At 35.4% G+C, this 144179-nt stretch overlaps 5 protein-coding genes and 1 long non-coding RNA gene across 6 annotated transcripts; 2 read left to right on the top strand and 4 right to left on the bottom strand.

Moving 5' to 3' along the window:
* Nucleotides 1–79466: 79466 nt before the first annotated feature.
* LOC145575231 (uncharacterized) lies at nt 79467–81080 on the bottom strand. Its single transcript, XM_081633125.1, has 3 exons — nt 80915–81080; nt 79950–80590; nt 79467–79820 (listed from the first exon to the last, which is right to left on the bottom strand). Exons 1-3 carry the CDS (start codon nt 81078–81080, stop codon nt 79467–79469), a joined length of 1161 nt encoding a protein of 386 aa, XP_081489251.1.
* A 25789-nt stretch (nt 81081–106869) lies between these two features.
* LOC145576328 (serine/threonine-protein kinase Nek3-like) lies at nt 106870–113293 on the top strand. The gene is made up of 15 exons (XM_081634098.1): nt 106870–107027; nt 107743–107894; nt 108002–108068; nt 108286–108351; nt 108890–108936; nt 109057–109102; nt 109211–109291; nt 109403–109445; nt 109564–109613; nt 109691–109772; nt 109868–109917; nt 110494–110567; nt 110954–111005; nt 111590–111997; nt 112277–113293. Exons 2-15 carry the CDS (start codon nt 107809–107811, stop codon nt 112946–112948), a joined length of 1824 nt encoding a protein of 607 aa, XP_081490224.1. The 5' UTR covers nt 106870–107027; nt 107743–107808; the 3' UTR covers nt 112949–113293.
* A 2511-nt stretch (nt 113294–115804) lies between these two features.
* Nucleotides 115805–117112, top strand: LOC145576327 (uncharacterized). The gene is made up of 4 exons (XR_014098360.1): nt 115805–115963; nt 116666–116749; nt 116830–116955; nt 117045–117112. It is a non-coding gene; the product is annotated as an uncharacterized LOC145576327 (long non-coding RNA).
* A 1472-nt stretch (nt 117113–118584) lies between these two features.
* LOC145574603 (putative ribose-5-phosphate isomerase 3, chloroplastic) lies at nt 118585–120928 on the bottom strand. Its single transcript, XM_081632432.1, has 2 exons — nt 120196–120928; nt 118585–119114 (listed from the first exon to the last, which is right to left on the bottom strand). The coding sequence occupies exons 1-2, from the start codon at nt 120805–120807 to the stop codon at nt 118872–118874; spliced, it is 855 nt and encodes a 284-aa protein (XP_081488558.1). The 5' UTR covers nt 120808–120928; the 3' UTR covers nt 118585–118871.
* Nucleotides 120929–121709: 781 nt separating this feature from the next.
* Nucleotides 121710–122855, bottom strand: LOC145575230 (alpha-1,3-arabinosyltransferase XAT2-like). The gene has a single exon (XM_081633124.1). It carries the CDS (start codon nt 122853–122855, stop codon nt 121710–121712), a length of 1146 nt encoding a protein of 381 aa, XP_081489250.1.
* Nucleotides 122856–125013: 2158 nt separating this feature from the next.
* On the bottom strand, nt 125014–132600 carry LOC145576326 (PITH domain-containing protein At3g04780-like). The gene is made up of 8 exons (XM_081634097.1): nt 132449–132600; nt 132241–132327; nt 130194–130317; nt 128404–128452; nt 128260–128317; nt 128109–128155; nt 127718–127795; nt 125014–125410 (listed from the first exon to the last, which is right to left on the bottom strand). Exons 1-8 carry the CDS (start codon nt 132485–132487, stop codon nt 125359–125361), a joined length of 534 nt encoding a protein of 177 aa, XP_081490223.1. The 5' UTR covers nt 132488–132600; the 3' UTR covers nt 125014–125358.
* Between the last annotated feature and the right edge of the window lie 11579 nt (nt 132601–144179).

Genomic DNA, 144179 nt, shown 5'->3' with positions numbered 1-144179 from the left:
AAATTATTACTCCCTCTATCCCATAATATTTGACACAGTTTCTATTTTTGTCCATCCTATAATAATTGACACGTTACTAATTATAGAGTGGGACCACTAATAAAAAAAACATTTTCCTATACTCTTTTTGGGACCACAAACCCCAAAACCCAGTTAAATCCTACCAGATATTTTTTCTCTACTCACTACCCTCACCTTCCCCACCTTTTGTTTTCTTACAATATAAAATTACAGAAAATAATCTTTTATATAATAAACAAATATTTTAAATGGACTCACTTGTAGTTTTCTTAAACTACGTGTCCACCCTAAAGTTCCAAGTATTATTAGGAACAATTTCCCTTAATATTGTTGAAATAAAAATAAATTCTCATTATGCTTCATTTTAAAAACTAATTCCCAAAGTACTGTCCACGTTGGATTGGTTTTGCAATTTTTTTAAATAAAGTCAAAGAGACCCATTATTATTGAAAGGCGGTCTCTTTGAATTTGTCATTATAATTCCCAGCACTCTCTTTTCTTTCTTTAGGCTAAGACTTGCGAATTAACTAAGGACGCAAAGAAACCAACTATTAGTTAGCTTAGGTGTGGTCTCTTTTCTTAAACTGCTATTGGTGATAGCGGTTTTTAAACTACAACCACTACCATTAGCAGTTTTAAACTACTAGTCTCTTTGCGTCCTCTTTTCTTGCTTTGATCAACGAGACAATCAAACTTGGCTTTTCTATCGTCCATGCTGAGGTAGAGAGTGCTCATCGAGCCTAATAATGCACTTTGGGATAGAGTGTTAAGTCATAAGTATTGTCGAGGACGATGTGACATTGATATGTTCATTCCAACGTCAAACATGTCAAACGTTTGGAGGGGTATTACTGAGAATGCGGATTGGTTGAGGAAGGGTTCAAGAGTGGCTGTGGGAAATGGACAAATGGTAAGGCCACCATGTTTTGGGACCTATTGGGTCTCTAATGAGCCTTTGAGGGTTTTTGCTGCAGCTATTATTCCATCAGAATTGGATGGTGCAATTGTGGAAGAGATCTGGGATGTTGAGCTTGGATGGAAATGGGACTTGTTTGCGCACTTATTGCCGAGTCAATGTCTACAATTAATTGCTGCAAATAAATTAGTGGAGAATGTAAAGATGGGGTACTTAAGGTACCGAGATGGCAGTAGTTTAAAACCGTTGTTCTCTTTGCGTCCTTGTAGGGAATATTTCAAGCATTATTCCAAACTTGAACCCCACTGTGATCATACACTTAAGCATGGTGGCGTCCAAAGGGAAGGAAGCTAGAGCAAAAGAGTCGCCAACAAGTTTTAGGAACTTGTAAACCGTTCACAGGGTGAAGGTTACACCCCTTAACGATCCATGAGATCGTCAACTCCAAAAGTTCTTGAACCAAATAGGGTTCGGGGATGAGGGTACGAATCTAATCTACAAAAGAAAGAACTCACCCTATAAAATAGGCCTCTACTTCATTCTACTCGTATTCATGTGCGCTTTCTGACTAACATGCAAACAATAGGTTAACCCTAAACCTGTTTATCTATGTTGGTTGATTATTAATGCACAAATAAAACTATTATTGGCGATCACTTGAATTATAACCATATTAGCCTAAACAAGATTATTAATTATCTTATTAAGCGTGATTACAAGTACAAATTCCCTTTAAACATGCATAAAAGGTGTGATCAAGCAATAACAATAAATATAATATAAGATCAAGCAACATAATAATTATCATAATAATTATAATTAACAATCATAAAAATAAAAATAATCATGTTAAAGCATAATAGTAATAGCAAGATCCTAGGCATAATACTAACAAGATTAATAACAAACCCTAGCATGTCACTAAACAATAAAGATCAAATCTTTAAACCTAACATGGTACCAACATGATATTGATATGATATTAGAAAGCATAGGAAGCACCCTAAACATGATACTAGAAAGCAATAATAACATCTTAAGCATGATGCTAGGAATTAATAAATAACAAACATGCTTTCTACAAGAATAGAGCAATAAGATTACATACTTTGATGCCTCGTATCTCTTTCTAATAACAAAATACACGCGTTAGTAACTTCAAGGAAAATAATAAAATCAAACAATTAAATTAAATAATTGAAATAGAGATTTGGGACCAAACCCTCAGAAATTATAACCTTTCACGTCTAGAGCGAAGGCAACTTCGAACTCGGCTAGGTGTTTCTAGTGCTAATGTATGAGGAATTTTGTTTGAGGGAAGGTTTAGAAAAAGAATAGAGAGAGAAAGCTTCTAGCTTTAGAGAGAGAAAGAGAGAGATGATGATTGTTGATTGTAGATGATTGATAAAAGGGGAGATATGACCTCTATTTATAGGAAAAAAGAGAGTCGAAGAATAAGAAAAGAATCCGAATTCGAATCGAAATAAAACTCGTCGGTCAGCAGTTTTTGCAAATTTTGTTTTTATCATAACTTTTGATACAGAAGTCCAAATAAGTCATATAATATATAGTTGGAAATATTTTGAAGTCTACTTTCGAACCCAATTAGAATCATATTAAAATATTTTATAAATAAAAAGATATGGCCGAAATAGTGGAACGGTGTCAATTTTGGATAGAGTTTCGTATCCCATTCATATCTTTTTCGTTATAGCTCGGAATTAATATTATAATATATCATTGGAAAGATAATTTCAAGATCTATCCAACCATATAATATTTGGATAAAAATTATGAGGCACGAAAATAATATCTGACTGTCTTTGAACATCTTTAAATTCGAATAGAATTAGGACTTAAAAAAGGAAAGTTTTTTAAAAAGAAAAGTTTTATTCAATTTCAAATTCTTTGATTTTATCTTTTCAAAAAAGAATAATTAAGATATTTTAGAAACTTATAGAAGCTTCTAATTAAATCCTAATTAGTTTAGAAATGGGATTAAACCCTTGGACCCTCCACATGATCATTGGGTCGTAGGTAAAATCCGGTTTGGGCCCAGTTTAGTATTTTGGCCATAACTTCCTCATTATTCATCGGAATTGGGCTTATAATATATCTTTGGAAAGGTCTATTCAAACCCCATCCAACTACACCATTATTGGACCCATATCATGGACCAAACTAAACTGGACTGCACGTTTTTCATAAATGGGGTAAGAAAAGAAATATTTTCAAAAACAGAAAGAAGAGATATTTTAATAAAAACATCCTCATCACTAGACTTTTCACACTTTCACTTTGTTCGATAATCAAATGACGTGAAAGGTATTCATCACTAGGTTTGGTTTTCGATAATCAAACCACCCCAACACCGCCAAATCATAACCCCCTTCCCCAAAAAATGGCCAGAATTTCGACCACTAATGATCAAAATCGACATATTTAGGCCATTCAGCCCCCAAATCGACTGATTTCGTGAATGTTTTAGGATTTAGGGTTTTGTTTTGGACGATTTTATGGGTGCAAGAATGAGAGGGTATAGGTTTTGGTGATCGAGGCTGGGGAGGGGGTGGGTTTCGGTGGTCGGGGCTGGGGAGAGGGTGGGTTACGGTGGCGGGGGGTTGAAGCTACGCGTGTAGGGTAGGGATGCGGTGGTGGTGGTGCGTGGTTAATTGGGTTGCTGGGTTGAGTTGTTGGTTTTTTTTTTCTTTTTTTTAACGAATAGTATATCAACACGTGGCATCGTGGACCCCACTTAACGAATTCTTGCACAGAATCTGTTAAGTGGTGGTAAAATCCATATTTTGTGTTAAATTAATTTTTTTTTCTTTAGAGTTGTTAAAAACCATTCAAACTTTTTTTTTTTTTTTTTATCCTAATAAACAAAATTTCCTAATAAGGAGTACAATTTTATGTATTCAACTTACTTTGTTCTTTTTCTTTACTCCATAGAGAGACCTATTCCAATCTCTCAAGCAAATCAACATTTGCACCATTTTGGGAAGCAACAAAGTTTTATAGGGATTAATAAAGCCTAGGAAGCAACAAAAGTACTACCTCCGTTTCACATAATGTGCAACAAACTCCCTTTCACATTCCCCAAGACAAAATTTGTTAAGCAAAGATTAGTAAAAAAGGGTCATGTGATTAATTGAATGAGAAAGAAAGTAACACCACCAACACCCACCTTATAACCCACCATCTCACCAGTCACCACCACTAAGCAGCTCGCACCACTGATGAATAAAAAGTAATACCGCAAGTGCATGGTGTCTGTTGTTAGCAGAGACTTAACAAATACAGGTCGAATCCCACAAGGAGGCAATAACTATTGGTTTTTGCCCAATTATTAAAAACTATTTCAATAAACGAAGAGTGAATTGATGGTCAATTAACTAAACTAGAATGAAAATGAAAATAAGGTTGTTCTCAAATAAATAAAGGTCTAGGGCGTATGTTCGGTCCACCATGCTTATACCAATCCAAGAAATGCAAACAATCCATTAATAAACAAACTAGGTCGAATAATTAAAGCACTTGTTAATCCTACGGTCGGGAATTAACACTTACGAATTAATATATGTAGTTCGGTCGCTAACATAATCAAATTCGCCAATTGTAATTGAGCCACTAAACATATGATCTTTCAATTCTAATTTTTATTAGCTAAATAATCAACTCATGATATTGGCCAATTACATGAATCAAACAATAAAGCACAAATCAATTGAAATTATTCAAATCCTAATTTACAAATTTATAAATAATTAAGCACAAATAATCAAGGTATAAACATGGCTTCCCTCACTTAGCCCTAGAAAACGACTACTCACTCATAATTGAAATAAACAAAACAAAAGAGAAAAATAGACTTGAATTCATAATTAATAAAATAAAAAAAGAACGAAAGATTGAATGAAAATACCTCAATGATTGAATTAATGGAGAATAATAAGCTAGGGTTCAACAATGGAGAGAAAAACTAAGAAACGTTTAATCTAGAAAATAAAATCCTCTCAAAATATATATATATATATATATATATATATATATATATATATATATATATATATATATATATGCCTCATCCTAAATAAAATAAATAAATAAATACATAAGATATAATGCTATTGGATGATAATTGATGACGTGGCACGAGAGAAACAAAGCTGCCGTGGCTCATCACCACTCTACCAAACCCGCGGCCGCAGGGCTGGTGGCCGCGCCTTGGCAGAAACAGCGGCAACCTTCGAGTGGCCGCAGGACAGTCCCACAGCAAGGTCCTGCGGATGGCTGACTGCATCGCTTGGATTCAAATGCTCATAACTTCTGTTCTAGAAAGCTTCTCGGGGCGTGTGACCTATCATTGGAAAGTTCTTCAAGTCTAGTTTTCAATGCAACTTAAATAAATTCAATCCAATCTGTAGAACTCGAGTTATGGTCACAATAGTGAGCAAAGGTCATTTTTGATACCTTGCAAGCCTTCGTTTTTCTCCGTTTCTAACTCAAATTCGCTTCCGAAAGGTCCATAACGATTTTCATGGATGCCATATTCATGTACCATGCATAAAATCCTTGGATCCAACATCCACAAGCATGGAGCCTTCGATAAATGAACTCGATCCATTGATTTTCATTCAAATATTACCCGAATCATCTCCAAACACTTCGAAAGCGTCCAAATTACTATGAAATCATCTGAAACATTAAGAAATACACAAACGAAGCGTCATAGAGCTATATATGATGACTCATGCAAATATGACCCTAAAAACAACCAAAAAGACTAAGAGAAAGAAATGAAAACTAACATAAATGTGCCTAAGAACCCTATATAAATATGATTCATCAAATTCCCCCAACTTAAACCGTTGCTTGTCCCCAAGCAACACCAGACTTAAGACGGAGAAACAAGACAAACAAGACTTCCAGGGAACCAGAATAAGACCGACTCGACTCTCGAGCAAACAACCAAACCAAAGTTAGTGAAACTGAAATCTGGCTCGGATACATATAGAACCACGTAGCATTCATAGTCCTGCAACTAACTCACCAATCTAGAGGCCACAAACAGTCTCTTTCCAAGCTAGTCTCTGCCGATTTCCTGTAGATATGCTGAAGTTAAGCACGAGAGGTGCCCTACCAGCTTAGGGTTATAACAAACATTCGACCTATACCATGTTGCTTGGAATGCAACAAATACTCTTTAACTTTGACTCAAAACTCAGTTCACTTAATCATAACTTATGCACGAAGATCAAAAGGCCTTTATGAGGGTTGTAATGGGGCTAGGGTGAGAGGTAGGATAAACATTTTGGGAAATGTGAGAGTTGAACTAGCTGGGAGAGTGGTACTAATAGTCTATAATAACAACACAACCAAATGCATGTCGAAGATAACCTCGTTTAGCGTCTAGCCTCTCCATACACCATAAAAACCAAAACAAAAATCACTATACACCAAAATAATTTGATATCCTCTCCTTCCCTTCTTTCTTCAACCTTTATTATTTTTTTTTCTTTCTTTATAAACATTTTTTTTTCATTCCTTCATTATCTCTTTTTCATACCCCATTTATTCTATTTTTTTTTCTTTTTTGAAATAACCTTGAACTTCCATTCAAAATCTCCTTTATTGCACCACGAGGCAAATATTTATCCATATAAATATCACAAATCACAAAAAAAACCACTCCCCCAAGCTAGACTTGGAAATAGTAACCAATTGAGGCAAAGGCTTGTAATATGGCTAATTCAATGAAGGGTAAAGCTCAACATGGGTAACAATTAAGGAGCAAATGTACAAAAATAACATCTGGAGGCTCAAATAAAAAAAAGAAAGACCTTTATAATTTCAATCATGCACTCATCACAACCAAATTACTACGAGTCTCAAGGCTAAATCAAGATCAAAATTGCACTAGGAACTATCACACATAAAAAATATAGACTGTTATAAATGTAACAGTCAATCAATCAGGTTTCAAAAAAACTCACATGTCTTGGGGTCTACAAAAATATCGACTAGCTAGACTCAAAAAGAGCAAAACATCATGCCACAAACTAATTAATCGCAGGCTACATTGCTACGCAGTTATCAACGTATAAAGCACACCGACCGAATTTCAAAATCATAACTATGATGAGAAGAAGCTCAAGAGAGTCTAATTGTAGACACCCATTTGTGTCTCCCCAAAACCAAACCCAGTGATGAATGCCTTTCACGTCGAACCATAATCGAATGAGGTGAAAGTGGTTTGGAAGTCGAGTGTTGCGGTTTAGTTTTAATTAAATTCTTTTCTCTCTGTTTTTGAAAATGACTTTATTTATTTGAAAATAGCCGAACCAGTTTAGTTTGGTCCATAATTAAGGTCCAATAATAGTGTAGATGGATGGGACTCGAAGAGATCTTTCCAACGATATATTATAAGCCCGATTCCGATGAATATTGAGGAAGTTATGGCCAAAATACTAAACTGGGCCTGGTTAATTATTTTAAATACGGCCCAATGATCCAGAGGAGGGCCCAATATTAATTATTATTCCTAAAATTATTAGGATTAATTATAATTTTTTAGAAGTTTCTAGAAAGTTCTTTTTAATTCTAATATTATTAGATTTAATAATTAATTATTTTTTAATAGATTTTTATTTGGAGTAAAATATCGTTTTATTATCTTAAAATTATATATTTTATCTTCTGTACGGATTCCGTAGATCAATTTGATTAAAGATCGGATTCCGCGTGAAGAAAACGCGCTAATACAGGCTGTCGCCAAACGACAAGTCTGTCGCCACGCGACAGACCCTGTCGCCGCGCGACAGACCCTGTCGCCTCGCGACAAACATTGTCGCGTCGTGACAGAGTCGATTCCTGGCGACAGCGTGTAGTTTTATTCCTTATCAAATTCTATGATTTTTCCGGATTATTTTCATTATAAATAGGGTCCGAATTCCTGTTTTCAAAATCATCTACAAACGTCAATTGACAATCATCAACTCTTTCTTAATTCTCTCTATTCCCTCTCAAGAATTACTTAATTCTTTTCTTTCTCTCTCTCTTTCTAAACTACCTTTTTCCATACAATATTCCGCATTCACAAGACTTAGAGTCTCTTAGCCAAGTTCGAAGTTGCCTTCGCCCTAGACGTGCAAGGTTTGATATTTCTGAGGGTTTGGTCCAAATCTAGTCAAAACTTTATTTAATTTGATTTCAATTTAGTTCTTTAATTGTTCTTTATTATTTTCATTGAAGTTTACTAACTTGTGTATTTTGTTATTAGAAAGAGGTACGAGGCTTCAAAGTAAGTAGATTAGCTTACTCCCTATTTTATTCACAATGTAGATTGCATGCTTATTATTGTTTTATGATTCCTAGTATCATGTTAGGATGTTTAATATTCCTAGTATCATGTTAGGATGTTATTTTATGCTTTCTAGTGTCATGTTTAGGAAGCCTTTGCTTATTTCTAATATCATAATATCATGTTAGTGCCATGTTAGGTTTAAAGCTTTGATCTTTATTGTTTAGTGACATGCTAGGATTTGTTATTAATCTCATTAGTATCATGCCTAGGATCTTGCTATTATATTTAAGCTTTATTATGCCTTATCATGCTATTATCATTATTGTTATTGCTTTATTATTATGTTGCTTTATTATATTTTATTGTTATTGCTTGATCACACCTTTTATGATTGTTAAAGGAAATTTGTACTTGAAATCACGCTTAATAAGATAATTAATAGTTTGGTTTAGGCTAATGTGATTTTAACTCAAGTGATCGCTAATAATAGATTTATTTGTGCATTAATATTCAACCAACATAGATTAAACAGGGTAGGATTAATATAATGTTTGTATGTTATTTAAAAAGCGCACATGAATACGAGCAGAACAAAGTAGAGGCCTATTTTATAGGGCGGGTCCTTTCTTTTGTAGATTGGATTCGTACCCTCATCCCCGAACCCTGTTTGGTTCAAGACCTTATGGAGTAGTTGATGGTCCTTTTGGATTGTCTTTTGGGTTTACAAGTTCCTAAAACTTGTTGGCGACTCTTTTTGCTCTTTTTCTTTCCCTTTGGAACGCCACCGTACTTTAGTGTATGATCACAGTGGGGTTCAAGTTTGGGGTTATCGTAATGCTTGAAATATTCCCTACAGTTTTTGGCGACTCCACTGGGGAGGATTTCTATTTATATTCCTGAAATTTATTTAATTTTGGCAATTATTTAGAATGAGCGGATGAGACTCGAAAAATTCTAAGTATTTCATGTGCGTGATTTGAATAACATTATTGTCATATGCATTAAAAGGTCCTCATGGGAGCACCCCATGAGTCAATCCATAGGAATTTTACACGTAGGAAATTTGAGAAATATCTTTCATGACTAGAATCGAAAAGATGATGCGAAATCTGGAAAATTCGAAGAACACAGAAACTTGCCAAGGCATGTAGGAACTAGCGTCTAGAAAACAGGGCTTGTCGCCCGTAAAAAGTTTCTGTCGCCTGGCGACAGTTCTGTCGCTTGGCGACAGGAGCTTTTTTGCGGCGACAGTCCCTGTAGTCTGGCGCCAAGTTCTTCCAATACCGAGCCAGGGGTCTGCCTTCTTGCTTTGACCATTTCTAGCATTGTTGGCTTGATTTTGCTTATTGATTGAGTCCTTTTCTCACTTTTCTAAACCCATATGTGTTCTACATATGGAAATAACCCTCTGGGGATTCCTGCTTCACCTGCCCAATGGAATATTCCACTATCATGTGCAAAGTTCAGATTTGGGTACGTGTAATGTTTGTGAATCCACCAAACCATGGAGTCGAGTTCGATTTCATCACGAACTCGCGGAATCCTGTCCATTCGCTCCAACCCTCACGGTAGGCTTGTGTGCAATGCATATGGATTCATAACCATGGACCTTTTTGACTTAACCCATATCCTCGAACTTTAGAGAACTAGAGCCATGGTTAGGTTGCAAACTCATCTTGTGACTATGTGAACTACTTGTGCACCCTTGCTTGTATATATTATATATGTGTTAACCGTTTGTTTGAATTGTGTTAAAGACTAAATAAATTGACTAATGACTAAAAGGACTTTGTCTAATTAATTAATTAATTTTTAATTAATTAAAGGCTAATAAATTAATCAATTCGACTTAGTATGACTTTAGGCATGTCCATTTAGAGTAAAATTACTGGAAACAGTCTAGATTAATGTTCCAGCAATGGCACAGAAATTTGGACTGTGGCGCTGCAGTTTAGTGTCTGTCGCCTGGCGACAATTTTGTCGTCTGGCGACAGGCTCTAAACAGTGGCGACAGTCCTGTTGTTTTAGCGACAGTCCAGTTTTCTTGCTCGATTCATCACGACGAGTCTAATTCACAGTCTACTAATCGGTTTATCAATTTATTAATGGTTCAAACCACGTTTAAGTCTTTAATTGAGTTTAGGCACTTAAAGTCCAATGGTCATACACTAAGAGTCAAAGAATTTGTTTAATTAATTAATTAATTAATTAATTTGAACTAAAAAAAAAAAGCCTAAAATCGAGTCATAGTTCCTTTAAGTCAACCCGGATTTTTATTCCCGTATACTGCACATGCGTCAACTCGTTTTGGTCATAGCCGGAGTTCTAGGAAGAACCACGAGTCGTATAACCTATAGATCTGTAGCCCCGAGTTTTGTCTTTAATTTGGCATTGGTTTCGTCCCAATCAGAATCACAGATTAAAAGTTATGACTAAAATACCACAGCCTGTCCAGTTTAATGCATATACGTGAAGTCTTAACTTAGTCTTTGCTTGAGTCTAGTCACATAGTCTAGCCACATGGTCATGACACAAGTCTTAACATTTCACCTACACTCCCTACTCTTAGCACACACTTTGTATATGTCACCATGACCATGTCTTAGGTTCATGCATGAGTCGATTTTTCCGTCATTTGAGTTGGGGGTCCATTCTATTCCTATTTCTTCAATAATTCTTCCATCTACATCATCTTCCTACTCTCCACATACTTTCTCTACACATACCATTCCCTTCATTCTTTCATAATCTCTTCCCATCTATGCATGTTGAATCGAGTTCGAGTCATGTGATTGACAATAATAATAATGAAAAAAGGAGTAATGATGAGACAAAACACAAGGCAAGCTTCTCACTAAGATTTCATGCTTTCTTCTTCTTTTTTCAAACCTTTCCCCAATAAGTCTAGCATAGGCACCCTTTGTCTACCTTAGATTTATTACATAGGTTTTTTTTTTTTTATTTTTTTTTATTTTGTTCCCCTTTAATAAAATGAGCATTTTAATTTCTTGCATATGATCATTGCATTATTTAAAAAAAAAAAAAAAAAAAAACGCCGAATTAAGCACAAGGTATACCAATGATTTGAGGCACCCCTTGTAGCCATGTCATATCATCTTCACCCTTCAAATATATAATCATTTTCTTGATAAACCACTTTGAGCCTCGTCTAACGATAGACCTTTCATTTTTTCAACCCACATCTACTAACCTTGGGATGGGATGGTGTGTAACTTATGCAAGTTCCAAATATGAAAGCTTGAGTGATCTCAAAATAATAAAATAATAATAAATAAAAGTGTACAAAAGGGCAAGTGTTCCAATGTCTTGGATATAAAAATATCTTTGATAAGAACATGTCTCAGATTGCGTCTTTTATCGAGTGCTCGGTACCGTGCCTGAGAAACATGAATGCCAAGTGAGTGATAGACCGCATGATCGGGATTGCCCACACTTATAAAAAAATGCGAATATGAAAAAATGCAAAAGCAAAAAAGAAGAGCAAACAAAAAAAAAGAGAGAGCTCAAAAATGAGAAAACTCAAGCATAAAAAAATAAAAAAGATTCAAAAGCAAGGTTGCACACCTCGGGGGCTTATCTAGGGTCTTGAGCCTTTATCCCCTTCTTCTCTAACCTTTAGCCTAACCACGTTACAACCCTTAAAAGACCTTTTTGAGGTATACATACACTTGTGCGAGGTTCGGCTAGAGCTACGTTTGGCCTGATTCCTAACGGATACGTAGGCAACCTCATATTGAGGTGCGGCCATTATATAAATGCATTCATTTTCACATTCACACACTTACACCATGATCATATCAAGGGATTTCCAATGCTCATCCCTATTTACTTAGAGCTAGACTTGGGGGCTTGATCCTTACATCATTAGCCTACCTAGCCTAAGAGTCATCATTATTTGACTCTTATCAAATAATACTTTTCCATACACTTAGCCTTTGCAGCCTAACTTTAGTGTCACTTTCACACACATCACAGATACATGGCTAAAGATACTTCCCTTAGGAACCTTTTGTCATGAAGTTTTAGCATAATGTTGAAGCATGCTTTGTCATATCACACATCACTCATCATTTATAATCATCATTGTATCAGGAAGTATGAAGTGCTTAGCCTCCGTGCCTAAGTTACCTAAATACTTTCATAATCGAGTCAACTAAGATAGTTTAGGAGGAATTAATCCTTGCACCTTGAGGGATAGTATCAAATGCATATACTTGATCAAGCTCATTCAACATGCACCATCAAACACTTCGATTCTTTTTTGCGTCTTTCTTTTTCGGGAGAAAGTCGGTACCCTCCACAAAAATGACGGAAAATTTTTGCTTTTTTGCATTTTCGAGTCGCACTTTATACACGAGTCATGTACATTGAGTCATGTTGTGTCATATCACATCGAGTGGAGTCTAACACATGTGTCAAACGATTTGAGTTAAGTCATGTCAAATCAATGAGTCAAGCAACACTAAGCCTTAGGTCAACCCTAAGATAATAAAAGATGAGCAAAGTCCTATAGTCTGAAATATAGATGCAGGTACATTCCAGTGAGCAAGAATATTCCCGCATTTTTTCGAAAAAAACGCGAATATAGATATATGAGATTCTTCCAAGATGAGAGAAGTTTGAGCAAAATTTCCAAAAGATTTGAGCAGATTTGGTCGTAAGGAAACGACCAAATTGAAAGTTCGGAACGAAACCGAGCAATGAACAGCAGCAGCAGCGGTAGAAATGAGAAAGAAGAAGAAGACGGGTTTTAAAACCCCGATTCTGTCGCCAAACGACAGAATTGTCGCGAGGCGACAGACTCTGTCGCGTGGCGACAGATGAAAATGCTCACGACAGGTGTCTCCGGCCAACGCTGGAGCAGCGACAGAATGCTGGGCCCCTCTTTATGACTTTGTGGGTCTATTTTAGTAGTTTGGGTTCCTTGGTACGCCAGTTAGCCCCTTTAAGCAAAATTGACATGATTTAGTCAGTTTGATTGCAATGCATTAAGTGATCGACTTGATGAAGATCGTCTCACTTAACTTAAAGCGCCTAAGTATTGGCTCATAGCAAGGCACCGAAATAATGGTTCAATAGAGGCACCGAAATAATGGTTTACAAAGGCAAAAAGCACCAAAGTAACGGTTCACAACGATTTCCTAGGATGGAAGAAGATTTGAAGATTCGAGATGACGAAGCCTTCAACAGGGGGCTTTAAGATTGAAAAGAGTTTATTACTTGGATTTAAGAAGGACGGTTTGAGATGAAGCGACCTTCAATAGCTTTCACTATGATTGGGGAGGTTATTATTGAGAAGAACGATTCAAGATGAAGCGGTCTTTGATAGCTTTCGCTAAGACTGTGAAGGTTATCACTTGATTTGAGAAGATAGCACGAGATGAGCAATCTTCGACAACGCCCGCTAAGATTGTGGAAGTTGTCACCAAGATTTGAGAAGATAGCACAAGATGGGCGATCTTCGACAATGTCCGCTAAGATTGTGGAAGTTGTCACCTAGATTTGAGAAGAGCGGTTCGTGATGAGGCGGTCTTCGACGACATTCACTAAGATTGTGGAAGTTGTCACCTAGATTTGAGAAGAGCGGTTCGTGATGAGGCGGTCTTCGACAATGCCCGCTAAGATTGTGGAGGTTGTCACCTATATTTGAGAAGAGCGGTTCGTGATGAGGCGGTCTTCGACGACATTCGCTATGATTGTGAAGGTTGTCACCATGATTCTAGGAAAAGCTCGAGATGTAGCAGCAATGATAGACAGTGTTCCCTAGGATGTGGAGTGTTGTCTCAAATTTTGAAGATGGCGAAGCAAGGTCACCTTCGACGGTCCCTCAAGGTAAAGAAGAGATTGTCTATAGCGGCGATGCACTGCCGTGGCGACGTACGGCCACAACCTAGAAGATGACGACATACAGTTATTTTCGACGATGTTCCCGAAATACTGCGGAGGATTGTCACCAAGAGTATTGAAGACGAAGACATATGGTTACCTTCAATGATGGCGTTCACGAGATACTGTGGAGGTTATCACAAGCAACTGGAAAATGATTACGTTCAGAGACGTGTGCTCGACGGTGCAAGATACGCGTTTCTTAACTCTTTTATCTGTTTAACTAATGATTGTTTTGCAGGTATCGGTGTTATAAGAGTTATTTGGAATCACAGAACGTTTTGAATCATTCTCCGTCCCTATCGATACTTTGACTTTTGTTTTCGAAACATAAGTTTCTCCAAACTCAGTCAAAGTGGGGGCTTCTGTAGACACCCATTTGTGTCTCCCCAAAACCAAACCCAGTGATGAATGCCTTTCACGTCGAACCATAATCGAATGAGGTGAAAGTGGTTTGGAAGTCGAGTGTTGCGGTTTAGTTTTAATTAAATTCTTTTCTCTCTGTTTTTGAAAATGACTTTATTTATTTGAAAATAGCCGAACCAGTTTAGTTTGGTCCATAATTAAGGTCCAATAATAGTGTAGATGGATGGGGCTCGAAGAGATCTTTCCAACGATATATTATAAGCCCGATTCCGATGAATATTGAGGAAGTTATGGCCAAAATACTAAACTGGGCCTGGTTAATTATTTTAAATACGGCCCAATGATCCAGAGGAGGGCCCAATATTAATTATTATTCCTAAAATTATTAGGATTAATTATAATTTTTTAGAAGTTTCTAGAAAGTTCTTTTTAATTCTAATATTATTAGATTTAATAATTAATTATTTTTTAATAGATTTTTATTTGGAGTAAAATATCGTTTTATTATCTTAAAATTATATATTTTATCTTCTGTACGGATTCCGTAGATCAATTTGATTAAAGATCGGATTCCGCGTGAAGAAAACGCGCTAATACAGGCTGTCGCCAAACGACAAGTCTGTCGCCGCGCGACAGACCCTGTCGCCGCGCGACAGACCCTGTCGCCTCGCGACAAACATTGTCGCGTCGTGACAGAGTCGATTCCTGGCGACAGCGTGTAGTTTTATTCCTTATCAAATTCTATGATTTTTCCGGATTATTTTCATTATAAATAGGGTCCGAATTCCTGTTTTCAAAATCATCTACAAACGTCAATTGACAATCATCAACTCTTTCTTAATTCTCTCTATTCCCTCTCAAGAATTACTTAATTCTTTTCTTTCTCTCTCTCTTTCTAAACTACCTTTTTCCATACAATATTCCGCATTCACAAGACTTAGAGTCTCTTAGCCAAGTTCGAAGTTGCCTTCGCCCTAGACGTGCAAGGTTTGATATTTCTGAGGGTTTGGTCCAAATCTAGTCAAAACTTTATTTAATTTGATTTCAATTTAGTTCTTTAATTGTTCTTTATTATTTTCATTGAAGTTTACTAACTTGTGTATTTTGTTATTAGAAAGAGGTACGAGGCTTCAAAGTAAGTAGATTAGCTTACTCCCTATTTTATTCACAATGTAGATTGCATGCTTATTATTGTTTTATGATTCCTAGTATCATGTTAGGATGTTTAATATTCCTAGTATCATGTTAGGATGTTATTTTATGCTTTCTAGTGTCATGTTTAGGAAGCCTTTGCTTATTTCTAATATCATAATATCATGTTAGTGCCATGTTAGGTTTAAAGCTTTGATCTTTATTGTTTAGTGACATGCTAGGATTTGTTATTAATCTCATTAGTATCATGCCTAGGATCTTGCTATTATATTTAAGCTTTATTATGCCTTATCATGCTATTATCATTATTGTTATTGCTTTATTATTATGTTGCTTTATTATATTTTATTGTTATTGCTTGATCACACCTTTTATGATTGTTAAAGGGAATTTGTACTTGAAATCACGCTTAATAAGATAATTAATAGTTTGGTTTAGGCTAATGTGATTTTAACTCAAGTGATCGCTAATAATAGATTTATTTGTGCATTAATATTCAACCAACATAGATTAAACAGGGTAGGATTAATATAATGTTTGTATGTTATTTAAAAAGCGCACATGAATACGAGCAGAACAAAGTAGAGGCCTATTTTATAGGGCGGGTCCTTTCTTTTGTAGATTGGATTCGTACCCTCATCCCCGAACCCTGTTTGGTTCAAGACCTTATGGAGTAGTTGATGGTCCTTTTGGATTGTCTTTTGGGTTTACAAGTTCCTAAAACTTGTTGGCGACTCTTTTTGCTCTTTTTCTTTCCCTTTGGAACGCCACCGTACTTTAGTGTATGATCACAGTGGGGTTCAAGTTTGGGGTTATCGTAATGCTTGAAATATTCCCTACACTAATCTAATCCGCTCAGGGTTCAAAGTCAAACATATGTAAAATATGCACAAGAATGCATCAATCGAAAACACAACTAAACTAAGAAAGCAATACATTTTTTTTTGTTGTACGTAAACTCCCACTCCTAATGAATGGTACAAACCGTACAACAGTCCTAAGAAAGCAATTAAAACTACACTATGAAAGCAATTAAAGATAAGTATTCCTCCCCCAAGCTAGAATAAAGCACAGTGTCCTCACTATGCACAAGCATACAAAGGAGAAAGGAAAGGCATGGCTCACTCAAAGTGACACGCTACTACCATTAGGTATGGTAGTAGTGACAACAGCAGAAACAGTGGCCCTAGGAGCTCCAACAAGGCGACGCAAATCACGAATATCAGCATAAAGATCCTGCACTTGTCCTTTAATGGTTGTGAGTCGTGTGAGAACTGAACCCTGAAAAGAGAGACAAGAATCCATAAAATTTTGCAATTGCTCATCAAGAGTTAGTAGAGCTGTCGTAGTACTAGAGGTCGGGTTACTAGAAGATGGCGAAGGGCGAGAAGGAGAGGTGTCTTCAACCACCGGGCGAGAAGGACAATGTGAACAAGGGAAAGTATGTTGCACTTCACCGTGTACCTCTATTCGCTCGGTGATCTCACGTGGTTTCCAACTTAGACTACTCGCATCATGGGGTGTATCATTCGGGAAAATATTTGCATTGGAACTTCAACAACCCTTAACGAACCAAACATATCGACCCTTGGACTGGTGAAAAAGCCAACCAAATCTATCCATTGCAGCATGATTGATGTAGTTGGTGGATTCGAATGTCTCTCTATTTTTCAAATCAACATCTAATGTCGTACAGAACATAGAAAAAAATACACCCATGGATATATCACCCTTCTTCATATCCCGCTCCCATAAGAATGCTTCAATGAGGAATTTGGCGAGATTGAGGCTTGCATTTCCATGAGATCTAGTGAGCCACCATAGAAGTTTTAAGTCCAATGTAGTTACTTGGCCGGCCTCACTCTTGGGTCGAAATAACTGAAGGACAAATCGATGTAGCATTGTGAAGAGCTGGACAACCAATAGAACTAGATTTTCTAACACCGGACTCCCAATCTATTCGACCTGTTATTTGTTTCCAAAAAGTGCTCGAGTCAAAAAGAGAGTAGCTTGGATTGCGTTTGAATTTCATGAACTCTTTTGGACCCATGAAACCTTTCTTCGGCCACCCAAAAGCCATATTCACATCGTCCCGCGACATTACCAGTTCATCTCCATCCAAAGAAAATACCACATCTCCCTTACTTGATTTAACATCAAGTGAGGTAAGAAATTTAATGACAAGTGATGGACAAATATCATTATCAATACGAAGGACCTCACTCCATCCATGTGATTTGGCAATGCTATCAAACAACCAATCAAACCCAAGCTCTTTAGCGTTTAAGAGAGAAAAGTAAAGAGTGTGTCCTATGGTTCGATCTTTAAGCTTCTTTGCACATTGTTTTTGGGACTCGCTTAACCAAGAAAGTGGAGTTGGTGGTGATGGAGGTGAAGGTTGGACTCTAGATGGTGTTTTAGGTGTGGATGTTGGCTTTGATCGTGTAGGTCGTTTTGTGGGTTTGGTGGGTGGCTTTTTTGTCATTTTTCGAGAGTATGCGTTGGGATCATAGAGTGGCTTGGGTGTCGAAGAGGTTCGTGTTCTTGTCCTCATGGTGAAAGTGATGAGAAGTTTAATCAACAAAGAATCACAAACCAATGAACATGAATACTCCAAAGCCAAATATGTGTCACCCAAAAAAATTTCACAATCAATCCACACAAAGAATGTATACAAAATCAACACTACCACACCAACGTGCAAAGTAAATAATAAGAAGGTGAAAATTCAAGAATAAGCACAATTGTAGAATAGTAGGAGATGAAAATTTTGAAATTTATACCTCTACAATGAAAATTGTGCATCAATAATATATCAAACCTCTTATCATAGTCCAAAGATACTTCCAAACTTCCCAATTTGATGTCACACAACTTGTAATTTCAAAAGCCCTAATTCAATTTGAAAAGTTAGGGTTTATTAAATTCAAAAGGAAGAGAAGGATTATGGTGATAGATGGTGATAGGAGGGAGGAGGTTCGGTGGGTGGTGGTCGCCGGTGGGGTGGGGCGACGGTGGTGGGTGCGGTTGTGGTGGAGGTGGCGAGGGGAGAGGAAAGAGAGAAGAGGAGGGCGAAAGTGAAATTGTCGTTCTACTATTTCTCTCTCTTTCTTTTTTCTTTTTTTTTACTGGGCTGCTTTGCCAAAACCCGCGGCCGCAGGCTAGCCTGCGGGCTGGTAGTGGTTGCGGAGGGGGTTGAGAGGCGCGGGACAGGGGCGCGAGGTGGGCTGTGGGTGGGGCTTCGGGTTTTGCTGCTGCAGTTTTTTTTTTTTGAAATAAAAACCTTCACTAAAAAAACAAAAAAAAGTTAATAATGTTAGTGAAGAAAAGCAAAAATAAAGTAAAACTATAGGAAAACAAAAAATAAATAAAATAAAATAAAAGAAAAATTAAGAAATTGGGTTGCCTCCCGATAAGCGCTCATTTAAAGTCATGAGCTCGACTTCTTACCTCAATATCAAGCATTAATTGGTGGATCGGAGAGATAAATCGTCTCCAATTTGCCGATAAAAGCACCCTCGGTACATAGCTTCAAATGTTGTCCATTTACCTTGAATTTCGTGTCGTTTTCGCTAGCAACCTCGATGGCTCCATGTGCTTTGACATCAGTGACTCTGAAAGGCTCGAACCATCTAGACTTAAGCTTTCCAGGAAAGAGCCGAAGTCTTGATTTATAAAGCAACACCTTGTCGCCAACCTTGAACTCTCGTTTTTGGATCATCTTATCATGAAACTTCTTCGTTTGCTCTTTGTAGAGCCTATGGTTCTCGTAAGCATCGAGCCGAATCTCATCTAACTCATTCAATTGAAGAAGTCTCGCTTCACCGGCCTTCTCTAGATCTAAATTAATCTCCTTGACGGCCCATTGTGAAAGATATTCCATTTCGACCGGTAAATGACAAGCTTTGCCATACACCAGCCGATACGGAGTTGTCCCTAACGGGGTCTTGTAAGCCGTTCGCAATGCCCACAATGTATCATCCAACTTCAACGACCAATCTTTTCGGGATTTGTTGACTACCTTTTCAAGAATTCTCTTGATTTGTCGGTTAGACACCTCAACTTGGCCGCTCGTTTGAGGATGATAGGCCAAGCCGACCTTGTGGGTAACTCCATGTTTCTTGAGAAGAGCCTTAAAAGTTCGTTAGTGGAAATGAGAACCGCCATCACTAATAACAACTCTTGGAACTCCGAAATGAGGAAAGATAATCTTTTTAAATAGCTTCATAACGACCTTCAAATCATTAGTAGGCGACGCAATAGCTTCGAACCACTTGGTGACATAGTTGACGGCAACCAAAATGTACCTATTCCCACTAGATGAAGGGAATGGTCCCATAAAATCAATCCCCCATACATCAAAAGGCTCGACCTCAAGAATCCCGTTTTGTGGCATCTCTTGCCTCTTCGATATATTTCCTGTTCTTTGACACTCATCACATGCATTGCAAAAGACACGAGCATCCTTGAATAATGAAGGCCAATAGAAGCCACATTGAAGCACTCGGTAGGCAATTGCAGTAGAACCAAGATGTCCACTAGAAGGTATATTATGGCAATGATGAAGGACACCATGAGTATCCCAGTCTGCTACACATCTCCTAACATCCCGTCGGCACACTTACGATGCAAATGAGGGTCATCCCAAAAGTATCGCTTAGCATCATGATAAAACTTCTTACGTTGTTGGTACGCCAAATCTGGAGAATGTGAACCACCTATGCAAAAATTAGCAAAATCAGCATACCATGGAGACATAGAAGAAATAGAATATAAATGATCATTAGGGAAAGAGTCATTTATAGGGATATCCGAAGTATATTGAAATCTCAATCGAGAGAGGTGATCAGCAACAACATTCTCGGCACCCGTTTTATCTCGAATCTCTAAATCAAACTCTTGAAGGAGCAAAATCCATCGAATGAGCCTCAGTTTAGCCTCTTTCTTTGCTAGGAGATACTTCAGAGCGACATGGTCAGTGTGGAAAATTACTTTCGAACCAATGAGGTAAGTTCGAAACTTGTCAAGAGCATACACCATAGCCAGGAGCTCTTTCTCAATAGTGGCATAATTCATCTGAGCCTCATTCAAAGTTTTGCTAGCATAGTATATGGCATGCAAAACCTTGTTCTTTCGTTGTCCAGGCACGGCTCCTACAGCATAGTCACTCGCATCACACATGATCTCGAATGGCAAATCCCAATCCGGAGGTTGTATGATTGGAGCAGTTATCAATGCCTCCTTAATCCTGTTAAAAGACTCCATACAAGCATCAGTAAACTCAAATGTGGCATCCTTAAGCAACAATTGAGTGAGGGATTCCCTATTTTCAAAAAATATTTTATAAATCGGCGATAAAACCCCGCATGACCAAGAAAAAAATTCTCGCTCCCTTGACATTCATGGGAGGGGGAAGTTTCTCAATCACCTCAATTTTTTCTTTGTCAACTTGGATGCCACGATCAGAAATAAGATGACCAAGTACCACTCCTTCATTAACCATGAAGTGGCACTTTTCCCAATTCAAGACCAAATTGACGTCAGTACAACGTTTAAGCACCTTAGAAAGATTATGCAAGTATATATCAAAGTCAGAACCATAAACACTGAAATCATCCATAAATACCTCCATGATGTTCTCAATGAAATCAGAGAAGATGGCCATCATACACCTTTGAAACGTCACAAGGGCGTTACACAACCCAAATGGCATTCTGCGATAAGCAAATGTACCATAGGGGCATGTGAACGTCGTCTTCTCTTGATCTTCCGGATGAATGGGAATCTGAAAGAAACCTGAATATCCATCCAAATAACAGAAAAAACTATGTTTTGCTAATTTTTAAAGTATTTGATATATAAAAGGTAAGGGGAAGTGATCTTTCAAGGTGGTCGTATTCAACCTGCGATAACCGATAGACATACGCCAACCTGTGACAACACGAGTAGGAATTAGTTCATTCTTATCATTTTCAACAACAGTTATCCCCCCTTTCTTAGGAACGATTTGTACCGGGCTCACCCACTTAGAATCTAAGATGGGGTAGATGATGCCCGCGTCAAGAAGTTTCATTACCTCTTTCTTCACCACCTCTTTCATATTAGGATTTAATTGACGTTGTGGTTGGATGCAAGGGCGATGATTCTCTTCCAAAATAATTCTATGCATACAAAAATTAGGACTTATCCCTGTAAGATCATCAATGCTATACCCGATTGCCTTTTTATGCATGCGAAGCACAGTTAAAAGCTTAGAAAGTTGGTTATCATCGAGTTTAGCACTAACAATCACAGGGAATTCCTCATTATCATCAAGAAATGCATATTTAAGGTGAGAAGGTAAAGGTTTCAACTCTACCTTTTTTACTTGTGACTCAGAAGTAGAACAAACAGTTTCCATTACCTTGAACCCCTCAGTGTTAGGGGAATCCAAGTCATGAATCAAGGAGTCAATCTCTGCATCTCCTTCTCCTTCAAAAACCTCCAAGGTGAGAATAGCTTCTAATGGATCATTAGCCAACTCACGAGGCGTATCATCTCTCACAATCTCATCAACCACATCAATCCTGCAACAAGTATTCTCAAGCATAGGCGACTTCATCGCATTGGTTAGATTAAAAGTCACTGTATCATCACCAACAGACACAGTAAGAGACCCAGACTTGACATTAATAACAGCACCTGCAGTACACAAGAAAGGTCTACCTAAAATGATCGGGATATTTCTATCCTCCTCCATATCCAGAACTACAAAGTCAACAGGAATGAAAAATTTCTCAACCCGAACGGGGACATCCTCCAAAACACCTAAAGGGTATTTTATAGAACGATCCGCCATTTGTAAGGTGATTTGTATGCATTTTAACCTGCACCTAAGTCACATAAATCCTTATCAATGAATAATGCACCTACATGACATGGGATGGAAAAACTACCAAGGTCCTTAAGCTTAGGTGGGGATTTATTTTGCAATATAGCACTACACTCTGTAGTTAGAGCAACTGTTTCTACACCACCAAAGTCTTTCTTCTTAGTAACCATTTCCTTTAAAAACTTTGCATAAATTGGAACTTGAGATACTAAATCAGTAAAAGGAACGGTTACCTCAAGGTTCTTGACCAAATTCAAGAACTTACCAAATTGTTGATCTACCTTGGTCTTTTGCATCCGATGTGGGAATGGTAGCTTTGGCTCGATGGATAGAGGCTCGGAACCTTTCTTTTCCTCCATCTCAGCGTCACTTGTTTTAGCTTTCTCATCCTTCGAGGTGGGAACATCATCTAAGGCCTTCTCTACAACCTCACTATTCTCCTTCTCAAGATTTGCATCATTAATAGGCATTTGGGGCCCTTCATAGCTAACACCACTACGAGTAGTGATAGCATTGGCGGTCTCCTTAGGAACTGGTTGTCCTGGTAAATGGCCAGGTTGCTTTGGATATTGGTACCCGCGACTTGTGCAAGTTGGTTCTCCAAGTGCTTTGTCGTGTTTTTCAACTCCTTGATGCTATCTTCAGTGTTTTGCTTCATGGTTGTCATCATTCTCATGAGGTCAGACATAGTAGGCTCTTGAGTGCTAGCATTGCCTTGAGAATATTGTTATTGAGGTGGCCTAACAAATCCTGGAGGACCATGGTAAAAGGCCCCTTGTTGATAGGGTGGAAGCCTTGCAACATATTGCCGAGGTTGTGACCATTGCTGTTGCGGTTGAGGATTTTGCACATTATTGCTTTTATATGAAAGGTAGGGATGATTCCTCCAACCCGGATTGAATGTGTTAGAATATGGATCATTGGGTTTCCTTTGTTGAAAGGCATTCACCTGCTCCATCTGATTGGTGTCTTGAGAATTCTGAGCACATTGATATCCAAAGTGACCCTGTATGCCACACAATTCACAAAAAAAGTTAGTTTACAGAGGTTGAGAAGTGTAGGGAATATTTCAAGCATCCTACACTTGAGCCCCATTGTGATCATACACTTAAGCATGGTGGCGTCCAAAGGGAAGGAAGCTAGAGTAAAAGAGTCGCCAACAAGTTTTAGGAATAAACCGTCCACAGGGTGAAGGTTACACCCCTTAAAGATCCAGGAGATCGTTAACTCCAATAGGTCTGGAACCATGACTGGATAATCGGGGATGAAGGTACAAATCCAACCTAAAAGAGATTGAACCTGCCCTAAATAGGCCTCTACTTTATTCTTCTCGTATTCATGTGCGCTTTCTAACTAACATACAATCAATAGGTTAACCTTAAACCTGTTTAATCTATGTTGGTTGAATTTAATGCACAAACAAAGCTGTTATTGGCGATAACTTGAATTTATAATCATATTAGCCTAAATAAGATTATTAATTATCTTATTAAGCGTGATTACAAGTAAAAATTCCCTTTAAACCTGCAAGAGAGTCGTGATCAAGCAACAACAACAACAAATAATATCAAGCAACTTAAAATAATCACAATCATCATAATAATATTCTCAATCTTAATAAAGCAAAATAATATTAGCAAGATCCTAGGCATGATAATAACAAGATTAATAACAAATCCTAGCATGTCACTAAACATTAAAGATCAAAGCTTTAACCCTAACATGATACTAACATGATGTAAAGAAAGAATAGGAAGCATCATAGAAACATGCATGATATTAAAAATATTAGTTATTATCCTAAACATGATACTAGGAAGCAACAAAACATCCTAATAATCAAAACATGATTTCTATATCAAAATAACAATTAAATTACTTACTTGGATGTCTCGTATCTCTTTCTAATAATAAAATACACACGTTAGTAACTTCAATGAAAATAATAAACAATTAAATTAAATAATTGAATAGGAATTAGGGACCAAACCCTCAGAAATTATAAACCTTTCACGTCTAGGGCGAAGGCAACTTCGAACTTGGCTAGGTGTGTCTAGAACTTGTGAATGTGGAATTTTGCAAAAGGGAAAGGTTTAGAAAAAGAAGAGAGATAGAAAGCTTCTAGCTTTAGAGAAAGAATAAAGAGAGATTGATTGTGAATCGTTGATTCTTGATTCTTGATGATTGATGATAGAAAACGGAGGTCTAGAACCCTATTTATAGAAAAATAGTCCGGAAACAAATCAAGTCCTATTCGGAATAAAACTGGCATCTGTCGCCAGGCGACAGACATCAGCGCCAGGCGACAGGATTAGCGCCTGGCGACAGCCATTAGCGCCTGGCAACAGACATTGTCGTTTGGCGCTAATTAAAAGATAAAACGCGCTTTTATACGGAATCCTCTTCTTAATATGATTAAGCAGCAAATTCCGTGTTTATCAGATTAAAATCAGGTTTATCATAAAACACTTATTTTATTCCAAATAAAACTCTTTAAAATATAATTATTAATCCTAATTCCATTATAATTAAAAAGAACCTTCTAAATATTCTAGAAGATTAAAATCAATCCTAATAACTTTAGGAATAATAATTAATAGGCCATCCTCTAGATCATTGGGCCGCATATAAAATTCATTTCGGACCAAATTTAGTTTAATCCATATCTTCCTCATTATTCATCGGAATTGAGCCAATTGGTATTACATACACCATGATGCACCTAGAAATAGGTGCACTAGGCCCAAATAACAGCCCAATAGCTATATCCACCCAAAAAACATGCCTAATACATACGAGCCCAATACCTATTCAGATTCAGAATTTTATTAAGAAAAAATTGTTTCCTCCTCTCTTAACCGCCATATCAATTTTTTTTAATTTGTTGAAAAATTATGTTTCTTCTCATAATTTCAAAATCTTTCCTCATTTGCTCATTTTAATTCTCTCTCCTCTCTCCATTTTTCTCTCTCTAAAAAACTGCTTTACCGCCATGGATAAAAACAAATAACAGAAGATTACTCTTCTAAAAGGTGAACATTACTTACATTTATTTAAATTTACTAATATAATTCAACAAATTAAAAAATTCATAAACATAATTGTCGTTTTAATTTTTTCTTTAAATTTAATTTTTGTAGAAAATCATAACTATCTTCTCCTACTAATGAAGATGAAGAAGTGTAATTAATTTATTGCACAAAATCCCAATTTTATCTTAAATTGTTGATTTTTGGAATTGAATACTAAATTAAACCCTAAATTTTTTTAATAGTCCAATTAGTAAAATGTTCAACATTAGAACACCAAAAAAAAAAGAAGTTAGATGATATACCTAAAGGAAGTCCAATTGTTCAGCAAAAAATATTGAAGAATTAGACAAAGAAATATCATAATGTCCAATTAACAGGTATATTTATGTTCATATATTTTTTGTTTAATGTTCATATACGTCGTGCTTTATGTCCAAATATTATGTGCTTTATGAAGTAATAATTCGTTTAGAAATTCAATTAAGTACATTCGTATGATGTAATAATTTGTTTAGATATTATTTATTTGCTCACTTTGTTGTTTGATTTTTAATTATCAGATCGACCAAGTACTGAACAGCCATTAGAAACTTATGAACAACACACAATAACCACTGAATAGCCCCCACAAACCACTGAATTGCCACCACAAACCACTTATTTGCCCCTACAAACCCACTAATCAGCCCCCAGAAACATCTGATCAGCCCCCAAAAAACACTAATTAGCCCCCACAAAAAATTGGACAGCCCCCAGAGATATCTGAACTATCCCCCACAAAACAGTGATCATCCTGCATAGACATCAGAACTACACCCACAAAATATTGAACAGCCCCAACTAACTTCTGAAAAGCCCCAAAAACCATTGAAAAGCCCCCCACAAACCATTAAAAAGCCACCAGAAAACACAGATAACCCACCAGAAACCGCTGAAAAGCCCCAAGAAACAAGTGAAAGCATCTAGCAACCTCTGAAGCCCCTACAAAAACCTCTGAAGCCCCTACAAAAACTTCTGAACCCCAATTACAAACCACTGAACACCCTTCAAAAACATTTTAGCCACCTTCAAAAACCTCTGAACCACAACCACAAACCACTGAACACCCTACAAAAACCCCTAAACCCCCTACAAAAACTTTTGAACCCCAACCACAAACCACTGAACATCCTACAAAAACTGGTGAACCCCAACCACGAACCACTGAACACCCTACAAAAACTTCTTAACCCTAACCACGAACCATTGAACACCCTACAAAAACCTTTGAAACCCCTATAAAAACTTCTAAACCCCAATCACGAACCACTAAACACCCTATATAAACCTCTAAACCCCCTACAAAAACCTCTAAACCCCAACCACGAACCACTGAACACCCTACGAAAACCTCTGATCCCCCTACAAAAACTTCTGAACCCCAACCACAAACCACTAAACACCCTACAAAAACCTCTGAACCTCTACAAAAACTTTTGAACCCCAATCACAAACCACTAAACACCCTAAAAAAAATTCTGAACCCCAACCAAAAACCACGGAATACTCTACAAAAACTGATTATTAGGGAAATACTCTTTGAGGAATGCCTGAGAAATTTTGCTCCACTCCGTCTCCTTGACAGTATTCAACCACTTTTGAGCTCTATCGCGAAGGGAAAATCCAAACAGCATCACTCTCAATTGATCTTGAGTGACTCCTTTGTGATGAACAGTGGAGCATAATTGTTGAAATCGCTGCAAGTGAGTAATTGGCTCGTTAGTAGGATGACTGCTAAATTGATTTTGTTGGACCATACTCAGCAATGCAGGTTTAATTTCAAAGTTCTCTGCAGTGATTGCTGGCATTTTAAGACCCGTTGGAATGCCATCTTGGGATGGTACCCCGAAATAATTAAGAGACCTATTATCAGTCATCTCCTTGTGTGTGTTAGACTGTGTTGTAGAGCTCTTCTGTGAGTGGGTCTTTTTCTGCTTCCCTTTCCCTTGTTTTTTGAGTTGCCTAAGGGTCTTGTCCAAGTCTAGATCCGTAGGGATCAAATCACCTGTTCGTTTTGACCTGGGCATAAACAAAAAGAAAAGAAAACAATGAGAATGCCCTAATTGGAACAAGAAGTTCCAATGAGACAATGGAAACAGTTCAAATAATCAAACTAAAACTAATAGAATCTAGCCGTCTCCCCGGCAACGGCGCCAAAAACATGATGAATAAAAAGTAATACCGCAAGTACACGGTGTCTGTTGTTAGCAGAGACTTAGCAAATACGGGTCGAATCCCACAAGGAGACAGTAACTATTAGTTTTTGCCCAATTATTACAAACTATTTCAATAAACGAAAAGTGAATTGATGGTCAATTAACTAAACTAGAATGAAAATGAAAATAAGGTTGTTCTCAAATAAATAAAGGTCTAGGGCGTATGTTCGGTCCACCATGCTTATACCAATCCAAGAAATGCAAACAATCCATTAATAAACAAACTAGGTCGAATAATTAAAGCACTTGTTAATCCTACAGTCGGGAATTAACACTTACGAATTAACATATGTAGTTCGGTCGCTAACATAATCAAATTCGCCAATTGTAATAGAGCCTCTAAAAATATGATCTTTCAATTCTAATTTTTATTAGCGAAATAATCAACTCATGATATTAGCCAATTACATGAATCAAACAATAAAGCACAAATCAATTGGAATTATTCAAATCCTAATTCATAAATTTATAAATAATTAAGCACAGATAATCAAGGTATAAACATGGCTTCCCTCACTTAGCCCTAGAAAACGACTACCCACTCAAAATTGAAATAAACAAAACAAAAGAGAAAAATAGACTTGAATTCATAATTAATAAAATAAATAAAGAACGAAAGATTGAATGAAAATACCTCAATGATTGAATTAATGGAGAATAATAAGCTAGGGTTCAACAATGGAGAGAAAAACTAAGAAACGTATAATCTAGAAAATAAAGCATAAGAGGCAAAATAAAATCCTCTCAAGTATTTATGTGTGTGTGTATATATATATATATATATATATATATATATATTTTTGCCTCATCCTAAATAAAATAAATAGATAAGATATAATGCTATTGAATGATAATTGATCACGTGGCACGAGAGAAACAAAGCTGCCGTGGCTCATCACCACTCGACCAAACCCGCGACTGCAGGGCTGGTGGCCGCGCCCTGGCAGAAATAGCGCAGCCTTCGAGTGGCCGCAGGATAGTCCCGCAGCAAGGTCCCGCGGATGGCTGACTGCATCGCTTGGATTCAAACGCTCATAACTTCTGTTCTAGAAAGCTTCTCGAGGCGTGTGACCTATGATTGGAAATCTCTTCAAGTCTAGTTTCCAATGCAACTTGAATCACTTTAATCTGATCTGTAGAACTCGCGTTATGGTCAAAACAGTGAGAAAAGGTCATTTTTGATACCTTGCAAGCCTTCGTTTTTCTCCGTTTCTAACTCAAATTCGCTTCCGAAAGATTCATAACGACTGTCATGGATTCCATATTCATGTACCATGCATAAAATCCTTGGAGCCAACATCCACAAGCATGGAGCCTTCGATTAATGAACTCGATCCATTGGTTTCCATTCAAATATCATCTGAATCATCTCCAAACACTTCAAAAGCGTCAAAATGAGTATGAAATCACTTGAAACATTAAGAAATACACAAACGAAGTGTAATAGAGCGATATATGATGACTTATGCAAATATGACCCTAAAAACAACCAAAAAGACTAATAAAAAGAAATGAAAACTAACATAAATGTGCCTAAGAACCCTATATAAATATGATTCATCAACCACCATCCAAACCCCACCCAACCAACTCGCACCACCACCAATCAACTCGCACCACCATCCAAAACCCCCCAACCAACTCGCACCACCACCAAATGCACCCACCCAACCAACTCGCACAACCAGCCGACCACCTTACCACCTCCAACAAATCGAAACCCCAACTAACTCACGCGACCATCACCGACCAACCGTCCACCAACGAACCCACCCAACAAACCGAACAACAACCTTACCACCTTCAACAAACCGAAAACCCAACAAAACACCACTAATTTAGATCTAAAACTCCATCAAACCACCACCAAGGAAACAAATCGAAATCCCACCTCACCACCACAAAGATCTAAAACCCCACCTTACAACCAACAAGATCCAAAACCTCACCTTGTATTGGTTAAAAAAACCCATCCAATTTAGATTTTGAAATCTAGCGAGCTTTGAAAAGGGGAAAAGAGTGGACGGCGCAACTTTGAAAAGCGACAAAGAGGGGCGGCGGCGGTGGCGGCGTACTGGCAAGTAGGTGGTCGAGTTGATCTGAGCGGTGGTGGTGGTGCGGTAGTTGTGAGAGAAGAAAGAGAATAGTGAATAGGGTTGCCTGGTGGTGGTTGAGAAGGAGGAGAGAGAAAAAATTGGTGATGGTGGTGGATGTGGTTGTGAGGGAGGAGAGAGAATGTGGGTTAGGGTTTTAATTATAGATAAATTAATTTAGATTATGAGGTTAATATGTTGTTTATTAAAGTTAAGTAAACTTTAGTAAGGATATAACTGTAAATTCACACAAAAAAATTTACTATATTAGGAAAGTTTTTTTTGTTGCACATAATGTGAAGTTTCCGTAAATGGAAATTGTTGCAGATAAAGTGAAACGGAGGTAGTAATAGAAATAGCTAAGACATTAGCGGCAATTTTAGACAAGATTTGATACTTCACATATTTTTCCGAGTAGTGCTACACATACAATCGTTGTATGTGGGCCAAGTATACAACACTACTTACAAATTAACAACTCATTATAAGTAAAAAAAATGGGAGAGAAAATTGGGGGGGGGGGGGGGGAATTTTTGGTGTTTGGCGCCATGTAGTACTATAGGCGGGATTTCTTGTTGGCGAATTTTATTGGCGCCACAATACAACGTTACCAAAAAAATGTATAACGTTACAATCGTTGTCAAACAAATTTAATACGTTACCAATAAATACAAATTTTTTACTAGAGGTAATGACGTCCTAGTCAACATCATTAATGAAGAGAGAGGGTTTTTATAAAAATTGATTAATATTTCATTTGATGTTATTTTACGAACTAATAATCAAAAAATTATTATAACCAAACCAATAAGATTCTTTTTTTATGCTCTTTCTATAGACATCCATATAGATATACTTTCAAAAATATTATATAGTAGGACAATTAAAACCTTAATATAGTTTTGTGTTTTTTCTTTATCTTCATCCCATAGGTTAAAATAAAATATTAGAGGGTTAAATAAAAAAAAATGGAGGGATAAAGTAAAATATTGAAGGATTATAATACAATAATTAAATGACATACATAAATTCATCATCTTTTCTAAAAAAACTTATTGATGTGGTTTTAACATTTTAGTTACTTAAGTTTATTTCATTGTTGTCAAGATAAAGGATTTAAAACACATGACAAGAAAAATAATAAGGTATGTTACTTCAAAATTGTCAATTTTATTTGTGATATAAAAAAAAAAAAAAAAAAAAATATTGGCTTTTTTTTTTTATTACTTTTACTTTTACCACAAAAAAGAAAAAAAAAGACGAAATTGTTTTTTACCACCAAAAGTTATAAAACTTATATTTTACCAGAAAAAAAATAAAAATTGTTTTTTTACCACCTGCCGTATAAAACCGGTAAATCTAACGGAATTTTTTAAATTTTTCGATTTTCGTGCCAAAAACATGGTCTTTAGGGGTTTTGGGGGGCATTTTGGGCTTAAAAGTCCAGTTTGAGGTCACAATTGACAAAAAACGATCGTAAATGACTCATTTTTTCCACTAAAAAATGCCTCGATTTTTTGAATCATGCAAAACGAGGCATTTTCGATCATTTTTTTTTTGTCAATTATAACCTCAAATTAGATCCAAAGGGCTAAAATGCACCCCGAAACCTATAAAGAACATGTTGTGCAAAAATTGAAGAATTTTTGTTAATACTATTAGATTTAACAGTTTCCTTGAAGGTAGGTCGTAAAAAACAATTTTTAGAATTTTTTTGGTGGTAAAATAAAAGTTTTAGAAGTTTTGGTGCTAAAGAACAATTTCGTTTTTTTTTTTTTTTTTTTTTTTTTTTTTTTTTGGTATAACAGCAAAAAAAATCCTTTATATGAAGGAAAGAAAAAAAATCGGAAAAGTATGCCAACATCACTAACGTTAGAATTGGTTATATACATTCGGGTGTATCGTACACCCTACTAACCCAATGTTAGTTTTGCTCTTCATTTAATAATTAAATAAAAAACCACCATCAAAATGAGAGCAAAATGCTTATGGATGTACGGTATACCCAGGTGTATATAACAACTCTCCACTAGAGTAGTAAACATATTTGAACTCAAAACCAAAGGCAACATAAAGTTCTTATGTACACCATTTGCAAACAAGATTATTCACCATGTCATCCTTTTGACAAAATATATAAATAATAATCTAGGTTACTAAGGTTTTAAATCAAAGAGCAGCGAGCCAGTGAGGTACACACAACTATTGATATCACTTATTACACATAATCAAACTGCGAAAAGTTAAAATCAGTATAATCTCGTGTGTTTAGTATATATTTTCTTATTTGGTGATTAGGTTACTAGTAAATTTTAAATTTTTTGAAATTAAATTCGACACAAATATAAGGTACTCCCTCCGTCCCTTTATTACATGCCTATTTCTCATTTTGCACGGGAATTAAGAAAGTTAAAGATTCCTTAAAACTAATAATTGGGAGTATAAATATGTATGTGGGGCTAGAGAGAGATAGAGAGAAAGAAAAAGTGATTGAGAATTAGGAGAGAGCATGTATTGGAAATTATTGTTAAAGTACAAAAAAGAAAAAGAAAAAGGGTGACAAATCATCAAAAAGAGAATAATATTGTAAAAAAGTACAACCTATAAATAGAAACAGACACTTAATTTTGGTCACCCTAAAAAGGAATACAGGCATGTAATAAAGGGACGGAGGGAGTATAGTTTAAGATACCATTCTTTAGTCTTTCCTTACCATTTAAGCTAGATAGCATCATCATTATTTTGTAAATTAATTAATAGATTCACATATACATTAAATATTATGTTACTAAGAAATACCCTCAAACTCAGCAAAAATTACAAATTATTAAATAATTTATTAAATTGTTAAAAAAAATTAGGAAAATTTGCCAATTGCAACCATTTAAAGTTTGTATTTTGCAAATTGCAGCCATTTAAAAAAAAATTACAAATTGCAACCTAAAAGTTCTTATAAATTGTAAATTGCAGCTCGTATCAACGTTTTCATCGCTTATGTGTTGAAAAATATCCGGTTAAGGTTTTTGGGGCCATTTTAGTCCTTAAGAAACCGAATTGAGCTCAGAATTAGCAAAAAAATAACGCAAATGCCTCGTTTTACGAAACAAAAATGTATCGATTTGTGGAAAACTATTTTTTGCTGTAAAAACGAGGCACTTGCGTTATTTTTTTGCTAATTTTGAGCTCAATTCGGATCTAAAGAACTAAAATGGCCTTAAAAACCTTAACCGAATATTTTTCGACAAGTAAACCGATGAAAAACTTGAATCGGGTTGCAATTTACAATTTATAAGAACTTTTGGGCTGCAATTTGCAATTTTTTTTAAATGGTTGCAATGTGCAAAATACAAAATTTAAATGGTTGCAATTGTTTTACCTAATTTTTAAAACTATTTTATAAATTATTTAATAAGTAATTATTTACATGTGATCTTGTTCAATGATTTATTTTTTATTTTTTATTTTAATTTTTTTTAATGTGAAAGTGGTTTGCTACGTAGGGCCTGTTCCGATTTACTGAAAACAACTGAATTGAACTGATTTGGGCTGAACTCACCTGAGCTGAATTGATTGGAGCTGAAATGAACTGAAAAGAGCTGAAATGAATTGTTTATGAGAGAAGAAATCTAGGGCCTATTTCGATTTACTGAAAACATTTTAATCGAACTAAACTGATTAGGGTTGAACTGATCTGAATAAAGTTGAAATGAATTATTTATGAAAGAAGGAAATTCAACTTCATATCTTATCCCTACCTTTTAAAAAGAATGATAAATCACTTATGAATAGTGTGAGAACATTTTTATCCTCAAAATGTTACTTTCCCTATAAGCTCCTCTTGATATGATATTAATTGCATCTAAACTTTTCCCTTGTGTGATTTAATGATTAAACTCTTATGAATAGAGTATACCCTATAACATGTTTATTTGCCGTTAATTTCCTTTTTTTTGAACTATTAATAACTGTGCGGACATTTATACTCCTAAAAATATTTGTTTAGATATTTTTTCCCTCATTAATGTTTTCAAAGATTGGAAGGCTAGCTATATTACGTATAATGTTCAAGGAATGACTAGTTATGGTGCGCACATCGTGCGCGTAAGCCACCTTAGTTACTTTCAAATGATTAACAAATCCAATATAATATTATCAATGTAACTTCAATTACTACCAATCCATGTTTGTTATCAATTACTATTATTCATCTATTCAAAATTAAATAAATAATAAATCAAAATTACAAATTATAATATCTTATTCTGCAACATTCGAAATTATATTACATATAATGTTCAAGGAATGCTTCACACCTTACAACATAAAGAGCATTTTCATTCAATCGTAAGCTTCTACTACCTCCGTTTTTTATTAGTTGACACGTTTTGACTTTAGCACTATTCACGCACCTTCCTTTGACCATGTTTTGTGATTTATATGTAAGGAAAAATATAGTCAAGTAGGATCTTGTTAGGTTCGTCACAATGTATATTTTCCCAAAAATATCAACTTTTTATAATTTTTGCTTATCGACAATTAAAGATATTAATGATTTAATTTGTTCATTGGCAAACGTGATTAAAGAAACGTGTCAACTAAAAAGAAACGACAAATAGCCGTCAAGCATAAGCTTTAATTTCTAAAAATTATTAACCTCGATATTCCGTTGTTAAACGTTTTCCTAATTAGATTTGGCATGCAAGCAAATTTTTTTATTTTTTTATTTTGACAACAGCATGCAAGCAAATTATATGTGTATAGATTGGTAATTTTTTTCCAGATAAATATTATTTTATATTTTCAAATAAAATTAGTTTAACCAAAATTGTTGGTCGTTTGCTATTAAATGTAATTACCAAAAAACTTAAAAACAATTGATGTGGGTCTAACGTTATAGAAAAAAAAATTGAAAATGGCCATGCGTGGAATTGAAATCGGTCACCAGGGGACGTAGTAACCAAGATTGAGGGATAAACATTGTTAATATTTTACATAACAAAATATTTATATTGACAGATATTATAATGGTTTCATATATGTGTTATTAAAAAACTGCACATAAAAGACTTAAACATTATTCATACAAAACTTAATTGATTGTGTTACTAAAAAAATCTGCAAATAAAAGAATTAGACATTATTTCATACCAAATTTAATTAATTGTATTGCTAAAAAATTAGCAAATAAAAGGGTCAGACATAATTGGGAGTTTTCTGCCATTGTCGATAACCTTAACCATTTTCAGCCATTATTGTGGTCCTTCAAGGAATATCAAGAAGAACCCATTTCAGGAGTAAAATAAGAAATGGTTGTAACTTGTAAGACCTATGATTAATTTGTTAATATTTGGAGACGATTAAATTTAGAGAATTATTCAATTTACCCCTAATAAATTCTGAAATAAATCTTATGCAAATAATGAATTCTAAAATGAAAACGTCTGCAAATAATGAATAATTTGATTAAAAGATGAACAATAATAAATCCCCAATTACAATACCCCAAAATAGAAAAAGCCCCAAATTACAAAACCCCCAAATCGGAAATCCCCCAATAAAAAACTCCCAAATTAAAAACACCCATTACACCCAATTTACTCTACAGAAAAATTTGATTAAAAGATGAACAATAAAAACCCCCAATTCGGAAATCCCTCAATTAACCAACCCCCAAATTAAAAACCCCCAATACACCCAATATACTCAACATAAAGATGAGATTAACAAATGAACAATAAAAAAAAATCCCCAATTAAAAAACCCCCAATTCGGATTTGAAATGAAGGTTGGGAGCATCTTCTGTCTTCTATCTTTACCTTCAGTTTCTTGTATTTTAAGTAGTTCAGCTTCATTTGTGGATTTATTATTACTAGTTTTAACTCTCACAAAAACATACTCTTGATTTTTCATTCACATACAATTTTAAGTAGCTGATATATATGTTAATAATTCAGGAATACTTATTGAGAAGCCAAAATCTGAGAAAATGTAGCACACATATTCAATCGTCCCAATTAAACCCCCCCCCCCAAATCGAAAAACCCCTGATTACAAAACCCCCAAATCGAAAAACACCCAATTAAAAACCCCTCTAATTAAAAACACCCAATTAAAAACCCAAAATCAAAAACATGAAGTATTCTGCTCACCGTTCAACATTCATGGTGGTGAAGAAATGGGAAAAAAATACCCAAATTAAATCGAAGAAGACTAAATCAATTACATGATGAAGAAATCAATCATAATTTTCTACAAATAATAACTTGTTTAGATTTATCTATTGAAGGAATGATATTTTGTCCAATTTATGGGCTCTTGAAGGTGTTCATGAAGAACAAGTGAAATAAAAACTGAAAAATGAAAAGTGCAAAAAAAAAAAAAAAAAAAAAAAAAGTCAGAATTTATTGAGGTGCATTGAAAATGATAATTACTTTGAAAATATTAGGGTAATCAGAATTTTCATTTGAATTCAAATAAAATTTCAAAATAAGTAGATATTGGACCCCAATTTAAGACCCAATTAGAATGTAACATGTCAAATTGTATGTGACTCCCACATACAAGGCTTGTATGTGTAGCCTTTTCCTATTTTTCCTTCCATCATTTCAAGATATCAAACTTCCCTTCCCTAACAAATTCTTTCTCAAAATACATATCAAGCTCTGATTTCCTGGGTTGAGTTATTCCATCACTTTTCATAGTTTGTAACACCCTAGACATCCCAGGAAGGCTCCCTCCACCAACACTTGAAGCTCCATTTTCAAATTCATTCATTTCCTCCGATGGAGAATGATAAATTATTTTGTACTTATTATCATACAATTTATACAAAGTATCTTTAACCTTAAGAATGTTTGCTCTAACTTGTTGAGGAGGAAACATTTGAGGGAAAGTAATTTCAACTACCTCGCTCCATTTTTAGACGAGGGTGTAAAACATCACTTATAACCATGATAATATTGCATTCACCCCAATACTTATCAAACCTTTCCTTCATGTTTTCACCATGACTTTTACAAATTGATTAGAATATTCGGAATATTTTCTCTTATTTCTTTTGTTGTAATATAAAGAGGGTTTAGAACAAGTAGTTAACAAAATGAACAAGAGAAGAGAAAATAATACTCAAAGAAATTTCGGTGTGGCGTGATAATAATCACTGACTTGAAAACAAAATCCGGCGCAATGAACCGGGGTGCACAATTGTATTCGCCGGTACGTTCCCTAAGGTTACACACACCACTCCCACACAAAGGCACTTTTGGGTGGGAGGTTGGAGACTAGTAAACTTATGCCCAAAGAGAGAATTGTGTTTAGCTTAATGTGTTTGATAATTGTGGTCATCTGAATTTTTCCGACCATGGAAATATATAATGGAAGATGGGATAATCAAGAGTTGAAGAATCCAATGAGACAAAAACTTAAAATCAGAAATAATCGATAGTAAACAACCCTTTAAAATATCCCAATTATTATGGGTGTAAGGTGGAGTTACAAAGGAAGAGGAAGTGAAAGAGACGTTGGTAATCTCAACTTTTCTCTCGCGCCTTGTAGGGCGAGCTCCGCTCGGTGGCGCGCCCGACAGGGCGAGATCCCACCCGGTAGGGAAAACAAACGACGAAAATCAATTTTACTCTCGCGCTCGATCGGGCAGTCACCGCCCGATCGGGCGCCCGGACGTATTAGAAAACACTTGTTCTCTCGCCCGGTCGGGTGAGCCTCCACCCGATAGGGCGAGAAGTCAACTACCTTTCCTCTCTTTACTCCAACAATCCCCCACTAAAGTGAGGAAAGAAAAACAACAAAAGAATGAGAAACAACATATGGGCATAAAAGGAGATGTAGTACATAACACTTAGATATTACATTAGTAATTTGAAATCTAGTGCTTAGTGAAATGAGGCAATGAGCTAAAAGCATAAGGGTGGACAAACCTTGAAACCCTTACACCCTTCATCAAAGAGTGGACTAACCTTGAAACTCTATGATTTAACTCAAGACCCCCACAACACATACATCACTCCATAATTTACATAATCTCCGCGAAAAGATGTACTATTTATAGCCAAGTACATTCACCTTAGGTTTAGTGGAGGCTCTAGAAAACCGGCCAAGGTTTTCATAGAAGATGGCTAGTCTTCATAACCACATAAGTGAGTCCAAAAATGCATCTCAATAGCATAAGGACCCATTAAGAGTTAGAACTCAACCTCATAAACATACAACGGTGGATACTACACATCCATTAAGAATTAAACAACTCAACCTCATACTTGCATTACAAACTCTATCACCATAGGAACTTGGACAAGTGTAATGCTTCACATGGCTATAAGTCCAATTCCCCTTGATGATTCTTCAAGTTGTTTTCTTGCTAACCCTTTCGTCAAAGGATCCGCCAAGTTCGCTTCGGACCTCACAAAGTCCAATGCAATCACTCCATTTTTAAGCAATTGTCTCACTACTTTGTGTCTCATACGAATATGTCTCTTTTTGCCAATGTAGTTACTATTGTTGGCAACTCCAATTGCAGCTTGAGAATCACAATGTACAGACACCGGAGATGAAGTCTTCCCCCACAATGGTATGTCGGCTAGGAGATTCCTAAGCCACTCTGCTTCATAACCTGCCAACTCAAGAGCAATCAATTCAGATTCCATGGTGGAGCGAGCTAGACATGGTTGTTTTGAGGACTTCCATGAAATAGCACCTCCACCTAAAACAAAAACATACCCACTAGTAGAAGAAACTTCATCATTATCGGTTACCCAATTAGCATCACAATAGCCTTCTAAAACATTGGGAAAACGATTAAAATGCAAACATACCTCCATGGTACCCTTAAGATACCTAAGTAACCGACGAAGAGCAATCCAATGACTTTGACTTGGATTGTGATTATATCTACTAAGTCTACTGACCGCATAGGCAATATAGATCTTGAGATAAACTAGATAGGACCCTTGTTCTTCATTAGCTTCATGTTGGGATCATATGAAGTCTTGCTAGGCACAACATCAAAAGAGTCAAATTTCTTAAGAATCTTCTCCACATAGTGAGCTTGACTCATGGAGAATCCGTTCTTGGTTTTCCTTAAACGAATTCTAAGAATAACATCGGCTTCCCCCAAGTCCTTCATCTCAAACTTAGTAGAAAGTAAGGCCTTAACTTCGTTCACAACATCAAGGTTAGTACCAACAATAAGCATATCATCAACATATAAACAAATTATCACACATGATGAACCAAACTACTTAGAGTACAAACAAGAATCTGAAGAATTAGTCACATAGCCACAACTCCTAAGAGTACTATCAAACTTTTCAAACCATTCCTTAGGAGCTTGCTTAAGACCATAGAGAGACTTTCTAAGCTTACACACTTTGTGTTCTTGTCCCTTCACCATAAAACCTTTCGGTTGAGTCATATAAATTTCTTCATCAAGGTCTCCATTAAGAAAGCCGTTTTGACATCCATTTGGTGAACCACTAAGTCATGAATTGCCGCAAGGGTTACTAAATTTCTAATGGTGGCAATCTTAGTCACAGGAGAGTAGGTGTCAAAGAAATCTATCCCTTCTTTTTGGGTGAAACCTCTAATGACAAGTCTAACTTTGAATTTTTCTATGGCCCCATTCGGTCTAAGTTTCTTCTTGAAAATCCACTTATAACTTATATGTTTAGAACCTTTAGGCAAGTCACAAAGATCCCAAGTGTGATTAGACATAATAGAATCAAGTTCACTTTTAATAGCCTCTTTCCAAAAACTAGCATCTATGGACCTCATTGCCTCAACATAAGTCTTAGGGTCTTCTTCTAAAAGAAACAAAGACACAACATGCTCACTTAAGGAATCCACATCAAAGTCTTCTACCACAAAAGAGGTCAAGAAATCCGCCAAAGAAAGACTCTACTCTAGGTCTCTTACTTCTCATAGGTTCAACTTCTACCACTTTAGTAGAGGAAGAGGAGAGACTAGAACTAGAAATAGAATCAACAAGAGGCACATTCATACTTGACTCACTAGCATGCACATCAACATTAGAAGACAAGGACTTGTTCATCGGAAAAATATGCTAAAAAAATACCGTATCTCTAACTTCACAAATTGTTTTATCATCACTTAATAACATGAATCTATAGGCTGCACTATTATGAGCATATCCAATGAACACACAATCAAAAGTTTTAGATCCGACAGTGGTATTCTTAAAATCCGGAAAAGCAACCTTAGCCAAACACCCCCACACTTTCAAAAATTTTAAATTTGGACTATAGCCTTTCAAAAGTTCATAGGGGGTTTTGTCCAACTTCTTATGGGGCACTCTATTGAGCACATAACAAGCGGAAAGAACCGCTTCTCCCCATAAGTTATCGGGCAAACTGGAACTAAGAAGCATAGCATTCATAGTCTCTTTCAAAGATATATTTTTCCTTTCGGCAACACCATTAGATTGGGGTGAGTAAGGTGCACTTGTTTCATGTATAATACCATTGGCTTCACAAAACCTTCTAAAGAATTTTTACCATACTCACCACCTCTATCGGTTCTAACTCTTTTGATCTTTAGGTCCAATTGATTTTCAACTTCGGCTTTGTACTTTAAAAATGCACTTTCGGCTTCATCTTTTGTTTTAAGCAAATACACTTTGGTAAATCGTGAAAAGTCATCAACAAAAGTAATGTAATAATTTTTTCCACCCCTAATAGTGCATTTTTTAAAGTCTGCTAAATCCGAATGAATCAATTCTAATAGTTTAGTACTTCTTGAGACCACTTACTTAAACGGTTTCATATTAGTATGTTTGGCCTCAACACAAATTTGGTATTTGTCAAGTTTATCATCCATTGAAAAATTAATCAAATTCATGTCCTTCAATTTTTTCAAGTAAGAAGAGTTAAGGTGGCCTAAACGGTTGTGCCAAACATCCAAAGACTCAACAATATAAGCAAAAGAAGTACCATTGTTCTCATTCGTAACATTTAACACAAACAAACCATTATTGAGGTAACCTTTCCCAACAAAGTCACCATTCTTAGACATTACAATCTTGTCGGCCTCAAAGACAAGTTTTAGGCCGGCTTTGTTAAGAAGGGCTCCCGAAATAAAATTTCTCCTAAGAGAAGGTACATACAACACATTGTTCAAAAACAAAGTTTTTCCGGAGGTGAGTTTAATATGGTCCTTTCCTTTGCCAATTACTCCGGCGGTGCTACTATTGCCCATGTAGACATGATCGCCATCGGTTGCATCTTCAAACTCAATCATCAAAGCCTTGTTAGCACAAAAATGCCTTGATGCTCCGGTGTCCAAAATCCACTCAATTTCGTTCTCCACCAAGTTGGCTTCAACCACCACCGCCGCAATGATATCTTCCTTTTCAACAATGTTGGCTTGGGAGTTATTGCCATCTTTCTCGGCTCCATGCCTTCGGTTGCATTGATATGCTTTGTGTCCAATGATTCAACCCACATAGAGTGCTCCTTTAGGCTTTTGAATTTTGTTGTTATGAGTGAAATTTCCTTTGGACTAGTTGTTTTCCTTCTTCTTAGAATTTTTCCTATTTTTAGACACATTCAAAGAAGATTCAACAAGATTAGCTTTAGAAGAATTAAGAGACAAATTTTCAAACTTATCCTTAAGGCGATTAGCCTCTTCGGTTCTCATGTGGCTAATGAGTTCTTGAAGTGTCATGTCCTTCTTCTTGTGCTTCAAGGAATTGTGGTAGTCATTCCAAGATGGAGGAAATTTCTCCAAGAGAACATTGACTTGAAGAGTCTCACACATCTTCATGCCTTCACCAAGAATCTCGGACACCAAATTTTCATAGTCATGGACTTGATCCATGATTGGCTTCTCATCATCCATCTTAAAATTGATCCATTTGCCCATAACATACTTCTTCTTTCTCGCATCATCCAAACCATATTTCTTCTCAAGGAATCCCAAATGACCTTACTTGACTTAAAATTGACAAACAAGTCAAACAAGGTGTTGTTCATATGATTGAGAAGATGACCACGAACTAGCTTGTTGTCCTTTTCCCTTCTTATTCAAAGCTTCCGTTACGGTTGCCACAACAGGGTTCGTAGCGGTAGCGACTTGTTCTTCCGCCTTCTTGAGCACCTCAATGATGTCTTCATATAGCACAAAATCTATTTCAATTTGCTTAAAGAAAATTAGTAACTTTTGTGACCATCTCTTATAGTTGTTACCGTCAAGAGGCTCTAACTTAGAGAGGCCGGGAAGAGTCTTGTTCATAACACTAGTTGCAATAGACATAATTTTTTTTCAAATTGTTGTAATATAAAGAGGGTCTAGAACAAGTAGTTAACAAAATGAACAAGAGAAGAGAAAATAATACTCAAAGAAATTTCGGTGTGGCGTGATAATAATCACTGACTTGAAAACGAAATTCGACGCAACGAACCGAGGTGCACAATTGTATCCGCCAAAACTGTAATACCCCGCATTTTTGAAACGTATTTTCTAATTAGTATTCTCTTAAAAAGGGTATTTTAGTAATTTATTTTACTATTTGAATTTTGGAGTCAAAATGATATTTGAATTTTGGCGCCAAAAGTATTTTAAAACTCAATTATTATTTTTGGATTTTGGATAAGATTTATTATCCATTTATTTTATTTTAAAAACCGGATTATTTATATATATTTCGGATATTTTAATTAAACAAAATTATATTTTATTATTTATTTAAAAGGGCCGAAAATTCCTAAATTATTAACTATGATTTTCGGATTTTCTATGTGTAGAAAATCTGATTTTCTTAGTTATTTTATTTAGTGAATAATTGGAATTTTATTAATTAATTATTTTATACAATAAATATTATCTACACAATTATTTTTAATTCCTTAAAACTAGCAAATTAATTCCCTAAATATCTAAAGCCACCATGATGGATTTTTTGGTGACTTATTTTGGTAAATTTTATTTTTAATTATCTCCTCAAATATCTTATTTTCCTTAATTCGATTTCTCCATCTTTTTAATATCTAATCATCATATTTTCTTGTCATTCATTCTTCTTAATTATTCCCCAAGTAATTCCCAATGTCCTTATTATTTTTCATGACATACATACATTCCATATTCAATTATACACAATCAACTTAATATCCAAAGCTTACTCACTTCTCCAAATAATCTCTTAAACCCTACTTGCCATAATTCTTCCCACATTCTCTTGCTATAATTCTTGCATGAGATAGCCTATAAATACCCCTTCATACCTCTCATATTCTTCACACCAAAAACCCAATTCTCTTCTTCTCTCTTATTCTTCTTTTCCCTAAACCTTTTCATGCTTTTCTTCTCCTCTTTTCATACAAATATTATCCTGTATACCTTTGAAGCCAGTTTTCGGGCACTTCTGGTCAGTTTTTGGTGTTCACAGAAGATTGTTCCTCTCGAAAAATCCTTGAGGTTAGGCTCAAGAATCACCCAATTCGGAGTTATATTGAAGGAGTTATGACCTCTACAAGTTCTGCCTATTCTTTCCAACGAAAATTCAATTCTCTTTAATCCTATTCTTTTATTTTCATCATGGTTAGTTTTCTAAAATACAAATACCTATTTCAAAGCTATAATTTTATATTAAAGTATTATTTTAAAAGAGTTTTATAGCCCATGCACATTAGATTTGAGTTTATGTTGTGATAACCTTATGGTTATGTTATTTGCAAGGTGTATTCGTGGTTGAACTTTGAAAGTGCGAAATATTGATTGATATTCGGAATCAAGGTTCTTGAGGTTCTTTTTGTGTAGTTTTTCTAGCAAGGATCAAGGTACATTTAGGTGGCTAGATACCTTTAAAAGTGATTGGTTTGAATAACATGTTTTGAATGATTTTATGATGATTGAATTAAATTGATTTGAATTATGATTTTGAAATAAATTATGTTTGAAGGTATTGATTTAATAAAAGTATTTTGAATGATTGATTTTTAAATCATGTTTTGAATGGTTTGAATTACTTATCATGTTTAAATAAAGGAATTGATTTTAAAAGGTTTGTTGAATTAAATAAAAGGTTTTTCAAGGAAGAGTTATTGATTTTGAAAAGTTATTAATATGAGATTTTATTCTCAAGTATCTATTTAAAAGGTTTTGATTTTCAAAGTATGTGGAATTATTAAAAAGGAGTTTGAATTATATTGGAATTTACTGGATATTAAAAGGATTTATTGAACCATTAAATTATTATTATTAATGCTTTATAAGCATGTTGGTAATCCCACTATGCGGATTTGGTATATTGATAAGGCCTTTGACTTTGTATGACCGGGTCTTTCCTCAAAAATAGTCTTGTAATATAAGGAGACTAGCTTGGGGGTGTGCACACTTGGGTGAGGAATTGGATTAAATGAATTTGGTTCTTAATAAAGGAATTGGTTTTATTAACTATTTTTTTGAATATTGAATCATTTGAATCGGTTTTGGAATAATGAGTTTGGAATTTATTGGATTAATTATTGGAATTGGTTTTAAAAGCATGTTTGCAAATAAATTGAGTTTACACTACTTGCACTTATCGTACTTAGCATATTTTGCTAATCCGTATTTCATATTTGTTTTGGTTCGCCCTATTTACCGTAATGGTAAGCAGTGTTGAGTATTTTCAGGTGGAGTCAATAATTGAGCATATGGATTTCTGGAAATGGTTTCACCTAGATTAGGAAGTGTTGGTCTTGTGTCTTTATTTTGAGTACTTATAACAATGTTACTATTTTTATAAGTATTAATAAAAGAAAGTTGAGTTTCCGCTGAAAGTTTTGTTATTGAGTTAAGTATTTTGAGTAGCCTTGCGTAATCACGCGTCAGTAACACTCCTAAGTCTATCTCTACGGTATAATTATATGTATTATACTAGTATTTCCGTAGAGGGAGATTTCGGGGTGTTACAAGTACGTTCCCTAAGGTTACACATACCACTCCCCCACAACGGCATTTTTGGGTGGGAGGTTGGAGACTAGTAAACTTATGCCCAAAGAGAGAATTATGTTTAGCTTAATGTGTTTGATAATTGTGGTCATCTGAATTTTTCCAACCATGGAAATATATAATGGAAGATGGGATAATCAAGAGTTGAAGAATCCAATGAGACAAAAACTTAAAATCAGAAATAATAGATAGTAAACAACCCTTTAAAACATCCCATTAATTATGGGTGTTAAGGGGGAGTTACAAAGGAAGAGGAAGTAAAAGAGACGTTGGTAATCTCAACTTTTCTCTCGCGCCCTGTAGGGCGAGTTTCGCCTGGTGGTGCGCCAGCAGGGCAAGCTCCCGCCTGATAGGGCGAACAAACGACGAAAATCAACTTTACTCTCGCGCCCGGTCGGGCGGTCACCGCCCGCTCGGGCGCCCTGATGTACTAGAAAACACTTGTTCTTGCGCCCGGTCGGGCGAGCCTCCGCCCGGTAGGGCGAGAAGTCAGCTAACTTTCCTCTCTTTACTCCAACATCTTTGATGTAGCAAATCTCAGTATGAAACATATTAGAAGTGGGATATTATGAACCTGAGATCGATAATATTTGTTATAGTATAAAACACTCCAAGACGTAAAGAAACTTTTCAATTTTAATCCAATCCTCGGTACTAGGACAACAGATATACTCACTATCCTCTAAATCTAGTCTAAAAAATACCTCTTTGACCTTGATTACAGAAGCTAACATATCATAAGTTGAATTCCATTTGGTCTTGCTACTCTTGCATTCAAGAATTAATTTCCTCTCTTAATTTTTTTTTTTTTTTTTTTTTGAAGGAAAAATAAAAAGTTTGGTAAGTCTTCTCTCAAAACTGCACCATAACTTATCTACAGAAATAAAATAAGAAAACTCAACACCTACATTAAGGTCAATGTTTACATAGTCTGTAGTTTGATGGCCTATAGCTGCAACATAATCTGCTGCACGATTAGCTTCTCGGTACACATGACAAGAAAAAAACAAACTCAAAGTGTGCCAACAACTTCTTGACGTCATTCATTAGCAATTGAATTTTCCAATGACAACGTGCTTTTATCCTGCAAAATATTTATAATTAAAAGGTTATCACCTTCAATAAAAAGTATACTATGTTCAATAGCTAAGAGAAGACTATTACGGGGAGCTATAGCTTCTGCAATAATAGGAGTCGAGGATAATGAGCACGACTAACTACATTATTTCTTGTATAATCTCTAATAACAACACCTGTTGACTCAGAGTTATTACGAACAAAATCATCAAAATTAATTTTAAAAACACCAAGAGGGGACCAATCAAGCTACTTGGATGGTTTTATGGTAAAGAGGAGAATGGATCTTAGGAACAATGGCATAAAATGAATCAAGATGAGAACGAATATCATGTAAAAATATTTTGAAAGCTATAGAATAAATACTCATGATAATAGTGGGGTAAGATTAAAAATGAGAGCATTATGACCTTTCCACATACTCCATAAAGAAGAAATCGTTTTGATTGGAAGGTTAACATTATGATGAATGTCCCAGATTTATGAGTATTTTCCATGCTTTCAACCTCAGTAGGGCACTCTAACTAGGGAGCCTAGACGTGCGGGTGCATTGCTATGGGATGTTGGTTCGCCACCGAAGAGCTCAGATCGGCTTTACGCTTTCGTGCTCGACTTGACGTGTTGACTGACATTTATGAGGTAAAAATAAAATTCATTATTTTATTGTATTCGTATCACATTACTCTTATGTGACTAATTTATTTTCTGATTATGCAAGTAAACTGGCTGCCTTACGGACCTGACCCTGCTAGTGTTGTTCCTACGACTTTGTTCTCAGGATTTATACGGTATCGCAACATCATCGAGTCGTACATGCCTGTAGAAACCCAAATGTGTCTCCCCAAAACCAAACCCGATGATAATACTTTTCACATCGAATCATAATCGAATGAAGTAAAAGTGTGGAAAGTCTAGTGTTGCGGTTAGTTTTTATTTCTTTTCTTTCTCTTTGTTTTCGAAAACCTATTTTATGAAAATAGCCAATCCAGTTTAGTTTAGTCCATGATATGGGAAAATAATAGTGTAGTTGGATGTGGCTTGAAAAGAGCTTTCCAACGATATATTATAAGCCCAATTCCAATGAATAATGAGGAAGTTATGGCCAAAATACTAAACCGGGCCCAAACCGGATTTTACCTACGGCCCAATGATCATGTGGAGGGTCCAAAGGTTTAATCCCATTCCTAAACTAATTAGGATTTAATTAGAATCTTTTATGAGTTTCTAAAAGATCTTAATTATCCTTTTTGAAAAAGATAAAATCAAAGAGTTTGGAATTGAATAAAACTTTCCTTTTTTAAGTCCTAATTCTATTCGAATTTAAAGATGTTCAAAGACAGTCAGATATTATTTTCGTGCCTCATATTCTTTATCCAAATCTTATATTGTTGGATAGATCTTGAAATTATCTTTCCAATGATATATTATAATATTAATTCCGAGCTATAACGAAAAAGATATGAAAGGAATACGAAACTCTATCCAAAACTGACACCCTCCCACTATTTCGGCCATATATTTTTATCTACAAAAGATTTTAATCTGATTCTAATTGTGTTGCAAATTATACTTCAAGATCTTTCCAAATACATATTATATGACTTATTTGGACTTCTGGATCAAAAGATATGATAAAAACAAAATCCGTAAAAACTGCTCGGCGACAGAGGCTATTGCGGCGAAAGCATCGTGTTTTATTCCTTTTCGAACTCCGATTCCTTTTTTAATCATATCCGGACTGTTTTCATTATAAATAGGGTCCTTGGACCTCCGTTTTCAATCATCTACAATCATCAACTCTCATCTACAATCAACAATCATCAATCTCTCTCTTTCTTCTCTAAAGCTAGAAGCTTTCTCTCTCTATCTCTTTCTAAACCAAATTTTCACAAACAAAATTCCGCATTCAAAAGATCTAGACACACCTAGCCAAGTTCGAAGTTGTCTTCGCCCTAGACGTGAAAGGTTATAATTTCTGAGGGTTTGGTCCCAAATCTCTCTTTCAATTATTTAATTTAATTCTTTGATTTTATACTTTTCCTTGAAGTTACTAACGTGTGTATTTTGTTATTAGAAAGAGGTACGAGGCATCCAAGTAAGTACTTTAATTGTTTAATTGATCTTATAATATAGAAATCATGTTAAGATTGTTATTTTGATTCCTAGTATCATGTTAGGATGCTTTCCTTAGTATGATATTTAGGGTGATTTGCTTATATCAATTATGATTCTAGGATGCTTCCTATTTCTTTCCTAATAGCATGTAAGTATCATGTTAGGGCTAAAGCTTTGATTTTTATTGTTTAGTGACATGCTAGGGTTTGTTATTAATCTTGTTAGTATCATGCCTAGGATCTTGCTATTAATATCATGCTTTAACATGATTATGATAATTATGATTATTATGATTGTTATAATGATTATTATTATGATGATTATTATTTTTATTGTTATTATGTTGCTTGTTATTATATTATTGTTATTGCTTGATCACGCCTTTTATGCATATTTAAAGGGAATTTGTACTTGTAATCACGCTTAATAAGATAATTAATAATCTTGTTTAGGGTTAATTTGATTATAATTCAAGTGATCGCCAATAATAGTTTTATCTGTGCATTAAATTCAACCAACATAGATAAAAAAGGTTTAGGATTAATCTATTGATTGCATGTTAGTCAGAAAGCGCACATGAATACGAGTAGAATAAAGTAGAGGCCTATTTTTAGGGCGAGTTCTTTCTCTTTTAGATTGGATTTGTACCTTCATCCTCGAAGACCAGTCATGGTTCCAGACCTATTGGAGTTAACGATCTCCTAGATCGTTAAGGGGTGTAACCTTCACCCTGTGAACGGTTTACAAGTTCCTAAAACTTGTTGGCGACTCTTTTGCTCTAGCTTCCTTCCCTTTGGACGCCACCATGCTTAAGTGTATGATCATAGTGGGGCTCAAGTGTGGGATGCTTGAAATATTCCCTACAATGCCTGATCAAGTTGTTAGACAGCTTGGGTTCGTACAAGGTATACCTAGGTACCCCATTAGGCCCGAAAAGGCCAAAAGACCGAAGAAATTCAAGATGTATAGTGTTGAGTTCCCAGCTGAGACGACCATACACATGTGGGAGAGATTTATTCCATTTGCTGCATATTGTCTACCAGTTGCTCGCTACACTAGACTTAGTCGCGACAGTCCTACATACACGAATGATTACATTCCATGGTTGGTGAGATACTGTCACCCTCGTGTGTCACCCCCTGATGTACCTCAGGGTCGCGGTCTCCCCGAAAGGACCAACACTGATTATGTAAGTATATTTTCCTTTAGTTTTTTATTTTTTATTTTTTAACATTCTTTAATGTTTGCAGTGGGTTGGTTGCTTCGTTGAGTTCACACTGCGTTCACTTGCCGAGTCGCATGGGCCCATGTCCCATGAGACTAAGGTCATAGCTACACAGGCCCTTCGTGATTGGGATGTTATGCGTGGGTTGTGATTTGAGTTACGCTAGACACTTTTATTCTTAGTTGAAAACTTTAATTATTGGTTGGACACTTTTATTATTCTGTTTTTCTGATTGTAATGGGACACTTTTATTATTCGTGTGGACATGAGCACTTTACTTGTCATTTTTTTTTGGCATGCTTACTTATAATAATAATAATAATAATAATAATAATAATAATAATAATAATAATAATAATAATAATAATAAATCAAAGTTCAAACATCTATCATTACTTAAGTTCTGAGTAATGCATTACATCTATCATGACGCGACTAATCTTTCCCACAAACTAATTCTACGTTGGTATCGTTGCTCCCATCCAATAACGCTAGGTTCACGAGCCCGGTACCAAACATTTGCAATCGGGGGAATTGGATGGTCTTGGTCAAGCTGCAAAAATATAAAATGAGACCCACCCACAGTACCTATAACAAAATCTCGAGCTGGTGCAGCAGCATTGTTGGGGGCCCGCAACGGTAACATAGTGATGCAAGGATAGTAGCTCGTTGGTGTAAGTCCAATGCCATAACAAATCACGGTTGCATTGTATAATGTAGCAATTACATACAAATCCTGAAAGGCTACCATCCAATGTCTTTCCCCACATGGGCCACCGCTCTGACGAATACGTCGTATCTCAAAATCCAAACCACCTGCCTCGCAATAAATCCTCCAGTATAAGTGTGGATAACTAGTAATCTCATTAGCCATGAATTGTCGAGCTAACCTCCATTGCTCTTGATCACCCATGAAGAAGGCGGCAACACAACGAAAGCCGCAATTACCATCACCAATGACATCAATCCACTGAATCAAAATCTTTAAATTCTCTGTCTGCACTTTCTCATTCTCTCTCTACCATCCTCCTCTTTCATCCAGCACTCAATAAATTTTTTAAAAAACCGAAACCGAACCACTTGCGAAAAAAACTGAACCAAATTTCTTATTCGGTTCTTTTCGGTTCGATTTTAAACCGAGTTTGTTTCACCCCTAGATAAAACTAGATCAACAAAAAGAACAAGTCCTTAATCTATACTATTTTAAAAAGAGAAAGCAAGGTTTGATAGAAAAGGGTAGTTGTACAGTGTTTTGTTTTTGTAAAATTCCTTTCAAGTCCCAATTGATGATGACTTGCAAGCTGCGGCATTTATTTTTTGTTTTGTTTTTGTTTTTTTGGCCTTTTTAAATAATTTTATTTATTTGGTCATGTGTTTGATTTATGTTCTACTCTTGCTAAGAGTACGGCAATCAAAAATCCGTGTCGTTTTCATATTTGGTCTTGTGTTCATTTCGTGTTGTTTACTAAATCTAAAAAAAAAAACCTATCTTTTTTAAATTGAACATTTTGCTTTTGAGTAGGGTTGGCAAAAATCGTGTCGTGTTCGTGTTTTGTCTCGTGTCAATTTTGTGTTAGTTGCTCACTAAATCTATTAAAAACTATGTACAATGTAAGATAGCTCCATATTGGCCACTCTATCTAAATGATTTGTGCTTGGTTTAATTTCATACTGTGTAGACTTTATATTTTTTCTCGATAATTTTGTGTTCGCATCATGTCAGATTCGTGATATGTACACTACCTCCATTTTATATTAGTTGCAACTTGAGATGTAAAATATTCCAACGTTGCAACTAATATGAAGCGAAGGTAGTATATTATATCCTTTGTTATTTTATAATTAAAATATCTGAGAATGAATTTTTTTTTTTAAAAAAAAAAAATAACTTTTGGGATTTATATTGTTTATACACACTCCTTTAATTAACTATGCATTAAGCGTTTTATACGTTACGAAAAAACATACTCATTTGAGACAATAATTCGTCTTTATTCATATACTATAATAACAAAGAAAATCAATGGTTTGGAATTAAATGGTATAATAACTTCCGTGTCCTTCCTTTTTATGTTTAATCTCGCTCTTCGACTTTTTGTTACATAAATTAAGTTGATTTCCATTGCGCATATCCCAACCACTCTCCAAAATTCAAAATTATAACTATATATTTTTTTTCTACATGAATCTAATAACATCCCACATAACTACATTTTTTTTCTTCCCATATAAAGCACGATATGACGGCATAAGAGTACATATGTATTGTCAAAATCTTAATGTTGCAAGTAAAACAGAGTGGGGGAACAAGTATTGCGGTGTAACTAAATTTGTTTGTATTATGATAGCACTTTTAATGACATGATTCTAAAAGTCTACTTCATTAATTATGTCACTCCATCTGAAATTAAATCTCAATACTTACCTATATCAATAGTTTTCCCAACTTAATCTTCTAAATGAGAAAGTTTAAAATTAGATTTATCACTTTCCTTTTAGATAAATTCTCTCTTTTTCAACGACTCTTTCTCTCTCTAACCCTTCCCTATCCTTACACTGACTCCACCGCTTCCCTCTTACTCAACTCTTGCTCGCCGACAACTGGCACGCTCCGCCTAGTTGTCGCCGGCGAGCAAAGCCTTTACGCTATTTTCCTTTTATTTCTTCTGTTTATTTTTTGTTTTGTTTGTCTCTTGGTGAATAAGAGGGGAATTGGCATAGTTGTTTTTCGTTGCCCTCTTTGGTGGTTTGGTCAAACAAGTTATCTCGTTAGGCGTTTGGTGGCTTAACGAATCAAGAACCTAAGGCTATTCTTAACGCCGCCGTCGAAAGGATTTGGTTAATTAATATCCCAACGGTAAAGGTGAAGTTAAGGCTAGGGTTTCCTCACGTTCCCAAGGTTAAATAGGATCAGTGAGGGGTTCTTATTGTGGTGCGCTTGACGATTGTTCTTGGTGTTAGGGTTTGGTTTCTGTCTGTGAGGTTTGTTCGGGTTCTGCCTTCTTCTTGTCTCTTGTAGGTTTGGTTTTTGTTTTCTTATAGATGTTGTTTTAGATTTCCTTAGTTTAGTTATGTTGTTCTTGTTTATATTGCTTGCTTTGTTGTTTTGGTGTTTGTTTTTTAATAATTCTTTTTCTCTACATGGTTATGAGTTAGAGTTCCATGGTTTAGTTTTAGTTTTGGAAGTTAACGAAGTGTTACGTTGCCATAGTCTTTGGAGCCTTGTGGGTCGGTTTTAAGGGTTGTTAGTTTAAACAATCCCTTGTTAGTTGGGTTGGTGGTCCTTCTAATAGCCTTGTTGAGGTGTGATTTTGTACCCCTAGTAGTTAACACAGTTCTCCAGGGGATGGAGTTATTTGCACAGGTTGATGATGTTGGGTTTCCCTGAATATGGAAATTACAGAAGGAGAGTGGTTATGAGGGAAGAGGTTTGTTTGTTGATCTTGTTGCTTGGGTATGGGATGATATGGGCATTCATGCAACTGTAATCATCCCTTTGTTTGTTTTGGTGATGGCAAAGTCAGCCATCATTGTTAATCATTATTTTGTAGGAGGCTAACTATCTTTAATGTTTGGGTTAACTCAACTGCTATTTGTCGCTCCCATTTTACCAGGTAACGCTCCCTTTTTGACTTGAATGGACCACTATGCCCTTTATGCAATTTGGGTTATAAAAAGGACCTTGTTTCCCATTTGGACACAATACATGAAACGGTCCCCTTACTTCACGACATTGTTGTCCCGAGCTTCCCAAAATCGGTCCCCACGACCTTGCAACCAAATCGGTCCCCACGACCACCTAAATTTTCTATTTTCAAAAATCGTTAAATTTGCCGACGGGTCTTGGGTCATGGACGGTGAGTGGAACATACGTACGCCGGAGAATACGTTGGATCATTCTGTAAGTTTTTTTTTTTATTTTCGGTAATTAGGACATCCGCCTAAAATTTCCGGATGTCCTAGGTACATCCGCCTAAAATTTCCGGATGTACCAAGGAACATCCGGAAATTTCAAGCGGATGTACCTAGGGACATCCGGAAATTTTAGGCGGATGTCCCTATAATTTTTTTTTTTTTTTTTTTTTTTTTTTTTTTAAGTACGTGTATTAAGTTTTTTTTTTTTTTTTTATGTATTTTTTTTCGTGGTCTTGTGATTATTGTTGTGATTTAGTATTTGATAATTAATGTAATTTTGTTGTATTAATATGATTATTAGTAATATGTTTATTTTTGGTTTCATTATTATTATTATTATTATTATTATTATTATTATTATTATTATTATTATTATTATTATTATTATTATTATTAGTAATATGTTGATATTATTGTTGTTGTTGTAGTTGATATTATTATTGTTGTTGTTGCTGTTATTTTTATTGTTGTTGTTGTTGTTGATATTGTTATTATTAATTAGTAGAAATATAATTTTAATATTAATATTAATATTGTTAATATTGTTATTATTAATTAGTAGAAATATAATTTTAATATTAATATTAATATTATTAATATTATTATTATTATTATTATTATTATTATTATTATTGTTATTGTTATTATTATTATTATTTATTTATTAATTAACGTTATGGTCTTATAAATTGTTTTGTAGTTGTTGTTATAATTTTTTATTATCATTAATATTGTTATTGTTTTGTATTTGTTGTTATTATTATTAGTATTGTTATTAGTATTGTTATTATTATTATTATTATTATTATTATTATTATTATAATTATTATTATTAGTATTGTTTTTATTATTTTTATTATTTTAATTATAATTATTATTATTATTATTGTTTTTATTATTATTATTTTGACATAAAGCATGTTTTGTTTAATTTGTATAGGATATGGAATCTGAGGAAGGCGGTGACGGTGTGAATTATAGTGGAAATTTTGTCACCGATACGTTTTTTCCTACATTTGACGATGTTGTTACATGGGCTGATGGTGTTTCCATAAAATTGGGATTTATATTGGTGAAATCGTCTTATAACAAAACCAGATATGGTCGGCCGTATCGGTATTTGCGATGTGATCGGTCACGAAGGAGCAAGCCGAGAGATTTGGAGAACGCGATACGGAAGGACACCAAAACCAAAGCTAATGGTTGTCCATTCTACATCAAGATATATTATGATGTCAACACCGAAAGTTGGAAGATCATTGCGAAAAATGATCACACCGGGACACATAACCACCCAATGATTGTGTACCCAGAGGGTCACCGTAAAGTGAGCGGATTGAGTCCGGGTGCAAAACAGGTTGTGCGGGACATGACAAAGTCCAAGGTTGCTCCCCGTAACATCATGTCCACTATTGCCGAGCAATTTCCTGATGATCATCCAAACATCCGACACATTTACAATTGCCGAAATGACTTCAGGATGGAGATGTCCGAAGGAAGAGGAGTTGTTCAGCAATTTCTTCATCTGGCGAGAGAGAGTAAATACATTTACTGGTTCACGAATGATGATCACAACGTTTTGCAACATGCATTTATGGTGCACCCGATCATGGTCAACATACTCCGCACATACCCACATGTCATAGGTATGGATTCTACTTACAAGACCAATCGATATAACATGCCTTTCTTTGAGATAGTAGGCGTGACACCGACAAACCAGAATTTTCTAGTTGGATATGTTTTCATGCGCGACGAGTGCACGGCTAGCTATCGGTGGGTGTTGCAGAGATTAAGGGAGTTGATTGGGTTTGATAAAGAGCCATCTGTATTTATTTCAGACCGTAATCTTGGGCTATGTGCGGCTTTGAGAGAAGTCTTTCCAGGGACGTCACATTTACTCTGTCTATGGCACATCAACAGAGACGTGGAGGCTAAGGTGACGAAGATGTTTGGAAACAAGACGGTTGGTGTCAGTTTTAGAGCTGGGAGATGGTTCAAAATCGTGAATGCAACAACACAGGCGGAGTATGATCGTGCTCTAACTGCCATGCAAGTGAGGTGGGGAAAATATCCGGAAGTGATTCAGTATGTTCAGAGAACTTGGCTTTGTCATAAGGAGAAATTTGTGAAATTTTGGACGAACCAGGTTCTTCATTTTGGTAACACCACCAACTGCAGAGTTGAGAGCCAACATTCAGCAGTGAAAACTTGGTTAGAATCATCCACAGGTTAGTTGTATTATTTTATTAGTTGTTCTCGTTGTTACGTAATTGTAATTGTATTAATTGTAATTGTATTTGAATTTACTAATTAGAATCATTGGCAGGTGCTTTGGATACCGTATGGGCCCGAGTCCATTGTCATATCGGTAATCGCATCATACAAATTCGTAATGACTTGGAGGCATCAAGGTCTAAAATTGGTCAGATGTACAAACAGTTGCCACTGTCACGTATAAATGGCAAAGTGTCTCAACATTGCTTGAAAGTTCTGGATAACGAGACGAAAAGGATGCGGGATTTGAGTTACCAGGTCCATGAACGGTGTGGATGTGCTATACGTCTGACCCATGGTCTTCCATGTGCTTGCCAGATACATGAATCGATAGTTGCACAGACGGGATTGTATAGCAGCCAAATTCATTCTTTCTGGAAGACACTGGTTATTGGTTGTGATGGTGTTAACATTCCTGAAGTGGTAAATGATTCGACCGAGGAGGCTGCACATTTTCGGTCCCTGATCGACGAAGTCATGGAAAGTGACCCGGCCGTACGTCGAAATGTAACGCGAATCATTGAAGAGGAGCTACATCCAGATCATTCACACCTTGAAGAACCACTTATCAACCTTAACACTCGTGGTCGACCGAAAAGAAATAACACCAGGCGTGATCGTAGCTATTTCGAGCATGTGAACCGTCAACACACTCAACGTGGTGGTGACCAAGAACCAGGTAATACTAAAATTCTATATTTAATATAAAAATATGTAAACTTAATACTTGTAGCTTTACTAATAATTTATCTTTTAATTTTGTGTTGTAGATCCAAGTGACATTAGTCAATGCAGGTATTTGAACTTGCTTCCAGCCCCAATGTTGCCGTACATTTCGTCTTGGAAGGATGTCATTGGTGATGGGAACTGTGGCTTTCGTTGTGTCGCCGACTTCTTCTTTGGCGATCAAAATAAGTGGTATGACGCTCGGGAAACAATAGCGAACGAGGTCGCTGGTCATCCTGATTTAATAATAATACTAATCATATTTTTAAAAATAATAACACTAATAATAATAATAATAATAATAATAATAATAATAATAATAATAATAACAATAATAACAATAATAACAATAATAATAATAATAATAATAATAATATCAACAATAATAATAACAACAATAATAATAACAACAATAATAATAATACTAACCATAACACTTCAAAATAACAACAAAAATAACAAAATCCAAAAAACTTCAAAATAACAACAAAAATAACAAAATCCAAAAAAAAAAAACAAATTAACAACAACAACAATAACCTTAACATTAATAATAAAAACCTAATATCAACAAAATAATAAAAATTATCATATTTTTTAAAATATAATAAGCACAATAATAACAACAACAATAATAATAATATCAACAATAATCACCATAACACTTCAAAATAACAAAAAAAAAAACAAAATCCGAAAAAAAAAATATTATTAAAAAAAAAATTATTAAAAATTGGAACTTCCGCCCAAAATTTCCGGAAGTTCCATGGAGGATCCGCCTGGAATTTCCGGATGTTCCATGGAGGATCCGGAAATTCCAGGCGGATCCTCCATGGAACTTCCGGAAATTTTGGGCGGAAGTTCCTGGGATCCGAAAAAAAAAAAAAAATACCTCGTCTCCACCATCGCCGCCGCCGCCGCCTACACCCCTGCCACCAGCGCCGCCGAAGGTCCTCCCTCCGAATCTCAGCCTAATCCGCCTCGAATCACCCATTTTCTTTTGTGTTTATGATGATTGTTGTTTTTTTAAAAAATGAAGAACAATTTTGGAATTTTTTTTTTTTAAAAAAAAAATTGTTTTAGAGAATTAGAGAGTAAGAGAGTTTGAGAGTAAGAGAGTTAGAGAGAGAAGTAAAGAAGTGAGAAATGTTGGTCGGGAAGGAAAAAACCGTATTTATATATTAGGGGTAAAATTGGAATTTCAAGAAAAAAAGGGAGCGTTACCCGGTAAAATGGGAGCGACAAATAAAAACACCCTTGGGTTAAGCAAAGTCCTCCATTATCTTGCATTCTCTGTTGGTAGAGGTGCAAGAAGAGAACCTGCATTTGGACGCATGGTTTCTCAGGGTAAAGTCGTTATAGTATATGACTCTATTGGTTTTGTTCCCAAACTTCTAGGATGCAGCTATGGTTTTCAACCCCTAGGAGTGGAATGGTGTCAAAGGTTCGTCTGTTAGCAACAGGGTGCATTCAATTTCCGGTTCTTCCGTCTCCCAACATCTTCCATCTTGTTTATGCTTAGGTGTTAGTGCTAGTTTCGGTCTCCTTCGATGCTTATGTCTTGTGCTCTTGGTCCATCTCGACTATTTCAGTTAATTCGGCATTTCTTGGTTCATAGTATGGATGCAGTTCGATCCTCTTGGTTGTCTAAGCTCCGCAGTTATTGGAATGCTGCACAACTATTTCAGTTTTTTGTACTCTTCGTTCTTCCTCTAGTGGTAGGTAGCAAGCTCCTTATGTGGGTTTGTTTAGGTGTGTTGCTTAGTTCTTTTAAGTTGTAATTGTGTTTTTTCTTTTAATGAAGTTCTCACTGTAAAAAAAAAAAAAAAAAAAAAAAAAAAAAAAAAAAAAAAAAATAAAATAAAAAAAAATCACTTTTTCATATCACTTTCCTCAAGACCGCCAACTAGTTTGACAAGCTCATATAAGAGATACTAACTTTTTCATCCTCGTCTCACTTCAGTACTTCACTAACATAATCCACTGAATCAAAAACTTTAAATTCTCTGTCTACACTTTCTCTCTCTCTCTCTATCATCTTCTTTTTTCGTGTTCTTCTTTTCTTTTTTTCGTGTTCTTCTTCTCTCTTTTCGTTTTCTCCTCCTTCTCTCTCCTCGTGTGTGACGACAATACCGACACCAAAATAGCAAGGTATGACTCACCGTATTTGTTATACTATCCCTTTTGTTTTTCTACTTTAATTTTAGATTATTTCAATTCTGGAATTAATGTATGAATTTTTAATTGTTGGATTGAATGATTTAATTATAATCTTGTGTTATACATTTGTTAATTAAAATTGATTATTGTTGGGTTTGAGGGTTTAATTTTGTTTAGGGATTAATTACATTCAATGTTATGAATTCTTGTGTGTTGAATTTAATTGTTAAGCGCGTAGATTCTTAATAGCATTTTTCTTTCAGGATTTAATTAATTATAAACTTAGGTTATGAATTATTGATTTTAGATTATATCAATTTACGGGTTTGATCTTGTAAGAATTTATGTTTCAATTATAGTCAACGTTGCATTGTTTTGTTAATTTAATTATTATCTTATGTTATGAATTGATTTTATGTTACTTATTCTTGTTTCGGATTTATGTTTTAAGTATAATCAATCCTGTGAATTCTTAACTTACTGTACGTGTACCATGATTTTAACTATAATCCTAAATTCATGATTTTATATATAATCTTGTGTTTATTACTTTGATTAATTGTTAATTCTTGGCGTTAGTACCAAAATAAAAAAGAGCTTAACAAATGATTTTCTTGAGTAAAATATAATCTTATGTTATAACTTTGATTTAATGTTTGGCACTTTATTTAATGGTGATGATTTGTCGGGTAATAAGTTTTAAAGAAATTAAATGGTGTCCTTATTGTTTCAGCTTTATTAAAGATGTCCAAAAGAGAGGGGCGTCAGTCAATCTTGAAACGAATGAAGAACCTACTTTCTGTTACTGGCATCAAATCTCGGCTTACATCTCCTGGAAAGCTTAATCTGCAGCAGCAGCAGGAGCAGGGGAAGCCGCAATGATCTGGAGCAGGGGCATAATCAGCTTGATCTAGAGCTAGAGCAACTTGAGCAGGAGCACTGGCAGAATCGGCTTGATTTGGAGATGCAGCTGCAGCAGCAGAAACTGAAGATGCAGCAGCAGAAGCTGAAGTAGGAGGCAATAAACCAGATGATGAAGGCGCAGCAGGAGAAGTTTGTGCAGCAGCAGATTAAGCAGCAGCAGAAGCTGAACCAGATTATGAAGCAGCTGAACCAACATCAAAACATTGATCTGCAATCTTCCTTACCGCCTAATAGATTTTCAGGAACACATTCCCTCTCTCCAAGATGGGAGATTCCAAATATGATCCCCTCTACTGCAATTCCAGGGAATGAATCATGGAGCAAGCTCAAACTTGGCTCAGGGCCTCTCCAGAATTGGAGATTCCAGTGACGATCCCCACCACCATTCCAAATTCTCAAGCACTAAATCATCAACAGAAATCCACGTATTCGGAATAAGTCTTGTGTATCCAAAGTACGCAATTGGTTTAGAACTTCAATTTGCTGTTGTGATAAGGAGAGTGAGAAGGGAACTTATGGTAACAATAGAGCCATCAAGGAGAAAGTGAAAAGTATAGTAGGTATTGTTGGCCTTGGAATTGTCTTTTTGGTATAGCTGGAACATTTTTACAGGAATTTCTTCGACATTCTTACTGTGAATACACAGTTGGGGAATCTAGTGAAGCACAATTGGAGATATCAGGTGGTTGTCATGGTCAGTGAAGTTGTTGTTACTATATATCTTGGATGCATTTCACTTCCCTGGGTTGTCAGATTCATTTTGCGAATCTTCAAGAAGAATGTGCCTCCCCCATTTGACGCAATTGACCTTGGATCTTCCTCCAATGAACATGAAGGATTAGACATTGCTTTAGATACACTTGATCCTTAAGATCTTGATTTTATGTAAATAGTTCATATCTGTCCAGTATCAATATTCATATTTGTTCTGTAATAGGGGGCTTCTGATCTGTGTAAGTCACTGTAAGTAAGTAGCAGTATTGACTGGTACACCTGACTAGCAGTTCGAAAAGTTTCTTTCGTAAATGAATAAAATAGTGTATTCTTTTACATTTGTTCTGTAATAGGGCGTCTGATATGTGTAAGTCCCTGTAAATGACTAGTACACCTGACTAGCCGATCGAAAAGTTTGTTTTGTAAGTGAATAAAATAGTGTATTCTTATGGGTTTTATTAATTTTACTCCCTCTGATTGTTGTTTTATGATTTCGATTTATGTCGTGTTGCTGTTAAAGACTCTTATTCCTTCCTGGAATTTTGATATTCATTTATTGCTGGAATCAAATTGTGTACTTTTAATATCTTAATTATTTTACTTTTAAGATTAGCTTCTAGTTTTCCTAATTATGTCCTCTGCTTTGCATTTGAGACTTGTGTTTTTAGTAATTGGGTTTATTCAATAGTGTTTCCATCCGTGTGTTGATACTTTGGACCTAGTCCTACTTCTATTTTAATGAACTGTGGACGCTGGACCTTTCACGGGAATTCAGAAGTCCTAATTGGATTCCTACTTTACAAGTTTTGGCCTTTATTCATAGGAAATAGCAGGTTTTGTTCTACTTCAAATTTCGACTATAAGCTCATGATACTCACCCTGCATCATTGTACATTTAGCATTATATAGACTTATATTTGAGCTTTTTTGTCAGTTTAGTGTCCTTTATGGGATTTTGATACTAGCCTTTTATGGACCTTTGATACTTTGTTTCCAATATTGTATTCTTCTTTTGGTCTATTTTTAAGCACGTTTGTAACTTGAACTATTCTAGGTGCAGCAGGTTGTCTTCCAGGCATTTTGACCCATTTGTTTTACTATGCCTTTAGATTTTTACTTGTTTTTGTTACACAGATATGCGTTCCTTTTGGGACTTACAATTCTTATTGCTTCTTCATGGCTGCCTCCATTCTGGGAGTTTTAAATATGAGGTATGTTCCTTTTGGGACTTTTGAACTTGGTTCCTTTCGAATTTGTCAGTTATACCTGCTTATTTTTCAGGTTTATGGTGACATTATTTTACTCGGTTGTAGTATGATTGAGTTGTATTTTTACTTACTGTTTCGGGTGAAAACAATGGGACCTTCGGACAGGTCCTTTCTGGTGGGCTGAAGAGTGGGCACGGTCCAAGTGATGGCTGGGTCGAGGATTTCTTGCACAACAAACACACGTAAACTAGCATCAGGGGTTGTGCCGAGGAAGGTCCCTCCGATGCCGAAGTCAGTACGGTGGTTTTAGAGAGAGAAAGCTATGCCAGAGTATTAATTGCTCGAGGCTCTACGTGAATGAATGTAGAGAGAGAAGATTGAATGTATTTATACCTTGACATAAGGGAGAATGTGGGCCTTGAATCAAGTGGGCTTGCCACGTTGACTGGGCCTTTGACTGACTTGGCATGGATTGGAGAGTTGAACATTGACCTTGGGCTTTATAATTGAACCATTTATGGACTGGCCCAATTGGAGTAAATTGGACCCAAACAACTTGCCCCCCAGACCTGATTTGGAAGCATGACGGGTCGGGTTTTAACTTGCAAAATATGGAGGGAAGTAAATGATTTAATTAAAAATTTAAATTGGACAGTTATTGATGAATAAATGTTGTTTGGAGAATAATTAAGGAAGTTGAAAGGATGAGTGGGTAGTTAATTTGGAGGGAGTGTGTTTAACGGTTACTTAATGGGGAGTTAATGGGATTTTAGTGGCGCGGACTCCCAGAATTCCATTTCTGGAAATATTTAGGCCACTCATCCACTCACTCTCCTCATTTCTTCACCAATTTACGTTCAAACTCGCACAAACCCTTATTCCCAAATTCCAATTCTTCACTTTTTCTCCGAGATTTAAACTCCGAAACCAAAACTCGCTACCACGAACTTGTAGATCGGCAAATTCCGCTTCAGATAAAGGTAATTTTTCCCGAATTTTCTTCGATTTTGGTTGATTTGTGGGTTACCCTTGTTTTTTCGAAATTTTCTCTTTTTCCGCTTTATTCGATATTTCGGTGACCGGAATGGCTAGAGGTCGAGGTCAGAGACAACGACCTGATGAGGCAGCAGGAGATGAGGAAAGGGAAGTTCCTCGTCCTAGGCAGGAGTAGGCTGAAGCTACTGCTCCTGGTGGAGCAGTGATCAACACTGTGCCAATTAATTCGGCGCCTCCTCGAGGGTAGGAGAAGACTAGTACTGCTGGCCAAGCAGAGGCTCCGGCTGCCGTTCCTTGGGAGTTGCCCCCTGGGGCTGAAGAATGGGGGGATGTTGAGCAGAATTTCGGGCTGATGACTTTCATGCCCTATGATTGGTGGGTGAACAATGGGTCCACCTATCGCTTTGTCGAGCAAATAGAAATTTTTTACAGCATTTTGGAAGAGGATGGGTACTGGTGTCGAATTCCCACTGCAACCGATAGAACTCATCGTCCCCCCCCCCCCTGGCTATATAGGGGAATATACTCAGCAGCTGCAATATGGGCTTCGGTTCCTCTTGCACCCTTTTGTTGCTGGGGTGTTGAACTCGTACCGAATCTCTTTATGTGAGCTAACCCCCATCAGCATCCGAAGGATAATGATGTATATCTTAGGGTGTGCTTGTTTAATACTCTTGAGCCGAACTTGCATTGTTTCAAGAAGTTACACAATCTTGTGCCGAACCTCTAGAGCAAGCATGGGGACCACGGCCCTGGCTGGTGGCGAATTGAGAGTGTAAGGACGCACCTCACAATGTGGTCGAATGACACTTCTGACAAGGAGTGAAGAGGCTAGTGGGTCAGGGTCAGAGCTCCCTCGGATCCAGATCACCCGAACTTCTTCGGCGCTCCGCGATATCTAACGGAGCCTGATCCAGAGATGGGGGGTCTTGGCCCTGAGGAAGATGGGGCAGCTAGGGATCCCAACTATGTTCAATTGACCCTCTTCGGCAAAAAGAGGAATTGTGGGGGAACGGGTCGAATGTACTACATGCCCGAGACTTGGCTGCCTGACTTCCATTATGTTTTTAAGGAGCATATGCTGGTAGTTGTCGGCCTCAGCCGAAAGTATCGAGGCGGTAAGGAACTTCGGCTGGGGTCGTGGCCTATTCTTTTTTTGCCTTTTCATTTTATCTTTCAGCATTTTTAGCATTTGTCTTTGCTTTGCTGACTCTTTTGATCTTTGTCTTTTAGTGGTGCACGAGGGCAACGCTGGCATAGATTACAAATGTCTCGGCATCGACGCTAGCAGGGTTATGAAGAACAACAAGCCTGACATCACCGAGCCGAAGGATCGATCTCTTTCTCTGCATTCGAAAAGGTCTCTGATCACCCCTGCTTCCGACTATCTGCAGCAGAAATCTTGGTGGGAGAAACGGGACCCTTTCTTCTGCTTAACTCCTGAAGAAGCAAAGGCTGCTGCTACTGCTGCTGAAGTAGCCGAGGCTGTTGAGAGTGGAATTGGGACCTCCGCTACTACAGAGAAAGAAAATGGTGCTGCTGAGGACGAGCATCTGTTAAAGACTTCGGTGAGTCCTCCAGACTTTTTGCCTTAGCATTTTTTTTTTGGTTTGCTGTGCTTACCCCACTTTCTGCCCCCCATTTTCTGCAGTCTAACGAGAGGGAGGGCGGCTAAAAAAGACGCGAGGGAAAATCCCCTTCTACTGCCGAGGATCTTTCGTCAGACAGTTCTTCAGACGACAAGATGATGGGGCCCCTGAGAAAGAAAAGGGCGGTGGTCCTGCCTGGCAGGTTTACCGCCACTACGATGCCAACTGGGGTCATCAAAATTCAAGAGCCGAATGAGGGCAAGACCCCTCCGAAGAATCCTCCTGGGAGTCTGCCCAAGACTCCTCCTCCGCCTCTAATTACCAAATATATAGAGGTGAATCAGAAGACTCTTGATCCGATGGAGGTTATTCAGGAGGAGGAGCTGAGTAAAGAGGATGCTGCGACCAACGCAACTGAGAAGGAAGTTGCTGCTGATGCAACCGAGAAAGAGGCGGGTGCGGCTACGGCTGCCGAGGGTCCCTTCGCTAAAGATGTTCAGCGGGAGGTTGTTGCTCTGCTGGTGAACCAGCCTGCTGAAGAGGAAGTGGAGATTATTGACCTCGAGGGCAGTCAAATGGGTTCCACTGAGGAGACGAAGGAGGAAAATGCATCTACCAAGCCTAACGAGGCCCCTTCGTCTTCCCTTCCTTCGTTTCGGACTTTTCAATCTGGGGATATGGGCTTTTCAGCACCCCTTGTCACTATCCCGGGTAACGTCTTAAGTGCTATCTGGGGTAAGCATCGAGAAGCTGCTGCGAGATACTTCGGGGACCTTTCGGCTCTGTCTGAGGTAGACAGGGCCGGGACTTGGTCCGTCCGCGCAACTGCTGGGACTAGGGAACCTAGCCGAAGGGTTCCAGATCCAGCAATAGAGAACCAGAGGCTGCTGATGCAGGTAACACTTAGTTTCTTTTACTTAGAGAATTTTTTACTCTTTCTTCATCAGCTGACCCGAACTTTCCTTGAATTTTTAGGTCGTTCATAATCATACTCTTCACCTGATTCTTCTCATCTCATATGTCTTTCGTCGAGCAACACCAGAAGTAACATGAATAGATAAATTCTGAAGACACAAAAAATACTGAGAGATTAGATCACTACTTTCTTCATCACCTCTATTACCAAATTCAAGCTTAAATTCATTTACCATATTCTCCATCACAGGAGTAATCAATTTGACATCATTACTTGTCAGGAAAAGCTTAGGTTTCAGTTTCGCAATGACTAACGACACTTTATCATTATTGAGTAAGAACTCAAATTGAGTCTTCTTAACATGATGATTGTTGAATGTCATGGATAACTTTTGACAGTCGCCCTCCTTTATTTTTCCTTGTAATGTATATTTCATATACCCTGTCATAGACTTTTTGTCAACTTAGTTCCTTATTTCCAAACCGTCTGAATGTGCTATATTGAGCCTCCGAAGAGGCGGTAAATCCACATATGCTCTCACATACGGATTACTACGTCCTGCCACTGATGTGCCTGAAGCCGCAGAACTTGATTCAAGAAATGGCTCGCTCAAGATTCAGTAACAGTAGGTCTGACATATGCAGGAGAAAGACACTTCTGAATGAAGTCTTGAAGTTTAGAGACTGTCACGTTTGCCTAACTCATTAGGCATAACAATTGTGTTAGTCCGACGTCTAAGTCCAACATCCTTAATCACTAGGGGTGAGCAAAAATTCGGGGAAACCGGATCCGGAACCTATTCGGAACCGCAAGTTCCGGTTCCGGGTAATAAAGCTAGGAACCTGTTACAACAAGTTCCAGTTCCGGGTAATAAAAATTTTGACCCAGAACCTGTAGGGTACCCTATTAGAATAGGTTTAGGTTTCGGGTACCCGGAACTGGAACCGGAATCGGAACCTGTAATTTAAGCTCAAATATGCAAGCCCAATATCAAAATTACATATATAAGTAACCTAAAAGCAAACAAAAACCTTAAGCTCATTTCTCATTTTTCGTTTTCACCGGCCGTCACCTACTACAAAACCCTCTTAAAGGTATGTAATCTAATAATCTCTCATTTATGTATGATCTCCTTCCCTTATATTAATTCTTATGCTATGTAAGTATCAAAAGTCTTACTTCATGGGCTATCAAGATTCAAGATGCGAATATGAGATTGTGTAATAAAATTTGTATTTTTATCCTATAAGCTAAGTATTTGTATTATATATACTAGACAGTAGACAATTTGTATTGGATTGTTATACTTATATTTGTATTAATTAAATTTGTAAGCTTTTAATTTTTGGTAAACATCCATTTTTTTAATTACTTTGGAACAATTTAATAATTTTGGAATAAAAGACAGGGTACCCGGTTCCGGTTCCGGGTAATAAAATTAGGAACCTGTTGCAACAGGTTCCGGTTCCGGGTAATGGGATTTGTACAGGGTACCCTGCTACGCTTACCCCTATAATCACCATCTGTAGTACACACATCCCAGAATGAAGACATCATCCTACGCTGCTGCTTCTGCACCAGCATTACCCTATATAGTACTCCCCGGCTCAAGAATCATTGCGTTTTTTATGTTAACTCTGAGCATAACTCTGCCGGAGCTTCCTAAAACAAAGATGTTTTCACACTCAAGATCACGGTGAATAATCAGCACATTCAGATTCAGAAGATAATATAACCCTGACAGAATCTGTCTACACCAATTCTTAACAGCATCAGTATCAACAATCAGATGTTTCTTGGTGAAATTTCTCAAATTATCAGAAAAAATAAATCAGTAATCAAGTTGAGATGATGTATAGATACATATTTTTCATATTTACGATCAACCCAAAAGTGGTAGCATTTTAGTACATTCTCATTGTCTAGTTTTCTCAGAAAATTAGCTTCTGCACACAAACACTTGACATGTTCTTCATGTAACCTTGTTTTATGCCAAGCAATTTCTCTGCCGTTGATGGTGTCAAAACCCTTATAAACCTCTACTTCACATTGCGTTGTTATTGGTGGATGATGTACAACGATAAAGTCGTACCTTGCGTATTGTCCTATCGGATCTTTCTCCACAACCAAACATTCGTCTTGTTATAGGTCCAGCCCAAGTTGTGGTAAAATGTTTATTATATTGGTCTTCATGAATGACCCAAATTACATTACATTTTACTTGTTTTTATGAGTCCAATTTTGGGATTATTTTTGGTGGCTTGTTTAGCAAGCTTGTGAGGAGTAATTCTTGCTAAGAGTGGGCAGCAAGTGCAGTAAGAAATGCAGAACAAAAACACACACAAAGTGAAGGTTTTTGAGAGAAGGTGGTCTTCGGATTTTCAGGGATAGATTTCAGAAATTTGTCCGTCACCGGAAATTCCACCGTCAGATGGTCCCCAAATTTTGACAGCTTACTGCTGACATCAAGGGATTCATTTTGAATGGTTGGATCGTTGTTTTGAGGTCTTGTTTGTTCAGAATCTGCTTCAGACAGAACTACTATTTTTGGGTGAATTCTACTCTTTTGCTCTCTAATTTCGATCTCTTATTGTTTGTTGTTGTTGGTGGGTTGTTCAACCTTTTGCAGACTGATTTGGGTTTATTTTACCCTAAATTATCAATAAGAGAAGATAGGGTGGAATCCTTAAACGGTCCCGTGGTTTTTATCCTTCACATCGAAGGGGTTTTCCACGTATAATCCGTGTGTGTTGCTTATTGTTGTTTCTTCCGATTATTGTTGGTATTGTTGTTGATTTGCTACTGCCCTATTGCTCTCTTGATTGTGTTATATTTGTTGTGTGAGAATTTGGTTTATTTGGATTGAATTTGGATTGATTGTCTTGTTTGTGTGACATTGTGGGTGTCGTAGTGACCCTTTCCGATCCCTACAACTTTGTATCAGAGCCGGAATTTAATTTGTCACGGTATGGAGTCGACTAGTGGTAGTTCGATGGTTGAATTGACATCAACTAATTATTCAATTTGGATACCTATGATGGAAGATTTGTTATATTTGTAAAGACTTACATGAACCAATAGAAACAACCACAAAGACAAATGGTAGCATTGTTAAACTAACAAAACCTGAAAAGATGGATGATAATGATTGGGTAAACTATAAATAGAAGACTTTAGGGACTATTAGACAATGGGTTTATATTAGCATATTCAACCATGTGTCACAGGAGTCCGACCCATATGATTTGTGGAAGAAACTTGAAGGTCTTTATGAAAGGAAGACCGCACATAACAAAGCTTCATTGATTAAGAAACTTGTTAATTTGAAATTGTAGGGTGGAAAGTCAGTTTCTGAGCATCTTAATGACTTTCAGGATATTATTAACAAGCTGACTACTATGAAGAGTGTTCTTGACGATGAATTGCAGGCTTTGTTCTTATTGAGTTCTTTGCTAGATAGTTGGGAAACTTTGGTTGTGACTATTAGTAACTCTGCTCCAGAAGGTGTGATATCATTGGATGTGATCAAAGAGAGCATGTTCAATGAAGAAATCAGAAGAAAGGAGATGGGACTTGATAATTCACAATCTCTTGTTGTTGAGAACAGAGGAAGAGGCAAGAGTAGGGGTCCCAAAGGCCGTGATAACTTAAGGAGTAGGTCCAAATCCAGTGATGGAAGAAATGTGACTACATGCAACTACTGCAAGAAGCCTGGTCATATCAAGAAGTATTGTTTCCGTTTGAAAAAGGAACAGAGGAAGAAGAATGATTCACAAAAAGAGGGAGATGATAAAAACACTGCAGCAACAACTTCTAAGAGCGATGATGAGGTCACTTTGATTTGTGCAACTAGTGAGTGTCATCATGTTGACAGTTCAGACACAGAGTGGCTTGTAGATACAGGAGCTTCATATAATTGTGTTCCCAGGAGAGAGTACTTCATGAACTACAAGTTTGGTGACTTTAGTAGTGTGAAGATGGGAAATCAGAGCTCAGCAAGCATTGTTGGGTTAGGTGATATTCGTGTGAAGACAAGTGTTGGGTGCGTGCTTACATTAAAGAATGTGCGCCATATTCCAGATCTACGCCTTAATTTGTTGTCTGCTAATGTTCTTGATTTAGAGGGCTTCCGACATACTTTTGGTGACGGTGAGTGGAAGTTGTCTAAGGGTTCGATGACAGTTGCTCGAGGCGAGTTGTGTTTCTCTTTGTATAAGACATACTTGAGTGTATGTTCTGGTGAGCTGAATGCAGTTGAAGAAAAGAATTCTCCTAATCTGTGGCGTCGAAGATTGGGACATATGAGTGACAAAGGATTGAAACTTTTAGCAGGTAAAGCATTCCTGTTGATAAAACTGTTTCTCTTGACCCTTGTGATCATTGTTTGGCAGGAAAGCAGCATAGAGCTTCCTTTTCCAAGAAGTCTACTAGAAAGCAAGCCAAGTTGGAGTTAGTGACAGGCTAAAGTCATAATCACCTAATCAAAAATAATACCTAAATCCACTAACTATGTAGATAGGGAAGAAGGGTCGAACCACAGGGAAACAAGTCAGTTTATTCCTAATAAATCTATATAATCTAGATTATCAAGTAACCAATTTGTTATTATAAGGGAGAACTAAACTACTAGGAGTAAAAGTGGAAAGGAATAAAAGTAGGAGGAAAATCAAGGAATAAAATACCTAGGGCATAGGTTCACCAATAAATAATATTCTAGGGTAAAACATAATAATCAATCATCCTTGCATCAATTAATCAGATCATAAAGGGCTTTCGCTACGTATTACAATCACAGAATTAATCTACCGGTATTAAATCTCATCTCTCGAATCTCGACTTAACCATTTATAAATTAACCTGCCTATTGAAACTAAGCCTAAATATCAATTCTCATCTCTCGAATCTCGAATTAATATTGCTAAACTCATACATAAAAGACCAGCGCTAATCTAGTTGCAGAGCATTAAATCAATCAATAGGAAATTAATCTAGCATTGACAATCAACAACAATAAATTACCCCTTCATATTATTTATGGATCCCCATATACCCTAGAAAGAAAACTACTCAGACATAATTAAAACTAAACTAATCAAAGCAATTAAACAAGACATGATGAAAGAAATAAAGTAAATAACTGAGATTAAAGTAGAAGAAATCGTTACCAAAGTAATCGGAATTAAAGAGTTGAATTAAGAACAAAGTTAAGAACAAAGTTGTAGATAGAGAAAGTCTAAGAGAAGAGATAATAGAAGTAAAAAGAGAGAGATGTCCCCCCTAAAAAAAAACTCTAAAAACGTATTTATATTAAACACTTAATTAATCCTAATCACAACTAACAAAAATCGCCGAAGACAGCTCCTCAGAAACACGCGCCCGATCGGGCGCCACATCGCCCGATCGGGCCCGCCTTTTTCCATCATGGGCGTCTCTTGCGCCTGGCCGGGCGCAAGCTCGGGCGCGAGCCTTTTTCTTCATTAACCCCGCCCGGTCGGGCGCGCCTTTGGGCGGGAGCTTCCTTGGCCGGGCAAGGACACTTGGGCAAGCTTGGACTTCGATTGGGCTCCGATTCTTCGGCCCAATCCGGATTTCCTCTTCGGGTCTTGAATACTTGGTCCAAATGCCTCGGTATCACATGCACCAAGCCCCTAATCACCGGTTCGATGACTCTACCCGGCCCTGGGCTACAAAGGATGGTCGTGCTCCTCCAATGCTCGTAGTTGCTCCATAAAAATCCCGGAAAAATGCTCCAAAGGTGCAAATCCCTACAAAAGTCAACCAAAACTACGAAAACGCTAAAAAAACGCCAATTAGTAATAAAAGTGGCTCTAAAGAGCCAAAAACACTACAATTATGACCAAGGGACAGGGGTAAAACACTATATAAAATGGACATATCAGTTAGTACACTCCGATGTTTGTGGTGCCATTGAAGTTGAATCTCTTGGTGGCAATAGATATTTTGTCACTTTCATTGATGATGCTACTCGAAGAACTTGGGTGTATATGTTGAAGACAAAAGGCCAAGTTTTCGAGGTCTTCTAGAAATTTCATGCCATGGTAGAAAGGGAGACAGAAAGAAAGTTGAAGCGTCTTCGAACTGATAATGGTGGTGAGTATACTTCAAAAGAGTTCAAGTATTATTGCTCACAACATGGCATTAGACATGAGAATACAGAGCCCGGTACACCACAACACAATGGAGTTGCAGAAACGATGAACAGAACCATTGTGGAGAAAGTGAGATGTATGCTTAGAATGTCTGATCTTCCTAAGACATTCTAGGCTGAGGAAGTTCAGTGTGCCGTGTATTTAATCAACTGTTCTCCATCAGTTCCTCTTGGACTTGACATTCCCGATAGAGCATGGAAGGGGTGTGATCCTTCATATTCACACCTGAGAGTCTTTGGATGCAAGACATTTATGCATGTGCCGAAAGATCAGAGATCGAAGCTTGATTCCAAGACTAACCCATGTGTTTTTGTTGGCTATGGTGATGAAGAGTATGGTTTCAGACTATATGATCTTGAAAAGAAGAAGGTTGTGAGAAGCAAAGATGTAGTATTCTTTGAGCATGAGAAGGGTGCAGATCTTCTAAGTACAAGGTAAACTTCTACTTCAAAATTGTCTTTTGATACTACTGATGATGTCTCTTCTCTTATACCTCCTGTAAATCAACCAGCAGATGAGAATGTTGAGGAGAATCATGAAGATGTTGGTGAGGTACAACCTGATGGTGATGTACCAGTTCATGATGATGATGGTGTTGATCTTGATAGGTCTTCATCAGATGAGGAAGAAGTTTATGAAGAAGAGGTTCATGAGCAGGGGGATCATCCTACCCCTCAAGTTGAGGATACACAGGTCCGAAGGTCAACCAGAGAGCGTAAACCTTCAACAAAGTATCCAAGCTCAAAGTTCATTCTACTTACCGAGGATGGAGAGCCAGAAAACTATCAAGAAGTATTGTCTCTTGAAGAGAAAGATTTGTGGCTCGATGCAATGAAGGAAGAAATGGAGTCCTTATAGAAGAATGAAACTTATGAGTTGGTGAATCCTCCCAAGGGTAAGAAAGTCTTGAAAACAGGTGGGTTTTCAAGAATAAGAAAGATGGTGAGAAAATAGTGAAGCGCAAAGCTAGATTGGTGGTAAAGGGATGCAACCAAAAAAAGGGCATTGACTTTGATGAGATCTTCTCTCCTATTTTCAAAATGACTTCTATCAGAACTGTGCTGGGATTAGCTGCAAGTCTTGATCTTGAGTTGGAGCAGCTTGATGTTAAAACTGATTTTTTACATGGTGACTTGCATGAAGAAATCTACATGGAGCAACCTGAAGGATTTGAAGAGAAGGGAAAGAAAAGTTTGTTTGCAAACTTAAGAAGAGTCTTTATGGGCTTAAACAGGAACCAAGGCAATGGTACAAGAAATTTGATTCGTTTATGACAAGCAATGGTTATAAACGAACTTTGGCAGATCCTTGGGTGTATATTAGAAAGCTCCCTGGAGGTAACTTCATCATCCTTCTTTTATATGTGGATAATAGGCTGATAGTTGGACAAGATGCAGGAATGATTCAAAGTTTGAAGAAAGACTTGTCTAAGTCATTTGACATGAAAGACTTGGGTCCTGCAAAGCAAATCTTAGGCATGGAGATTACTCGTGACAGGAAGGCTAGAAAGCTGTGGCTTTCACAAGAAAAGTATATTTAACAGGTGCTTGAAAGGTTCAATATGAAGCATGTCAAGCCTGTTAGTACACCACTAGCAACACATTTCAAGCTAAGTAAGAGAGTTTGTCCTACAGCAGAGAAGGAGAAAGAAAGTATGTCATCCATTCCTCACTCTTCTGCTGTTGGTTCTGTGATGTATGCTATGGTGTGTACTAGGCCAGATATTGCACATTCTGTCGGATTAGTGAGTAGATACTTATCCAATCCGGGTAAGGCTCATTGAGAAGTAGTGAAGTGGATCTTCAGATACTTGCGTAGTACCTCCAAACTTTGCTTGTGTTATGGAGGTGGTAAACCTATTCTTGAAGGCTATACGGATGCTGACATGGCAGGTGATCTTGATAACATAAAATCTACCTCAGGCTATGTGTTTACATTTTCAGGAGGAGCCATCTCATGGAAATCCAAGCTACAAAAATGTGTAGCATTGTCAACAACTGAGGCAGAGTACATTGCAGCTGTGGAAGCGGGCAAAGAGATGCTATGGCTTACAAGGTTCCTTCGAGAGCTGGGTTTGAAGCAAGGTGAATATCTAGTGCTTTGTGATAGTCAAAGTGCTATGGATTTGAGTAAAAATGCAATGTACCATGCTCGTACCAAGCATATTGATGTTAGATATCATTGGTTACGAGATGTGATTGAAGAGAAGCATTTGAAACTGAAGAAAGTCCACACCGACAAGAATGGTGCAGATATGTTAACAAAGGTGGTTCCTGGGAGCAAGCTTGATGTTTGCATAAAGCTTGTGGGAATGAGCTTCAAGTGATTATTGAATCATGTTAGTCTTCCCCGTGTTGGGCTGGAGGGGGAGATTGTTATGGGTCCAGCCCAAGTTGTGGTAAAATGTTTATTATTTTGGTCTTCATGAATGGCCCAAATTGCATTACATTTTACTTGTTTTTATGAGTCCAATTTTGGGATTATTTTTGGTGGCTTGTTTAGAAAGCTTGTGAGTAGTTCTTGCTAAGAGTGGGCAGCAAGTGCAGTAAGAAGTGCGGAACAAAAACACACACAAAGTGAGGGTTTTTGAGAGAAGGTGGTCTTCGGATTTTCAGGGACAGCTTTCAGAGATTTGTCCTTCATCGGAAATTCTACCGTCGGATCGTCCCCAAATTTTGACAGCTTACTCTTGACATTTAGGGCTTCATTTTGGACGGTTGGATCGTCATTTTGAGGTCCTTTTTGGTCAGAATCTGCTTCAGACAGAACTGCTATTTTTGGGTGAATTCTACTCTTTTGCTCTCTAATTTCGATCTCTTATTGTTTGTTGTTGTTGGTGGGTTGTTAAACCTTTTGTAGACTGATTTGGTTTTATTTTACCCTCACTTATCAATAAGAGAAGCTAGGGTGGACTCCTTAAACGGTCCCGTGGTTTTTATCCTTCACATCGAAGGGGTTTTCCACGTATAATCCGTGTGTGTTGCTTATTGTTGTTTCTTCCGATTATTGTTGGTATTGTTGTTGATTTGCTACTGCCCTATTGCTGTCGTGATTGTGTTATATTGGTTGTGTGAGAATTTAGTTTGTTTGGATTGAATTTGGGTTGATTGTCTTGGTTGTGTGACATTGTGGGTGTCGTAGTGACCCCTTTCGATCCCTACACGTCTGCCCGTGAACTCGAAGCCATTACTAATGAACACACAGTACAATGCAACAGAATTAAAGAGAAAAGTTGTTCGGTAGATGAATTTAGCTTTAAAGAACAAACATAATTATTATTTGTCGAAAAAAGAAATGGGTTATTACGTATGAAATGAGTAATTGATTGGTACTTATAAGTGTATATTGATGTAGTTCAATTGCCATTTGTTGCCCAAAAACCATGATTATCTCTAGCAAAGCTTGATCTTTATCCTTTTCTAGGCGTCATTCAAAACGCGCCTACGTTAAAACATGTTGTGAATATGCTTGGCACTCATAGGAAGTGGAATTTAACATAATACGATTAGGGACAAGGAAAGTAGGGAGCCGCTAACAAGTTTTTAAGGAACTTATAAAACGTTCACGGATCATTTAAGGCAACCACGATAAAGGGACAACGATAGGCAACAACGATTGACCCGTGAAAGTTACACCCCATTCATAATCCATGAGATTACTAACTCCATATGGTTCGGAACCACGAAAGGAGGATCGGGGATGATGTTACGAAGTGAGTCATGGAGTCACATTCGCCCGTATTGGCCTCTACTCGATTCTTATAGTGAAAAGTATTCCCTGCGATCTCAAAGGCATGCAAACAAAGATTCAATTTTCTCTAAACTAACATTAGGTTAAATTGGTTGAATATTAATGCAACATATAATTCTAAAATATTTGTGATCACTTAATTAAACAACAAAATTAAAAAGGAACCTAAGCCGCTTGTCCAAATTATCTTATTAGGCGTGATTTTCAATTACATATTCCCTTTAAACATGCAATATGGTGATCAATAAATATATAATAGAATAAACATTAATATTGGAAGCAATTTAACAATAAATTGTTAGTCAAATCAACTATAAATTATCCTAATCATGATACTAGCAATATAAAAATAAAATAAATAATTAAAATAATTAATTACTTACATTATACGCGTTCCTTAAAATTGCTACATCATGAATAAATTGTTAGTAACTTCAATAAAAACATAAATCAAATGAAAATTAAATTAAATAAATGTAGAGTTGATTTGGTCCAAACCCTCAGCTATTTGTACCTTTCACGCCTTGGTTTAAGGACGGAACCTCGGGTCAAGTATGGACTCCTTAGAGTGCTTAAGGGATGTATTATGGAAGAATAAGGAGGCTAGTGTTTAGGCTAAAGAGGGAGAAGAGAATGATTATTGTTGTAGAGGGAGAGAGAATGATTTTTGGTGCCCTAAACTGCAGAAAGGAGGGGGTATTTATAGTGGAAATGAGTAGAGGATCACACGGAACCCTAGAAAAGATAAAAACCCTAATTTGGGGCACCGTGACACGGTTAGTGTCTGTCGCGACACGGTAATGGGTACCGTGACACAGTACAAATTCCCGTGTCGCGGTGCACTATTTTTCCCTAAAATGATAAAGCACGTGCAGTTGTGTACGTGGAGAAAACACGAAAAATTTCCGTGTCACAGCGTGACACGACAAAGAATGTCGTGACGCGGCAAAGTCCATCGTGGCGCAGCACGTGGCGCCGTGTCACGGTGTACAATTTTTCCATAAGAAACACAGAAAAGACAAGGGAAAGCACCATGTCACGGTACACATGCCGCGACGCGGCAATGTCAACCGTGGCGCCGCGTCACGGTATACGGGCTTTCCAGATTTGCGTCCAAATTCATAAACGAGTGAGAAAAATCGGAAAATACACGGAAAAAGCACCGTGACACGATGAAGAATATCGTGTCAAGGCAGTATGAACCGTGCCACATCAGCTTTTGCCGTGACGCGGCATTTTAGCTGCTGCGCGGTAATTCTAATTTTTTACACGTTTTTAAAATTATGATAACTTTTGATCCGTAACTCGGAATAAGACATATAATATATCATTGAAAAGCATATCAAGTCTACTTTCCAACCCAATTAGAATCAGGTAAAAATCATTTGTATATTTTAATATCTGGCCGTTTTAGTGAAAGGGTATCGATTTTGGGCCTAGTTTAGTATTTTGCTCATATCTTCTTCGTTTTAAATCGAAATTGGGCTTATAATATATCGTTGAAAAGCTTATTGAAAGACCTATCCAAAAAAATAATATTGGATCAAAATTATAGGACCACAAAATCATTTTCTCTCGGTATTGTGATGTGGACACGAAAAGTGAAAATTAAGTTATGGTTTAGCAAAATGGGCTAAGAATTGAGTTGGTTTATGAAATGTATTGAATGGAAATATGGATTAAGCACTCCAAAGGTTAAATACTCAACCCGGCCAATAATGGCGGTGAAAGGTTGTTCATCATCGGGTTTGGTTTTGGGAAGACATTTTAGGTGTCTACACCTTTCTTTCTCTCATGTTCTAGAAACCATACTACTCTATAAATATAAAACGCCACCACCGTTCACCACTGTCACAAAATACTTTCTTTTTCTCCGATCCCTACGTAACATTCTTGTCAAAGTAATAATAATGGTCTTTTAAGACCTATTTGAACTACCTGACTACTTACTATTAAGCCCATAGTAAGTGTATTTTTTTTTATTTTTTTTTTTACAAAGGGAACTAAAAAGAACTTAAAAAACTAAAAAACAAAACAAAGTAGATCCCTACGCCGAGCCGCTCTCGCCAAGGAATGAGCCTGAGTAACCAAAGATCTAGCCACCTTTCGAATATGACAAGTAACAAAGGAATTAAGGAGCTCTCGAATATCCTGTATAATCCAAACCACTGCAATATCCTTAGAGCCCGTGCCTAGAAGCAGTCTAGGAAAACTCAGGTAGTCAGTGAGTAAGGAAACACTAGTAAACCCCTGTCAATGAGCGTGTTTCAGAGCAAAGAAACAAGCCAATAATTTAGCATGAAGAGCAGAACTAGCCATACTGGCACGCGCCCTTCCACCCAAAGCCTGAGTAGAAGAGGGACTCCAAAAACACCAACCCACACCAGCATTATGAGTCTCTTGGTCCTAGGCACCATCAAAGATCATAGAAATGTCACAAACATCCTGCATTCCACCTCGAAGGACATGAACCATAGTGGGACAGGAGAAACCCGGAGGAGCACCAGAAAGAGTAGGCTCAACCAAACGAGCCGCTTCACTTCTATCACACCAACTAGAAGCTAAATCAAGAATAGATTGGGGCTCTGACCGAAATCTCACATCATTCCTAGTCAACCAAATAGCCCAACATAACCCAAAGACTCGATCCAAACAATGCTAGTCTCAAGATCCAATAAGAGCGGAGATTAGCTCCGGAAACCAAACATGCCAAGGGGATGAAGGATCAATAGTAGGGGAAGGGTTAAGAAAGATGACCTCCCAAAGTCTCCTGGAAAAATGACAATCCCGAAACAAATGGGCAATCGACTTAGATGCTTGGTGACAGAAGACACAAGTAGGATCAACAGGAAGACCCTTAAGAACTAGTAAAGCAGCCGTAGGAAGAGCATTGTGTACAATCTTCAAAGCAAACATCTTCCATTTCGGAAGAATTGACGAACCCCAAAGACGTTTCCACCAACCTGTAGAAATGGAACCAGAGTCCAAGTTGAAATGCCGAGAGATCAAACAAGAGTAAGCCGATTTAGTAGAGAAGGAAACATCTCTAGTATATTTCCAATAGATAAAATCATCAATCCTCTGCTTGGGACTTTCTAACCCAAGAATGATCGAAGCAACAGGCGAAGGAAAAAGAAAATGAACAAGAGTAACATTCCAAGCAGAAGAACCTTGAAGTAACAAATCTGAAACCACAGAAGGACGGTCCTCTTCTGGAATATGATCTTTAAACACAACCTTAATCTAAGGAGTCCAATTATCATTCAAGATACTAATATTCTCCCCGGAACCAATCTTCCAAGCTAAGCCCTTAGACAAAACCGAACCACCCTTCGACTTCCCCAAGAGGGACGAGCACACAAGATAGAAGGCTTGGAAGAAACTAAAGCCGGATACTTAGCTTTAAGCACACGAGAAGCCAAAAGTTGAGGCTGCCTCATGAGACGTCAGGCTTGCTTAGCAAGTAAAGCCAAGTTCAAAGAACGAAGATGACGAATACCCAAACCCCCCAACCCTTTGGGGATATGCAGGACCACAGAAGAAGCCAAAGCCATATCTTTAGAATCTTTACTTGATTTCCACCAAAATCGAGCAAGTAAAGAGTCCACCCGGTCACAGATTGTAGCCGGAATCTTGAAGACTGAAAGAATATGATATAAAGCAGCCACCAGAATAGAATTGATAATAACTAGCTTTGCCGCAGCTGAAAAATTAAGCGAGGCATAGCACAACTAGCGTTGAACCACTTTATCTACATGAACTGAAAGGCTTTGCATTTACTTCGACCTAGATCCACCGGAAGACCCAAGTAGTCTCTTATGGAAGAACGCGCCTGTTATCTAAAACTAGAGGACAAATAGTCCTGGTAATCAGTAGGAGTATTAGCACTAAATCTAACAAAAGAATTCTGTAAATTTATCATTTGACCAGAGATCGAGCAGAATTCATTTGTAACGGAAAGGATCCGGTCACACGCCGATGGGGAAACCCGAAAAAAAAGCAATGCATCATCAGCAAAGAAAAGATGAGAAACAGAAGGAGCCCGATGAGAAATCCTCAAACCCTGGAACAAACCCCGTTTTTCATCTCGACGTAACATCAAAGAGAAAATCTCCATACACGGCATAAAAAGATAAGGCGATAAAGGATCCCCTTGGTGAAGACCGCATTTAGGACGGAAGGGCTGAGACGGAGACCCATTAACCAAATTTGGTAGGAAATTGTAATAACACACTGACGTAAAATATGAACCCAGTACGGGGGAAACTCAAAATGATGAAGAGCAGCCCAGAGGAAATCCCAGTTAACCCTATCATACGCTTTGTTCATATCAAGCTTTAAAGTAGCCGAGCAGACTCTAGAGGTAAAAGTGGACATGTAAGAAAGCAACTCATGAGCTAGTAAACCATTGTCAACCATAAGGCGACCTGGAACAAAAGGCATTCTGAGTATCGAAAATCAGAGAAGGCAACACACGGCGCAGCCGATTCATCAGGCACTTTGCAATAAATTTATAATGCACATTGCAAAGCCCAATCGAATGAAACTGGGAAGGAGTTTCAGGGTGCTCCACCTTCGAAAGTAAGGTTAAAAAGGTCCAATTCCATTCTTTTAATAAATAACCATGAGAGAAAAAGTATCGAATCGCTTCAATAATCTGGTTTCCGACCACCGCCCAATGAAATTTAAAGAAACCAACTGTGAAACCATCAGGACCAGGCGATTTATCATCTCCAATATGAAACATAGCATCTTTAATTTCAGCAGCAGAAAAGGGAATCATAAGATAATGACGATCCCTCAACGAAAGAGTAGGCATATTCAAGCTCTCCTAGGAACACGAACCCGAGCAGGAGAGGAATCGTGGCAGTTGTAAAGTAGGGAGAAATGCTTCTTTAAAAGATTGGCGATTCCAGACTGGTCTGAAATCCAGTTATCATTTTCATTCCGTAAACTCAAAATTTTATTCCTACGACGACGAGCCTGAATCGACCTGAACAGAAGCCGAGAATGAGTTTCACCTAAAGCATCCCACTGAACCTTGCAGCGTTGCTTCCAAAAAAGAAAGGAAGTCTGAGCTTGGGAGATCTTATTCTGTCGAAGAGTAAGGAGCGAACTCCGATCCTTTGGCTGGAATAGGTCATAAGAACCTGATTGCACTGAATTCTGCAGATCCTGCCAGTCAATACCCCATTGTCGTTTATGAGAAACACACTAGGATAAAAGACTATGTTTCAACTCATCAAGTTTTCTAGAAACTTAAAACATCTGGGAACCAGGGCCAAAGTCTCTCCAAGAAGAAACAATTAGAGAAGCAATTTCCTGTAGACCCAGACACCAATTTTCAATTTTATAAAGACGTTTCTTAATAGCCGAAATCCCGGATTCTCGTAAAATGATAACAGCGTGGTCTGAGAATAAAATCGGTTGATGAGAAATAACAGCATCCGGGTGTAAATCCAACCAGGAGGAGGTAGCGAATCCCTTATCCATTCTTTCAAAGGTAGGATTCTGTAGCTGTCCATTAGTCCAGGTAAAAGGAGGTCCATAAAAAGGTACATCCATCAACTGAGAATCAAACTTCCATTCCAAAAAGCAATGGCGGCCAGGAGTATCTAAGGATCCACCTACTTTGTCACTAAAATACTCGACTTGATTAAAGTCACCCATAAGTACAGCATCAGGGACCGACTGTAAAATAGCCGAAATTTCATCCCAAACTAACTGTCTAAACGCAATATGAGGCGATCCATATACAAATACAATATATTTTATTACTTGTCCAGGAACTACCACTTTACAAAATATAACATGAGGAGTTATCGAGATAGGCAAAACAACCACCGGGGCAAACCGAAAAACAACCAAGCCCCCACTAAGACCTATAGCATTCGAACCAAAAAAACCATCAAACCTAACATTAGACAACTTTTTAACTGCTATATCTACAGATACAAAAGTCTCCATGAGAAACATGATATCTACACCAAACGAGCGGACTAAAGACACCACATAAGGAACTTTAGGGGAGTCCGCTGCACCAAGGCCCCTGCAGTTCCAAGCCGCTATATTCACAGCCTCGTTGGTGACTCAGTTCGGGGAGTCACCCCACCCTCAGAAGCATCAAGAATAGCACCGGAAACTGATGGTCCATCACTGCACTTACGCTTTTTAAACGATTTCAGAAAGGATAAATAAACTGATCCAGCATCTGAAGCTTACGAGCACGGATTAGGAACCTTCGGCTATGCAGAGCGGCGTTTACATACATGGACAAGCTTCCTTCACCCAATTCCAGACCTTATCACCTTTTTTGCTTAATTTTAAGGTAAGAGGTTTCTTTCCTTGCGCCTTACTCTTGACTGATTTAGAAGGTTTCCCTGCAGATGAAGATTCAGAAGAGGAATAAACCAAAATTGGAGGTGAACAATCCATTGGAACAGGGTCATCCGAAATTTAAATTAAATTATCCGAATTCACCAAATTCGCCTCATTTTCCACAGCGGGAATTGGAGAATCCAAGAAAAAGCAAACCCCTTAGTCGAAGAATCCACCATATACCCAGAATTAGATGAAATATGAGTCAGAAATGATGAAGCAAGTGACGAAGAAGGCGAAGGAATTAAAACCGGCTGGACTTCCATTTGATTAGGTGGAGCAGAACCGACCTAGTTGCTAGGCCCAGCACCAAAGGGATCCGAAAATAACGGACCAGAAGGGCCCAGAGGCGGAGGAGAGAAGTGAGTTGCCGTGACTGGCGCCACCACTCCCTGAGCTGTAGAAGCATTGCGAAACAGAGTGTATGGATCTGAATTTAAAAACGAAGAGGAAATAACCTAGGAGTGGCGAGCAGTATCCAGCCTAGATTGTCCTTCAATAATTTAGGCTTCCAATCTAAACTCAGAACTTGGGCCTTGCAAAGAGTCCGAATTAAAAGGAGTGGAAATATGATTTGCACGAGGTCTACCAGATTGGGTTAGGCCGAAGTGAACCCGAGTTGAAGCAGACCCATTCAAAGCAGCCTGAGAATTGGGAAATAAGACCGACCCATGAAGCTGGTGGCTTGATCCTTCAACCCGACCCGAATCAGAATTGGAAAAGGATAAAGTTTGTTTAGAAATATCATCGAGAAGGCCAGATGTCACATTCATAGCTGATCCCATAGGATGGTGATTGAAAATTTGATGAGGCAAAAAAGGTCCCTCACGAGCAGCAAGATTGCACCGCACCGAACAAATATGACTTGCATGATCGACAGGTGGCGGATTATTCTGCCATGTGCCCCGATAATCAGCTGTTTGAGAAAAGGTGAGAGGGTGGTGTGGACGAGGCAGAGCAGGAGGTTGGTGACGCGTCGCCGGAGTTTCAAACTCCTCCCTTATTGCCCGATTAACCCCCAAGTTACGCCTCCAGACTTCATCCTGTTCACAACGGAAAACACTAGGAGCAGCAGACGGAAACGGCCCCGGAAGAGAACGAGGAGGTAATTGCCTTGTAGATGGAGACTCCAAACTACCAGCCCCAAAAATGTCTCTATCAGAAGGATGAGAATCCCCTGAATATTCAGACGGATCATCATTATCATGATTACCAAACCAAAGCTCCGTAATCCAATTTTCCGGGGTTGGATTAATACCTCGTGTAGCATTAGAATATAAAGGAACATTCGTTGGCCCAAATAAAACACGTGCGCCGCTTTCGTGGAGTCTACGAAAGCGGCGTTCAAGGTGGAAACTGACCTCATCTTGTTCCTTTGCACACGTAGTCCGATCGTGTCCGACAAAACCACACTTTTTGCAAAATCTATATATACCCTCGTATCTAAATTGAACCCACGTGGCTCAATTTCCATAGGTAGGAAAGTAACAACCCGGAATCAAAGGTTATGATAGGTCAACCAACAATTTAACTCTTGGACGAGGGATAGGAAACTCACCTCGCAACTCTTCTTGCATGGTGATATCACCAACATGAGCAAGCACCGATGCGGCCACCGTTGGAGTAGAGAAGCGAATAGGAAGACCCACAACTGTAACCCACATGTCAGCAAGGTTTAGATTAAGGTTTTCCGGAACCGAGTGTCCTCTAAGCCGCTGGAGGACCATAAGACTTCCTTTAAGGTGAACCCAACCTTGATTATCAAGGTCCGTAGCATCCTCTTCAGTCGTACAAAAGAAAATAAAATCATCATCATATGGAAAAACCACCACTGGACCTCGAAGATGCCAATACCTTGAAATTAAACGCTGAACCAAATTAAATGAAAAATCACGAGCATCCCAAAAACGCCCTATGACAACATAATCCCAGCTTAAGTAACTAGTTTCAAACACAGGAGGAGGAAACTGAAATCCTCCAACTCGGTGTGGGTAAACAAAAGTATTAGGGAAAATACGATCACTCATCTTGAGAACTATGAGTGAAGAACAGGCTTAAAACTAAGAACTTTGAAAGAACTAAGAACAGGGAAAAATAACAAAGAAGACTTAAAGTACTAGGAAACCTAGGACAAGATGAAAGGGACTTGACAAAAGAGAGAATTTCCTCTCACTGAAAGAGTTTATTAAGCACAGTTATCCAATGTAATGTAAGCCCATAGTAAGTTCCTTTGTTATTTTGTATAAAGATTTGATTTATGTATATACTTATATATATATATTCTCTAATAAGATATCATTGTTTTCTTAATTATAATTGTGTTGTACTTGTTTTACAAGAGCAAAAATGTGGCAAATAGTTACGTACTTCGTATAATTGATTTTATTACAAGCTGAGTTTGGCTGTTTTACATAATTACCAAAGAAATCTTTAACTAAGGTATTTATAGTGATGTTTTCTACTCATATGAATAGTAGTAGTATCTATTTTCAAAGTAGTGCTTATTTTACTCTAAATGAGCCAACACTTATTTTATCCCATGAAAGTAAGTTTATATTGGTTTTATCAAAGGTTTTGAATTAAGACGTCACTAATGAGTATATATTACAATTGGGTATGATCGAATGAGTCATGGCAATGAGAAACTAATAACGGGGGTTGAGAGTTCGGATGATGATTATTGGAGAATAAGTGAGATGATTAAAGATGATCAAATGAGGTAACTTTTATGTCTAGCAAGTGTGTTCAGTCCCGTATGAGTGATTATTATTATGTCTAGCAACTGTGTTTATTCCCGTATGTATGATAAGCACGTATGATATGAATGACATTTTATGGCTTAAAAGCATGTCATGTGCAAAAGATATGATACAAGATCCATCATAGATAACGTAAACATGATATGTTATAACTGAGCAATGGCTCCCCTGAGGGCAAGGGCCCATTCCTGATTGGAGCAATGGCTCCCCCTGATTTGTAAGGAGCACTGGCTTCTCCTTGATATGAAGCACTGGCTTCCCCTATATGGAGCACTGGTTCCCCTTAATATGAAGCAATGGCTTCCCCTGATAGTAAGAGACTACCTATCCCTGTTACATGTTTAACATCTTGAATATTTTATTTAAGTGTTACGAATGAGTGGATATAAAATGAGCCAATGTGCTCTGAGTTTATATGAAGTATAAAGTTGTTCTGAAATGATTTAATATGATACGATGTAACTTTTGTCGGCATTGGAAAATGATCTGAACATGGTAAATAAGTGAGTTACAGGTGGAAGAAAGTATGTAAATGAAAATGGGGGAATCAATCCCACACGTATAAAAGTTATGTTATGTCCAAAGCCTGTAATTACATATGGTCTTATGTAAAGGGAATGATCCTTGCCAACACAACTTTTAAAGATAATGATACTATTAGATTATTTCAGAACAACTATGTATGGATAAAGTGTAAGATATATATACATCCAAATGATTTTGAAAGAGAAACTGTTTTATGGGCTAGAGTAATGTTACTGAGTTTTTCACTCATTTTTGGATTTTTCCTGTGTTTTCTCTGTTTTCTATTTTTATGGATAATTACAGGGATGATGATGACGGAGCTCAAGTTAGTAAGGAGGCAAAGTGATTAAAGGAATTTACAGTATTGAGGATTTACGAAATCAAGGTTTATGTATTGTACAATTACGATTTATTGAGAGATAAATTATTTTTATTTCTGAAAGTTTATAGCCTGGAAGTTGTATTATTTTAAAGGAATATTCTTGATCAAGGAGTATGTTTATTTGTGGGCCCATAACCCACAGGTAGTTATGAGATTATCTATATGATTGATTCCGCTGCGTATGATGAGTAAAGAATGGTTTATCTATGGTTAATTAATTCCGCTATGAATGACGAGTTAAGTACGGTTCGGTGATGCCGACCAAATGTCGGGGCATTACAGTTTTAGATACCAATAGCCCTTGATGGTATTCTCCAACAATCCTTAATGGTATTCCTTTTTTCCATTTGTCGTTGATGGTATTCTTTTAGATACCAAGTACAATAAACTTTTATTTCGATTTGTTGGATAATATAAATCAGGGAACCTGTTTATTTTAGGACTCGATAGTAATGTTGTAATTAGAGTACTGATGATAATATCAATACATCTTTCTTATACACTAACAAAACAAACAAACAAACAAACAAACAAAAAAATTGAGCAAAGAACCCTAAATCGACACCCAATATCGTTTTTGCCAAATTTCGAAATAAAATTGGATCTTGAAACCAAAGCTTCAAGAGTTGTTACTTGTAGGCCGTAATAGTATGGACTTTCGCTTTAATATTGGTCGGAAAACGATCGAAAGTTGTCGAAGATATTTCCCCAATTTTAGAGAGAAATTGGAAATGTTAGAGAGAGGAAGTGAAAATGAAATTTTTTGAGGAAGAGTTGTCATTATCCCCCTTTTGAATTCTTTAATGCCATGAAGTCTTTTCTCAGCCTTTTCATATATATATGTTTTTTTTTTAATTTTGCAAGGGTGAACAGTAAAATTACGAGAATACCCCTGTTAGAGTCACAGTTAGTGTCCTAAAATTTCTTTGGAAACACTCTGTTAAGAAGAAACCAAGTACTACGTATAATTTCTGTTTTTTTCATTTGGAGGCAGCCTTGGTAAATAAGGCGGATAAGGAAAACAAGTAGTAGTAGACTTTTCACAAGTGGAAGACTATTCAATGCTACATAAAAATTGTAACCACTATATTAGTTTTTGATCTAGAATTCTAGATCCCTCCATTTTTAAGAAGGAGATCTTATCCATTCATTTGTTTGATCATAATATTTTTTAATCCAAAGCAAAATAAATCTTTTATTTTCCTCGAAAATGAAAACTCCTAGGCAATAACTAAAATATGTGTGTTTGGTTAGAAATTTCCTAAAAAAATGAAATTATCAAGGAAATGTAAATTCCCACATAACATACGAAATAACTCGTCAAGTCTTCCTAAGTGGGGAGCAATTTAAGGTACACATGGTGTACAAAAGGAATCTTGTACACAAGTTTCCTATTGGTTGAATTGGAATATTTCTTTTATATGGGCCAACTTTATTTTCATTTGAAATTCAAACTGGTTTTTTAAATTTTCAACTTTTGAATTTCAAAATTTTCTATTCTTTCACCTACCCAAATTAATGTAGTATATAATCCCCAAAAAAAAATCAGATTTTTTGACCTCATTTTTTCTTCTCTCTCCTAATTTTTTTTCTCTCTCTTATAGTTTCCCCTCTAATGTATCTGGGTAATAACTGTTGAAGAACAATTTACAAAAATGAGTTTCTGAATTTCAGTGTGAAACTAATTTGGTTAAAATGGCGTGAAACTAATTTCATCGTGAAATTAATTTCAGCGTGAAACAATATACAAATCTACTGGCGGTGCGATATGTAGTCGGTTAAATTGCAAATGCTGTGGGTGAATGTGTTGCCGGTGAACAACCGATCGGCGTCGGTGAATTTTTTGTAATGTTCATGTATATTCCGGCCCGTCGCGGTGTGGCTTACTATCTTTAAAATGAATTGTAGTGATTATATATTTGAAGAATAAACTAATTTGAATGAAAGTTTGGGGAAGGTGTGAAAAACAAAAACAGATTTAGAATTATTAGCTGCAAAATTGGTTAAAGATTATGTTTTACAATTCACCCAAAACAAACGATCCGGAATTTGATTCGACTCCAAGAGAACGATTTGTTGGGATGCTCTTACAAACATTGTAATATATAGTTTTTTTCCCACAAAATGAACGTGCTGATACCCCTTAGTCCAATGGTTAACTTTGAAAGCTGAATGTGCATACATTAAATCACTGTTCGAACAATGTGAAGGCATAAATTGTATTTTTTTTTTCTGGTTTGAATTATTTTTAATTTTACAGAATCATATCTAATTTTAAAATATCAGAATAACATAAAAGTTAGTGAATGAAACAATGTTAAACGTACATCTTTTATTTAGTTTTTAATTATTTTATGTTAGTGAAGGAAACAAGGTTATACGTTTAGATATAAATTATTTATATTTAATAACTATTTTATTAGTATTTTTTTTAAAAAAAAAAAACTATTTTATTTAAAACAAAAAGTTTGTTAATAAGTTAAAATTTTAACTACTTTGATAAACATAAAAAGAGAACCTATTCAACTAAGAATACATATTAATATGTAACACAGTGAATGTGCTGATACCCCCCTAGTCCTATGGTGTTGATATTATCAAAATGTTGTATTATTCAAATGCATTTAGTGTTCGAACCTTGCGACCATGATAAAATCATTTTTTGTTTTTGTCCCGTAAAAACATTTTTTAATTTAAAGAATCATTCTTCTATTAATAAAATCTTGATTGATAAACGTGTCACTATGAGATCTCCGTACAACATGTTTAAAATGCTAGTATACACTGTAGTTTGAAATGAAAAAATAAAACTAATGGTATGTGGTGTGGAATATGTGGACCAGACTTCCAACCGCCATCACCTCCCAATCCACTTTGACCTTTTTTTCCCTTTTACACATTTTTTTTCTCTTTCTTAGATCCATTTTTAGTACATGCATTTGAAAGATCAGAATGGCATGTTCAAATTCCATAAGGTGTACAAACTGGCATGGTGGGAGGCTTGTATATTATCCTAAGTTGAAGTACAAAGATGGAGAACACCTTGTTGTTAACAAAACATAATTTTTTTTATTTCTTTGAAGGGAACAAAGATATACTTTTAGATGTATAACTAATCTTTAATAACTATTTTTTTTCTAAAATAAAATATTTTCCAATGGTCTAATAAACAAACCCCTTGAGTTATGATGGATAGTCATCTTGTGTTCGAATCTTGTGGAGGTACAAAAGAAACACATTTTGCTTATTATTTTTTATAAATTTTCATTTTAAGTATCATTTTTGTATTTAAAAAATCATAACTAATTGTTATTAATATAATATTAAGGAAATCATATTTGTATATATAAAGTCAAAACATACACCATATTTCAAAGTGTGTTTTAAATAAAAAAACTCTTTTTATTTTAAATGTTTTGCACGTAAATAATTTGTATAATGTGTCCAATCAATTATTTATGGGCATAAGCCAGGAAATTTAGTCTAATAGATACACTATAAAAATTAATTTATTTTCATCCAATGTATGTGCTGATACCCCTTAGTCTAGTAATAAACAAACCCGTTGAATGACTATGGATAGTCGTCATGTGTTCGAATCTTATGGAGGTATAAAGAAACACGTTTTGATCTTTTATTTTTTATAAATTTTCATTTTAAGTATCATTTTGGTATTTAAAAACTCAAAAATAATTAATATTAATTTTAAAGGAATCATATTTGTATTTGTAAAATCAAAACTTACACCGTATTTCAAAGTCATGAAACTTATTGGAACTTTGTAACACCTTATCAAACTTATTATATACCTTATTGAACTTATCATACCTTACTAAACTAATTTGAACTTATTGTTTCTTATTGGACCTTATTAGTACAAGTATCCATCATTCGGATTAAAATTCGAAATTTAATCAAATCAAAACTGAATTATTGATCGAATTCGAACTTTAAATCGAATGGGATTGGATTGAATTTTTTTGAAAATTCGGACGTTTGAATTGGATTGGATTGACCTTGTTTGAATCTAAAAAAACCGAAATAAATTAAATATGAAATCGTTAGTTTATGAATAAGTATTGTTAATATAATCATGCTAAACTATTATTATAATTATTACTATTTATCATATAACCTACTTACGTTTTCAATACTTTTATTAATCGTGTACAACTATACTTTTAAAAATTAATTTTTTATTATTGTATTTTAATTTTTATTTTCGCATTAGGCCCAGAATATTTCAAACGTATTTTAATTTACACTCTCTTATATCCAAATAACCGAATTTTAAATCGGTTTGAATTAGAGTGGATTTGGTGAGGAATTCAGACCGGGTTGGATTTTATAATTGAAAATTAAAATTATTTCAGATCGGATTGGATTTGGGATAAATTCAAACCAAAAACCGAATGGACACCCCTACTAATTACACCTTATTATTAGACTTGATTAGAACTTATTGAAATTTATTAGACCTTATTTAACTTAATGTAACTTATTAAACCTTATTTAATTTATTATTGGACCTTATTATAACTGATCTGAACTTATTAGACCTAAAACTTATTTCTATCAGGTGACGAGAACAAGCCCTTAGTGAATGACGGTGTGCAATTGAAATAATTTTAAATTTGACCGTCTATCAAAATATCTCACTTTGATTAATATATTTAAGATTGAAAAATGAATTCAGGATCCTAACACATTTATTAATATCAAATCATATTTCAATTTCTCGTATATATTCTAGGCTATAATTCGAAAATGAATTCTTATTTTAGTAGCATCATTTTTCAATTCTTTTTAGCCCTTCACTAATGCTATATTTTTACCCCTTCTTGACTTATATGCGGAGTATTTATAATGATGAATTCATGTTAATATCTCTTACCATTTTAACTTTTGTTTCTTCCTTTACAATAAAGTGTGCGTACAATAGACTTTGTATTTTATTATCTAAATATTTTTATGACATTAGATCCCTAATTAATTACATTGGTATAATTTTCAATTTTATTTCAGCTATTCCTAGTTTACTTTTAGTCCACCGTGACTTATTTTAATATTACTTATAATAAGAATTATTAAATATTTATACTAGTCAAGTATATTAGTTTTTAAAATAACAATATAATAAATTTTGCATTGTTAGTCTTATAAACTATAATGGTCATGAGATCAAATATTCAATACATTCATTTTATTTATATTTTTAATGTATGTAGTCGATATTGAATGAAACAAGATGCAGAGTCAAGTGGTGCCATAGACTTGTTTTTAAATTATATTTCTTGGTATCAAGTTACTAATAAAAGTATTCACTGAATATGTTTAGTATCAGTAGACGAATGAATTTATCAAATTTTATTATATTGAAGGAGATGAAGAAACTTTAAGTATGCGTTAATGGTGAAAAGGGAAATTACCTTTTCTCTCCTAATTACTATTTCCAAAGCTAAATGTCAGTGCCACATGAGATTTTACCACCATTAAGAGTTCATTGAATGGGAGTTTAGCGAAAATCTTCCCTCATTTTATTTTCAGTAAAATTTTAAATGTTATGTAATCATTTTTTGGTTTTATAGAATCATAACTAACAAAAGAAATGAACGAATCATTTATGTTTTACAAAAATCGAAATTAACAAACATATTTGTTCGAACTCTATGACAGTACATTGGTTTGATAACTTTCCAATTTTACGTAATCATATTTGTTTTTAATATATCAAAATAGCAAAGTCAGATTTTTTTAAAATTTCTTTTAAGGAAATAAAGTTATACTTTTATGTGTAACTCTCTATATATAATAAAAAAAGACCTATAAATAATCTTTAATTTTTATTTTTTATTAAATCAAATCTACACAGTGCTCTTAAATAAGTATTTTATTTTTCTAAAAAAAAAAGTATTTTTCAAGTAACAATTTTTCAAATTTAAGAAATTTTAAAAGATAACCACTTCATTTAATACCCAACTTACAATAAATGTAACCTATGTTGATGGATATGATGCGAAACATAGAAAAACAATTATATTAATTCCCAAATAACTTATATAAATAGTTCATTTTAGTGGATGTTTTTTAATATGATAAATTTAATATATACATGTATGATTTCAAACTCAAGTTAATAAATTGAAACTTACTTAGTAATGGATAACATACATAAATTTAATATTTATAAGTGCACGTGTTGATACCCCATGACTTGGTTGGTCAATGTTTTCCTATTGTAAGCAAGTGATTCGTGTTCGATTCTTTACTATACCAGAACTTTAGATCAAATCAAAACTGAATTATTAATTCAGATCGGATCCAAATTTTAAATCGAATCGGATCGGATTGGATCGATTTGAATTTTTTTGAAAATTCGGACGTTCAAATGGGATTGGATTGACCTTGTTTGAATCCAAATAACCGAAATAAATTAAATATGAAATCGTTAGTTTATAAATAAGTATTGTTAATATAATCATGCTAAACTATTATTATAATTATTACTATTTATCATGTAACCTATTTACGTTTTCAATATTTCTATTAATCGTGTACAACTATACTTTTAATAAATAATTTTTTTTTATTATTGTATTTTAATTTTTACTATCGCATTAGGCCCAAAATATATGCAACGTATTTTAATTTGCACTCTCGTAACAAGTCTAAATAACCGAATTTTAAATATGTTTGAATCGGATTGGATTTGGTGAGGAATTCAGATCAGGTTGGATTTGATAATTGAAAATCGAAATTTATTTCGAATCGGATTGGATTTGGGCTAAATTCAAACCAAAAACCGAATGGACACTCCTACTTATTATTAGACCTTATTATTAGACTTGATTAGAACTTATTGAAATTTATTAGACCTTATTTAACTTAATGTAACTTATTAGACCTTATGTAACTTATTGGACATTATTATAACTTATCTGAACTAATCTGAACTTATTAGACCTAAAAATTATTTTTATAAGGTGAAGAGAACAAACCCTTAGCGAATGACGGTGTGCAATTGAAATAGTTTTAAATTTGACCGCCTATTAAAATATCTCACTTTGATTAATATATTTAAGTTTTTTTTTTGTTGAAACACATTATTAAACCAAACAACAACATACAATAATCATCATAATATATTAATAAGCGTATTATTACCATTTAAGGAATCATATTGTCTTTAATAGAATCATCCAATATATTTGACATAAATATAAATAGTACAAATAAATAATAATACGATAATATATGTGCTGATACCCCTTGGTGTAGTTGGTGAATGCTTTCCTATTATTATGTATAAGTGATCCGTGTTCGAATCCAAACTACTCCATTTTTTTTTTTTGGGTTTTATTTTTAGTTTTCATTCACATATATAATAGCCATAAATACTAATGTTTCCCATTTTAAATTAGACTTTTAAATACCAATGATACTAATTATCAATAAAACAATTCGAGTCATGATTAATTTAAATTCAATATACCAATTATTATTATTTTTGTTTGCATTTTATATTCACCTATTACCCATAAATAGTAACGTCCTAATAAAAATTAGTACTTTTAAATACTAATGTTACCAATCGTCTCGAGGTCTGGTTTCTTTAAATCAGAAATTATGAAACTCCCACTACAAACCCAAAACCTTTCCGCATTTCTGAGCATCAAATTCCATAAAACAACATCTTTCCGAATTTAAACGGCATCAAAATGGTATTAACAGGATCAATTTAAATATTGGCTTACTGATTCATATCTAATTCATACAAATACAAACATTCTCTCAAAGACATACATATGGCAAAACCTTGTAAATTCTTCACCGCTTGCAAGATACATACCCACAGCCGGAGTACGACTGACTTGTTCTTCTCCGTTTGACCGATTATGAGAATCATGTTCATTTATATTGTTATTAACCTCAACCTTAATCTCTTCATTACTAATGTTAGTAACCTCAGCTTCTTCATTAATAATCGAATGACATGCATTGTTGCTTCTTCTTCTGTTACATCGTTTGATTCGATCTGCATCTCCGATTGACCTAATCACATCGTTTATCACTTCATTAAGATTAATGTTCAAACGAGGGGACATGTTTTTGCATTCCATTTCACTGCCACAATGTCAAACACACTAGTGTTATTTATTTCAGATTCAACAAAATAAAAAAAGATACTATAAAATTATATTTTAATTTAATATTGACAAAATGATCCTACGTATAAAAAACAAATGCTATAAAATTATTGACAGCAAATAAACCTCGATTCCATTTAACAATTGCTTCCATTACAATGGAACCCAGAAAACTCCTTCAATTAAATAACATCTCACAAGAAACAAAACCAAAGACAACATACAAATCAATCTATTAATCTAAACGATTTACCCTTTCAATTCAATCTTTATAAAAACCTAATTTTTACCCAAAAATCATCTACTTCAAAATCAAACAATGAAAACCCTAAATTATCAAAAACATCAAACTAGGAATTTTAAACGAAATAATTCAGCAACTAACAAGATTACCTGTGAATATTTGTAACTGATTGACGAAATTAATATCCACACTTGAATAATTTCTTCACAATTCTTCCCTTATTCAAATTGGATGTGTTCTTCGCCAAGGAATTTTGGGGGAAAAGATGAAATTTTGGGGGAGAAGATGGGAAATTTTGATGCTTAATTGGGAAATTAATGGTGTATTATCCATTAATTGTTGCCGCCCACTGAAAATTTTGCCTCTCACCTTACTCACAATGGCGCCTAGGCTGAAAATTTTGGCGCTCATCTTTCCCTCTTCTTTTTTTCCTTTCCTTCTTCTTTTTTTAGTTTCCATTATTACATTGATGAGTTGGCGTTTTTTTATTGGTGGTGTACAAAAGGAATCTTGTACACTTAGTGTACCCCTAGCCTTTTAGATACCAAGTACAATAAACTTTTATTTCGATTTGTTGGATAATATAAATCAGGGAACCTGTTTATTTTAGGACTCGATAGTAATGTTGTAATTAGAGTACTGATGATAATATCAATACATCTTTCTTATACACTAACAAAACAAACAAACAAACAAACAAACAAAAAAATTGAGCAAAGAACCCTAAATCGACACCCAATATCGTTTTTGCCAAATTTCGAAATAAAATTGGATCTTGAAACCAAAGCTTCAAGAGTTGTTACTTGTAGGCCGTAATAGTATGGACTTTCGCTTTAATATTGGTCGGAAAACGATCGAAAGTTGTCGAAGATATTTCCCCAATTTTAGAGAGAAATTGGAAATGTTAGAGAGAGGAAGTGAAAATGAAATTTTTTGAGGAAGAGTTGTCATTATCCCCCTTTTGAATTCTTTAATGCCATGAAGTCTTTTCTCAGCCTTTTCATATATATATGTTTTTTTTTTAATTTTGCAAGGGTGAACAGTAAAATTACGAGAATACCCCTGTTAGAGTCACAGTTAGTGTCCTAAAATTTCTTTGGAAACACTCTGTTAAGAAGAAACCAAGTACTACGTATAATTTCTGTTTTTTTCATTTGGAGGCAGCCTTGGTAAATAAGGCGGATAAGGAAAACAAGTAGTAGTAGACTTTTCACAAGTGGAAGACTATTCAATGCTACATAAAAATTGTAACCACTATATTAGTTTTTGATCTAGAATTCTAGATCCCTCCATTTTTAAGAAGGAGATCTTATCCATTCATTTGTTTGATCATAATATTTTTTAATCCAAAGCAAAATAAATCTTTTAATTTCCTCGAAAATGAAAACTCCTAGGCAATAACTAAAATATGTGTGTTTGGTTAGAAATTTCCTAAAAAAATGAAATTATCAAGGAAATGTAAATTCCCACATAACATACGAAATAACTCGTCAAGTCTTCCTAAGTGAGTAAATTCCTACGATGCATAGAAACTTAGAAAGTTAGTTCCTGAAAAATACTAATTCTCATAATGCAATCAAATACATTTGCTCAATTTTTATGCAATTAGAAAGGAAAAAAACTTCCCATAATATATAATTTTATGTGGGAATTTGTTTCTAATAGCACTCAATAAAAACCGCTTTAAACATTTGAAAAACTTTTTTGAAAAAAAAGGTAATTCTTCATTGACGTATAACCATTGACGAATAGTTCTACCATTATTCATAGCCTCACATGTGGTTCAGAACTTCAGAAGTTCTACCATTTTAGAAGTTCAGAAGAAAATTTAGAAAAAAAAAAAAAGTTATGACACCAACCAGTCATAACTCGAAAGACAATGAAATACAAATTTATAATAATAGAGTGTGTTCTATTCACTTGATATTCATTTATTTAAATTTATCTTAACTTATGAATTTACTTGAACTTATCTGAATTTATTAAATTTTATTAAAACTTTTTTAGTTATAATTTGTACTTACGTAATCCTTATAAGAACTTATTAAAGTTAAACTAAACTTATTTGAACTTATTACACCTAAAATAAGTGAAAATAAGGTGAATAAAACATACTCATAATTGCACATTTGAATGGAGAAATAAAATTCTTAGGTAAGGTATATAGATTTTGTCACACACTCACACATGTATATATAAAATTGTCGTGTTGTCAACTTTAAGTCTTAAACCATGAACCTTCAAATTCTTAATACTCAATTTTTGTGCATTCACTGCACCCGGCCCTTAGCTTTTACTGAACATAATAGAAAAAGAAAAATAAATGCATACTACTTATTTTAATTTTTTTTTTTTTTTTTTTTTAATAATTTCATACACTTTCAACTTTTAACACGATTTTTATTTACAGGTACATGATCATAGTACTCCCTCCGTCTTTTTATTAGAATCCCTTTACTAACATTTATTACTCACATAATAAAGAGAAAGGGGATTCTAATAAAGAGACGGAAGGAGTAATAAAAACATATAGATGAAGGTAGGCAATTGAGTTTAGTTTCCTGTTCTAAAGTGATAGCTAAACAATAGTGCTTATCGATCGTTTTGTGGTTGATTCAACACCTTTCATGGGTTTGACTCAATTTTTTATTTTTCCATACTACTAGTTAGTGAGGTGAGACCGAGTTAGGTACTTAGGTTATTATTTTTGATAACTTGAACTAGTTGGCAACGTCTGCTACTCTGCTCTTTCAAGACTTCATTGCCAAGGACTATCGAGTATAATGCAAAATAGATTTAACAAGTCGAAGATTGAAACAAGGGGATGGGGAGCATTTTGGCCTTTTGGGATGGCCCAATAGATAAATCTCATATTTCTATCAATATGGCTTAAAATTTATTTCCTACGTTGGTTCAAAAAATAATTCTCGAAATATCGTCCACGTAGGAATGTAGAATTGCATATCATTTTATTTTATTTTGTATATTACGTCGTGGCCTGGATTCCTTCCCCATCGCCTTTTCCAACCTTCAATTATATTTACTATGTTATGTGGTGTACTTGGAGTATTATGCCTTGGATTTTTTTTTATTTTGAGTAATTGAATTTGCCTTGGGAAATTAGGTTTAGATTTTGAGTAATTAAATTTGCCTTGGGAAATTAGGTTTAGATTTTGGGTAATTAAATTTGTGATGTTATTTGCTGTACTTCGAGCATTCTCAAGATGTACTGTATGCCTTTATCATTTTGCAAGCTAATATAATGAGCATTAGTGGGCAGGTAATACAAGTTAATATATATAAGTGGCAGGGAGTACAGGATGAAATCGCAAACAACACCAACGACTTCCATTGAAGGTAACACCACAATCTGTGATAGCGGCTATAAATTGTAAAACCGCTATCGTTGATTGCGGTTTAGATTGAACCAGAGCTAGTTAACAAGTCACATGGACAATACTTTGGAAATTAGTTTATAGGAAATAATTTTGGATTAAGCAATTTACAAGGAAGACGTTCCATTTCTCAAGGGTTCAACACAAACTTGATATGTGTAGTCAAGTTATTAGACAGAACTTGCAACCGCAATGCTTGGCAACTGAGTGGAATACCTTATTATTATGTTATATGTTAATGCTATATATAGAAGGCAATTAAGCACCTTGATGAACACAATGTGTTGAACATAAGGCATATGTGTGCATATGTGTTCCATGTCCAGAGCTCACTATACTTGAAATGAAGAAAGTATCCCTCCATAATCTAGCTCATCGTCATTAATCATCTATTAATTATCATGAAGTACAAATGTACCCCTAATCTGTCCAATAAAGTACAGTTTTTCCATCTGAAAGTATATCTATAAATAGCAGCCAATGATTAATGATGGATAACTTTTTCTAATGTCTCATTCTCTCTCTACTTTGTCTTTATAGAAAGTGAGTCACTTACTTGAGCGTCGGAAGGGAAATCCTGGATCCCGATCAGCTCTTTGTGGCAACTTATCTTCTATTTCTTGCAGGCAGAGTTCTAATACACCATCGGAGCGTCCCCTAAAATAATATCACTTTTGGTTATAGTGGTACATTTTTTATACTATTATGCATGTATATTATATTATTATGTCTTAGTAGTTCTATTATATCTCACAGTGGTATAATATTTTGATGTACCATTTACATACTTATTTGTACTATTAGCAAAATGTTTATACCACTACAACATTTAATAGTATTATTTACTTATTAAATGGTACTTTATACTCACGGCCACCTAGCAGCTTGCATTGTCCCCACCACAACTTCGACTTTATTATTACATTGTCATCCTATATGCAATGTTAGTAAATAAGCGCTATGCGCCAGGACAGTGGCGGAGCCAGGATTTTCAAATGGGGGAGGGAGGGACGGACTACAAACGTAACCAAAACAAAAAAATTGAACTCATGCTTATCACTTGAAATTTAACTTAAAAATTTAAAATGCTTAGTCCTACAATCGAAGAAAGATGAAAAATAATTACATATTTTTTTATGGGGGTTCATTCTATTAAACATGAATTGTTAGATAGTAGGTTGATTTTCCATTGGTTAGACTTGTTCGAATTAGATGAACTATTTTACATTTCATAATTCAATTGAAAAATATGTATCAATTACCAAACTACAGAGTTTCGAATAATGTGTAAATATGGAAATTTTAATAATAATGACTTGAATAAATATTAAAGATTATTTAACAACCTTAACAATAACAATTTTTAATTCAATATTTCAACACAACAACTCAATAAATTCAATGGTGATCGAGAAACGTGTTAGAGATATAAATTGACTGTTACTAAATATTACGGAGTGCGAAGTATAATCTTATTTAAGGAAATTTTGAATTTAAACATCACAAAAAAACCGAAAGAATGGTTTTAACACTAAAAAAAAATACAAATAAAAAAAAAAAATTAAAAAAAATTGCCTTTTACAATAATGTCCTCTAGTGTAGTGGCTCCAGTGTATGTACGTGTGTAAAAAAGGTTAGAGCATACTCCAAAGTCCAAATTACCATGCGTGCGTTTTGAACCTAATTGCAGACTGGATGCTTATTGCTTTACACCTTCATTCCCCTTTGTTTTTTCAGAAGAATAGAATCACAATATTCTACTATAGTAATTAATCTACCAAGATTAATTTAATTGCGTACATGCCTTGATCAATCACCTTATTAGTCTCTAAACTCTATGTGTTTGAAATAAGATGATATAAGATGATGGATTCAAGGTCAAAATTTAAGATTTAAAGGTTAATAGTAGAAATTATTTACTATAAAAGGAGAGGAGCCAGACATTAAAATTAATGTATTTACAAAACATATATTGTAGATGTCAACTATCTTAATTGATTAAAGTCAGTTTGAGATCAATTCATGTCTTATTATTTGCCCTCGGTGGCTCTAGCTTTCTACACCAAAATAAGTTTAAAATCAAATTATTAATCTAACCCCGGCCTAAAATAAGTCTTTATTGGTTGGACTTCTTTTGAAAATGTCATGTATGTGAGTTTTATTAATCACCTTTTGAAAATTAGTCACATAATTACTATATTAGGCATAAGACAACTTTTAAATATAAGTAAACATGATTAGATTTATAGGAAAAAATAGGCCTTGAGCATGTGTAAAAAGTTGGAGAATAAGTGAGTCACTATATATGTACATACGCCATTGTCAATTGATTTATTTGGCATAAAATCTCACATGAATTTGTAAATATATTCATTTTATTTGGATGCATGTATACAAATATCCTTAACATTACATTTTTCTAAGTCTGTTTTTAGGCCTTACGTCAATAAGTGAAAAAAAAAAAAGTTGTTACTTTTAATAATGTGAATAAGATAACCCTTCCAAAAAAAAAAAAAAAAAAATGAGTAGGATAGTTGTTAATTACATGAAGAAAGAGTTGGCCTTTTATGATTAGCTAATTACATCAATACCAATTGGTTTTTGGTAAGGTTATTTGGACTAATCCTTTAAACATTAATTCATTAAGTGTTGTTCATATTTACAATTTACAAATTCTTAAATGGATTTGGTTCACACTAATTTATTGTGGACCATCAACATTAGAGACAATATGATTGTTTTATTAATAAAAAAAAAAACGGTCACTATATTAAAATAAAGGTTATTATGTGAAATAAAATTTAGTGTGACATTATTATTATAAAATTATAAGAGGATAATTTTTTTAATGAAATTTTTAATATAATGGTCAATATGAATAATAAATATCACTATGTTAAAATTAGGTTACTATTCAACATAATGTCGTCCTTTAAGTTCATAATAACATTAAAGGTCACACAAGTTTTAAAAAAGGTTACTATATTAAAAAATAAGGTTACTATATTAAAATTAGGGATTACTATATTGAATATAATGCCAATTATGTGTGTATAAAATTTAGATCCACAATAATATTATTGTGGACCATGTTCACGCAAGATTTTCTGTTTATAATTTACCTTTTTTTAGACAATAATTTGAAATAGAAGTAGTAATATTGATAGTGTGTTTATTATGTTAGCATGTATCAATCTTAGTATAAAATATACAGATTTATACAAGTATTAAATAGCACTATGACCATTTAATTTTATTTCAATGAATCTCTTCACCCGACTAGATGGGATGTAGAAATGTAGAATTTTACTGCATTATTAATTTTTATGTTGGTTATAAAATAAATATCATTGTCTTAGAAAACTTAAACAATGAGAATTTACCCATAATGTAGATATACTGATAGCCAAATGATAACGACCAATGAACATTATATTATATCTGTTCCATCTTTGGTTACTGCTCGACTGGTTTTTTCCACATGCTCATCCAAGATATTATGATAATATGACTGATTCTTTATTATTTTAATTCAACCTTCTTCAATACTCCTTTTCATGTTGTTCATATTCAATTCGATTACAGTCATCAACAACAATATACTACGTAGCACTTTAGATTTTTTTGTCCGAATGAGGCACACATTATAAATTACATTTGGGAGGAAGGAATTTAATCATGTGACTTTATCGTTCACATTTCATCAATTTTCGCTATTAAGACAAAATTACATATTGGTACTCTACATAGGTAATAGCGTGATTAACTATACTCGGTACATAGTACTCATATTATAATTTTAGAAAATTAGTATAACGCTTCGTTTTAAAGCGTGCAGTTTAAGAATTGTTTTGGGTGACAACAATGAGACCTTGCCGAAGGTCCTTTGAGGTAGGCTGGAGACTAGGCCCGGTCCAAATGATGCTGGGCCAAGGGTTTCCTACACAGCAAACACACGTAAACTGGCCTTGGGTGCCGAGGAAGGCCCCTCCGATGCCGAAGTCAATACAGTGTAGAGAGAAAAGGTGCTATGCAGGAGAATTAATTGCTTGAGGCTATTTGTGAATATGAATGCAATGTAGGAGAAGTGAAGGCTTTTATACCTTAGCTTAATGAGAGAAATGGACTTGGAACCAAGTGGGCTTGCCACGTTGACTGGACCCTTGACTTGACTTGGCATGGATAGGAAGGTTAAACCTTTACCTTGGGCTTATGATTAAATCATTTATAGGCTGGCTCAATTAGGCTAAATTGGACCCAAATAAGAATCATATCTAGCCAATGAATAGTTCAATTAAGCATATGATCTGAGATTTAAATTCCTTCTAATTCTTCCAATACTATAGAGGATCGTTAGAATTCACATATATGTATAAAAAAAAATATTGAGATGCAAGAACTATATGTATATATTAAATATTGTCCCTAAATAAAATGTACCAAAATATTGTCCCTTAATAAAATGTACCAAAATAAAAGTGAGAAGTGAAGATGAATAATAGAAATTTCCCTAATTTGGCATGTAATGAATGGAGAATAGAAGTTGCAAAATATAGTGACAACACAAAGCATGTATGCTTGCTGTTAAATAACTCGGGTTGGGTACTTGGGTTAGAAATGTGGGTCCCACCACATGAGATAAATAAATTACAAAACATAAATGTCTTCAAAAAAATTTTACAAAACATAAAATAATAATTTTTTAAAAAAAAAAAAAAGAAAAAAAAAAGGGGGAAGTATAATGCATAAAGCCCAAAAATCCGAAAGGCCCTTTTCTTAGTTACAAAAATGGGCCCACAAAGATATTAAAAATAAGTGCAAAAGAGAGGGTATGGTGTGGGCCCAATAATTGTTAGCTAGCTAATGCTGCCATGCATTAACGTCACATGTGACGGGTCTAGTATTCTGGTACAAATTTGGGCCTTTCTTGTCTTTCTTCGAACTTAGAACCAAATACATTGGCCCACTTTTGGGCCCACATCGTTGCATTAATCTTGCACAGTCAAACATGTGGCAACATTTTTTAGTTTGCCGTTTGTTTTTGGACTTTTGGGGTGAGAGAATGAGATGTCTAATACGCAGTACTCCGTATCTATATCTATACTCTATACTTTGATACTCAGTATTTTTTAAGGTCTGTCTCAAGACATTGGTTGACTATAATAAAATGAGACCCAAATTATAATTTAAACATGAAATATAAAAAAGTGTATGTATTTTTACAATATATAAAGTTATATTAAGCTCTTATCGTTAATAATTTAATAAATCAATGTATTATTTTCTTTTAAAAAAAAATCAATATATCATTAATAGATAAATGTGTAAATTAATTAAATTTGCACTTAGTTAAAGTACAGTTGCATAAGAGGTTGTCTAAAAAAGTGCATAAGAGGTTTTATACTACGTACTGGTAAAACTAAAAACTGAAAGGGGCCTTGTGGGCTAGACTTTAAAAACACACTAAAGGGCCCAATCCCCCAATTCCATACTACTTTGAGGGCCCTATTCCATGTCACGAGTTTAGACGATAAATAATTGGGCTTGTTATTTAATTTTTTTTTTTTTTTTTTTGTTTTTTTTGGTGTTCCATCTAGTTTACCCTTTAAGCTAATCTAGATTGGAGGATCAATTTTGGATGGTTAACTTTCAATCTCCTCCCAATTGTTGTTGCAGAGAATCGAACACGATTTTCCCCTACCAAGTGTAGTCTCAATCACCACTACCACCAACAACCAATTGGTGACTTATTAATTTTTAACTAGTTTAAAGCCTATGTAAACTAATTGTAAAGGTTGTATATTAAAATTTCATTTAGGATATTTTTGGATTAAAAAGGTACACGATTCTAATAAAGGTTTTCCTATCTCAGGAATAGGTCAATAAAATGCAAATTATTAATATGTTTCGTGAAGATATGATGCTAGACATTCAAGAAATTATGTTAACGAAATGACTAGACGAACTTCCGGAGGTCTAGAGTTGCTACCTAGGCTTTTCATCGAAATTTAGTAAGGGTGTATTGAAGTTGTGTTCATCATATAGGCCATTGCCATTGCAAATTTTATGTCTTGGTGATCAGTTTTATCATTATCGCAAGTTCACAACACTTTAAATGAATCATCCTAGTAAGTCTACTCGTCGACTCAAGTAAATCTAGAACCTGGCCATTGTTGTGGAAAGGCTCTAAATGGAACTCATATGCCTTTAAATATATGTGCTAGCTTGACACATTATGTTCAAGGTGTTTAATTGCCTTCTATATATAGCTGCAACATATAACACATTATGTTATGTCAATCTTGTCATGCATTGCAGTTGCAAGTTTTGTCTAATAACTTGACTATATATCAAGTTTGTGCTGCACCCCTGAGAAATGTGTCACAATGCTCCCCGTCCCCATTGCATCAATCTTGGACTTGTCTAGTCTATTTTGGATCATATAGAATAGATGATACTCGATAGATAGCTTATCTTCTTGGTGATGAAGTCTCTCTTTTTATGGAGTCTTGACTCTTGATAGAGGACATTGCCAACCGGTTCAACCTATCAAATAATAACCTAAGTTGGTCTCACTAACTGGCAGTAAGGGCAATAAAAGGATCAAACTCGTGAGAGGTGTTTAATTAACCACCAAACGATAAGCTTAATTGTCTACCTTCATCCCTTTTTTTTATTACTAGCTACTTAGCTAGGATGCACATGCACCCATAATAACTCTCGAGATATATCACGTACTTGTAAAGGAAAGGAAAATTGTGGACAAAAGTTGAAAGTATATGTGAAATATTTACTCCATATTTTTTTAAAGGAAATCATGTGAAATTTCTTTTTCAATTTTCTTCTTCTATGTTTAACGTAATGAAAGCTAGAGGAGAGTGCACAAAAACTGAGTATTTGAGAGAATTATTTTGACCCATTTATTCTTCTACGACGCCTCATTTATTTCTAGGGTTTCATACCTCACCTTTCACTTTTCCTCTATAAATACGAAGCTGATTTCACAATTTCGGGACATCAAATAATTCACTCTTTCTCTTATTATGTTCTAGCCTAAACACTAGTCTCCCTCATTCTTTCACCATACATCCTTTAAACACTCTTCGTATGAAAGGTAGAATTATTTGAGGGTTTAATTTGACCCCAAATCAACAACTGTACTTTAATTTAATTTAATTTCCATTATTGTTTATTATTTTTCTTGAAATTACTAACGCGTTTATTGTTTTATAGTTGCAATAACGCAATTAGAGTAAGGAATCATGTTCATTTAGAGGGAACAATTTACATAATCTTTATTATCAATGCAATTTATAACTTGTCTTTTGACTAGGTTTCACAACTTCTTTTTCCCCAATTAAATTTCCTTCCAATATTTTAACTTGTCCATTTTATTTTGCAACTTTTTTGTTTTTTTGCACCACTGTTCTAGATTTTCTTTCATTACATGACGGCAAGTAATCACAAATTATAAAGTGGCACACTTGTAATATTATCGTGCCACCAAGTTCTTCTTTGCTATCCTTTTCATCCAATATACTCAACATCACAAAACCAAAAATAGCCAATTAATTATATTAAATTATCAATAATAAACATTTTTATTTTTATTAATAGGAATTTCTAATTTTATCCTCAAAGATAAAGGACGTCCACAAAGAAAGTGAAGATCTTGTCAACACGCGTAAAAGGAATACACGGCCGTATACAATAGAGGGGCAAGGCCATTTTGGTCATTTCACTAAAAAAAAACCTGATTTAAGTAAAAAGGAGTTTGACCCCGCAAGATCTTAGTGGTCCTTTTGTATGACATCTATGATCTACTAATAATATTCTATACCATGAATCCATCCAAAATCTATATCCTATTTTCAACTCCATTACCCTTTGATTAGAGTCTAAGATGTCCATTTACACCACTAGGATGAATTATCTTACAATGCCATCAAGTTAATCATTATTTTGTCATGGACTTATTATGGGTATACATGGTTCACCCGAGTGTATATTGAAATGTTCGGGACTAATTACCTTTTTCTTTTTTAGTTTTTAATTTATCTCTAAAATATTTTGTATACATTTATAGATTTATAGGCAACTTTTGTTTTTTGAAAAACTTTAACTATTAATAAAGTTAATAATGTAAAGTTATAAAGTTTGTAAGTGAATAGATTTTTATTTTTTTTTTATAAAAAAAGAAGTCCTAAAGGACACTAAATTTCATTAATAAAAGTCATACGATATCTACAATTGACAATGAACGATAATGAAAAACGAATTTAACAAAATCAAACAAGAATTAATCAGGGAAGGGCTAAGAATCCAAATACATAAATATAACAATTCGGCACATTCTCGATTCATTGTCTCATACAACTTTTTGAGTGGATCCGTCGTCGCTTCGCAATTTTGTGAGAAGGTAAATTCTTGTGCTGATTCCGTAACCCGAATCCGAACCATAATCAATAGTAGCCCCGCACAACCAGAGACCAAATTAAACACAAATAAAACCTTGTCTTTCGAAGGAGTACGAAAAACCTTGTCTTTCAAAGGAGATCGAAAAAACCTTGTCTTTCGAAGGAGATACACCCTTTCTTTTGAGGGAGACATTATTGTAACCTAAAACAAAAGGCTTAAAAGAAAATAAAGATTGGGGCTTTCCACCGATGAAATCCGATGAAAGCCCTTTTAAAATTGACAATGGAGACTAGAGTTTAGGAGATAGAAGAGAGAAAAGGAGGCTAGGGTTTTTTTGATAAGTGAATAGATATTAGAATTACTAGAAGTATTTTTGTTTTATTATTCTATTATATTTATTGCTTATCAAAGTAGTTATTAAAAAAAATGAAAAGTTTTACCGTTGATTCTTTATTTGATTTGGAAATGGATATTGGTAGGTTGTTAAAGAAGAAAAAAAGACTTGAAACTAAATTGTACCTAAAAATTAGCTCAAACTCATGTCAAACTCCAACGTATATATTAGAGATAGATAATACTAAAATAATAAGAGACACATATCATTATTTTCATAATGGAAAAAATATTAAAAAAACTAGCTAGAATAGGTCGTTTAATACCATGAATAAATCATACTTAATGTTTCATGAAATGAGATTTAACATATTAGATATTAATCTCATATCAAGCGTCGCAAACATGTATAAGTTTATTGAGACATGTTACCTCCCCTTTAGAGAGGAAAATGTATCGCATGTATAATAAGTATGTGAAAAGGTGACTACTTTACCTACAGAAATTAATCAAAGCAATACTCCTTGACTATGCAAGTGGTTTCTAAAAAAGTAATAATGGCAAATTTGTATGATTAGAATTCTCAATTTGACATCTTTAAATCCATGAATAGAGCCACAGAAGGATGAGCAATTAGTGGAGACCTAACCTTTAAAATCTAACGTTAAAGTCTTAATTAGTTATATTTGTATACAATTTTAGTTATATTTGTATACAATTTTTGTAATAAATATCTAGACATATTGTCTAATTGATTATTAAAAGTCATTGACTCGTCTAAATCCCAAACCCACATTTTACTATACTTGCATCATTCACTCATTAACCATCTTTATACACTATTTTAGTCCCCAACTTTTCAAATCATCATCACATTCACATACACCCAAAAAAATAAAAATAAAAAATCACTCTTAACACTTCAATAAGATTAATATATGAATATTCCTCAATAATTTATACACTAATCTTTTCCTTATCAAAAATAAAATAAAAAGCATATAATATAATATTAATAAAATATAATATGATCTTGGCTATTATTGTCTTGGCTTTGTCTGTCCTAGGCCTGTTCACGGATCGGATATCCGATCCGAAATGGGATTTTGGATCGGATATCCGAAGCTTCGGATATCTAAAATTGATATCTGAATCCGATCCGAAAATTTCGGATATCCGATATCCGAAATCATTCGGATCGGATATTTCGGATATCCATTATCCAATAATATTAAAAAGTTGATTATGCTTATCTAATAAATCTCATTAATTATATCAATTTTGTAACATTAAGCCTTCCTGACGTTCCTATACAATATATATGAGCATTGTAGTCTTTTTTTGCAAATTAAATTATCAAAAGACCACCTAAGTTTTAATTTCGGATATTAGTTCGGATATCCGATATCCAATATCCGATACCCGAAAATTTTCGGATATCGGATATCCGAAAATTTGAAAACCAGTATCCGAATCCGTATCCGATATCCGATTTTTCGGATCGGATATCCGATCCGAAATGAAAAACTCGGATCGGATATCCTAAAATTCGGATCGGTTGTGGATTGGATTTTCAGATTTTCGGATAGTTTTGTACAGGCCTAGTCTGTCCTCTAATGTATTGCCTCCTTCATCCCATTTTCTTTTGGATTTGCATTTTTATGCTCCCCAAATTTTCTCTCTCCTCTCTTTCCATTAATGGCGGACCACTTCTTACTCTCTCTCTCTTCTTTATAGCTCTTCAATTCCGCCATTGTTACTCTCTCTCTTCTCCTCCGATCGACAATTGCTTTTCTTTCAGGTATTCGCTTTTTCCATTTTCGTTGCTTACTGTTGTCACTTACTCACTCTATTATACTGCAATTTGGGGGAAAAATTGAAAATGTAGTTGTTGTAGAATGTGATTTGTGGAATCTAGTGTCCACTATCCCACTTGTTTTTAGTGCTTTTCTTTGCTTAAATTGCTTAATTTCTTTGTATTTTGTTTGTAAGTTGAATTTGATTTTAGTGGAATTTTGGGTAGTTCGTCGATTTTATTGTTTGTGTTCCTTTAATTTTATGTATGTTGTTCATTTTTTAGTGAATTACTTAATTTGTGTTGAGTGTTAATTCAATGTTGAGTTTTTGTTGATAAGATGTTGAATTTTTGAGCTAAATTTGTATAATGTATTAGTGTACGACTTCAAATTTGATGTGATTGATGGGTTTCGCTTTTGTGAAACTATTTGATATGATTTTCGTCATCTTTTCGGTATTTAATTTTGTCATTGTTTGTCAATTCAATCACCAAGATGACTTTGAAATGTTTTCTTTCTTGCTTGTAAAAGAGAAAGAAAGGGAGAGATTTGGATAGTTAAATTGTATTGTTTATTTTAGGGACTAGGTCAAAGCAAATTTTATGTTGTGGAATTTGGAATATTGTTTCTTGGTCATAAATTCTTAATTCAAGGTCATTATCCGTATTGTTCAGCACTTCTTGGAAGTTGTTGATATCCTGTTTTTAATGTGATGTGCAGAATTTTGGATGTATTACACATAATATTTCGCCATAAGTTGTTAAAATTGGGATTGTAAACTAGAAGATGGAGCAGTATGATGTACTAGAGCAAATTGGAAAGGGTTCTTTCGGTTCTGCTCTTCTTGTGCGACATAAGCACGAAAGGAAGAAGTAAGAAGTCCTTCTTATGTTCCTGTTTTTGTCCAATTCTAATAATTTGTGTTGTGAAATTCCTATGTTGCTGGCTTTGATTGTTATACCTTGGATCATTATTGCAGGTATGTGCTGAAAAAGATCCGTCTAGCTCGCCAAACAGAAAGAACTAAAAGATCTGCTCATCAGGAGGTTTGTATATATATCTTATGCTGATCTCTTGGATTGCTCATTTACAGCTGTAGTTTTATCAAATCTCAAATTAGGACATTGCTTCTTCAACTGTTATCTGAACCATGCTGAAAATGTTGTTAGCCTGTGGTCTTTGGATTTTAGATGTAGTAGACTAGTAGCAACTTATGTTACACAGCATCTATATTCTTCTAACAATCAATTTTGACTCTCTTAGATGGAGCTCATCCGGAAGATACGGCATCCATTCATTGTGGAGTACAAAGATTCCTGGGTTGAAAAGGTGAGCCGAAAAAGTATTTAACGTATGTATTAATTAATGTTTATCTGGTTGGCATGTAGCATGCCTTTTCATATTTCAACATGTATTAGAAATGATATGCTTTAGAATTAGAGAAGTTGAAGCTATTGAGGAAATTGATAATTGATGTGTAATGTTTTGAATAACCAGTATTGGAGCTACCAAACTTTTGTCATTCTAATTTTGTAGTTTCCTAGATTTGCTTGAAATTTTATGCCCACCCATGAATATAATGTATTTCCTCAGTTTGATGTCAGAAAGGCACAAAATTATTTGTTACTCGTAGGATCATGAGTATTCTTCGGGTTCATAGGATGAAATTGTTGAATGTTTGAATTTTCAATTTATGAGGAAACTAGTGATTTATTCTAGAATATGTTGTCTTTGCTCTGTCCTATATTATTTTTAATTTTTCTCAGAAGATTTTGTATGACATACATACAACTACACACTGATAAAAATTGATCTAAAAGCTATCCTCCATTTCCTAAAATTGATGATGTTGGCAAATTATTACCAGGGTTGCTATGTATGCATAATCATCGGATATTGTGAAGCTGGTGACATGTAAGTTTCATGGATGACAAGAGTAAATTTCTAACAGTGGGTTGTTTTTCTATGTGTTTGCTTTAACCTGCTGCTAACCTTTTTTTTTTTTTTTTTCCTTCTTTTTTTTCTTTTTTTCAGGCAAGGAGCCGTGAAGCGTGCTAATGGTGTTCATTTTTCAGAAGAGGTTTCTGTTTTCTCTGTTACTAGAATAATTCTTTTCTGTTCTCATATGTGGCAGCAAACTGCATTATGTAGCCTTTTCACTTAAGTTTATTGTTTTGACTGCCTGTAGAATCTCTGTAAATGGCTTGTTCAACTGCTTATGGCTCTTGACTATTTGCATAGGAACCATATTCTTCATCGTGATGTGAAGGTCAGTACTTTTATAACGGTGTCAGAACTCAGTATCTGAGCCCCGCCCCCCATTCTCCCCTTGTTTTTAAAAAGTATTCTAGTGCTGAACTCCTATTTATGACTACTACAGTGTTCAAATATATTCTTGACAAAGGAGCGAAACATACGTCTTGGTAAGATGATCAGTTTGGTATTCCTTCTCCCTTATTCATTTTCAGAAACTGCTCACAAGTCACAATGTTTTTCATTTCCTAATAGCTATGGATTAATAGTCCCAAATTTATTATACAGGTGATTTTGGACTTGCAAAAATGCTGACTTCGGATGATCTTGCATCCTCTGTAAGTACTGGCTCGTGCTATATATTTTTTCTCTGGTGCTGTATGAAATCTAATTGTCCAAAACATTTATCACTCAGGTTGTTGGTACTCCCAGCTACATGTGTCCTGAGCTTCTTGCAGACATACCTTATGGTTCTAAATCAGACATTTGGTCATTGGGTTAGGCATCTATTATGTTGACAGGTTTCGGTTCACAATTATCTTTAAAAGCTTCCTGAATCAGGCTAAATCCATTTTTCTTTCTTAATATTCAGGCTGCTGTATATATGAAATGGCTGCCCTCAAGCCTGCTTTTAAAGCATTTGTAAGTCTTCGTTGCTGTTTCTGATTATACTTAAGATTTAACTCTTATATTTTGTGCTAGTAAATCGTATTTATATCCACGATTTACCGGGCAATTAACAAAAAAGGTTATTTTTTAAAAAAATATAATAAAAATCCCTTCACTTTCTTCCATTACTTTTTTTCTGGCCATAAGAATTTTCGGAGACAGTTTCTTATAGGCATTCTGGAATTAGCATATGACATTGTTGATTTGTGGCCTGTCTGATGCTTTGTATCTCAAAACTAATTTGTGGACCATCTAATCAGTGATGACTATATCTGTGCATCTTCTATACAGCACTTTAACTCATAATATACACGTTTTTAGTGGCTCTACGAATCTATGATTTCTACTATTATCATCCTAATAGATAATCTGAAACATATACATAAATTTCTTCTTTCAATCTACTTATATGGAAATAGTATACAGATTATGGAAGTAGTTGATAATTTGCTCTCTTCTATTAAGCCTCTTGTACTCTGTCTTTGCTTGTTGAAGGAATTGACACATGAATAATTAATTTTTTCTTGTTGTTGCATCCTACTGGAACAGGACATGCAAGCATTGATCAGTAAAATTAGCAGATCAACTGTGGCTCCTCTCCCAGCCAAATATTCTGGAGTATTGTAAGTTCTTTACTAATTATAGTCTTCAAATGATTTGGGCTTTATAAATTTTAAATTACAAGCTGATATATAATTCTGAGCCCCCTCTTACCAATCCTACTCTTGCAACCAATAAATTAGACACCATTCTACCTCCAAGGACTGAATTAGGAAAGGATCTGTGACATCATAAGTGTTTCGTGATATGTTGGTATAGCTCTAGCTTTTACTGTAAACGTATTCAGATCTTTGGGGATTCCTATCCCTGTACTCCTGTGTGAACTTAAAATGTTCATGCTTGGATGTACAAGCTCTCTTCTACTGCTGCAAGTGCTTCTCATGTTGTATGCATGTTGATAACCAGATGACAGACCTAACCTAATCATTTTTCACATTTCTGTTTGCAGTCGAGGTCTTATCAAAAGCTTGTTACGGAAGAACCCAGAACTTAGGCCCAGTGTAAGTATATTATTTATAGTTAAGGTTTTCTGTTATGGATGCAAGAATAAATATGCATATTTCAATGGTACTAACAATTCATAATATCTGACGAATTTTGGTCTGGTCCCTTTACAAAATCAGCACAGTGCATCTTAGTTCTGTGATTGTACAATAGGCATTGATTTTTTACCTCTGAATTATTGTTACATGTATCATGTTTGGCTACTCAAACTGGTATCCCTCAGCTGCTCACAGCAAAATTACTTGGGAAACTCGACTAGAAGTACTGTAGATTATCTATACAAACCTTTAAGCTAATTTAAGTAACATCGAGCTTAAGCCTTATAATGCACTGATTTGAGATAGACCCCACAAGGCCATAACCTGTCTAATGTCCTAGTCCTTAAATTTATTAAAAGTAAAACATTTGAGGATACTTTGTGGGTATACTCTACTAATTGGAAGTATATTTATGTGGGGACAACTGCCAAATACTGTGTGCTGCAAGTACAAGATATTTAGTTGAAAAATTGTGTCCAGGTTATTACTTGTCTACTAGGTTTTATTGACTAATCTCTGCAGATAATTGTTTCTTCTAACAGGCTGCTGAGTTGCTCAGGCACCCCCATCTTCAACCTTATGTTGAAAAGTTTCATCTTCAGACTAGGAATCCTAGATGTGATGCTGTTGATGATAACTGGGACGATACTGATTCTAATTGTATAGATAAAGCAACATTACCAGAAGCAGAAGATGAAAGGACTGCAGATCCCAGTATATCAGAAGCTGAGCTAGATTCCTTTTACACTGATGACAGAATAAAACCTACATTGTCTGATCTGGAACGAAGGTTGGCTAAATTAAAGGCTCAAGATCCCTTTAGAAGAGCTGCTGGTATCGAACCGGTTTCTTCAAAAGTTTCAGATGTTGCAAGGAATCCTAAATTGTCACGAGCAAAAACATTTGGCACTAATAAAAGACGACCAGAGCAGTCGAGACATCAACAATCGGTAAATTTTAATGTTCGCACCTCATTTGATGTAGATTTGGTGTGGAGTAAAATGTTAATATTTGATCTGATTGATGGAATATCATCTCCATTACCAGAATGCAGTTGAACAATTATATTGCATTTTTACTTCTGGCATTTTCACTAATATATTAAAGCCGATTGTACTACTACTACTATACTGGTTTTGCAGAGTGTTTGGGCAAGCATTATTGTGCTTATTTAGTGGGAGCATTGCTTAATTTTCTAGCTTAAAGACTTTTTTTTCTGATGCCTGCAGCCTCCTTTACGCACTCCTGTGAAACGATCTGTTTCTGCAAACCGCACTCGAAGAGCATCTATGCCGTTAGCTACTAGAGCTGCAGTTTATGAATCACCTTGCAGACCTACTGTGGATGTCCTAAAGAGAATCAAATCTCCAGATATTTCTGTCAACTCACCTCGAATTGATAAGATAGCTGAATTCCCACTAGCGTCGTATGAGGAGTCATTCTTCCTAAACCAAAGGAGTTCAATGATCTCCAGACAGGGTTCATCATCCCCAGTCTATGGTGGCTGTTCCATCACTAAGGACAAATTCTCTGTTAAATTTTGTGATATAGGAATGTCCAAAAAGAACTTTGATGGAATGTGGGAGAGTATTCGGGACAACAAGGCACATGGAGAAGGGAAGGATAATGCTAATTCCTCAGATCAAAATGCTACAGCTGGTGCTTCAAGCCATGCTTCATCAGACATGCGACGCAATCGATTTGACACATCCTCGTATCAACAGCGGGCGGATGCATTAGAGGGGTTGCTAGAGTTCAGCGCAAAGTTGTTGCAACAGGAGAGGTTTGATGAACTTGGTGTTTTGTTGAAACCATTTGGACTAGAAAAGGTTTCTCCGAGGGAAACTGCTATCTGGTTGTCCAAGAGCTTCAAAGAGACCTCACCAAAGCAGGAAAGTTAGTTAATAATTCCAGTGAGGAAGTTTAGTTTATTTAGTTTGTCAATATTGGTTTCATCTGTTCTCGGGCTACGGAAAAGCTCCAATGAGGGCCTGCTGCTGCTGATACCACTTGTTGACAGGTTTTTGAGCATATGCATCTGTTAATAATTTTGACCTCTCCAGCTTTTAGAAATGACCAGGTATTTGCAGAGGATAGGGGATCGGAGCATTGATCCAAATTATCCTGTGAGAAATACACATTTAACGCGTTCTTTTTCCAGCTGAATGCTGGATCTACCTTTGTAACCATCATCTTGACAAACATGATAATTCTTTCAGATATACATAATTCTTTTTGTTTGACCATGTGTGTAGAGAGTATCTAATTTATATCAAGTTGTTAATGGCAGCAGTCGTACTTACCCCTTGGACTTTCTCGAGTACATGTACATTTTTTGGGTTGTATATTGTATTACTTTTGTTATCTGTCTATAGAAGGGAGTACTTCAAGGCCTCAACTCGAGATCTCAAGTGTTACTCTGGATAAAGCAGCATTCCAATTTACCTGCTCCCCTCCTTGACCTTCGGAAGTGCTTGTACTTACCTAGCCAAGCAACTTTGCTGACATGCAAGACGCAAGCACCTTGGAAATCGCTGTTACTGAAATGGTGAGATGGCTGGAACTTCAGAATTTTTATAGAATTGGGGGCCAGAGCAACAATAACAGGGGGTATTCATTAGGTTACTGCGATTTTGTTTTCCTTGGGAAATCTGAGCCTGCCGAAAGCTCAGCTCTTTTTGTTACTTTTCTTCTTCATCAATTAATAAAAATTCCTCCTTCCCTCTATTTTATGTGCTTACTTAGTTAATTCCATCTTATTATCTCGGTGTTTCAGTGTTTGTTATTGAAGAACATAGCAAAAAAAAAATTTTGAAGGAGAAAACCGTCACAAATGATGAAATGGTATGATATGATTTGTAAATATTTTAATTAAGTATGCAAATTTGTACAAATTCGCGCACAATTTTAATCAGTACTCTATAATTTTAGGTTCACAATGGCAATACAACAATTTCATTTTGGAAGGTCTAACTAGGGGTGGCAATTTGGATCAGCGGGTCGGGTTCGGGTCAGATTTCGGTTTGATTTCGGGTTATGCTTAGAAACTATTAAAAATAGTGTAAAACATAATATTATGTTGAAATATGAAATTTGGGTGAAATCGGGTCGAATTTGGGTTGTTTTGGTTCGGGTCAGGTCGGGTTTCTCTAAGTAACTTCGGGTTATGTTCGGTTCGGGTCGGGAATTGCCAGCCCTAGGTCTAAATTGTGAATCTTCAATGTCCATCGTAAAAAGAAATTTAAGGAGCATTGAGAAATACCATTTAAAAAAATTTGCACAAAGGACGCGCATGCATTCAAGAACAGGTGAAATCAAGGTGTTGAGACCTTGAAAACAGATAGCATCATGAATTCTTTGTCTGCTCGACCAGATAAAACGAAGTTAGGGGTTAAAGAGCATTGACATTCAAACCTACTCCGTAATGCTCATTCCTCTTCTAGACTATCCAACGAAGCTCTAACATAATTTGTAACACTGTGAAAGATGTCTGTACTCTGATCAATGGATAAATTCTGTACATACAATCGATTTTTTCATGGTATTGATCACTGATGTTCTCAGCCTATGGAGATACAGGACAAAAGATAGTTCCTGTAAGAGAAAGAGTACTGGGAGAATTGTCAATGCTTGGGTTGATCTTAAGAGGTCGAGTTAGATCCATTTACTGGGAGATATAAGACCCAATTGAATGTCTAGTTCTAATCCTTGCATGATAAAAGGTGAAAGTTCAGTTTGTGGTGTGGTTTATACCCTAAACCAAAATTAAACCATGAAAGGATCTGTGAGAGGTTTCGACTAGTAGGGCCCTTGTTCTTACCAACCAAAAAATAAAAATATATATATATATATATATATATATGTATGTATGTATAATAATAATAATAATAATTAATGACTAAATGAACTAAAAGAAAAACAAAAGAAACCAAGATCCAAAAACACAACAATGTCTGCGTTCACTTTGGAAAGTTGGGGCAGGTACCGTTAACCATTGTTTACACTCGTCATTTCGCTGACTTCTGCCCAGCTTTCATGTCAATTCAACATTTCAACATAATATATATAACAGAAGTTACAAGAAACCTTCAAAGAAGCAATTTTCAAAATGAAGTAGCTGCTTACATCTAAAAGTTAAACTGAATTTTGTCAACGAAAGACAAAGAACTTTTATAAAAAAATTAAGGATATTAGAAAAACCAATGTAGCATGCAAGTCATAATATAAACATCAAACTAAAAAATTGAATGTGTTTGAAAAATCCTTCAAACTACTAGAAGCACCTGCATCATATTCTTCAAATTTTCAAAGTAAACACGGACGAAGAAAGGGAGGGGTTAGGAACTGAGAAAAGAAAAAACAAAACTCCTACAGTCCTACAACTATGTTTCTAGTAAGCTTTTTACACAACCTGCCATGAAGAAAATTATTCTATATATAGCATAATCTTGTTCCTTAGCTCTAAGCCTCTCAGCTGTCCTATATATTTCACCTGCAACTTTGGCAACAAACCGACTATATCTAACTTTTATTCTCTTATTTACATAATAATCGAACAATAATCAATGGCTTCCTCCAGTCTAATAGCATTTGCAGCTCTACTTCTAATCTCACTCGCAACCACTGCTTTAGGAGACTCAGGTAAACAACTCTCCTTACAGTAGAATCTAACCTGAATTTTCTAATCTACAAACTCAGCAAACAAAATTAAAGTTGCTGTCATGTTTTCTGATTTTTTTTTTTTATGATAACAGAAATTTGCAGTCAGGTAAGTTGCGGGAAAGGAACGTGCAAATCAAAACCAGACTACATACCACATGGTTTCACTTGTGAATGTGATTCAGGTTGGAGAAGAACACGTCTATCAGACAGTGAGGAACAATATCTCCAATTTCTTCCATGTATAATACCAAATTGTAAGTTTTACTTCTTTAAAAGGGTTCATCTTTTACAGTCCTTGCCTTTCTATGGTAGTGAGTACTTCACAGAAAAGAACCTCTTACTAAAGAAAAGACAGGTATATATATATAGAGGCAGAGAAAAGGAAGTAGTGCTCTACCTCCAAATCACAAAGCCTTTTCCTAGTTTTTCTCACTGATCAAGAAAGGTGGGAAAGAATCAATATAAGTAGTTTTTACTGGGAAAACATTAAAAGCATAAAGAAAATCTGATAAATAGAGCAACAAATTTGAGATATATCAAAATGGAAAGAAGCACAATCACTGTAAAACAAGGAAAATTAGGGAAACACCAAAACAAATGCATCCAGCAACATATCAAAAGCAACTAATTTATTTCAAGGTCTGCAGGCACCAATTGTTACCTCGTTACAAATTTGATTTAAAAACTTGTCTAGGTAACATAGAAAGAGTTTTAAAGAGTAATATAACATAGGCAGATAGGTTATCAAAAAATTCAAAATTAAGAAGTAACAAACAATCTCAAGACAAGTGCATAGATCAGAAAAGGCTAAATAGCTCTTATTAAATATGCACAAATAGTTGATGAAAGACGACTCCTCTTCTTAATGTCTATTCTTGGTTCTGTATTTGTTATGATGAAACTGCTTGATAGCAAATTGTGATCTTTCTACAAGGAAAAATGAACATCTTAAACAGGTTCTATAAACTACTCCTGCATGCCAGCTCCTGCTCCATTGCCACCCATCCCCACAAAGCCATTCGACACCGCTATCTTTAATCGTAAGTATAAACAACGCTCTATTTATCCAATAAACTATATGATTAATCAAAGTTTCTAACGTGAGATTTTGATGTTCTAGCTTGCTATTGGGTCTACTGTGGCGAAGGGACATGCACAAACTCATCAGACTACAAGCATTCGTGTGAATGTCAACCAGGATCCTATAATCTCTTCAATGTGTCACACTTCCCATGTTACAGTGACTGTAAGAGCTTTATAGGAATGCATTTAACTACTTGCATGCCGTTAAAAGAAAATTCCTCAGTTTAGCATTTTTGATTGTTGGTTTTGTAGGTGCTTTCGGATCTGATTGCTCCAAGCTAGGAATCAATGTAACAAGTAATTCAAAGACATCTGTTACACTAGGTCACAGTCCTAGTTCAAGTATCAGTGAGACTTCAAGAAGTGAAAACCATGGTGAGTTGAATATCAACCAAAAAATAGGAAAATTTCCCTTCACTCCTGCATCTTTAAGTTATCACAAGTGCTGTTAATAGCTAAAATTGGCCAGTACGTTTTGGCAAAGATAAATACTATCACCCTTTGTTCCTTATTACTCATTCACTTTATTATTATTTCAGAATACTCGTAACTCTAGGGTACCATGTACAAATGTAATATTCCATATTACATGTAATTTTTATCTAACAATATAATGCAGCATTCTTGTCTGTTTTACATTCCCTACAAAAAACTTAAGGAATGGAAGAAATAGAAGACTGAAGAAAATAATTCAATTGAATCACATAGAATGATTTCCTAAGAATTACACAGTAATACAAATGATTCACAGAGAGCTTCAATAACTTCAGATAATAAAAAGGGGTCTTCCATGGTAGGCTAACTAGTAGAAAAAGTTTACAGCCTTGTTCAAATGTTGTTGCTTTAGTACTTGAAACATGGATATATTGTCTTATTAATCCCCTTTTTTACTCATCCATAACAGGGATGCGATCATGGAAGCTCAACTGGATTGTTATAACAGTGATATCTCTGGCTGTGATATTATGGCAATGATGTTTCTCAGCGGCCATCGATTATGATTTTTTATTGTGATACTCATACTCTTCCAACCACCTCCTCCCCCAACACACACACACACACACACAACACATACATAGAATCAAAGAGAGAGTGGCAGCATATATGAGGTGATGCTTATATATTCTGTTACTGCTGCTACTTTCAGCAATTAACATTATTTATGAAATACCATTTTGTACCACTATTGTTACAATAAATAAAGGCTTATGTACTGTTAGTCTACTATCACTTTTAGAGTTTTAGTCCATTAGTATGGGTAACCTTAAAATAATATTAGTATTGCAATTTTCTGAATGTTAAATTTTAACTTTCCTAACAATTATACTCCTTCCAAAAATGTCTTGCGTGAATCTTTTGAGTTAATATAGCCTTCCTAAACCCACCATACACAGGATACATGGTAGTGGTAATTTTTTGAGGGGTGGTGGTTGTTGACTAGTATGCTGGTCTAAAAAATTTCAATGCACTCAATCAAATGGGCTCCAGATTACATTCATGGTGATTCTATTTCTCTCAACCCTAAAACATATCCAATGTAAAAAAAAAAAAAAAAAAAGAGCAACTTCCAATGTAAATAAAAAGAGCAACTTCTGGATATTGACCTACCTATAAAATTTTCATGCTGCTATATTGGAGATTGTTTACACATGCCATTTCCAGAAGTCAAGATAACAGACATTAGATCAAATTAAACAATTTTTACATCATGTAAAACATTAAAAGGAAGTTGACAACCATCAACAGGAAAGCATGTTCAGGATCAAAGCTGACAAGATGTAGAAATCAGAACTTCACGAATTTAAGAGTCGGAAATTTTTATTGCACCAAAGCGTAATGTACACAATTCAATAAGTTATCTCTGTATCTCAGCATTGATTCTCATCTACACTTCATAACACAACTAAATAACATCACAACAATAATTAGATACAACAAGATGCAAAAATATCAAACCAGACCAAAGATGCCCATCTAATATTACAGGAAGTGAGATAACATTCGTAGAGATGAAGAATAAGCAGTTATTGCTGGGAGAAGGAGACTATTCCATACCCGGAATCCATCAACCAATGGAGATCACTTGGTCTTCACAGTTACTCCAGTTTTCCCAGCAATGATGACCTCACTAGCCATACCAAGGAACAACCCATGTTCCACTACACCTTCCAAAGCTGAAATTTCCCTCCCTGCAGCTTCAGCATCCTTGATGGATGTTGGGAAGTATAAATCCACGATGTAATTTGAGTTGTCAGTCACATAAGGCTTGGCATCCCCATCCATTCTCAACTTTGCCTCACAACCCAATTCCTTAAAAATCTCCTGCACACAAGAAAGTACAGGCAAAGATATAAACAGGCCTGCATAACAAATGCTTGTCTGAGGGAATCTACAAATGCTACTCTCCAATATAAACAAGGATAAGTCAAAATTTTATAAACATTAACTTCAACTGCAAGTTGTCCACAGCCATAGAAATGACCTAAGGTGTATATTACCCAAAGTCCCAGATTCTTTATTTCATGACATATACCCATGAAGGATCCTTGACACTATGACATTGGACACTTAATTTTCAGCTAAAATCATGAAATTTTTTCACAAAAAGCTGAGTCAGGACAATGAAGACATACACTCGTGGCCAATATAAGTACTTGAGTCCAAGTAACATAGACTAAGCCTTTTGATCATCAACAAAACCTATACAGGTTTCTACTCATGCCAATAAAAAATCAACACTTACGCTCATTCATCAAAGTATGGGATTTATTACTGATGAAATCTTCTAATGTACCCATGTATCATCAATAGAAATAATTAAAACAAACAATCAAAAGACCACCAAAAGAGAGCTCAAGTCTACTTTGAGTCTACATTTATAATGATAGACTGATTTCTGTAGCCTGAAATGCAGCACACAAAAATACACTCTTTATTCTATATCACTTGACCTTTGACGATCAAGTCCGAGCTCAATGGTAGAGCTTCCACCGCCCAACCAAAAGATACCATGAACTAAAGGCCACAAATTCAGCGTTCCGTGTTCCAACAATCAATGCCATCAAATTGAACATTATAAGTACCCCCTTAATTTCCCTTATCTCACTCAAACATTAATTACTCGATTAATTTGTATAAAGGACCAAATTAACCATAAAAGCACACTAAAAACGCAATTTTGAACAAATTGTCACAACCACATGAACTATATCTACAACAACATTAAATTAAATAATATATATAGCTACATTTTAAAACTCGGGCATATACCAACTACTTTAATTGGTTAAAGTCACGAGTATAGTCTAGTACCCAACACCTAATATCAAATCCCGTCTACATCACTAATAACATGTAGACATAACAACAAAACATTAAACAAGTAGTAAGAAACAAAACATGCCTGCAATCTCTTAAGATTATATTTCCAGCAAAACTGAACAACTTCAACAGGCATAGCAAGACGACTACCACCCAAACCATCAACAAGCTTAGTATCATCAACAACCACAATAAACTTATCACTAGCAGCTTCAACCATCTTCTCCCTCAACAACGCCCCACCTCGCCCTTTCACCAAATTAAGATCAGGGTCAACCTCATCAGCCCCATCAATAGCAAGATCAATGCGAGGATGATCATCAAGTATCGAAAGCGGAATACCCAGCGACGCAGCCTGTTCTTGGGTGCGTTTCGAAGTTGGAATTCCAACAATGTTGGTGAGTTTACCGGAGGAGAGAAGCTCGCCGATTCGGGCGACGGCGAATGCGGCGGTGCTTCCGGTTCCGAGGCCGAGAACCATGCCGGATTTGATGGAATCGACGGCTTTTTCGGCGGCGAGTTTTTTGAGATCGTCTTGGGAGAGGGTGGGAGTTGGGGTGGGAGAAGAGAGGGATTTGATGGTGGTGGAGAAGAAGGGTTTGGAGGTTCGGTAATGGCGGAATTTGAGGTTGAGGAGTTTGGTGGAGGGGGAGATGGAGGTGGAAGGGAGGAGAGAGAAAGTGGCGGACGCCATTGGAGAGGTTTGAAGGTGAGAGGAGTGAGTGAGGAATGAGAGGTGAGGTTTAGAGGAAAGTGTTGTCCTCTACTTGGTTATCTGATATTGAGATTATTGAATGAATTTCATTTGACTCATTTTATTTTTGGATTGGATTCATATGATTATGGGGTTGGTGACAATTGGAAAAAGGAGGGATCTTTCTTTGTTTTTTCAATCTCTTTCTTGGTGGGGGAGATCACTTCACTTATGGCTTGACAATGTAGTTTAGATTCGACCCTGATTCAAGCAAAAAAAAATTTATTTCGAGTCTGAGGAAAAAAATAATCCGAGTCGGAGGCGGAAAATACAAAAAATCTAATTTTAGTAGGTTATTTGCTATTGCACTTGTATAATCCTCGCTCTAAATCCAACCCGTTGTCATCCCTAATCACTAACACATTTTATTTATTTATTTATTTATTCTGAATAAACTATCACTAACACATTCTAAAGATTAGTTCACGTATTTGAGAAAAATACTAGTTGATCTATTTGGTTGACAGAATATGTTAATTAACGTGGTAAAATCGATATTGTCATGAATTATTTGGGGGCATTGTTGAAAATTCAAAAGGTTAAGTGAGAAAATTGACCACATATGCCTTGATGTATTGCCATAACTGCATGATTTCATCATCCGAAACTTGAATTTCACTAACACATTTGAACTAATGTCCTAATGAAATGTACAATTGTGTTAACATTTCTTTTGACACATTTAGTCACTAATTTTCTATAACAATACAAAAATAAATTTTGCTCCAAATTCATTTTCTAATCACTATTTTAAGCATTTACAAGTAAAGTATTTGCATTTACAGTATTGCACAAGGAAGCTTAGTTCACGATTAAATACAAATGTGCACATATCTTAAGCTTCATTGACGAAGAAGTTCCAACGCTTTTACCAAAATTGTTCTAAACTTGCTCATATCCAACCTCACATCTTGATTATCCATATAAATCTTCTTAAACTCGGGCCAACCCGCCTTTTTAGCTATTTCTGGGTCTGTAATTGCTTGATGTTTAATCGGATATTGCTGAATGAGGCTACTTTCCTTTACACTAATTTCATACTCCAAATATTTGAGGCTCATGTTTTTAGCAGGACGCTCGTAAAAGATCTTCGACACCGACTGCAGTCCTATAGGAATTACCTGAATCAGGACTGCATTTTCGGGGAGGTAAAGAATGTTAGTTAGCCCTGCTCCATGAACACCAAGCAATACATCAGCAGAATTTACTATTTTGGAGAAGTTTTTTAGGCTCATTCGTGCATCGATAACCTCTACATAGTAGCCTAATCTTTGAGCTTCGGCTACTATCTCATTTTCATTCAATATGGTTCGAGTTTTCTTCCTTGAAATGATAAGCAACCTCGGCTTCCTGTCATCCTCTGCAGTCATCTGAATCGCGGTATCCCTCTGTAACGAATAGATTTTTCTTATGAACTTTGTGTAGTTCCTTAATGTCAGTCCATATGGTAATTTCTCAGGATCTATACCAAAATCTCGGTGAGATTTAACACCAATAATTGCATTATTAAAACATCTGTTCTCTTTGTCACGATTAAAGTCAATAATCTCATACTTAGACAGTGCCTTCAGTGTAACTTCGTGTCGTTCATTCCAGTAATAATGCTTATCTTGTATTAAGAATTGAACTTCCCTGTTGAAATGAAGGGATGTAAGATAAAGGGGTATCAAGATATCACTCGTGTCGTGGAAGATGTTGCCTCCATACCCACCAGTCGAGAACACAATGGCCGGAACTGAATGATTTACAGTACATTTAGGCATTTCTTGTACTGATGATACTGGTTTAAGCTTCAACTCTTTTACCTGTCCCATGACAAACTCGTCTGTTTTTCGAGCATAAATTTTGATACCCCAAGTCCTATTTTCTTGTAACACTATGTTTTCTAGTTGAGGTGAGCTGAAAAAGATGGAGGAAGAATTTCCATGGATCCTTATGTCCCCATTAAACTCGCAATAATCCGATTTTTCCCCTGAAAAATTACACATTGGTGCTAGGAATGGCTCGAAACTGTCGCGTGGGACGAGTTTAACTACAAAAAATAAATTTAAAAAAAATATTAAGAGGTGATCAATTGTGGTTAAGCAAGAAAGAAGATTTTTAACCTCAAAATGGTAAGAAATTAGTGTATAGCACCAACCTGTATTCTTGTTGTTGGAATTAAGACTCTTCAAATTGATTTCCCCTGAAAACAAGAAGCAAAATAACTTGTAAGTTGTATTGAAACTGTCATTTTTGTAATCAATAAACGTTTTGTATGTTAATAAAAATGATGCGTCTCATACGTATATTTATTATCTTAAAACATTAAAATGCATCTTAAATTTCTAACAAGCTAAGTGAAACAATTAATTTACATAAACAATGCGGAGTACAAGTTTATTAGATATTACAAAAGAATCACAAACTTAATTAAGGTTTTCGATATCATAGATCGAAGCATCAAACGAGCAAAGGAGAAACATACATACAAGTTCATACAAACACAAGACAAAGAATGTAAACTTACAAATAGGTAAAGGATCCATGTAAGACTTGAGAACTGTACAAAGGCTGATGGTGACAAGAACAAAGCTAAAAAGCACCCATAATCCAACTCTTTTCCTCTCAAACTTTACACAACATTTTGCCAATAATTTTTCCAACATATTTTATTTTTTGTATTTTTTGTTTCAACAAAATTGAGAACAAAATAATTTTCTGAAGAAAAAAAGAAAAAAAAATTACTTTTTAAAGTCAACTTAAGAAGTGTATGGAATGGCCATGCAAAAGGGTTGATTTCCCTAATTTAGGAGTATAATGGCTAAAAAAAAAAAATTCAAATTAATGACAAAAAAATGAATTAGTCACATTTGTAAATGTATCTATATATATACACATACAAATAATTTTATAATAAGGTTGGTATGAATTATTAGTTTGGTAATCATATAATGCTCCCCACGATTTGGTGAAGGCTTGACTCTAGAATAAAACAAGATCCAAAAATTGTTTAATTTCATTAGGTGCGATGCAGACATGCAATATCTTTTGAGTTTGATTATATTTTGCAGGAATTTGGCTACCTTGGGTGTTTCATATAATTTCATATTACATAAATTGTTAAGATAATTGTGGATAATTATATAAATATACACCTACTACCATATTGGCTAGTATTTAGGACAAGAAAATACACGTACACACCTACCATATACAAGTATTTAGTTTGAATTAGTCATTGTTTATTTGGTGCTTTGCTTCTAGGCTTCTTCGAGTACCATGCATGCTTTGTTTATTCCCTCCTATTCTCCTAACCTTTTATTAAGGGAGTTTAGACTGGTAAGTATGCTAACTGTTCCTTCCCAAGTCCTAATCATTACTACGTGTAGCATTATTGGTGAATCTAACAAGATCTTAAAGCTAACTTTTATAATATAAATAAGTTTTAATGAGTAAATTAGTGTGTGGCCCGGACGATACTCTAAGTTTAGTTTATACTTCTTTAATTTGTAATTATATTCGAGTGTTTGTATAGCTAGCATGTGATCCGGGTGTTGCCTCGGGTGTCACTTTTTTTTTTTTTTTTTTTTTACCTCATATATATGTACTACGTATTTATTTTATAATCTTGTGAAAAATAAAAGTTGATTAAGATGGTAGATGTATCACCTTAATGTGTTGGAGGTTACGGGTTCGAATCTAGGTTAACATGTTTTCGCCGGGGTTACTTATTCAGAGGTTAAGAGAAAAACTAAAAACTAATCTTAATCTAAAAAAGAAAAATCAGTTGCAAACTTGCAATCAATCAAAATCATTTAATTAATAATTAATTTAATGGGTAAGAATAATTTCAGTTTAGTTAAATCAAATGTCAAGAACAAAGACTGATAGAATTGATCGTTCAACTGCCTGATTGTTAAAGGACCAATATAGAGGCTCAATGCTTGTCTACACCCAAACATGAACCGTCCCAAACTAAACTAATCTCAGATTCTTCACAATCATTTTAATTTGTTTATCTTTGCTTTCTTGCCGTTTTGTTTTGTTGACTTGAAATGGTAATACTTCATTATTAAGATCAATTTCAGTTTATGCCCAGCTAATTTATAATCATTCTAAACTAATAGAGTGACCGAGGAAAAATTAACAAACAAGAAAACGACATGAAAACTACGAGTACATAATATCGTCATCCAAGATCCAGTATGGACCAGTTTGTGAACCCAAACTCCCTTAACATCAAACCATTGACCAGTTCCGACACATGAATATATGATGTGGGTTACAACCTGTACCTGTCCAGTCTATAGACCAGACCGTAAGGTGAAAAATGGCACATCAAAGAGCTATGAAGGGCAGCACATCCTGGACACTATAGCACATAAGATGTCACAGCTTTGGGGTATAAATTGTCATAAACAGCCAATACATGGCTAGTGTAATCCAATATTGAAAAACCGAATAAGACTGGAAGGTTAAAATACTCAGGTCAATTGTTCCAGCTCCAGATTAATGCTGGTCCTCAATCTTCTTCAAACCCTTCATATCTGTTGTCTCAACCCTGCATTGAACAATCTTTTAGTTTCTACCTCTCAACTGAAACATTTACAATCAAAACACTTATACCCATCATCATATTTTCATCAAGGAAAACAAGAGTATACTAGGGGAAAAGACCGCCGGGGGGGGGGGGTGTGTGTGTGAAGGAGGAACTATGTTTATACAGATCCAGAGGAAGAGAAAACTTGTAAAAGACTCCTACACTGCACTTAGTTTTGAAAATCTGCAGGATGTAGGAAGTAGGACTCATCATTTCACATAACACTTTAGGCTCTTAAACGGTTAAACCTTAGCTCAAACTGGTATGGGAACAACCGAACAAGAAACTCATGACTAGAAATAGCTCCTATGATGAAGTCAATTAGTCAAGGGATGTAGCCAAATCAGCGATTTTAATGAGCTTAAAGTAGCACCATCCAAATTCTTAAACAATAGTAACAGCCTCAAAATAACAAAAAAAAAAGTAAAATGTGTACTCACAAGAGATATGCAGCTAAATCTGCACCGAGCTATTTTTTGAGATTAAATAGAACTGACCAACAAAAAAGATCTATGTTTTAATGCTCAACCCAAGGCCTCAAGTTGTCAATTACACAATTAAATAAGGTCCTCAATTATTATCAGGGAGTTACTTCTAGCACAAGCCTTTTACAGTCCCTGGCCTCAACCTTGTTAGACTTGACATGTCTCCTCAAGTTAAAGAAGGTACAACAACCTTAAATACACCATGGAACAAAATCAAATCAACAGGCAGAAGGCAATACTTTGTGCTACAGGGTAGAGCCGAATGACAGGTGTACAAAACACGGCATTGTTGAGAGCATGTGAGGACACAGCAGCAATGATGCTAGATGGTCCAAAAAATGGTAACAGGGGAGGACAATTTTTACTTGTCCACGTTTGCTTTCCTAAACTGAAATAATCTTTTCACTTGTCCACATTCACAGCCTATAAATAGTTACTTATGCTCTTTTTTTTTTTTTTTTCCTTCTAATTTTTTTATTGGGTAGAACATATAAGTACTTATCAGCTTCACTATCTCGGATTACAGCAAAATGATAGCTAGTCCCAACTAAGATAGCCCTAGGAAGCCAGTGACACTGAAAAATTAACATTAGTAAAAATATCCACATTGATAGTAGAGATTGCTTGATGCATGAGGATTCTTGAGGTTTTCTTGGTTTAACATAGCATAGTATAATTACAGGTTTGTTGCACATCACCACAGAAATATAGATGAACCAAAGGCCCAAAGCATCAATCGAAGGATCATGACTCCTGACTAAGGCAGAGTCTCAAAGTCAGGAAGGCCCATTAGGACATTTTAAGAAATTTACTGATCAAAGGACCTAGTGCACAGGCAAAGGGAGCCTAAAAAGATTAGGGGTTCTTAAGCTCCTTATAGATTTCCAAGTATTTGTGAATATTCAGAGCTACTTATGCCCACCAAAACATAAGATGACATTTAGTTAGATACATTAGCGGCATTATAGCAAGAACAACCTAGATTAAATTTGACAGAGTACAGCGACAAAACTGTGTGCCATCACAGGCAAGTGCCTTTGGGAACTAAATAGCTTTGAAGTCATTACAAGTGTCTTTGGGAACTAAGAATTTTGTAGTCATATCATGTCTAGATTACTCATTGTCTGAAACAAAAGCATATAGATTGGCCTTCAGTACAAAAGCATTTGAAGTTTTGTGCTATCTTTACAGCACTTGTTCTTTATCAGTATCATTTCAACTGAATGAGCTCATGGATAGTGAAACCATGACCTAATTTAGCAATCCCATCCCTCTAGAAGTAGATCATGATGTGCACATTATGATACTCCAGGCTTCAAGTAGCTTGTCACTTGTGGCTACCTATCTCAAGTAAGTCATCAAAGAATCATACTACCAACACTTCTCTTTTTCTCATATATAAAAATCTAACATTGATCTACTACTTTTATTTCTTGGAAAAAATGAGACTTCATGCCTAAACCGAAACACGGTTCATTTCTAACCGGACTTGTTTCTTACTTTCTTGTATAAATAATGAAGATCACCAGACACCTTCCTAAAGTTTTTTGATAACCGCATAACCCCACCGACCCACCAAGGTGCAGGTCGTTACAGGTGATGCGCATTTTGGGTTCTAAGCGACTTGAGCTTTTTATAAGTCCCCCCCCCCCTCCACACACACACACACATACACCCACAAAAGATTGAAGCAGCAAACAAAATGACAAGTCAGGAAAAATGTAATCAATAAACGATAATTACAAAGAAAGACAAGATTTATTCACACCAATGATGAACTTACGTTGTTCCGTACAAAGCAATCTTCTGGACCTTGGTCACCTCCGATCCAGACTGATTATCTTCAATGAAAATTGTTAAGCTGTCCATGCATCCCAACAAAGATAATTAGAAAACATATAATTGTCAAGATGATGTACTTTCTCTGTAAATTTGTAGCAATTTGATTCTAGCATTTGCCCATTTATAACTTTGATTATTAACTTCCTACACATCTATCAGTAAATTTTACAAAAAGTTGATATCAAGATAAAAATAATTTGAGACATATCCAGCATTTAACATAAAAACATATTTGTAACTTTGTAAATAAAACATGTGAAACTATTGCAATTATAAGGAAACAGCAGAAAAAATATAAAAGCTACTTCAGGCCTTTCAGCAATGAACCATACCTGCGAACATTTTGGAATTTGACATACTTCAAAACTACGGGCTTTCCCTGCAATGGACGATGTTGTACACATTGTAAACATAACTGCTATTAAGATGGAGTCAAATTTTAATAATGTTGATGATAGAAAACAGGGAGCATTGATCAGTTACCTTTATATTATCAGCTGAAAGCTCAACTGTATCACTAGGAGGATAGTCATTGACATTACTGCCATAAATATTAACCAAAGATCAGATCCAGAGATACTTAAAAAATCTCAGATCAAGAGAAAGAATGAGACCATGTAAAGATACCTAAATCCCATATTCTCTTTGTTTGAGTAAAGTTTGACAGTTTTAGGACCTGAAAATGAAAACTCTCTTCAGAATTTTGACAACCTACTAAAATTGCAGGGACCAGGGAGAAAAAAATTGCAAAATTAATATGACGCATTTAATGTCCACTGCAACCAAGAAAATGTGAAATTAATAGGTATCAAAAACAATCACAAGCTCAAACTTTTTCCATCAACAAATAAAGAAGTGTTCACAATTAATCAATAAGTATGACATGATTTATTTGAGCTGCTACCCCCCAAATATAGGCAGTGTATTATGTATAACATATGCATGCAATGCATCAACCTATGCCTAGTTACTTGAAAAAACTACATCAAGTCCCAAATGAACTCAAATGGTTACTTTAAAGTTTATGCCTCCTTTATTTCAATATTCTACCACAATGCATGCTCAATGCTAACCCTCTGGTCATCCAGCTTAGATCTTCAATACCCTTTGTATCCTGTGACTAACTTAAAAATTTAAATTAAACAAACTAAAAAAAGAAACAATAAAATCCAAGAAAATCACAAGACATCCCAGGGAATTAGCAAAAATTTTGCAATATGCCAAGCAATCCCCTAGGAGATATGTAAAGAGTATCATGAGAATTTTGTTAAAGAACAAAAAAATACCAGAATTTTGAAAAAAAAAACAATGATATAAAATAAACGAAACAATAATGGAGATCAATCCTCCACAATTTGATCTCCCAAACATTTACATAATTGAAAAAAGATGCAATTAGTTTTTTGAACCATAGTTTATCATACTCCAAGTCTTGCATAAGAAAACAATTCAAATGATGGATTGGGTAAACTCATGACTTGATCAATGACATCCTTGACCAGTAAATCCAAAAAATGAATTGCGTATGTAACATGGAAACATAGGCCATATTATCACTTAACAGAGTACCCCTAGTCTGCTTCACCAAAAATCTTCACAGTAGCTAGATAAACTACTCTAAAACTCAATGAAGTATATTCCTTTAAAACCCCAACCCAAATAGCCTCTCTGTAATGGACCATCACAATCAAGAAAATCATTATAAACCTGATACGTTAAAGTTCGGTGATCACCTGATACAGGACCAATCCCCAGTTTCACATAATCCTAAGTCCAAACTTCTAACCCACTCCATAGTTTACCCACAAACTGACATGCAATGAAACTTCACACAAGCACATCTATAATCCTTACTTCTAATACTGTGGATATGTCTTTTCTACATAGGAAACTAAGAGAGCAGCAACCACCACACTGAGCTTGAGCTATCATAATCTCTTAATACAAAACATGAAAACAATAAACTGTCCTAAGAAATTACGTTATAACCACAGCAATATACCATTTCCACGGAAGAAAGAGATGGAACAACAAATAAATATATCAAGAGGAAAGACCAATATAATCAATCTCAGGACATACAAATTGTGCACAAAGTACCAAAGATAAGAACTTGCAAGATACGTGATACTCCCTAGAGTAGGCCAAGTAGCACTGAGGCGTTGACAAAACCATTACCAAGATTAACAACCAAAATTTATCACAAAAAAATCTACATAGTGATTCAGCATGAGTAATAAAAAAAAAGTACCCAGATCACAAAACAGTAATTGACAGCTAACACACCATAAGCATATGCAATAATAATTTTTTTTTTTTTTCCATAAAATGTAACTAACTAACTATTTTCTCATTCTATTTTTTGTTCGATCTATCAAGAGATTGGAAAATAGGTCAAAGGTGATTATTATAGTGACCTTCTTCCTCTGGTCCTTTGATGACTATAGAATGCAGCTTAATGACTTGGGTAAATGGAATGTAGATCAAAAGTTGCTCATCAGCATCACTCTCTAGATTCAAGCCATCATCTTCACGGTAACCCTGGTTCATTGACAGCAGAACATTAAAAAAGCAAATCATAAAATAACTAATCTCAAAGTAACATAAATCAGATTGATAACCAAAATAAATAAATAAATAAAAGCAGCATATTAATACTTATATCATTCAAATCCCATTATGTAATATTGTTAAAATATTCACTGTCAAACAGAAGAGTGCAAATTTCCCTAGTATGTAGCATCTGGTATCCCACCTTTGCATGTACAACAGACGAGTGCAAATTTAGGGTTTCTCACCTCTTACAATAAATAAGCTGCAACAATTTTTAGGTTTTCAAGTTGTAAAAGGTAAATTCTTTGAGAATAATGTATTAGGGTTTTCATTTTTGTGGGCTTGCGATGGATGTAATTATATTCACAATACTGACTGTGTGCAAGTGTCTAAATCAACTATTTCGTGAAACAATTTTGTGATTTTCACCCAAAATGAGGTGCCTATATGTCCTACCAATGTCCAAGTATCAATTGATCCAACACTTGTACTTGAGGTAAAATGAAGACTACGGGGAACATCTATTGGATAAGGGAGTCAAGGGATTCAAGGCAAATTTTCCACCTATATAAGAGCTATGTTACTTGAATGCAGGTGTCAAATACAGAACATATCCAAGTGTCACTCGCTCTTAATTTCAGACACAAGGTTAATATCCTAAAGCTATATGTGGGTGTCAGCATGTAGAAAATCCAAGTTTATCCCCTTGATAAACGATTGTTATTTATCAAATGGCAAAGTTGTAAATACATACTACCTCCGTTACATATTAGTTGCAACTTTGAAATATTTTATCTCTCACAAATATTACCCAAAGTTGCAACTAATATGTAACGGAGGTAGTATATAATTTTTTGTATTGTTCATAGTAACACTGCTATTACCTGTGATATTATAATTTAATCCCTATGGTTAGCAAGGAGATAATCTGGGGCTCCCTCGTCGGCATGTGGCATCTATAAAACCTATACTTGATTTATTAAAAGTTTTGCATGTACTTCATACTTTATAAATAGAATGCAAACATTTCAGCCCTTCAGTCCGAGTTGTTTTCTAGAACTTGTCATATTGAGCACAATCATGAGCATACATGACATTCCATTCCCTTTAGGCATAGCTATCATAATATGTAGTAGTTTGCACAAATTCTAAATACAATATTGCTGACATTTGTGTAACCTGTAGGAGCACGAATGCGAGGCAGGTACATTCCAAACTAAATTGAAGGGCATTTGGGGGAGCAAAAGTGTTATAAGTCTATGTTGTTATTCACACCATGATGGATTTATACTTCCTACTAATTTCTCAAATATAGAACAAACGAGATCCTAGATAATTGATATGGTTTATATACTTCGTATGTGAAAATCTTGAACGGACTAGTGCTACATCTAATTAAAAATCGTAGATCCACCACTTTGCAGTTTGCACACCATGACTGTTATGCACTTCCTATTAATGTCTCAAATGTAAACAATTAGAAACCACTCCTACCAGTCGCCAAGACCGAGAACAATTAGTCCTGGAATCAAATCCTCCGTAATTGCATACACATCCCTATCGTAATTGCGCCTATTTCCCATTCTTCCGCATGTAAATTGCATACACATCCCTATCCTCATATATTTTTACGGGAAAATATTTGCAACGAATTGGAATAAATTGATGATACATTCAATCAACCCAGAACAAAACAACCAAATTCAAATAAACACAGCTAGCAAAAGCAGCATCAACCAGATTGAATTCCACAGTATCATGAACTAATCAATAAAAACTTACAAAAAGAAAAGGCAAAACCCTAATTTTCAAATACGAAGATTCAATCAAAAACACTCACAAATTACTTCAAAAATGCAAAAAAAATTCAAAATTTTGAAAGAATTGATGAAAAATCATAGAGAGACGAACCTGTTTGAGGGCATTGGCAATAGTGTGAGTGCCACTTTGATTGAGACATTCAATACCTCTCCAATCGATGTGCTCCAATAAATCCACCTTCGAACAAAATTAAGATTAAATTCAATTAAAAAAAAAAAGAGAATAATTGCAGAATCAAAAAGAAAAGAGATTAACAGGCGAATTGAAAGATGAATAGGAGTTGAAGAAAGAGAAATACTTGGCTTCGCTGAATTGCAGAGGTGGATTCGGCAGCCATGGCGGACAAGACAAGCAGGAGAAGGGAGGAGAGAGAGAGAGAGTTGGGGTCCTTGAAGAGGAAAGAAGAGAATAATAATGCTGTGGAAGTGCAGCTTTTTCTGTCCCTTATAAGGACTACCAAATTGGTTTAACTACGCTATTTATTTATTTATTTTATTTTATTTTATTTTCTGAATTGAGCTGAAGTGAACTGATTGGAGTTGAAATGGATATTTTATGAGAGAAGGAAATTAGGAGTTGAACTAAACTTAATTGATTGGAACTCAACTAAACTGAAATTAAGCTGAAGTGGACAGACCCTAAAGTCGACTCTATGTTTTTTTTTTTTTTTTTTTTTTTTTTTTTTTTTTTTTTTTTTTTTTGTGTTTAAAAAGCTACTAGGTTAAAATTCTGTGCAATGCACGGTTGTTAAATATTTTTAATAATAATATTACAAATATATAGTATATAAAAGATATTCATAAATATTTCATTTGGATATATATGGAATATGATTGTCAAACTGGAGAGAAAATATCATAAGGTATAAATAGTTTATTTAAGCATTTTGACCAAAAAAAAAAAGGAAAAAGGTAGGAAAATTCTTCACAAGGTAATGACAAGTGTCATGGAAGGATTTGCTTTTAGTATAGGTTAATAGACTAGGGCGGATGATGAGAATAAATTCGAGTTTATTCATATAAAATTAGTTTTAAATAAAATTATAAATTAATTTTATCTATATATAGAATCAAGATCATGTGAGAACCAAAATCCTATAATAGGAATTAGGAACTAATCGTGATCGTTTATCGCTCTCAATCCGAAGGCTAGTGTTTCAACCGCCATTTTCAATTTCTTTAAGGGTATTTTATAATTTCGTCAGTTGAACGACCTTGTTTTTCATGCGCTGTTTCATTTTCTTTCTCTCTTCTTCCGCATTTTCTCTCTCTACTTTCGAATTCTCTCAGAGGCGATTTTTCGCTATTTGAATTATTCGATTGCGCTCATTGATTTGTCAAATTCTTCGATTTCGATCTTCTTTTACTTCATATTCTTCGATTTTTGTTATCATTGAGGTAATTTTTTCCTGTTTTTATTTTATTTGGATTTTCGTTGTTTATTTCAATTATTATGTTTACTTCATTTTAATTTTCGAGATTTAGGTTTTTGTTATTGTAAATTTATCAAATTAGTTTATTTCTCCAGTTAATTTTTCTTTGATTGATTTTCTAAGACTTAGTGTTCAATTTAGGGCTCTGTTTTTATGATTTAGGGGTTTTTTATTTCCGATTTAGGGCTTTTACACTAAGGCCCTAGTGTTCACCTTATTTCCACTATTTCAGGGTTAATAAGTTCAGATAAGGGTTAATAAGTTCAGGTTAGATAAGTTTAGCAAAAATAAGTTCAGATAAGTTGTGATAAGGGTTAATCAGGGCTACCCAAGTTAAATTTATAACTAAAATAAGTTCTAATAAAGGCTAATAAGTTTAGATAAAGTAAAAATCAGGTGAATAGAACGCAACCCTTACTTATGTTTTTCTTTTTGTTTCTGGTTTGTTCGTTGATTTTGTATATTCTGCTATCTTTCAGTAATTGTTACTGATACATTCTTATTTTTTTTTTATGTTTTCCTTTTTAATTTATTCGTTTATTTTCAACAAATTCTGATACTGAATTCTTATTCTTTCACTTTTATGTTTTTTGCTTTACTTTATGTGGTTTTCTACTTTATTTATAATATGACTCATTTACTTTTCAGGAAAATGTATCATTTACTTATGTTTGTCTTTTTATTTTGGTTTATTCATTGATTTTGTACATTATGTTACCTTTTACTTATTTTTACTAATGCATTCTTATTATTTATTTTTACTGTTACCTTTTAATTTTGTTTGTTTTTCTTTATGTGTCGTTTTATTAACTTTATACTTTGAATCATTTACTTTTTAGGAAGATGAATGAACTAGTTGAGTGTTCCTCTGCTGTGACTTCTGGAGATGTTAATGCAGTTGATCCGTCTTCCTCTGTTGTGACTTCTTCTTATGTTGATGTTGTTGAACCTTCATCCTCTGCTATCACTCCTGAAGATGTTAGTGTAAGCATTTTGAAAACACCTTCTCAGTATGTTACTCCTAGGATATTGCATAATTCTAAGGATGAAAAAGAGTACATTCCTGGTTGTTCTTTGCAAAATAAACCTGTGTTTGGATATGAATTTTGATAGTCTTCCGGTTGGAATTGATTTTTATTCAAAGTATGAAAATGAATGTGGTTTTAAAATTCATTTTAGTACTACTAAAACAGATAAGAATTTGACAGGTCCTAATGGGGAAAAGGGACTTGTAATAATTAAGTACATTTTACGTAACAAAGAAGGGTTTGTGTCAACTAATAAGAGTAAGTTGAGAAAGATGTTGATAGTGCAGCTTTGAAGAAGAAGGGGTTTTTTTTGTTTTTTACAAGAAGTTCTAACAAAGCAAAAACAAACAAACAAGAGCTAAAGACTAAAAAGACCATAAAAGCAAACGGCGAAGACGAGCCTGAACCGCCAACTAGTGGGCCGGAGTAATCCACTGACGAGGGACCTTGCGAAGCTCGCAAGCAGAAAATCACGAAAGCGAAGTCCTAATATCTTGAGGGAGCCACATGCAAGAAATATCTCGATCACTTCTATCTCGAAGAAAAGTAAATAAAATCGAGCAGTTAGTGTAGATTAGCAAACGCCTGAAACCTCAACGATTTGCAGCTCGAAGGGCCCATAAACAAGCTTGTAACTCATAATGGAGAGCTGAAGAACAAATTAAAGCTCGTGAACCACCGCCTATCACAAAGTTCGAACAAACATCTCGAAAATCCAACCTACCCCAGCACTGCCATCTTCAACATTCCATGCCCCATTAAAAATTAAGCAGGCGTCGAAAGTAGACGCGGGAGAACCTTGTAGACAACAAGAAACAGAGTTTACCAAGGCTCTATGAGGAGGTCTCACAGAAGAGTGAACAAGCAAACTAAATTCCCAAGCCAAAGAACTCCTAGAAATCCAATCCTGCATCATGTGAAAGATCACAGCTGGAGACAACACAACTTGGAGAAAGATTTTATGATTACGTGCCAGCCAAATAGCCCAACAAAAGGAAACAAACGAGACCAAACCATCCTAATTTTTATCGCAACGAAAGTCTGAGACCATGTCGATAAGCCAAGCAATAAATGGATTGTCATGCAAAAGTTACACCAAAGAGGCAGTCGAAGTAGAAGCCCAAAGATAAGAAGTAAATGAACAATCCCGAGATAGGTGATCTAGTGTTTCTTGATCCTTGTGGCAAAACACGCAAGTCGAGTCCACTGGAATACCCCTTAGTTGCAAGATTCCAGTAAGAGGTAAAGCATTATTGATAAGCTTACAACAAAAACATTGTAATTCAGCAGAAGGGGCAATCCCCAAAAGTGCTTCCACCAAGAGACAGGGATTGTAGAAGAAACTGTAGAGCCAACCGACTGATTGAGCAACATAGCATAAGCTAACTTAGTAGAAAAAGAGCCATCCCTAGAAAACTTCCAATATACAAAATCATCCATCGGCTGTGTAGGACGCTCCAAAGCCAAAATACGAAGCGCCGTAGGGGTATCAAATAGCCGATGAACCAAAGTCGAATCCCACGCGTAAGAACGCGGATTGATGATAGAAGAAACATGAGTCGGAAGAACCGTCTCACCCAAAGTTGGTCGAAAAACCACAGGTTCCCTTGGAACCCAATTATCCTCAAGAATCCGAACCTGAGAACCTGAACCGATCTTCAAAGCAATCCCATTTTCTAGAGTCGACAATCTTGTCAGCAGACTGCGACAACCCCAAGAAGGATGCGGAATTGTCTAAGGCTTAAAGAGCGGAGGGAAGGATACTTGGCCGTAAGTAACTTAGAGACCAAAAGCTGAGGGTTACGGTGAATACGCCAGCACCGATGAGCTAAAAGAACAGAATTGAAGATGCTTACCCTACGAATACCTAAACCCCCCAAACCTTTAGGCAAATGCAAGAGGGATTTCGAGCGTAAAGCTAGTCCTTGAGACTGAGAATCAGATTTCCACCAAAATCGAGCCAGCAGATTATCAATCTTCGAACAAATTGAGGATGGAACCTTAAACACAGAGAGAATATGATTGAATGACGCAACTAAAACCGAGTTTATAATAACTAACTTTGCTGTCGAAGAAAGGCCTATAGAAGTAAAATCCGAAAGACGCTTAACTACCTTATCAATAAGGAACCCAAAAGTCAGAAACTTTACTGCGACTTAATTCTACCGATAAACCTAAATATGAGCCAAGAGATGGCTTGCACTGCAGCTCCAGACTATAAGAAAGGTACTCTCGATAGTCATCCGGAGTATTCAAGCTGAACTTAACAAATGACCTTTGTAAGTTTATAACCTAACCTAACAGTCCGCAAAACTCCGATGAAAGAGCTGTTAAATTATCACATATTTCGGGAGAAACCGGTAGAAATAACAAGGAATCGTCTGCAAAGAACAAGTGAGAGATCGAAGGAGCACCTCAAGAATTAGTAATCCCTCGGATAAGAGACTCTCTTTCGACCTTTCTAAGCATAGCAGAGAGAACCTCCATGCAAAGAACAAATAGATAGGAAAAAAAGGATCACTCTGACGAAGGCCGTAGTGAGGCTGAAAAGCTGGTGAAGGATTCCCATTAACCAGCACTTGATAGGAAACTGTTGAAATGCACTGACTGATGATGTGAACCCAATAAGGTGGGAACCCATACTCTTGAAGTAACCGAAACAGAAAATCCCATCGAACCCTATCGTAAGCTTTGTTCATGTCCAACTTGATGGTCGCAAAAAATCTCTTTTTAGCTTTTGAGCTATTCATATAAGAAATGACTTCATGAGCTATTAACGCATTGTCCGATAAAAGACAACCTGGGACAAAAGCGTTTTGAAAGTCAGCCACCAAACTTGGCAAAACTAAAGTGAGGCACTTGGAAACGCATTTATAGATCACATTGCAAAGACCTATCGGCCGGAGCTGAGAGATGAGTTTCGGATTCTCCACCTTTGGAAGTAAGGCGAGGAAGGTGCGATCCCATTCTTTTAACATATAACCATGAGCAAAGAAGTGCTTAACCGCCGAAACAACCGAGGAATCAACACAAGACCAGTGAGACTTGAAAAAGGCTGATGGGAACCTGTCTGGACTAGGAGACTTATTATCATCAATACCGAAAATTGCATTCCGAATCTCTTCTGCTGAAAAAGGAACCATAAGAGACTGTTGTTGTGCAGGGGAGAGCTGTAACACCCTAGAAATTCCTTTCTTTTAAAATACATGTTTCGCCCTGTTTAAAACTTTAAATAGGAATATCTAAGACATTACCGCCACCGTGAAAAACGGTTAAGGCAACTATCAAAGGCACACAGCGGAAGACTAATTTCAAAACTATTCAAAACAAGTCAACTTGAAAAGTCAATCAACAAAAGTAAAGTCAAACCAAAGTCAAACGAAGTGAAATAAATTCAACCTACAACTTGGAACCATTATAGGCCCTTATTAAAACCAAAACTGAACTCAAAACTCTTCTCGTTAGTCACGCATAATAATCAAGTCATATATAATTAAAGCAATAAACACATCATATACTTATAGAAACTAGCATGATTCGCTCTTCACTCATGCCCATTCATGAAAATGCTTCATCACCTGAAATGCTTATCTCTACCTATTTCCACAACTCTCCATCAAAAATGGGTCATCATAGGGCCAAGATAAAGACAAGGCCAACAAACACACAAAACACATAATCAGCAAAGCTGAGTACATAAGCGTAATTAACACACTAGCATACAATTCCCTATCAACACACGACTTACCTTGTTGCACCTGTTTTTCAAACATACAACATTCAATAAAAGTTCTCACTAGACACTAAATAATTTATTTAGCGTTGATTACGCATCGAACGGGTTTCCCACTAACCTCCCCCAACAAATTGAGGTTATTGACACGGGAGCTAACCGTGCCAGCATCAAAAACCACTCATACGTGGTGGAATTCCTACGCATAATAATAATAAAAGGAATGTACAGCGTCCTGTACTCCAATAGAAGTTATGGTTAAATATAAAACCCCATAAATCCCCCCATAAGTTCATACTCAAGGTATATACGTTCCAAGAGTTTTGGTGTGTAATCTCTTTCACTTTATGTTATTTACAGATTATTAAACTCAGTGATGACTCTCAAACCATAATCATTCAATCAACAATAATTAATCAAACAATTCAATATACCGATTTAATTCTTGAATAATTAGTGACCATATAATATTAAATGTTGAACCCTTTTTAATTCTACCTCGGTGTCAAGGACACCTTAAACGCATGAAGCGCCACAAATCCTATCCCTCGGTGTTAAAAACACCTTAAGTGCACTAAGGCACCAACATACAATTTATTCCTCGTGTACACAAACACTTATATAGCTCCTTCCTCATGCTTAAAGCATCAATAAAAATTATATGAACCATAATAAAATTCCTTTTTAATATTCTAAACTAAATTAAACATCTAGTTTAATTAAACATGCTCTCTAACATGCCATAAATAAATATGTGGTTCATAAATAATATTCCAAACTATTATTTTCCATCCAATAATCCATCACAAACAAATCATGCTTCATAATCCAATCACCAACAACATCCAAATCATAATTTCCAATCCAAACCTAGCATGATACTGCTCGTAATCAATCAAACATATTTAGCATGATATTACATCAACATAATTATACTAAGTACGCAAACGTACCTTGTATACGATCTTAATATCGCCGCAATTAATAAAAATCGCTCACTTCAAAGTCTCCTACAATTTAAAATTATAGAAGAGTATTAAAATCCCCACTCTACACAAATTTCCAGCAATATATACTATTATAAAATTCCTCATAATTTATTTAAAATAAGCTGAAATTATATTTAAAACATCATACTTTAATCCCAATTAATGGGTAATTAAAATTCCTTAAAGAAACTTGATTTTTAATGCTTTACCAAAAATTCCAGCACTATATTTTAATTAAAACTTGCTGTAATTTAGTCTTAAAACACTTTAATCAAAGGTTTACACCATTATATATCATAATCCTTCAATAATTTATAAATCAAAAACCTAGGGTTTCAAAAATTGGGGCTTTTTAATTAAAAACATAATCTGAAAATTAATTAACATAATACTCATAGTCAAACATCAAAATCAAATCACAAAACCCATAATTAATATTTAGATCTAGGATTAAATTGGTTTTTAAAACAAAGATTTAATTTTAATTTTTTTTTTCGGAAAACATGGCAGCCGACAACCACCTGGCTGCTGCCGGCGCCGGTGGCTGCCTGCTACCGGCGACTGGCAGCCACCGCTGCCGGTGGTCGGCCGGTGGTGGTGAAGGGCAGCCAAAAAAAAAGAAAAGGGGAAGGGGAAAAAGGAGAAAGAAAAAAAGAAAGAAAATAAGGAAAAAGGAGAGAGAAGTTTACCTTGGGTTTTCTCCACTCTAGGCAAAGTTTGATTTGCCTCATATGTGGGATATTTATACCCCTTCTCTAAGACCCTTCTCCCTAAAATTTCCTTTTTAATTTTCCTAATCCCATCCCTAATAAAACTTTACTAAAATAAAAATTTCCTAAATTAAACCCCAACTTAATTAAAATAATTAATTAAATAAACTTTCCTTTTATAAAATATTTCCAAACTTATTAAAATAAATAACTAAAATATTTTAAATAAGACATTTCAATTCAATTAAATACTTCTCAAAATACTTATTTTAAATAAAATACATATAAAAATACGAGGTATTACAAGAACGAAGGCAACTGTAAACTTTTCCACCAATTAGAATTGTGAGAAATAGCAGAATCTGAGACTAAATAGAGATCCTTATAAAAATCCAAAGATAAAGACGCTATACTTTCAAAGTCACGATGCCAAACCCCAAACGAATCTCTCAAACCAAAAATCTTATTATGTCGTCTTCTAGATTGTACTAAAGAAAAAAAAGAGGTGAAAAATGAGAATCTCCTAAGACATCCCATTTGATTTTTGCACGCTCGCGCCATAAAAGATAAGTTTCTTGTGCCTCTACAACTTTCTCGTCCTTTGTAGTAATAAAATGGCAACGATCTATATGGGAGGACAAGACCGAAGAAGCTTGCTGAACTTCCGATACCAAAGTCTTCCAATTAATCCCCCAGAATTTCTTGTGTGAAACACACCAAGCTAGGAAACCGTTCTCTAACAACTGATACTTTCCGAGATAATGAAAACATAGGGGAACTCGGAAAAAACAAGGTGATAGCAGAGTGCACAATTTCATGAACCTTAGAAGCAGACAAACACCGATTTTCCAACTTGTAAGGACGCTTTACATACCCTGAATCGACTGTATCCAAGAGAATAATAGCTGCGTGATTCGAAAACAGAATAGACTAGTGTAAAACCTTAGTGTCAGGGTAATTAAGAAACCAAGCAGAAGAGGCGTAGGCTCTATCCAACCTTTCAAAAATGGGATCCGAGTCTGTCCTGTTATTAGTCCAAGTAAACTTTGGACCTGAAAAAGGAACGTTTACCAAATCCAGCCCCATAAGCTAGCTAATAAAATCCATCTGTCTTGGAATAGAAGAGCTACCCCCTAATTTATCCGAGAGGTATTCTACTTGGTTAAAATCACCAAGAAAGACTACATTTGGAATGGTTTCAAGAATATTGGTAATAAAATTCCAAACCTCCGAACGATAAGAAATCTGAGGCGATCTATACACAAACATTATATGTTTCAATTCATCTCCTTGCACAAATTTGCAGAGAAACACATTCTGAGATCTATAAATAGAAACCAAACCCAATGGAGTAAACCAAAACACAAACATACCACCACTAAGACCATCAGCATCCACGCCACTACAACCCAAAAAGGACAAATGAGCTAACTTTTGTACAACGTTATCAACAGACACCATAATTTCTATGAGACAAACTATATCCAAACTATGAGAGCGGACTAGAGAAGAAATATAAGGAATTTTAGGGGAGTCCGCTGATCCTAAACCTCTACAATTCCAAACTCCGACTTTCATTGATACCTTGGTGACCCAATACGGTTGGTCACCAATCGCTCAGAAGTTATTATAGACACTGAAATCAAGATTCCTTTGCGTCTCTTATATGGAAGAAAACAGGGAAGACTACAAGAGTTACGAGAATTCTGAACTTGTTCCTCAAGTAAAGGTGGTATAGAAGGTTCAACCTCACTACTCAACCGTTTCTTAGGCCCATGATGCTTAACCCATTCCCACATCTTTTCTCCAATTCTCTGCAGCTTAAAACGTTTTAATCTCTTAGATGGAGGTTTCGACTGTCTAAGAGAATGTGCTCTTTGTGAGGAGAATGACACATTAAGCATCTTGGGCTTAAAAATAGGTAGAGGGGGTTTGTAGAAGGTGAGAAATGGGTTGGGTTTGCTGTGTGACTAGGATTTGTAATATTAAGTTGAATATATTATGTGGATTCAGAATGTATTTTCAGTTGTTTCGAAGGGGAGAAGGACGAAGTATCAACCATAAGGGCCCTTTTTTTTTAATTGGGTACTCCGGGGTTGGGGTGGGTACATGTCCTTGAGAATACTCCGAAGATTCACTCTAGTTGTTCAGAATCTTTCAGTCCTTTTTAGGCCAATATTCGAATTGGAAAGTTTACGGTCCATATCAACTGTTGACGTACATTCTATCAGCCCCCAAAGGAGAAGGCTTATAAGAGGACAACATGCAAGAATTCTTCTTATGTCCAACCCTGTTACACCTAGAACACAGAATAAATAAATTCTCATATCTGATATTGATCCATTTAAACTCAGAGTTTCTCCAAGAAGAATCCTAGTAATAATGCTTCAAAACATTAATCTGGAGCTTCACTCTAAGCAAGCATCTAAGCGAGCATGGAATGGGTTCATCAACACATAAAATGTTCCCGGCCAAAGAAAGCATCGGTTTAACCACATCTATCTCGCATAAGTTCAGAGGTACCTCATCAAGTTGTACCCATATAGCAGCCTTGTTGAAACTTATATCCCTAATCGAGTCACATGGAGTCCAAGGTTTGAACACCAGAAGAGCTGCCCAGTACGCCAAAGTTCCCTGCTCCAACATAGCGTCTCTGTCACGGGCATCTTCACATAAAACAAAAAGATATTATTGAACATCTAAACTATAATTTCCCCAAACTTAATCCATTGGGTTGACACCCAATCTATTATTCAAAGTTCGAAAAAGTGACAATAGTCTACAAACTTCCCGAGAACTAGATGACGATGTAAATTGGAGTATTGGGGTTTGTAACTAGGCTGAAGTCATTAGAAATTGAAAGAGGGAAAGAGAAAACCAAGGAAATTGCAATCGACAAACTAGGGAAAGCAAACAAAGCTAGGAAACTAAAAACTCTAATTACAGAGCTTATGTATAAGAGTTTACGAAAAAACCTCTGAATTGAGAAGAATCACTAAGCTTTAATCTTATGGGGTAGAAAAACCGACTCTGATAATTGTCGCCGGTGATACGGGAGCATCACCGATGAACTTGTGCAACCGCCAGTGAATAGAAAAGAGCATCAACAAATTAAACACAGAGGAAGAACAACGAATTGGGAACCCCCAAAATGTACAAAAATTAGAGGTTTCCGACCATATAATTGTAAAAACTATGAAAAACTTGATTTGAATGATTTTGAGAGTTGAGGGGTGGAAGAAAGCGGTTGTCGGTGATTAATGGTGGCTGAGGTGAAAGGCTCTAGAATTCTTCTAGAGAAAGAGGCTTCTGTTAGAGAGAGAAAGGCTTTGTTAACATCAGAATTTGCGATTGTTTTTGAAGAAGTTAGTAAAGAAAGTTGGATATGCTGCAAGAATTAAGTTTAGGTATTGTAGTAGGAGAAATACATGGTCTATCATTTTCATGCGCCTCACTGTCATCCTTTTGCTACTCCTATTACCAGAAGTTGGCATTACTTTGTTCACAAAAAATTCATTTTCATAATGCTAGGTTGAATATTGGTGTTGTATGTGATTATGAAAGAATGTGTGGTGGGCATAAACATATTAGGTTTAGCAAAAATGACTTCAAAAACTTTTATCGTGACTTAAAAGTGTATGTATAGGATGTTGATGGTGTCATGTTTTGAGGAGAGGGTTAAGAATAGTAAGGGTTTTTATTTTTTTGTTATTGTGTTGATTCAAATAGGCATCTAACACGAGCATTTTGGGCAGATCATATAGGTAGAAGGAGTTTTCTATTGTTTAGTGACTCGATTTCTTTTGATACGACGTATGACACAAACAAGTATTCTAATTTATTAAGTTTCATACGAGATCAAATTAACTGAGTTTTCTAATTTCTTTCTAAGTAGTTGGCTTCGCAGCAGTGGCGAATTTAGCATTTTATACAAGTGGATTCAAATTAAATTAAAAATAAATAAATTATATTATAATTATTTTTAAATTAACAAATTAAATGAAATTACGTATATATATTATATTGGATATTATTGATACATAAAATTATTGATATTGATAAATTAGTCATAAATTTATATCACTGTTTCTGGAAACAGAATACTCCTCGGGGTTAGGTAAATAATGTCAAGTTGTC

The sequence above is a fragment of the Chenopodium album genome, chromosome 13 (genome assembly GCF_948465745.1).
Source record: "Chenopodium album chromosome 13, dcCheAlbu1.1, whole genome shotgun sequence".
Lineage (NCBI taxonomy): Eukaryota > Viridiplantae > Streptophyta > Magnoliopsida > Caryophyllales > Amaranthaceae > Chenopodium > Chenopodium album.
Note: the sequence above shows the minus strand (reverse complement) of the source record. Positions and strands in the feature narration are given on the sequence as shown.

What these genes read in the sequence shown, in the direction of transcription:
- LOC145575231 (XM_081633125.1), bottom strand. Translation starts at nt 81,080, where the DNA reads ATGGATTGTTCACCTCCAATTTTGGTTTATTCCTCTTCTGAATCTTCA. An exon ending in GGTGAAGGAAGCTTGTCCAT is followed by an intron (nt 80,591 to 80,914) that starts GTATGTAAACGC and finishes TTGTATCTGTAG; the next exon opens with ATATAGCAGTTAAAAAGTTG. An exon ending in AGGAAATTGCTTCTCTAATT is followed by an intron (nt 79,821 to 79,949) that starts GTTTCTTCTTGG and finishes ATTGACTGGCAG; the next exon opens with GATCTGCAGAATTCAGTGCA.
- LOC145576328 (XM_081634098.1), top strand. Translation starts at nt 107,809, where the DNA reads ATGGAGCAGTATGATGTACTAGAGCAAATTGGAAAGGGTTCTTTCGGT. An exon ending in ATCAGACATTTGGTCATTGG is followed by an intron (nt 109,773 to 109,867) that starts GTTAGGCATCTA and finishes CTTAATATTCAG; the next exon opens with GCTGCTGTATATATGAAATG. An exon ending in AGCCTGCTTTTAAAGCATTT is followed by an intron (nt 109,918 to 110,493) that starts GTAAGTCTTCGT and finishes CTACTGGAACAG; the next exon opens with GACATGCAAGCATTGATCAG.
- LOC145574603 (XM_081632432.1), bottom strand. Translation starts at nt 120,807, where the DNA reads ATGGCGTCCGCCACTTTCTCTCTCCTCCCTTCCACCTCCATCTCCCCC. An exon ending in ATAATCTTAAGAGATTGCAG is followed by an intron (nt 119,115 to 120,195) that starts GCATGTTTTGTT and finishes TCTTGTGTGCAG; the next exon opens with GAGATTTTTAAGGAATTGGG.
- LOC145575230 (XM_081633124.1), bottom strand. Translation starts at nt 122,855, where the DNA reads ATGTGTAATTTTTCAGGGGAAAAATCGGATTATTGCGAGTTTAATGGG.
- LOC145576326 (XM_081634097.1), bottom strand. Translation starts at nt 132,487, where the DNA reads ATGGCTGCCGAATCCACCTCTGCAATTCAGCGAAGCCAA. An exon ending in TTGCCAATGCCCTCAAACAG is followed by an intron (nt 130,318 to 132,240) that starts GTTCGTCTCTCT and finishes TCAATGAACCAG; the next exon opens with GGTTACCGTGAAGATGATGG. An exon ending in CAAAGGACCAGAGGAAGAAG is followed by an intron (nt 128,453 to 130,193) that starts GTCACTATAATA and finishes TTTCATTTTCAG; the next exon opens with GTCCTAAAACTGTCAAACTT.